The 142,641-nt window shown below is 34.9% G+C and overlaps 14 protein-coding genes and 1 long non-coding RNA gene across 19 annotated transcripts; 9 read left to right on the top strand and 6 right to left on the bottom strand.

Moving 5' to 3' along the window:
* The first annotated feature begins 3,838 nt into the window (after positions 1–3,838).
* Positions 3,839–5,171, top strand: LOC115965273 (dof zinc finger protein DOF5.4). The gene has a single exon (XM_031084444.1). It carries the CDS (start codon positions 4,127–4,129, stop codon positions 5,096–5,098), a length of 972 nt encoding a protein of 323 aa, XP_030940304.1. The 5' UTR covers positions 3,839–4,126; the 3' UTR covers positions 5,099–5,171.
* A 6,885-nt stretch (positions 5,172–12,056) lies between these two features.
* On the bottom strand, positions 12,057–17,216 carry LOC115963214. Its single transcript, XM_031082145.1, has 4 exons — positions 17,070–17,216; positions 14,200–14,963; positions 12,468–12,724; positions 12,057–12,368 (listed from the first exon to the last, which is right to left on the bottom strand). Exons 1-4 carry the CDS (start codon positions 17,137–17,139, stop codon positions 12,260–12,262), a joined length of 1,200 nt encoding a protein of 399 aa, XP_030938005.1. The 5' UTR covers positions 17,140–17,216; the 3' UTR covers positions 12,057–12,259.
* An 11,499-nt stretch (positions 17,217–28,715) lies between these two features.
* Positions 28,716–35,230, top strand: LOC115962505 (protein MICROTUBULE BINDING PROTEIN 2C). The gene is made up of 5 exons (XM_031081351.1): positions 28,716–29,141; positions 29,553–29,636; positions 31,358–31,714; positions 33,705–33,923; positions 34,677–35,230. Exons 1-5 carry the CDS (start codon positions 28,914–28,916, stop codon positions 34,842–34,844), a joined length of 1,056 nt encoding a protein of 351 aa, XP_030937211.1. The 5' UTR covers positions 28,716–28,913; the 3' UTR covers positions 34,845–35,230.
* Positions 35,231–38,306: 3,076 nt separating this feature from the next.
* LOC115962695 (protein BREAKING OF ASYMMETRY IN THE STOMATAL LINEAGE) lies at positions 38,307–40,702 on the bottom strand. 2 transcript variants are annotated; one of them, XM_031081580.1, is made up of 5 exons: positions 40,615–40,702; positions 40,014–40,369; positions 39,755–39,877; positions 39,417–39,577; positions 38,307–38,485 (listed from the first exon to the last, which is right to left on the bottom strand). In XM_031081580.1, the coding sequence occupies exons 1-5, from the start codon at positions 40,700–40,702 to the stop codon at positions 38,377–38,379; spliced, it is 837 nt and encodes a 278-aa protein (XP_030937440.1). In that variant the 3' UTR covers positions 38,307–38,376. The 2 variants fall into 2 exon arrangements, with proteins under 2 accessions (XP_030937440.1, XP_030937441.1); XM_031081581.1 differs by having other exon boundaries at positions 38,385–38,513.
* A 2,781-nt stretch (positions 40,703–43,483) lies between these two features.
* Positions 43,484–44,140, bottom strand: LOC115965442 (dirigent protein 22-like). The gene has a single exon (XM_031084668.1). The coding sequence runs from the start codon at positions 44,119–44,121 to the stop codon at positions 43,573–43,575; it is 549 nt and encodes a 182-aa protein (XP_030940528.1). The 5' UTR covers positions 44,122–44,140; the 3' UTR covers positions 43,484–43,572.
* Positions 44,141–47,177: 3,037 nt separating this feature from the next.
* Positions 47,178–47,860, bottom strand: LOC115965441 (dirigent protein 22-like). Its single transcript, XM_031084667.1, has one exon. The coding sequence runs from the start codon at positions 47,814–47,816 to the stop codon at positions 47,253–47,255; it is 564 nt and encodes a 187-aa protein (XP_030940527.1). The 5' UTR covers positions 47,817–47,860; the 3' UTR covers positions 47,178–47,252.
* An 11,564-nt stretch (positions 47,861–59,424) lies between these two features.
* Positions 59,425–73,632, top strand: LOC115963945 (uncharacterized ATP-dependent helicase YprA). Of its 4 annotated transcripts, none has more exons than XM_031083199.1 (27): positions 59,425–59,726; positions 60,077–60,868; positions 60,981–61,089; positions 61,203–61,291; positions 62,103–62,258; positions 62,809–62,880; positions 63,160–63,282; positions 63,372–63,521; positions 63,629–63,760; positions 63,860–63,939; positions 64,155–64,249; positions 64,354–64,421; positions 65,129–65,230; positions 65,320–65,393; positions 66,123–66,230; positions 66,406–66,481; positions 69,300–69,436; positions 69,534–69,693; positions 69,802–69,981; positions 70,141–70,257; positions 70,420–70,575; positions 71,722–71,889; positions 72,098–72,210; positions 72,418–72,541; positions 72,985–73,080; positions 73,163–73,225; positions 73,312–73,632. In XM_031083199.1, the coding sequence occupies exons 1-27, from the start codon at positions 59,559–59,561 to the stop codon at positions 73,390–73,392; spliced, it is 3,789 nt and encodes a 1,262-aa protein (XP_030939059.1). In that variant the 5' UTR covers positions 59,425–59,558; the 3' UTR covers positions 73,393–73,632. The 4 variants fall into 4 exon arrangements, with proteins under 4 accessions (XP_030939059.1, XP_030939057.1, XP_030939060.1 ...); XM_031083197.1 differs by having other exon boundaries at positions 61,203–61,300; XM_031083198.1 differs by having other exon boundaries at positions 59,426–59,726; positions 61,203–61,300; positions 62,812–62,880.
* A 4,563-nt stretch (positions 73,633–78,195) lies between these two features.
* Positions 78,196–81,873, top strand: LOC115964627 (isoaspartyl peptidase/L-asparaginase-like). The gene is made up of 4 exons (XM_031083897.1): positions 78,196–78,542; positions 79,624–79,857; positions 80,696–80,782; positions 81,124–81,873. Exons 1-4 carry the CDS (start codon positions 78,381–78,383, stop codon positions 81,604–81,606), a joined length of 966 nt encoding a protein of 321 aa, XP_030939757.1. The 5' UTR covers positions 78,196–78,380; the 3' UTR covers positions 81,607–81,873.
* Positions 81,874–86,910: 5,037 nt separating this feature from the next.
* Positions 86,911–88,051, top strand: LOC115963019. The gene is made up of 3 exons (XR_004085665.1): positions 86,911–87,004; positions 87,105–87,168; positions 87,597–88,051. It is a non-coding gene; the product is annotated as an uncharacterized LOC115963019 (long non-coding RNA).
* A 4,368-nt stretch (positions 88,052–92,419) lies between these two features.
* LOC115965890 lies at positions 92,420–93,808 on the bottom strand. Its single transcript, XM_031085183.1, has 4 exons — positions 93,502–93,808; positions 93,129–93,333; positions 92,837–93,012; positions 92,420–92,721 (listed from the first exon to the last, which is right to left on the bottom strand). The coding sequence occupies exons 1-4, from the start codon at positions 93,788–93,790 to the stop codon at positions 92,591–92,593; spliced, it is 801 nt and encodes a 266-aa protein (XP_030941043.1). The 5' UTR covers positions 93,791–93,808; the 3' UTR covers positions 92,420–92,590.
* Positions 93,809–93,846: 38 nt separating this feature from the next.
* Positions 93,847–95,280, bottom strand: LOC115964484. The gene has a single exon (XM_031083783.1). The coding sequence runs from the start codon at positions 95,278–95,280 to the stop codon at positions 93,847–93,849; it is 1,434 nt and encodes a 477-aa protein (XP_030939643.1).
* A 3,004-nt stretch (positions 95,281–98,284) lies between these two features.
* LOC115965773 (isoaspartyl peptidase/L-asparaginase-like) lies at positions 98,285–102,080 on the top strand. The gene is made up of 4 exons (XM_031085073.1): positions 98,285–98,623; positions 99,167–99,400; positions 100,871–100,957; positions 101,307–102,080. Exons 1-4 carry the CDS (start codon positions 98,462–98,464, stop codon positions 101,787–101,789), a joined length of 966 nt encoding a protein of 321 aa, XP_030940933.1. The 5' UTR covers positions 98,285–98,461; the 3' UTR covers positions 101,790–102,080.
* Positions 102,081–104,138: 2,058 nt separating this feature from the next.
* LOC115965735 (flavonol sulfotransferase-like) lies at positions 104,139–105,834 on the top strand. Its single transcript, XM_031085031.1, has one exon. The coding sequence runs from the start codon at positions 104,349–104,351 to the stop codon at positions 105,474–105,476; it is 1,128 nt and encodes a 375-aa protein (XP_030940891.1). The 5' UTR covers positions 104,139–104,348; the 3' UTR covers positions 105,477–105,834.
* A 15,432-nt stretch (positions 105,835–121,266) lies between these two features.
* Positions 121,267–122,628, top strand: LOC115965891 (flavonol sulfotransferase-like). Its single transcript, XM_031085184.1, has one exon. It carries the CDS (start codon positions 121,394–121,396, stop codon positions 122,411–122,413), a length of 1,020 nt encoding a protein of 339 aa, XP_030941044.1. The 5' UTR covers positions 121,267–121,393; the 3' UTR covers positions 122,414–122,628.
* Positions 122,629–133,423: 10,795 nt separating this feature from the next.
* Positions 133,424–134,116, top strand: LOC115964482 (cytosolic sulfotransferase 16-like). The gene has a single exon (XM_031083782.1). It carries the CDS (start codon positions 133,424–133,426, stop codon positions 134,114–134,116), a length of 693 nt encoding a protein of 230 aa, XP_030939642.1.
* The last annotated feature ends 8,525 nt before the right edge of the window (positions 134,117–142,641 follow it).

The following is a 142,641-nucleotide window of genomic DNA, read 5'->3' as shown; positions in this document are numbered from 1 at the left end:
TTAATTTAAGTATATATAATATATGTGTACATCTATAAAAAAATTTATTTATATAGACTTGGGATTAGATTGTTCAACTTTGTAAATAAGTTAATTAAAATATCAAATTATTATTTGTAATTTATTGATAATATAAATAGTCATTTTCTAGTAAAGATTATATATAGTTTTTAACAATATAAGGTTGGTGAATCTAATTTGTACGAGTTCATAAACTAATATTGATCTATCTAATTAACTCAAATAATACAACTTCAACTACAAGTTAGTTGTTAATTATTTGCATAAATTTGTGAACAAGTAAAAACTTTTAGCCATGATTAGTACTATTTATGGAAAAAAAAAAAAAAAAAAGAGTTAATCAAGAAACTCATGAACAAGTCGATCTTGTTCGATAGAACAATCTTAAACTTTTGATACCCAACTTAGCTCAACTCTTTTATAGCCTTAACTACAACCCTTGACTTCGTTTTTGGCTCAAATTTTTTTTCCCAGTACAAACATCTTCACTTGTTCCAAATTATTACAATTATATATGTTGTAGTAGTTAGACACGCTGGAATCAATGGCCTTGAGCCTAAAAACTGAACTAGACGTGGGGGTAGGAGAAAGAATATAAAGGTTGTAATAAGCTTCTTCTTTTTTTAAAAAAAAGGTTGGTAAGCTAGTTAGCCTAATATTCTAGTTCTACAATTATCAAGAAGTGTTGTAAGTTTATGTTTGGCTAAAATGCAAAATGCATCCTCTAAGTTTTTTAAGAACTCATTTCAGTCCCCTAACTTTGCTTTCGTTTATTTCAATCCTCTAAGTTTTATATTTATTCAATTAAGTCATTTCCATCAACTTTTGTTAAAAATTTTTGAAAAAAAAAATCTCAAAAATACTTTTCAATCATTAATTAAAATTTTTAATTTAAAAAATTTTAATATTGAAAAATTAACCATAACATATAACAAAATTTGATGGAAAAATTTTAATTGAACAAACTTGAAAATTAAAGGACCGAAATGAACAAAAACAAAGTTAATTGAATAAACTTGAAAATTAAAGAATCGAAATGAGCAAAAACAAAGTTAGAGGACCAAAATGAATTGTTGTAAAACATAGAGGTGGGTCTTGCATTTTAGCCTTTATGTTTTATATCATGCTTCATAATGAAGGTAGTTCACCAAAACTAAAACCCACCCCTCTGCGGAGTTGAGGAATTGCTAATACCATGAGATGGTGGATCATCATCATATATCCTGTGTAGCTCTTAACTAATAAGGTTCCCAAATGATTCGCAACTAAATTAGTTAAGGCAATTGTTTAATTGAATTTGCGACCACAATTGTATATATGTGGCCTCACTGTTGCCACATGGTCAGACAAAATGAGCGTTATTTTTTTTGCCAAAACATTGAAAGAACGTTACCTATATATAGTGAGTCACACCCCAGGGCATTAAAGTTTGATTGTGGACTAATCAATTGTATTTAGGATGAACCCAGCTTCGATTGTCCAAACTTTTTATTTCTAGATTGTCCCACAGCTAAATGCATTATGCATCCTTGCATTACTGTGATATAATAGGACTCAGAAAGAATGTGAGGCTTGGATTGGAGTCTGGAGGAGCAGTACCAAGTCATTGCCTTGTTGGCTTTGTACTAAACATGTCTGTTGGCATTTAATTTTCTTGCAGTAAATTTCTAGTTTGGTGCCTTTTTAGCATCTTCTTATATAAGTTATATTAAATAAAATCTATATCAAGTAACCTCAATCTTATGGTTTCTTTTTTAGCCTATTCTAAGGTTTTAAAATTGTTTGTTTAAAAAGTTTCCTTCTTCCAAAGTTATTATTACAATTAATTTATAAGTTAAAGCAAAATTGTATTGGAATTTTTGTTGCGAGGAAGTGACATTATCTAGTCTATTCTATTCTAGTCTTTTCCATACTTTGCTTTTCTTTTGATTTTCCTTCTTCAATCAAGCTTTGGAGTTCACACTCCATCAAACCATTTGTATTGAAATTGAGATACTGTTGCAAGTCCTTCCCTTCAAATCAAATATACTAGCATCCAAAAGAGGTTTACAGTAAATTCTATCAAAATTGTCGATTTGTGTCTCTATTAGAGATTTAGAATTATTTCAAAAATGTTAGCGATCAAGTAAATAGTTCAACGAATAAATGGATCTAATCGAATTGAAAAAAAATGAAAATATTTATACATGTTAAATCTTTCATCGCCGGTTAGTGAAAAATCGTTAAATATGAATATGTCATATACAACATGCATTTTGTCAAATGAAAATATAAGAATTGGTTCTTAAAAATAGAAGAAAAAGGAAAATCCAGCTTGGGCCCAAGATTGTCCCTAAACTCAACATGAAGCAATGAGCAGCCTAATGAAGAGAGAGAGAGAGTAAAATAAATAGTAGTATATGGGAATAGTGGTGGACGTACGCAGAACAGAAAGATTACAGTATCTGGTCAGATGCATGCATGGCATGTACGGTAAACAACCAAAACACCTCTTCAGACTAAAAACTTCCTAGTTTTATTATGTGTGTTTATCAAAACAAAAATCATGGTGACAACTCACGAATAATACTAAGCGACGTGGCGTTCAGTGGACCAGTTGTGACTGACACCAGGATAGCACAGAGCCCTTATTATTTAGTGTGGCCGACAAGGCGACAACCCCATTTTGTGGACTACATCTCCTCTCTACTCTCCTCCGTCCACGTGTCCACCACGGACGGCCAGATTTCGTTTTTCGGTCGTACATTCCTCCCCAGTCCAACCCCGTGCCTCGTCAACCCTTACTCCTTCTCTCTACAAACCCACCAAATTTCCCAAATCACACCTCCACTTACATTAACACTTATTTGTTTTTTTTTTTTTTTTAATAATACATGAGAAATCGGTATTTCAACCTTTTGGACAGAGTTGCTATTATTTCAGTTGCTGGTATTTTTCACTTCGCGTAGAATGAAACATTTCAAAGGATAAGGGTTAGCTTTAGCGCATTAGAGCTAACACGATATAAATTTGTGATAAAAATTGAATACATGTCGGTATCATATCTGTTTTAGTATATTATAGCGAACATGCGTCTCATTTTGAAAGCTCCATTAATTGATAATATAATGAATTGAATTTGGAACTTTAGATTCTCATCTAGTTCCAAACCAATGAATTCCTTAACTCCTACACTATTATGTTATTTTTATACAGTAAAAGTTTATAGATGCAACTTTTGTACTACAATTTTTTCCGTAAACTTGACACATGTGATTGTATTTGATAGAAATAAGTAACGAATTCATGTGAAAATAATGATCTGTCAATCACAATTAGTTACATATATTATTAAGTTGTGACAAAATTGATGACAAATAGTTTAGTCATAGAAGAATTGCTTTTACGCCAACACGGCAATTGGTCTAGTGCCAAGCTTTGGGTTAACAAGCCTTTAATCTTGGGTACAAGTTTCCCTAATTTCAAACTAACGAGCGCATTGAGTTTTTATCTCGTTGGCAAGTGATCTAGTGGTTAGGCCCTGGGTGAACGAGACATCAATTTTGGATTCGAGTTTCCTTGATATCCGCTAATGAACTCATTGGACCTATCACTCTCTGTATTGCCTTAAGCACACATACGATTGCCACCCCTCTTCTTGTTTTTATTTGTATTTACCCAAAAAAACAAAAAATTGACACACCTATATCAGTAGACCCAATTCAGTAATTTTGCAAAACAATATGGGCCATTGTCATTTTCTCGGTACTACACGGCTCTTTCAGTAATTTCAAAATATGAAAAAAAGAAGACGAACATATTAGAAGTAGAGTAGGAAAGATATGAAGGGATATTTGTCAGAGTGTTTAGAAACTCTCTCTGCCTAGGCCCCTCTCTCTCTCTCTCTCTCTCACACACTCTCACAACACTTCCCCACACTCATATAATGATATAACACTTGAGAGGACTTTCCCTGTCACGGTCAGCAAGTGGGAAAACATATTCCCGGAAAATCTCTCCAAATATTTAAACACAAGCTTTCTACTTCCCTATAACTCCTCCATAACTTGCAATTCCCACGCATATAGACCAAAAAAAAAGTTGAGATTCTTCGGTGAGAATTGAAATGCAAGACATCCAGGCGATCGGAGGTGGGCGATTATTCGGCGGAGGAGACCGGAGGGTTCGTCCAAATCACCACCACCAACACAACCACCATCACCACCACACCCAGACCCAGAACCACCAAGCACTCAAGTGCCCACGCTGCGACTCGCTCAACACCAAGTTCTGCTATTACAATAACTACAACCTGTCTCAGCCTCGCCACTTCTGCAAGAGCTGCCGCCGCTACTGGACCAAAGGCGGCGTCCTCCGCAACGTCCCCGTCGGCGGTGGCTGCCGCAAAGCCAAGCGGTCCAAACCCAAACCCAATTCATCTGATGCATCAACTCCTCAGACTCAGCGGCGAGAGCCCAAGTCCAACTCTCATTCCAGCAGCGAGAGCTCAAGCCTCACCGCCACGACAAACACCGCCACCGAAGCTGTCTCGGCTGTCACAGACCCTTCTCTAAACTCAGCTTCGAACCTGTTGAACGTCCAAGACTCGAAGCTCTTCGTTTCGAGTTCTAGCTATGAACAGGGTTTGCTGGAACAAGGCTCGGACTGTGGGATATTCTCGGAGATTGGAAGCTTCACGAGCCTTATTACAGCGCCGTCGAATGAAACATTAGCGTTTGGGTTCAATACTATGCCGGATATCACGACGACGCCGTTTAGGTTGAATCATCATCAGAGTCAGAGTGAAAATCAAGAGTGGCAGAATCATCATCATCAGCAGCAGCAGAAAGCGATGGGTTTGGTTGGCGATGAATTGAAGATGCAGGAGGAGATCACAGGTGGGCTGCTTGATCAGACGGTCCAGGTTGATTTGTCATCGTTACAGAACAGATCAAGTGGTGGAGGTTTTGGATCGTTGGATTGGCAAGCGAGTACTGGTGATCAAGTTTTGTTTGATCTTCCTAACACCGTTGATCAAGCATACTGGAGTCAGAGTCAGTGGACTGATCAGGACCACCCTACTCTCTATCTCCCGTAAATCTCTCTCTCTCAGTCTCACTTTTTAACCATTAAAATGAGAAAAAAAAAAAAAAAAAAAAACCAAAAAACTCTCAAACATATCAAACAAAATCAAAGAGGCAAACAAAAAAAAAAAAAAAGAGGAAAAGAATTTGAGAGAGTTATATGAAGTTTTTATGCATATGACTATTTTTCTATGTAAATTGTTCATATCTTTTTTTTTGGGTTTATTTTGATGATTTTGGAATATGTTTGGGTTTGATTAAGACGTGCATGTGGAAGTGGAACTAACTTTTGAGTTAGTTTGTTTTTTTCTTATTTCTAATTTTTATTTATTTTTGGGGGGTTTTTGTTTCCTAATGTATCTGAATTAAATTAATCAAATATATAGAGGAAATATATATAGTGTGTTTCATTTAAATTTTGTTTGATATGCTTAATTACTGTTTGTGTTTGTTTGCCAAACATCAGCTTATCTATTAATCTATTTAATTAGTGGCTTAAAACATGAGTCAAACACTGGCTTTGGAATGTGCCACGTCGTTATTAAATTGTTAATGTTTGTATAATTAAGGGATGGTGTTAACTTTGATACTCGGAAAGTGTACGGATATAGACAGAGAAAGAAAGAAAGAAAGAAAGAGAGGGAGAGTACGAAGAAGAAGAAGAAGAAGAAGAAGTCGGTTGGGTTGTGGGGAAAAGAGAAGGGGACCCACAATGTTAGTGACCAGTCCCCATGCGCGATTATGACTCCACGTGGCGATGGCGATGTTGATATGTGGGTTGAGGGGTGGTGGCATGGTTCTTAATGGGTGAGGGGGCCACGTGGGCTGACGTGATAGGGTGACAGCTTAGTGAGGTCGGTTTGTCGTGGCTCATAGACACAAACACAACACAACACAACACAACACGCACACACATACACATTATACTTAAACATGGACACATTTCACATTCACAATCACACACACTCGATGACAAATTAAGCTGCAATTGAGTGCTGAACAGGGTATAGATATTATTATACAATTTGTACATATTTGTACTGTGAAGTCTGATCGTGGGGGGATGATTCATGATGATGTGGAGCCCCTGATTATGGGTATTGGGACCCACGTTTGGTGTTGTTACTTGTGAGATACAGGTGTGTATGTGGACCCCCATTTGGGGCATGTGCAGCAAAAGTGGTCACCCCTTAAAATTTAAGATCCCCCCCTCTTTTTCTTGAGACCTTTGTCCAGCTCCAGCCGGAGTCTTTTAATTTTTGCAGAGTTCCCATAATAGAGTTTGCTGTGTGTGTGTAGTGTGTTCAGACTTTTATGCATGTTAATCGGTGCCCATATTCCTGTGCAATAATATGGGAAACTCGAAACTGTAATAAATGTGAAAGCTTGGACTTTTGGGGCACAAAAACACTCTCTATTCTTTGATACTGTGGGAAGGTAAGATGTCTTGTTCTTTTTTAGTCCACGGTGTGGTGACTGGTGAGGTGTGGTGCGGCAATTATGTCGGGCAGCAGTGTTTGAATTTTTTTGAACCCGTAGTTCGTCTAAGCCACACAAGTTGTGGCTTCAATTTGAAGCTTGGTATTACTTGCTACTGAAGTGAATGTGAAAGTCATTTCTTTTGGTACAAATATTTGTACATGGAAAATTGTTGTCGGTTGTTCACTAAAAGGAGATTTGATTCCCCAAAAAAAAAAAAAAAAAATCTGATGTGAATGTACAGCGTGTGACTACAGGACCCGTTTAAACAGTCACAGCACATGTGTGTTAGTTTTGCCTTAACGCAAGTGGGCCTTTCTGGATAAAGTTAAAAAAATTCATTATTATAACGGCAACGTTTATTATACACTTCATTTTTGCACGACTAAAGTAGGTGTAAGAGATATTTTCTTATTATAATTTCCGTAATGTTACGAACACACTCAAATTTACATTGTACTTATTTGTCAAAATCTTGATTTAATTTTATTTTTATTTTAAGTATATGGGATAAACCCACTAAAGAGTGTTGAAACCAATCAAAAGTTAACACACAAGTAAGGTGTAAATTTGGGTGTAAGAATGAGCATGTCTCAATTCTCTCAAATGAGTCAATGAACTTGAACTTATGACTTGTCTATCTCCACAAACTCGATCATGGCTCAGTGGCTAAGCTTGCACCGTTGAAGGATCGCTTGAATTAGGTTTTTAATTACCATACCTAGGGATTTAGCTTTTATTATAAAGGGCAAAAGAAGAGAAAGAAGAAGGGTTCAAGTGTTCAACCGTTCAAGTAAGCACGCACTGTTTTGTCATGCTAATTTCACGGAAAGCAACGGACCAAACTTCCTCCTCGTCCCAGGTGAAGCCAATCCATACTTCCTAGTCTGAATATATAGAATGTGCCTGAGCGAGACCCCACCGCACAGGCACAGCGCTGGAAAACAAAGGTAAGAGGAAAACCACACAGGAGTACCTAACAAGCTATGGTACCATTGATACGTAATGGTATGGTCCTATATATTCAGTTCATGAGTGCAGGCCTTGCCTTAAGATGGTAACATTTGTTCATTCCCATCGTTTATCTGATTAGTATCTGACCCCATTACCATGTGAAATTAGGCCCGTGACAACACAGCAATAACAATAACAATTTACTATTTAGGTTTTTTTTTTTTTCTTGACTTCTCCTGTTCAAAACTATCGTAATCAATGTAATGGTAAAGGATATAACTTTTTTTCTTCAGTTGTCATGTTTTGGTTTTTTGGCTAGGTGTCTAAAGTTTTTTTTAAGTAAATAGTAATACTTATTAGAACACTTTTGATATAATTCTTATTGTGCACTAATTATAATCTATCATTTTAACAATTGAAAATTTTTTTTGGTGAAATTCATTGTTTATACATATAGGAAAAAAAATTCCACAAAATCCGGAAAGAAAAATTAAAAAAAATTATAAATTAATTAAAACAATCACATGCAAATTGTTTTCTAACAATAAGGTTCTGTAAGCATATGCAGTGAACACAGTCACAATTTTGCCTAACCAAGGAAATCATCAAGAAGGCCTAGAAACACATCGAACTGAACTAAACCAAAATATAGGCTGTCAAAGCAAACGTAACCCTTTTTTTTTTTTTTTTAATTTTTTTGAATTTTTTTCCTCTCACGTTTCCATCCATTAATCTTTGCCCTTGGCTTCTTTAATAGTCTGTCAATGATCCATTCCAAGAGAAGTGCTTATAAATTTGAATGACTATTTCTCTTGCTATCATCAATATTTTAGCCCTATGTGGGTGTATTTATGTATGTATGTATTTATTTATATGTTTATAAACTGTAATTATATTTTATAAGCCCAGATATTTTTAGTTTAAATAATATTTTATAATTATTTTTTTACTGTATCAGTTGAAACACTCGAAAAATCTCTAGTGATATTTAATTTAGTATGTTTCAAAGAGTACTAATACTAGTTTAATGACTTTTATGGTACATGCCACTTGTACTAACATAATATTAACTACCTTATCATAATTGTTTGTTATTGGTTCAATGCTTATTTTCAATAATTAAATAATTGTTGAGGAGGAGTTTATCGAAAAGACCATGAGTCTACGAGTTTCTAATTAAGTTACCAAAAATATTATTCTAGATGGTGACTAATTAATTGTCTTATTACTTTTTTTCTATCAATCACAGTGTATTATATCAGAATTATGACAAAACTGCGACTCAAAACATTATGATCCAAGATTTTCTCCTTAACCTTTGGTCAGATATCTGACTGGTAGAGGGACCTAGTAGCCCCATGTTGTTGGGTGAATAGACCTTGGAGAAGGATTAATAAGAGAGTTATAGGTACTAGACCATGCGTGGTATGGCGGAGCAATATAGGAGCATTGATTGTGATTGACAATTGAGGAATGCCTTAAGAGAGTTGGGGCACATGGGTTTGGAATTGGAAATTTGGAAGTGGTCCTCTCCTAATATATAAGGATATGGCCTTTGGCAGTTGGCCCTTTAGTTTGTGGCAGTTATCTTGACGTGCCCTATTATCATTGCCAATTTAAGGGCTTCTTTGGATTTCAACTAAGCATTTGAAAATTCGGCTAAAGCCATTAAGAATGATGGTACAATAAAGATGACCACAAAGTCTCTGACCACAAAGTCTCTGACCACAATGATGATGGTATGGGAATGGGAATTGGAAGAGCTTTAGATATTTCTGGAGAAAACTGATCTAACTCCCCCAGTGCAATAAATTGCACCTTGTCTCGGCCATCAAGTATATTTTTCTACTACCATCACGCATCTTTGGTGTAATTGTTACTCTATAAATATAAATATTTGTGAAATGTGAGGGGTAGGAACCGGGGTTCAAGTTTCTAGGAGGAAATTTTACACACATATATACTTAGATTAGGTTAAAGTGAAATTTCTATCTTATATAAATAAATAAATTATCTTTTTCTAGTGAACTCAACTTACACAAATTTTTGTGACCAATAATAGACCTATATTCCAATCCTATCTACATTTAAAAATAAAAAATCCGATGTCTTAATTTGATTATAAAGAGTAATTATAATTGAGGTTAAAAATTTCAAATCCTCTTGTATTTAAATATGGATAAAACTGAGACATATTAAGTACAATACATTAGGTTTCTTAATTGAATTTGAAGATCTAGTTGCATTGCATTTAATTATCCTTAGAAATAGTAATAATAATATTGTGTTTTATTGGTTAATGTAACCAATATTTAAATTCAATTGAAAACCTAATCTATTATTTATACCTAATTTTATTTTTTAATTCTCAAAAAAAAAAAGTTTTATTCTTTAAATAATAATAATATTTCGGACCACACTAACAGGCACCACTCACAACTCACAAGCCCAGTTGGCCGGAACTGGTCCAATCTAGTACGTAAGGTAGTCCGATAGTGAGATTAGAAATTTGAGCATAGTACATTCACCAAGGGTGGTAGTGGGCCAATTGATGTTTGATTGGGTATCTGATGCAAAAAGATGTCAGGCTAGGCAGGCAATATGGATTACGACGCAAACATATGTTGAAGAAAAAGCCCAATTACTTTCACTCACGCTCTTCACTGCCTTACTTTTTGGGCTGTGATTATTTGATTGTTAGTGTTTTTAAAAAATAAGAAATGGGCATATTATATATATAAACATTATTCTTTATGCCTGGCAATTTCAGATCTTGCCACGTTTTTTTTTTTTTTTTTTTAAGAGTTTCAACTTATGACGTAACCAAAACATTAATTAGTTTTTGGTGTACGCAAAGTTTGAATTCAAAATTTCTTATTCAATCATCAGATAAGTTAATTGAAACTCATTACGTTATTTTATGATATATGTTGACTAGCATATACTATGATGATATAACAATGACCCAACTAGTAAGATTCATCAGGTGAGGAGAGAGTTTTGAGAACAAAAAAGAGAAAATTTAGGACTAGCGAGGAAAACTATCTCGCTACAAGTGGTGATCAACACTGACCGTTAAATTTTTTTGGTTAGTTTATTGAAACTCATACATGGGAATTTTTGTGGGGTTTTAGCTATATTTTATTATTTTTAACCTTAGATCAGTTTGTTGAGACTAATGTGAATACTCTAATAAGACAATGACCCAACTAGTAAGATTCTCATTAATAAGGGTCAGGGCACGTCTATTGATGGTTGAAAACTATTTCCAAAAGCTCTTCCTTGACCTTAACCAACCATCTTTATAAAATTGGGATAAAGATCCTCTCTAGCTATTTGTCTCAAAATGAAGATGGTCCATTTTCTTATTCAATTTTAGCTTTTAGGAATCAAAAAATGTGAAACTCTTTTTTTTTTTTTTTCAAGGATTTGTTTTTTATTCAGTACTTAAAATAATAGGAATGAGAGATTCCAATCTTGATCTTTTGATAAAGGGAAGCCAGACAGTATCACTAAATTACAATACTTTTTGTCTGTTAATATGAACTTGAAAATCAATGCAATTGCAATGCTATTCTGAGTATTCTCATTTAGGACGTAATTGTACTAGTGAAATCATAATTAGTGCCATGTATAAATGTCCCACTCTCATGTCTCACTAGGATTGTTGCAAACATCCTCCAAATCAAAACACATGTCTGTAATAAGTTTGCTTGGAGTATTCTAGGAACGAATTAAGACTGAGACTCCTAGGAACTGGTTGGGTATGTGACAATGTACTAACCTGCCTAGTATGAATCCCAAGCAACAATAGATAATAATAATAATAATAATAATAATAGTAATAGATAATTCTTGTATTTATTATTATTACTTTTTTTCCCCTTTTTGAGAATCCATCTTCAGATCTTCTTGTGTTAATATCATGAATAATCCTTAAAAAAAATACCATGAATAAAATTAGTAGGATTTACAAGGAAAAAAAAAACATTAATCTTAGAATACTAAATAATTATTCCTATATATTAGGCCTTGTTTGGGATTTATAATTGTCTCAAAGGGTCCATATACGTACCCTCTTGGACCTTTTAAAAAACGGTCAAACCGACTTTATGAAAATGAAACATTTTTTCCAAGTTCTCAAAGCTTTTATAACAAAGTTTTAGAATCTCCAACACATACATAAAAACTAAGTTGCCAGAATTTTTTCTTTGAGGGTGAGAGATAAGGGGATGGTGTGAGGATTTCTTCCTCATTCCATGGCCATTTGTCATTTGAAACCTATTGAAGGAAGTGTCTATAAGGTGTTTAAGGTTTCTTTCAACAAGTTGTTTGTGAAATTCTATTGTGGTGAATTTTGGTTTAGTAAAGCTTTTTGAGGTAATTTTGTTTTTCTCCAAGTTTGTTGTTGTGAGCTCAAATATGTGATAAAATTTGAGTAAAAGACCATTATAACCTGTTGATTATAGCAGATCATTTAGAGTTTAACCCATGAATGTAGGTTTATCGCCAATCCACGTATATCTTGTATGCATTGTGTATACCTAACTTAGCATTGCTATTTGTTGTGACTAACCTTTATTAACTCTAGCCAAGAAGTGGGTAAAATTTCCAACCACTAGTATGTTAAAATCACAAGGACATGCATAATCTGTAAGACACACTATGCACCAATGCCAGAGCAAAAGAACAAGAAAAGAAAGCATAACAAATTAAGAAAGCCACCAAGGAATATAGAATATTCAAAATTTAAAGCAGGGAAAAGATAGCCTCCAACGTCTTTGCTTTTGTGATTGCTTCCTGTCAGCTTTTACCATTCTTACTGGGCTGCCGGTCCACTCAGCAGGTAATCTGTCCATGTATATGTAAAACAGTGACCAGCCAAACTCAGCAACTGAAAGACAGAACAATATGTATGAAAAAAATGAAAACATAAAAGAAGGAATTTACATGGGAAATGCAAATGAATGAGAACTGGCATTGCTGCTAGTTGACCGATGAGATATTCTGCCAGATTGGGGAGGCTGTTGACAAGCTGCACATTGTTGGGATTCCTCTCTGGTGCTTGTTGTGGTGTTAGCCAAATCAAGGTTATTAGTGATATTTTCATCCTCCTCCTCACTTCTTGAATATGTCTTGCTTGGATCAATTGCTTCAGTTGTAGATGATACCATAGAGTTTGCCGAGCCTGCTTCCTTACTTGGAGCCTACAAGTTATCTTTTCTTTTTTTGAGAAAGAACTCCAAAAGATCTATCTACAATTTCTTCACATTCATAACATTAACATTCATGAAGGGGAAATGGCGCAGTGATTAAGGATTTTTTACACCATCCAACCTTGTTTGCATTTGATCTCTGGCTGGAAAGATAATGTAAATGTTATAACGATGCATGATCACAACCAGTTCATTGCAACTACCCCAATATGTACAAAATAGGCAAGAGCATGCGCTTTATTCCATTTCAGCAGGTCGTTTCGATCAGATGGTAAAGTGAGTGCTTGTTGGTCAAGAATTTAAAAATACCAACTGAGAAGTTAAAGTGAAGACAAAAAACAAACGAAAAACAACTAGAACAACACTGCATCAGCAGGTTATCTGAGCAACGCTATAATCAAATTAGGTAGCCTCAGCCAGTTGGCCAGTGTGTCCTACTCAACTAGTGAAGGATATCCTAAGCAAAATGAAACGTCTTTGCTATTTTATGAACTGGGTTGTAAACAGTTTTTCAGGGTGCCACTACAATGTTAATGTTGTTTTATTTTAAAGGCACATTGTAATAGCTCAATCTAACATAAATACTAACTGAAAATGTTCCTCTAGTAAGCAGTACATATCTAGTCATTAAATAATTCTTCGGTTATGTTACAGAGACAAACTCTTCCTAGAACCAAATATGGGATTCTGCCCTCTCTTTGGTAAAGCAAAGTTTCAAAGGTCGGAACCAGCTTATAACTCTATTGAGGCAGTTTCTGAGGAGGCATCACAGATCATGATTTGAGATAGTAGAACAGGAATTACAAGCCACATATGGAAGCTCTGATACTAAGGGTGAACAAATCAAAATTTGCAAATTATAAATATGAGCACTGATAACTAATTTTTTAACTAATAAAGGAGTTTGATAAAACGCTCTAAGAGCTTTTTTCTTTTTTAATTTTTAATTTTTATGAGTGAGCTTGAAATTATAAATCATGATAACGTTCATCAAAACATTGGTAGGATTTTTCACCTGATGTTGCTCTAAGTTATGCTCCATCATATGGGCAAATTCAGTGTAGATGTTAAAAGTAGAGGCCAATCATCCTCAGTGGCATGCTACCTAGTGCTCAATCTTCCCAACTTTTACAATTGCATATGGCAGGACAGAAATCTTTGATATGAATCCAGTAACTCGTTCTTTTCTGAGCATCCAAATAGCGGTTTCTACTAGTGTATAAAATTAAAATTCGAAAATTCTACATTCTGCAATCTTCTCTTCATGGGAATCACACAACCAAAAAACAAGATAGCCAAGATAACAATAGCTTAGGAAACTTGTGTCTTTTTAAGGAAGATAATTTATGCTACTCACAAATAGGTGAAACTGCTTTAGTAGGCAATAAATCTCAAAGACGATATAATCAAATTTCATATGATTGTGGGGATCAAATTAGTGAGAATGAGAGTAAGTGGTATTTTACCTCTCTAACAGGGAGCAGAATTCTAGGGATGATCTTCTTAGTGAAATTATCAGAAATATCTTGTCTCGCATCAAAATCTACTTCACCTTCCATAATTAAGTCCTCCGAACCACACTGCTTGATTGCGTCCTTATTGCAGTCTTTGTCAGTGCTACATCGTGACCCATTTGAAGCAGATGATGCTGTGTCCAGTGTTTCTTCTGTTAATTCACCATTGCTATCCACTTCAGAGTTAAGTATGCAAGAGATACTATTATGGTTCAACTCACAATTCTCAACCAAACACTTGCCCTGAGAAGACACTCCGCTGTCAATGCAAATGTCCTTAACAAACTGATAACTGCTCTCATGAAGGAAAACATCCAGCTCTGGCAATTCATACTCCATAATACTCTTTCCGGTGTAAAGGTTCTTTCCTTCCTCACTTCCTTTTGAGTCTCTAGGACAATCAGAATTGTGCGCTACATGGTTCCCTGTATTCCCTGAATCTTTCCAAGCCATAAAACTACTGACTTTTGGTGGGTTACTGACTACATCTTTGTTCTGACAATCATCTGGAAGTAAATCTGAATCCACCTCATAACATTCAGTTTTTAGGCCAGAGATGATTGAACTTTTAAGTTCTAAACTGGTCTTTTTGTTTGTCTTCAATCCTCTCATCTCCCCACTGTTGCTGTTGAATTTGAAGGACTTGAAATGAGACTTATAGGCAACAGTTGAAGAGGACATGGATTCATCATCTTCCAGGTGCATGTATTCCAATACTAAAAAGAAAAAAGTTAGAATAGTATTCTATATAATTGCAACCAGATTCTTTGTCACCTTGCAAGCAATGTAATTACAAAAGCATATGGACATAAAGAAAGAGAGTAGTGAAAAAGTGTTCTACAGGCTAAAAGGTTCATATAATAGAACATGGAATGCAGGAATCTAATGCAAATAACAGCTTGGTCCGTAACATAAAATCCCTAGAAAAACAGTAAAATGCCACATCAGTGGGTGCAGACAGAGTGACATAGTGAGAAGGGTTGGTACCCTTTGGCCTTGTGTATGAACTGAAGCCTATATGAAAGGCAATTGGATCATTGTTCTCGTGGTGCATGTAAAGCATATGTACCACTCAGTGTTAATAAGTGACACAAAAGTGATATGAGGAGTAAATAGCATTTCGCTGAAAGGCATGCAAAATGTTACTCGAAAAGGGTGCTTTGATACCATAGAAAACTCAGTCTACCATCATCAATTTTATATATGAGGTTCCATGTCATAGTTAGACTTCTTGCTCATAAATGCCAAGACTGTGAAAGCTTACTCAAATTTTCACATTTTATCCTTGTATGAACTTACAATTCAAGATAGAACTAAAGATTAGATATGCATCTACATAAATTGCAGGCAGCTGTGGAATGAATATCCCAAAATGAAATGTCAAGGCATGATATCATTTCAAATTTAATGGAAGATTAGATCAGACACGTTCTAGTCTCCATTTTCAATGTAAGCTGGAAATAAATCTCTAACTGTAACCAATGCTCGCAGTACTTTTTCAGGAAAAACACAGTTTTCTAGCAGATGTCTGTGGCTCGCTCAATGTAGGCATCAAAGCATATTCCCAATCTGGTCAAAAATCCAGCTCAAGATCACTTACAAGTTACAATACTCACTCTGATTCATCTAGTTACATCACAGTCTGCTGTGCCTTCATATAAATGGTCAGCTCCTTCAATAGAAAGGACAAAACATCTGCTATATTTAATCAAAATATAGAACTGCCCCTAATCAATATGATCATTCCCTACCATAGGCAACTAAACAATCCAAAGGTTTATGAATCAGAGGCACAAGAAATAAAGCCATTTTATTAAACTAAGCAATTATAGAGCCATTTTCTTAAACTCAGCACTTACATAACTTAAAATTTAACTAAGTACTGTTCACCTAATTGAAGGAACTGCATTATGGGATCTATAAAATAATCATCTTATTTGAAAACTTAACATGGTAAAATATTCTTAAGCTGTTATAAATCTTCCAGCTTTCAATGCTAATTGTTTGATTTATACTCGTCATTATCATTGTGGCAAGCCGCTTAGGTTCAACATGCAGAGTGTGAATTCTTCTACATTATGCAGAAAGAACGGACAATGTGAGCTAAAGGGGCTGATTGGCTGAACCCCTTGCTTCCACTTAATGGGCAATAGCAAAAATCATCATTAAACAATAAAATATTGCTTACAAACTGTCTACCACTAGAGTCAAAGAAAAAGCAAACCAATTAACAATGATTTGTCATCAAGAAAATAAAAGAAACAGCATATTAGGCATTTGGGTCACGAGGACTCCTTCAGCCCAAGCAAAAGGCAATCAGCTTGGACACCAATACATAACTCATCAAACATTCATGTGCCTTTCTTTATCTCCATTACTAAAATTTTCAAGATTATTAAACTAAGGATTTCATTCATTAATTTAATGGAAAGAGTTCACCAAAAAGGCTCCACTTTCCACAACAGTCTGTAAAGGACATCCTCCATTATTCCTCCTTGTAATTATGTTTATTCCTCCTCGTAATGTAAAACTCATCCTAGTGAACCACTGTTGTTATATTAGAGGAATAGGAAGAGTTTAGTAACGCTTTTCGTTTTCATGGATCTCCAAATTGACATATTCACTCTCTCTCTCTCTAATGGAGCAATCAAACAGAGCCTGGAGTTTCATAAATATACCAAGACAAGTGCAAAAAAGAAAAGAAAAGAAAAGCCCAATTTAAAGAATACATATATGAACAACATAAAGATTCTATATGAATAAAATAATGCATGAAAAGCTTTGGAATTGAATAACTAAAATAAATGACTGCACAAACTTACCTTTGAGGTTTTGACTTTGTTCAGAAACAACACAAACCTGCTGTCTGTGTGATACGCAATCCTTGCACATGCGTTAACCTGTTTAGTACATTCTCAAACTACATAGCCAAAGGAATTTAAGGAAATAACATTCAGTCATTCACACACATATAGAGAGAGATGCAAGTACAATGTAGAAGGTATTAAAAAGAAGTACTTTTCAATGCAACGAGGAACGGCCAACGCCAAAAGCGTGTAATAAAAAGACCGTTTAAAGCATTAAATGTCAGTCTGACGACAGAAAATGGTTTCCTATCTCTGTCATTTCTTTTCTTGTACTTCTTTCCAATTTTAATTTCTACTTTAATTTGCGTCTGTCACCTCAGATATGTTCTTCTGTGCCGACAAGTCTGAGAGACACTCCTCATGATTCTCACAACAATAAGTCTACACACACTACCAAAAAAAGACAATTGCGAATTTGCGAGTTGTCAAGTTGTTATTGTAAAATTTAGTGATAAACTTGGATAAGAATTTGTATGTATTGCTCTTCTCACAAGTGATGATATGGATGTTGTTACTGGTGTATAATATTTATAAAAAAAAATCGTGTGAGAGTAATATATGATGTTAGGAAAAAGAAAAAGTTGTGCCCTTGGCTCTACTTGCATACGAGTAGGAAAAATAATTCATACTTTAGGTACAACTCTATAGCATTGTACCTAAAATTTTTCTTCTTTTTTTTTTTTTTTTTTTTTTTTTTTTTTGATGGGGAAAATTCTTCAATTTAATCTAATGTGATTGCAACACAAAAAGTGTTATTCTTTCTCTTACAATATGTTTGGAAGTTACTTTGGAGGGAGGGAATAGTTCACCAAAAGAAAGAAAGAAAGAGAATGAGAGGAGGGAAATGTTTATTTCTTCACAAGTAGATGTTGTAAAAATTAAATGGGAGGCGAATATATATCACTTCCTTTTTTTTTGAAAGTTTTAAAAATTCAAATGTGAAATAGAGGAAATGATAAGTAATCATGTAAAATGAAAATTACATTTTTTTTTTTTTTGTTAATTTTAAATAAATAGATATAATGACATTATAAGGGCAAAGTTCACAATTTTTTAAAAAATTATATAAGTGGAACGTATCCCTCCAAATTCTCCCTATATAAGGAAATTAAAAGAAAAAGAAAAAGAAAAAAAAGTATCACTTTCTGTGCTTTCTACGGACATATCTAGGATTCGAAATCTCACCCCCAAGTATTAAACTATAAAAAAAAGAAAAAAGAAAAAAATGTTAATGTATATAGTGTTGTGGGCTTTAGGCCCAACTAGATTACTTGTATAGCACACATTCTTGTATTACACTCTTGCTTGTACTGCACATATATGCCTCCTATATAAAGACACTAATATATATTCTATTTTTGAGAAAAAAAATACTATTGCATTCAATATTTCTAACATGGTATCAGAGCCACTACTCTGACCTTTCCCTTAGCAGTCCTGTCTCTCTTGGTGTTACTCCACTCTTATCGCTTCTGCCGTCACAACAGCTGTTGCAGCCACTCACCGTTGAACCTCTAACGTCTTTTAGCCGTTGTTCTTTGGTTCCGGGCTTGTAGCCGCCATCGTTGAGTAGGGATGGCAATTTTTCCCCGCCCCGCTTAACCCGCCCCTCCTCACTTCGCCCCACCTGGGTTTTCCCCGCCCCGTAAAGGTAGTGGAGCGGGGATAGGACAAGATTTTAGCTCCGCACCACGGGGTGGGGTGAGGATGGGTTTAGGCTTTTTAGACCCACCCCTCCCCATCCCCACCCCGCCCCGCCCCGCATTACTAAAGGTTATAATTGTAAAATTTTCATACCTTAAAACCCTACTATTTAAACAAACATATTAATATTAACATATTTTATTCTACCCAATGTGATTCTCAGCTTTTATTTTGTTGTGTTATACTATGAGATTTTTATTTATTTTTTAATGATTGTCTTGATAAACAATTGGATATATTATTCAATTTTTTCTAAAAATTGATTTGATTTGATGGGATAAATTTAGTTGTAATTTCAAGTATATTTTTATTAATGAAATAGGTTTCATTAAAAATATTGTACTAGTTGTAGGGCAAATTAACAAAAAGTAGAGTTTTACGGGGTAGGGCGGGGCTTCGTGGAGTCCCAAAGGGCGGGGATGGGGTGAGAAAGTATTCTCCGCCATGCGGGGCAGGGCAAGGATGGGGCAAGATAAAACCATGCGGGGCGGGGACGAAGACCTCATCCTTCGGCCCCGCTCTATCCCATTGCCATCCTTATCGTTGAGAAGTCTTACACCACACAGACCATTGCATCACCGTCTTAGCCGTGCATCTTGCTCTGATAAGTGTTTTGCAGGTACCACAGTGATCAAGTTGCCTTGATCTACTCAACCGTGGAAGTCTCACACTCAACGGAGCCTACACGCACCATCATGCGTCGCCCAAAGAAGTAGCGCCTCAGTCACGCGCTGGCCTCTGTTCATACTGACGTCATTGCCGCCACATCATCTAGGGCTGATGTCATCATCCATCCTCTGCTGACGTCACCCGCCACATCAGCTGACGTCATCATTGACCAAACCGTGACTAGCGTTGACTTTAACCGTTGACTTTGACTGAAGGTTGACTTTGACCATTGACTTTTCTCCAGGGTTGACTTTTGCAGTCCAAGTGCTCCTTACCCAGTTTTTCGTGTAGATTTCATTTTTGCATATTTTGCTTCTAAATGAAGAATAAGGATAGGTCTTCTTGTTGTTGCAATAATCATCGCCAACAATCTATCAAACGTTTTTGTAATTTTTGCAAACGTTTTAGCCACAATATTGAGACTTGCTATCATCGAAACAAATCAGTTGTTTCAATTTTTGCTGCTACTGTTGCTAACATTGAGAGTGTCCAGGCAATGGCTCCCGTCTCTACACGGTCTAAATCTTCAGGACGCACTTTCACCATGTCCATAGATGACCTTAAAAACATCATCGCTAATGTCATTCGTATGGTTGATAATGCATCTTATTCCTCTTCTCTTAGTTTTATCTCGTATGTTTCCTTCCTCTTGGCTTATGGATTCTGCTTGTTGCAATCACATGACATCTCACTCATCCTTGTTTTCTGAACTTAAACCTGCATCACACCCTCTTAATATTCGCACAACAAATGGTTCCACAATGTCTGGTCGTAATATAGCTTCCGTTTCGACCTCCAACCTCTCGGTTCCTTGGGTCTTTAATGTTCCTGACCTTTCTTACAATTTATTTTCTGTGGGGCAATTAGCTGAGTTGGGTTATCGCATTATCTTTGATTATTCTAGGTGTATTGTGTAGGATCTAAGGACAGGACAAGAGCTTGGGACCGATCCCAGAGTTGAGCATATGTTTCCCGTGGACAACCTTCACCTTCCACTTGTTGCTCCTGTTTCTGTTGCTACAACTGCTATAGTTTCTTCAATTCCTTCCCTTGCACTTTGGCATACTCGACTTGGTCGCGCATCTTTCTCTCAGGTACAACAATTGGCTTCTAGAGGATTGTTAGGTTCAATGTTTACAAAAAATTTTGATTGTATTTCATGTCAGTTAGAAAAACAACCAGTTTTGCCTTTCAATATTAGTGAATCGATATCCATTGATATCTTTGACCTTATTCATTCTGATGTTTGAGGGCCTTCCTCTATTTCTTGTATTGGTGGGTCTCGATATTTTGTTGTCTTTGTTGACGATTACTCTCGCTATAGCTGGATTTTTAATATGAAACATCGTTCTGAATTATTACAAGTATATTCTAATTTTGCAAAAATGGTTGAAACTCAGTTTTCCAAACGCATCAAATTTTTTTGATCTAATAATGCTCTTGAATACACTCAATTTGCTTTCCAAGCTGTTTTGCATTCTTATGGCACTGTTCATCAATTAACTTGTCCAGGTACCTTTCAGCAAAATGGTAGAATCGAATGAAAATTTCTTCATATTCTTGACATTGTTCATGCTCTTCTTCTCTCTGCCAAAGTTCCTGCTCCTTTTTGGGGCGAAGCTACTCTTCATGCTATTCATGCTTTAATCGCATTCTAAGTCTTGTTATCCAAAATCAAACTCCCTATGAGCACCTTTTTGGGTCACCTCCAGACTATCACCACCTTCACTCCTTCGGTTCTGCTTATTTCGTTCTTCTTCAGCCACATGAGCATAACAAACTTAAGCCTCGGTCAAGGTTTTGTTGTTTTCTTGGTTATGACGAAACTCAAAAGGGGTATCGGTGTTATGATCCTATCTTTCATCGTCTTCGTATCTCCCGCAAAGTTGTCTTTTGGGAACATCGCTCATTTGTCGAGCTCTCTCACTTCCATGCTTCCCTATCTTCCTCATCTATCTTAGATCTTTTTCCATATGAGGCACATATTCCTTCTGTAGCTGCTTCTGATTCTCTTGTAGACTTCTCTATCCAACCACCAGATATCCTTAATCTCTTTCCTAGTTCACCCTTTAATGAACAGGTGGAAGATGAACAGGTCGAAGACGAGCTACCCAACCCTGAGCTGGGGTCCCCTACTCCTGCTCTGCCTGAAGATCTTGCACAAGACATTCCACCTCATCACTCAACTCGAGTAAGATCTATTTATGCACATTTACTTAACTATCATTGTTACACTGTCCTTACTACTCTGCACAAGCCTCACACCTATCGGGAGGTTTCCACTGACCCTTTATGACAGATCGCAATGAAAGAGAAACTTGATGCATTATCTAAAAATCATACTTGGGATTTGGTGACTCTTCCCCCGGGAAATCTGTGGTTGATTGTAAATGGATCTACAAGATTAAGACTCGCTCTAATGGGTCCATTGAGCGCTACAAAACTCGTCTTGTTGCAAAAGGTTTTACATAAGAGTATGAGATTGATTATGAAGAGACCTTTACTCCGATTGCTTGTATCTCATCTGTTCGTACCCTCTTAGCTGTTGCTGCTGCCAGTAAATGGGACATTTTTTAGATGAATGTCAAAAATACATTCCTTAATGGGGATTTAAGTGAAGAAGTTTATATGCAACCTCCTCCTGATCTCTCTGTTGAATCAAACAAGGTTTGTCACCTTCAACGTGCACTTTATGGCCTTAAACAAGCTCCATGAGCTTGGTTTGCCAAATTTAGTTCTACCATCTCTCGCTTGGGTTACATGGCCAGTCATTATGATTCTACCTTATTTCTTCGTCGCACTAACAAAGACACTATTTTACTTCTTCTATATGTGGATGATATGATCATAACTGGTGATGACCTTAGTGGCATTCAAGAACTCAATGATTTTCTTAGTTGGCAATTTGAGATGAAAGATCTTGGACATCTCAGCTACTTCTTGGGTCTTGAAATCACTCATTTTACAGATGAACTTGATATTACTCCAGCTAAGTATGCCTCTAAACTCTTGTCTTGAGCTGGACTTACTGATAGCAAGACTGTTGACACTTTAGTTGAACTTAACGCGCATCTAACTCCCTCAGGAGGGAACCATTATTTAATCCCTCTCTTTACAGACGCTTGGTTGGCAGCCTAGTTTATCTCACTGTCACTTGTCCAGACATTTCCTATGCTGTTGACCAAGTAAGCCAATATTTGTCTCAAGGAAGTCAATACCGTACCGGAGGCTATACCGGTTTGGCCAGCGATACGATATATTTCGGATATCGGTCAGTACCGGTATACCGTTTCGGGTTTACCGCTATTTTTTATATTTATAAAGAAATATATATATATATATGTATGTATGTGTGTGTGTGTATATATATATATATATATATTATAATAAATATAAAAGTTTACCATAAAATATTTCCTCAATTCAGAACTAATTATTCATGGTTTTAGACTTTAATATCAATTAAAAAGAAAAAAAACACAATATAAAAAATAGGAAGCTTAAAAGTTACTATTGCATACTAAGAAAACAAATAATACTAATAAGTTAATGCAAATAAGTTACCATTTTGCCTTAACAAAAATTCAAAAATTACAAAACTTTAAAAATAAATAAATAAATAAAACTTTTTTCTGTACTGGCCGATACGCTCGGTACCGGCCGGTATTGCTCGAAATTGGCCAGTATAGCCAGTATTTTTTCTTGTACGATCGGTATTTTTTCGGGTACGAAACAAGGGGGTTATATGTACCGGTTTGCTTGCCGGTACGGTATATACCAGCTGGTACGGTACGGAATCGACTCCCTTGATCTGTCTACTTCACGATCAACTCACTATATTGTTGTTCTGTGCATTTTTTTGATACCTAAATGGTACTCTCTTCCATGGTCTTTTTTTACTCTGCTCAATCTCCTATTGTTCTTCGTGCATTTTCTGATGCTGATTGGGCAAGAGATCCCACTAATCGCATGTTCACCACCGGTTATTACTTTATTTTTGGTTCTTCTCTAATTTCTTGGCGAAGCAAGAAACAAACTCATGTGGCCCACTTGAGTACTAAAGCATAATATCGTGCCCTTGCTGATACCACATCTGAGTTTCTTTAGTTACAATGGCTTCTCAAAGACTTAGGTGTGTTCACATCTTCTGCTACTCCTTTTTATTGTGACAACTAGAATGTCATTCATATTGCTCACAATGATGTCTTTCATGAACGGACTAAACATATCAAGATCGATTATCATTTTATCCATTATCATCTTGTCCATGGTGCTCTCAAGCTGATCTCAGTCTCCTCTAAAGATCAACTTGCAGATATCTTCACCAAGTCACATTCTAAGGGACGTCTTCATGATTTTATTGACAACCTCAAGTTGGTCTCACATCCACCTTGGGTTTGAAGGGGGCTGTTAACGTATATAGTGTTGTGGGCTTTAGGCCCAATTAGATTACTTATATAGTACACATTTTTGTGCTACACTCTTACTTGTACTTCACATATATATCTCCTATATAAAGGCACTCATGTATATTCTATTTTTGAGAAATACAATACTATCGCATTCAGTATTTCTAACAAAAAAAATGTACAACTCTAAACCCCTCAATCCCTTGCCCCCCTTCCTTAAAATGTAAAAATTTAAAAACTCAAACAGGATTAATGAAACACCCACATCCCTCATCTCCTCAACCTCCATTCAAACACATCATTAATAAGAATTAAATTCATCGTTGTAACCACATAGTTGAATTTAATTAGCAAATTTAAAGAACAATATCTAACTAATAGTACTTAAAAAATTGTTAAAACAAAACTAAAATTTTGGACAAAGATAAAACAATTCATGCACTTGAGGAATTTTGCTCCTAAATTATCAAATTACATGGTGATATGGTGCCAACTTGCCATGTAAAGGGAGGGAAAATGTTGTCGCGGATTTGCCTCATGGAATCCAAGTCATGATCATGAACCACCTAATTTGTTGGTGAAATTTGTGCCTTTTGGCACTTCTTGCAATGCAATTTGGTGTTTCAAGTACCAAATTTGGATTGTCACGCAATTTGGCACTTCAACCACCTAATTCGCTATTTGCAATGCTTTTTCCATTGAAATTTTTTTTGTTTGTACTATTCGGCTCACATTTCATGATACAGGGTATCATTGGAATCCAACTTTCCATTCGAGATATACGTATATTGATATATCATTGAATTCTTGATGCCCTCAAGATGCAAAGCCATTACCCATGGGAATGTTTTAGGTTCGTGGAAAAATAAAAAAATAAAAAGGACTTAGGGATACCCCTCATATATTTGGGCCAGGTAGATTGAACCATCTTATGACTGTTTGTTTGGTGTGTTATAGTTACTAAAAGTATAAATGGAACCCTTTTATCTCTATTCTTCCTGTTAGAATTATGTGCCCTCAAAAACAATACTGTGCATTTTTATTTGATGATAAAATTCTATTTTCACATTCATAATTTTTATAGGTATATTTCATTGTTTAAATGTGGCATGTGATGTCACCTCTGTAGGAAAAATCATGTTAATGGTTAAGGAACCAAAGACAGGGAGTAATGATTTTTTATATATTATTAAATTGTTCTAGACTGTGGATATTAATTGAATATTACCATTGAAGCCTACACTTGTTGTGCTGCTATATGATATGATGATTTACTCCATCATTGAAGTAGTGACTTTAAGCAAACAAGTGGGTGTAATGTAACAATTACATACACTGAATTGGATCCGATCAAGAACAACTTATGGAGTGATCATTGTTATTTAAAAGGTTGTTATATCGCAATTTTTCTATTGTCCTCAAACATGAGGGGTTTGTGTATATTTATTTATTATGCACATAACTTTGACAATGTCAACTAGTGATGCCAATTTTAAAGGCTATATACAAACACGTTGGGTTATGTATGTAATGAGTAAAATATATAAATGCTCAACAATGAATCCACCAGTCTCTAAAGAAGATAGTATATTCAGTTGATTTTCATATTGAAGTTGGACTCAAAACAAAACCGGCCGGTGACATTTTTCAAAAATGTTTTTTCATATATATATATATATATATATATTTAAAGAGTTTTTATAAATATTTTGGAGTCCAATAGAAATTATGAAATCAAGAAATTAAGGGTCACATAAGCTAGGGATATGACAATGATATTTATCCAGTCCTAGTGGCTTGTGGGAATATAGTATGGTGGAAGGACATAAATATAAAATTGTATGAAATGGGACCTCATTTGTAATTCTCTAATCTTCAGGGGTCAATTGCAATGTGTTGATGGACATTATTGCAATATGTAGAAGTTTAGATATTTTCTTGATATAATTGAGAAAATTAAGAAATAATTTTGGAAAGAGTTTCAAGATAAGTCAATAACGTTCAAAAAGTTATTGATAAAAAATCCTACGGCTGAAGATTAGGATCCCTGAGGATCCCACGTCCAATCTCTCTCTAGGGTTTTAGAAGTCTACTATAAAATAAGATTTTATAATATCATATTTAGTGGTTGGCCATCAGAACTACTGTATGATACTGCAGTCTTTTGAAAATTCAAAAGAAATAGAGAGAGAGACGTGAATACCTTGGGAGGCAACACGCTTGGGTTGCTAAGAGAGGTACACAATTTTGTTCTATTTAGATTCCATGGTTGTGTGGTACAACGATCTTTAAATGAAAATATGATTTTTGTTTTATATTGTTTCCGCAAAAGCTTTCACTTCCTTCCTCCAATTTGTGACAATTAGAAGTGAGGGGGGTTTTGCCAGTAATCTTATAGCTTAATTAGCACTATCTAGTGTTTCCAATGGAAATATTAATATTCAAATCCCCCACTCTCAAATATAGAATTATATGATTACTGCACACTTTTGGTGCGATGGTCATTCTACAAGTACAAAGTTCTTGTGAGGTGGGAGGCAAAAGTTGAGTTTCAAGTTTTCAGGAGAGAGTTTCACACACATATACACTTATATTATGTTAAAGTATAATTTTTATCTTGTATAAAAAAAAGATGTCAAAACTTAGGTACAATATTTAGGTGTTGTTCCTTAGGTTCTTTTTTTAAAATTCAGCTATATGGTTACTTAATTAAATATATATTTTCATCCCATGAGAAAAAAACCACGTGCCTGAATTTTAAGAGGGGAACCTAAGGTACTATACCTAAGTTCTGTAAAAAAAAAAAAGATAAAATTATATAAGATAAATTACAATTTTGGTCTCTAACATTTACATTGTATGCCAATTTGGTCCTTAACGTTTTAAATTTGTCAGTTTAGTCCATAACCTCTTGATATTATGTCAAAATAGTAGTGGATGGAAAATGAAAACGTGACTAATGGAGTTATTAAAATATTATATTTTTACAACTAAACTTCCATGTGTCCTTTATTTTTTTTTTTTTAAAAAAAAACACTCAGCCAACTAAATACAAGATGTATCACATGACATGAGATTGAGAGAAAGGATTAATTTGGGAACTGAATCCCTAGACATGACTAGAGAAGAGAACTAAGAGTTCGTTTGGTTGAAGGAGTGTAAAAGTGGGAGAATGGAAAATTAGTGGGAAGATAGAAAAGATTCGGTTTTCCCTAATGTGTGTTTGGTTGGAGGGCTGGAAAAGTGGGAGAGTGGAAAACTTTTTTGTTTGGTTGAATAGAAAAAGGGGAGGATAGTAAATGTAGTTTATATAAATTGACTATTATGTCCTTGTTATATAATAGTAGGAAAGTGAGAAGGGTAGGTGAGTTTAATAAAGTTGAGATATTTGTGTAAAATGCATTTTTCATCACTTTTTTCTCCTTATTTTCCCCCCAATTTGGGAGGATAAAAAAAGTTAGCTTGCCTTTTCCTTTTGTTTTACCATTCTGGGTTCGTACATTGAATTTGCATGTTATTTTAAGAAAAAAAATAATTTAAAATAAAATCATTAGCTATGTCATCATTTTTCATCTAGTACTTAATGGTAGAGACTTTTTTGACACGACTAAATTAACACATTTGAAATTTTAGAAACTAAATTAACTTAGAGTGCAAATGTTAAGAGCCAAACTCATTATATATTAAAAAAAAAAGCTTGGAAGGGTAAGAGCTATTTGTTACCATTGTTTAAACAACAGTTTTCAGTGTTTAAACAACATTACACATATTTTCATACATTTTTTCACCCACACGTGTTTTCAAAAAACACAAACAACGTTACTAGAAATCTCTTATTAAACGGACCCTAAGATGCTGTCCAAATTCCCTTAAACCCTTTCCCTTTTAGAAGAATTTGCAAATGAGATTCATTAAGTGTCCGTTTGGCAAAGATTATTTTTGCCAACTTATTTTTGCTACTATTTATAGGTCTCATTGCACTTTTTTGTATTATTCATAGATCACAATGTACTATTTCAACTAACTTTTACATTTATTTATAATACTTTTAGCAAAAAATTTTCAGTTTTAGCAAAATAAGCGAATCTCAAACAGAATCCTTCCCACCCGATTTTTTTTTCTTAAATAATACTTTAGTAATTATTGAAGTTTTTTTTTTAATATAAAAAGATAGTAAATAGTAACCCATGGATGATTATGTAATTAAAAAAAGAAGAAGCTAAAATGCAAAACCTACTTTTTAAGTTTCATTAGAATTCATTTCAATTATTTGACTTTGTTTTCACTCATTTTAGTCTTCGCAGTTTCAAGTTTATTCAATTAAGACATCTACGTCAATTAAGACATTTACATTAGTTTCTGTTAAATATTTTTTAAAAAAATATGAATTTTTATTTAATCATTAATTGAATTTTTTAATTTAAAATTAAAAAAAATTTGGATAATTAATTGCAATATTTAACAAAAGTTAATAAAGAAACCTCAATTGAATAAATTTAAAATATAAAAGATTGAAATGTACAAAAAGCAAAATTCAAAAGTCGATAGAGAGACCTTAATTAACTAAACTTGAAATTTAAGAAATTAAAAATGAACAAAAAGTAAAATTAAAGAACTAAAATTAATTATAATAAACATAAAAAAGTGAGTTTGGCATTAAACCTCCAAAAAAAAAAAAAAAAAAAAAAGAAAGAAAGAAAGAGAGAGACTCATTTTTTTAGCCTTTAAAAAAGCCTCATCTAGTGGTATTTTTGATTTTTTATAGAGGTTTATGGAAAATGGAAGTGGGGTATTTTCGTAAGCCCAACATTTCGTCCAATTAACGTTGAAGATCCATGTCCGGAAAAGCCACAAGATTTTCAAAAATCAAAAACCTCTTTTTCTCTCTCTCTCTCTCCGCTCTCACTCTTACTCAATACTTCTTACCCCACTTCAAAAAAAATATTCACATCTTCTTCTTCAAACTTCTATAAACAAAAACTGATCCACAAACAAAATCACAAAAGAAAACCAAAGAATGTTTGAGGCGCAGCGTTTGATGGATTTGCAAGACAATCCGAATTTCGGAGACCCAAAGTCATGGCTTTCAGGTGACAACGACAACAACAACATCAACATCAACTCGTCCCCGACTCACCTCCCCACAACTCACTCCTCACACGCTCCAACTCCAACTGGCAGCAATGTCGATCGCGTCCTCTTCAAAGACCTCGTCGAGATCGTCCCTCTCGTCCAGTCCCTCATTGTACTCTCTCTGATTCTCTTTACTCCTGTTTGTTTTCCGAGAATATTGGGATAGAAAGTCAACGGGACATTTTCATTCACTCATTTTTTACGGTTTCCTTAATTGGGTTTTGTAAAGTAGGGGTTTTCCTTTGATGGGTATTTGAAAGATGGAGAATTTGAACCCAAAAAAAATGGAAATACGTTCATTTTTTAAGCAAAGGTTAATTATTGGTGTGTGTGTGTGTGGGTGTGGATTATTTGTTTATTTTTGATTTCTGTATTAGTGGTATATATATGTTTTTTCTATTTTTAGTTTCATGGGTTTTAAAATATCGGGAGTTTCAAGAATTCAGAATTTGGAGTTTCTTTAACAATAACGTTGGAGCATTTGTTTGGGTTTTTGAATATTTGGAATAATGGGATTGTTTAGGATCGGAAAGCTAGCAGTTCGTTTACGCGGCGGGGTTCAATGATCTACACAAAGACACCTTCAAGAGAGTCTTTATCCAAGAAAGTAAGATTTTACACTCTTGCTCTTGATCTGTACATTTTTTTAAAGTAAATAATTAAATATACCTTGCTTGCCTTTTACTTTTGTATAGAATTATTTGAAATCCGGGTCTTTTATGTTTGAATTTAGTTTAGAAATGTGTTGGATTTAAGATAAGAATGAGTTGCAAGTATAGAATGTTATTATTATCATTATTGTGGAACAGTCAAGTGGAAATAATGCAGTAAGTTTAATGAGGTCAAAGTGTCTAGGAAATGCACATTTGGCCCCCCTTGGTATGGCAAAGGCAAGTTGTGCATAGCAGACATAAATATAGTTAATCAGTTTTTTTTTTTTTAATAATAATTATTATACCTTCACAAGTTTCTGTTGTTTTGCTGGAATGAGTAAGGGTCATGAAATAAATGAAGTGGAAGAGTTGATCTATATTAAAATTGTTCTATCCTTGAGATGCATTGTCATCTTTTGTGGTCATGCGTAGGATAGCATCAAGAACCTCATTTTACAAAGAGAAAAACAAAAAGAAATTGAAATATAAGGCTTACTTTATAAATATAGAGTATGATAAGAAATTCAAGTAAAATTGAGGAGAAATTAACTGAATGAAATAAAATACTAAATGGAATAATTCGATCACGTCGTTTTCTCAAAAATTTGATCATGAGATCTCAAAGAAGTCTGAGAAAAGCCATTTGCCCAATGTTTGGATGGAATGAGATAGTGGGAAAGGAGAGGAGAGGAAAGTAGAGAGGAAGATGGCCAGAGTGGAAATCTTCTTATAATCAAACAACCGGGATTGTCTTCTAGTCCATCCTTCCAATCCACTTCTTCCTCCAAGATAGACTACTTGTATGAAGTTAACTATCTTCCAGAAGATGGTAAATATCCCATTACTGAAGTCTACCTATCTTTTAACTCTATGCCGGTAAGAACCTTTATCATTGAAAACATCAATCACAAAGCTTATAGGTTCCTCACCTTCCAAGAGTATATTCAGGCCTCAAAGTTTGATATTCAATATCTGGCCACATCCTCCTCAGCTCTCCTCTCCTCTCCTCTCCCCGCATCTCCCTTCATTCCAAACATACCCTTAGTTTTTTATATGGTTGTATATTTGGATAATGATTATTGAAATTTGATTTTGATGAAAACGCTTTAAGAGCGGGAACTTTTAGCAGTGAGGAAATACAAACTCATCCATTAGTTTGTTGATATGGACTAGGAGTGGTTCCCTCCTACCCCAAAGTAAGACCTGGATTCAAGTAGGTCTGAGAGAATTATCTTTTAAATCTGATTGGGACCATTTGGTTGTTAGGTTTCAATACCAATATGTAGCCATGGTCTTTCCTGAGGGCTGGCATAATTATTAATAATTCTATACTTTGTGTTGCCTTAACAAATACTTTATCAGCGATATCTGTGTATGTATACGGTGTCTATCGTATATTCGTATTTATAATTGGAAGTTTTATCAAATTTAGTTATACCTTGAAGTTTATAGCTAATTGCAGATTACCAATTACAAACATAATTGCTAGTATTACGTAATCTTCTTATTGTTTCTATTTGTTTTGCAATTTTTCCTTGTATATTTGAATGGCTGATTATATGTTCGTAGTTTATATAGTTTGTTCTGTTGAGAAGTATCGCTTTTGCAGCAGCAAATGGATGCTGTGTTTTGATCATCAAATGGATGCTGATATTGCTCTTTTTATCTGTTGAAGATAACTGAACCAAAAGGGAGGAATGCAACTCAATCCATTCCCACAAAAAAGAGAAGGGATCCAGGAGACAAGGACCACAGTAAGAATGCTAGCAATAACTTTGATGCCGAAAGCTTTTCATCCTTTTCCTCAAGGGCATCGGCTGCAGAAAAGGACAGAGAAGAGTTGGTCATGTTAAAGGAACAAGTGGAGGATCTGCAAAAGAAAATATCAGAGAAAGACGAACTTCTGAAATCTGCGGAGATTTCAAAGAATCAGATGAATGCTGTCCAAGTAAAACTTGATGAACTGAAACATCAGGCTGAGGAAAAGGACTCTTTAATAAAGTCCACTCAGCGAAAACTATCTGATGCTAAGGTACCAAACTATTGCTTATGTTGTTTTACTAGCATATTGAATCTGTCAAGTGTTTACCGTTGTGGGTGCTGATTTATGTTTTATTATTTGACAACAGTGATGTATAAGAGAATATGCAGTTGTCTGACATGTTGTTGTTGCACTGAGATATACTTGATTAAGTTTTTCAATTGGGATCTTAGAAAATCTGACAGAAGCGTTAGGTTGAATATGAATTCAACACTTGAAGGTTTTTGTTAATCAAGGTTATAATATTAGTTTTGACATCAGTCTTGGTCTTAGTCCAATAGTTACATAATTTTACAAAGGATTGTAAGTATCAATAACATATTCATAAAATGAGTGTAGCTTAAATTACTTTTAAGATGGATGAGAGAAAATATAGGGAAAGATAGAATTCGAAACAAGGACATTCGCTTAAAGATAGGCATGGTCTTTGTTGATGAAAAGATGAGAGAGAATTGCTTGAGATAATTTGGTCATGTTCAGAGGAGAGAGGTTAATGCACCAGATAGAGAATGAGTTCATTCAATTTGAGGGTACTAAAAAAGGTAGAGGAGGACTAAAAATAACATTATAAAGGTAGTAAAAATAACATGTCAATTAAGGTAGTAACAAAGAGAACGATGTTGGGTAGACTAGAATGACAGAGAATAATTCATGTGCTCGACCTTGACTGTATTGAAGATTTTGTAGCCAACCCCAAAATTTGGGACTAAGGCTTTGTATTGCAAGTGTAAATAACAATTTTGAAATTTTGATCCTTTTAATAAATGCACTAAATGTTTTTGATGTTCTATGATATGATTCTTTTTAAAAAAAATAGAGCTTCCCTCCCCCACCCCCTTAAATAAACCAGGTTAAGAGCATTTACACCAGCTGGTGTATAATATAGAAAGTGCATAAATTTACACATTTTGACTGAAAAACTACCCACATCAAACAAGCTATAATTGTGTATATATGCAAAGTTGCTACAGTAACTGTATATTTACACGGTTACTGAGCTTTGTATATATATATATATATATATATTTTTTTTTTCTCTCGCTCTCTCAGATGGTTCCTACCCAAACCAGAAATTCTCTTTCTCTCGGTTGGTTCTCCCTCACCAATCCAGAAATTTTCTCTCTTTGATTTGTCCCTAAGCCCAGAAATTAATCTCTCTCTCTCACTCTAGGATCTGTTGTCAACCCAGAAGCAAATCCTAAGTAAATTTTCTCTTTTTGAGCTTGAATTGATGGGTTTTGATGGGTTTGAAGCTTGATTTGGGTTTTGAAATGGGTTCTGGGTTTTGGCTTTGGTTTGATTATGGGTTTCGGCTTCAGCTTCAGTTCGGGTATGATGGATTTGGTGTGAGATCTGATATGGGTTTTGCTTCAACATGGGTTGGATATGGTGTTGTATGTATTATGGTGGTTGTAGTGGCGGTGGTGGTAATGTTCAACCATCAACGATGGTGGTTCAATGATGGTGGTTCTTACTGTCATACAAGGCTTTGATCAAGAACTTGAACTTTCTGAGGCTTTAAGGGAATCCATGGATACTGGGTGAATACAAGCTCGGTTTGTGGAAGTAAATCATTGGTTGAGGCATTGGAGAAGGTTAAAGTTGAAGATTTGAAACACTATGCATTATATGTATGGAAGATAATTTGATGGCTACTTGTTTACCTTGCTCTCATGTCTTTGAATCTGAATTTTTTTTATTGAAGAGAAGAAAGAAAGTTGAACTGTAGGAGGAGTTAATAAAAAATAATGAAAAATGAATATTATATTGAAATAAATTTATAGAATAGATAGACTGATGTGGGTGTTTCGTAAAAGTAACTATGTAAAATAGAAAAAGTGAGTCCTTATGCTAAAATAGATAACAAATTTTACAAAGACTGATGCAATTGCTCTAACATCCTAACAAATCAGGTTGAAAACTAGCTGCATGTTTTTGTAAAGAAAAAAAAATTGAAAAATATCTCATTTCTTTTCCACAGATTAAGCTTGCAGACAAGCAAGCTGCACTTGAAAAGATACAGTGGGAAGCAATGACATCCAACAGAGAAGTGGAAAAGCTCCAGGAAGATCTTGACTCTGTACGAGGAGAAATTTCATCATTTATGCTGTTGTTTGAAAGCTTGACAAAGAATGATTCTGCTTCTCATACTGCTGATTATGACATAACACCAAATTATTTGGATTCTCTCTCTTATGTTGTAAGCCCATAGTCTCCTCCTCTTTTTCTTCCTTGAATATACTCTACTTTCCTTCTCTTTTTGGATGGTTATTGTTACAAATAATAAACTAATGAATAGCTCAAGGGATGGATAGCATAATCACCTGGGGAGTACACCTCATGAAGCAGAAGTCATTAGTTTGAATTTCCCCTTCCCCTTACCTTTGGGGCCAAAACATATTAAAAAGAAAAAAGCTATTAGCTCATGGGCATAAGCATAAATGCTTAGCCCATCAAGGGTGAATGCCCATGGGTTATCTAGCAATTGGCTATGGTGTGTGGGGTTAGTATCCAGTGGGTTTTATTGACCAGAGGTGAGGCCAAAGGGCTCTTCTTTAGGAAGGTTCCCTATGTTATCCAAAAAAAAAAAAAGGATTTTAGCTAAAAATTTACGAATCTTCTGGCATTTATATATCTGTACTGCTTCATTGTATCTTTTTAGCTGGCCTTGTGATTAATTCTCTAAATGATATATGGAGTATAGACAGAAAAATAATTAAAAAAAAAAAAAAAAAAAAAAAAAAAAAAAAAAAAAAAAAAGAGTTCTGAGGTCATGGAGAAAGAGATTAGAGGATGATACGCTGGGTAAATTTTAATTGAAACAATAAGTTTCAGGAGTAATGGCCTATATAAGTGGTTGAAAGGAATTGATTTGAGTCTGCAGAGACTTTTCTGTTGGGCTTGTTGGCTGTTGTATCTTATGCAATTCTGACATTTTTGTTTGCTTAAACAGGATAATCTGGATGAGATGGAGATTCAGAGAATGGAAGAAGCAAGACAAGCTTATATTGCTGCTGTTGCTGCTGCAAAAGAGAAGCAAGATGAAGAATCTATTACTGCTGCAGCCAATGCAAGGTTATTTCTTCAATCATTAGTAATTAGTTCTGAAAGAAAATGTTAAGCCAGGGATTTCTTGAGCTCTTTTGAAGTATTTTTACACTAGTTCTTTAGGTATTGATAGGCTTCTCGGTGTGAGTCATTGCTCTAATGCTCTCAGCAGAAAAGAAAAGAAAAGGAATCTTATTGATTTCTCTCCCCTCCCTTTGTTTTTCTCTACTTGTGTTGCTGGGCTGTTGATAATTATATATTGATGATGTAAGTATGAAACTTTTATTGTATTTTTTCAAATATCTTTTCTATTCTTAAGTGTTTATGTGAACTGATAGATGGAATATGTGCGTCTGAGGTCTAGATCATTTCTGTTATTTAGATTGTTTGAAGGAGAAAACAGCTTGACAGTTGTATTATGCGCTTTGACTTGGCCAGCATTTCTTCTTGTTTGAGTCATCAACTTCTTTGTACTTTTTATATTTTTGATGAATATTGTGGCTTTTCATAGCATTAGCACTGGATCAGTCATCCAGTTAGTTAAGCTAAAATTTTGGTGACAAACCCAGAAAAGTAAAACCAGTATTGAGCTAGCTTGTTGCCAACCAAACTAAATGTGAGCTACAATGCATAATCAAATCTGACTAGCATTGTAGATTTGCTCAGAATATATATATATATATATATTTCAACGTCTCTTAGTCTCTCCCTCATTAGTTTCTCACTCACATCATCATCGCTAACGGGTTGTGAGGGTCATAAGGTGTGGATGGTGGCACACTGCTGGAAGGTGTAGGGGGTGGCCGTTTTGCAGCAATGATCTTGACATTGTGGGTTGGGTTGGATTACGTGAGTTTAAAATTTTGCCAATTCGAACCCGACCCCACCTAACCCAAGCTTCATAAAAACTTTACAACCCAACCTAACCCATGAACTCATGAAAAAGAAACCCAAGGCATTGGGTTGAGTTGGATTGGATTTTTAGATAGATACGTGGGTTGCATGCACACACCCCTACTCAACTATATTTTTAAAAATTAGATTTTTTTTAAAGGAGAAGGGGGGGGGGGGGGGGGTGTGTGTGTGGGAGTGGGGGGTTGGTTAAGAGGGCTAATATATTAGACTAATCAAAAATAGAAAATAAATCTATTACAAATGTAGTTGTCTTATCAATGGCAAGCAAATTCTCCATCACATTTAGTGGCTAGTAAAAAAAAGCACAAAAATGGAGTCCATACTAGAGCCTAACTAAGCCAATGCATCAATACACTGGTTTGCTTCTCTTTAGATGTGGTCAATCTAAGTCAAAGGTATGGCCATTAGCAGGTTCTTGCAATTAGTAACTGTAAGTAATGGTTCCAAAAGATGATTAGAAGCAGAATTCTTCATAAGTTGGACAACAAACAGCATTAATTTCAATAATAAGATTCATAATTCCTAGATTTGAAGCAAGATTAAGCCCATCCCTCAAGGCCTAAAGCTCAGCTAAAAAACTATTTGTGCAACTCCTAGTGAAATTAGTTTTAACATATCTTTGCATCTAATAAGTTAATTTACTATCTTTTATATTTGAATACTAGAAGACATTTCTGTGGATGTTATATTTTTGTTGAGTTATGTTATTTTGAATTTGGGTTGAAGATTAGAAGTATATGTGTTACTTTTGAGATGTAAAGAACTTGTATGCATTACCTTTGGAATGCTAACATTTGATGAGTTATGTGGATGTTATATTTTTGTTGAATTATGTTATTTTGAATTTAGGTTGAAGTGTTTGCACTTCGTTCAGCGTGTAAAGAACTTATTTCTAGATAGATGTTATATTTTTGTTGAACTACGTTAATTTGAATGTGGGTTGAAGACTAGAAGTGTATGCGTTTCTTTTGGGAGGTAAAAAACTTGTTTCTATATAGATGTTATATTTAATATTAAGCAGGTTAAAATGGATTGTGTCACATTCGTGTCAACCTAACACGGCCCATTTATTAAGCATGTCAAGTGGGTTGAGTCGTGTCAACCCGCTTCATTAATAGGTCGGGTTAGGGTTGAAGAGCCATGATATGATAATTAAATGGGGTGGATTTCAGTTGAGGCATTTAGTCGAATACTCTTACCTCGACATGACACAATAACTCGAATTGACACCCCTAAACTATATATTGATCACATACACAATGCATCATATACTTGTGCATATGATCAATATAATATAAAATTGAAGTTGTTTGACTTTTAGTTGACTCTATAAAACTGTGCCACATCAGCTTTTGAGTCATAACAATTTTACATGTCATTAACTCATTATTCTCATATATATTATTTCAATTCCATTCCATAATTAAACCATCCATCAGAATCTTCAATCTCGATACATCATATTTTCTTTTAATGGTATAATATATAATTTCATATTTAAACATAATCACAATAAATGCCTAATGATATAATATTTAAATCCATATAAAACACAATCACAATAAATGCATATTAATAGTTACCTTAATTATCAAATTTCATTATTATGAAATTTCATAATTAGACAAAAATAATAATAATAAAAGAGGGGAAAAAAATTATATCTGTGTTAAAATTTCTAGTATATATAAAACCAAAATCATTTTACTTTTGATTGATTAAATAATATTATGTCATATAAGCTTTTAAGAATCTAAATTTCATTATGAATTTAGACTTTACATTAAAATATTGGTGAATTCCAGTTAGCTTAACTGGTAAAGTTTCTGATGATTGAATAACCAAACAAACTATAGATACCTTCAGCAATATTTTTTTCTGTCATACTCGAAGATTAGATAACTTTGTAGTTCATAACTTAGTTAAACATGCGAGACATGCTAGTGGTTTAACTGTATGGATGGAGGATGTTTATCCACACCTTCATCATGTATTTCTAGTAGATTATGGCTGAATTTATATTTAATGAAGTTCCTAGCTAGGTTTTCTTCTTTAAAAAATAAAAAGAAAAAAGAAGAACAAATGACTATTAATATATTCAAATTTAATATTTAAGCAAAAAATATAATCATAACATCTTTAACTTTGCACGGTTTACAGACTATTTGAATATAAATGCTATGCAAAATTGCAATCCGCTGCTAAGTAACTTAACTTCTTTGGAATGTCTAAAAAAATTTCAGTTGGACCAGTTGGCAAATTTATTCAGCTTAAATGGTGTGTGCCAACTTAATTAGGTTCATTACTTGGGGCCTAAAGGCATGGCTCTCGTCGGCAGCTTTGACTTCCCTCATTAATCATATCAAATACCATATTGTTTGGCATAAATTTTGGAACCACCTTCTTCTTTTTTCTGCTTTTGAAAAGCAATGTCTATGTGGCTTTTGGCTGTCAAACACAGGAAAAATACATCCAAAATTCCAATCGTACGAGTAGGTTCATGAACTAAGAGTTAAAACTTAAAAGTGGGATATTCACATATGGTTAAAAATCTTAAACATTAAAATCATTTCTATTTGTACGAATGAATGATAAGTACAAGTAGTTTCTTGATGTTCAATCCAATCCTACGTGAGACAAAATTGAGGGAGAGTGGAAGAGAACGGAGAAAGAGACAGAGACAGCAAAATTCAGAATTTACAACACTGAAAGCCCACAAAACGGGCCTTGTGCTTCCTTAACTGCAGGCCTTCTGATTTTGGCATCTGCACAGGACTACCCATCCATTCCCAACCCAACCTGCATGGTTTCACCAACTTCATGACAACTACAATAGCAACAATGTTAGGGGACAACTTTTTTTCACAACTTACTAATGCAACTGGCCGTAATTGAAACAACATTACTTTCACATAAACTTAACACTGACATCTAGAGACGAAGCCAGGTAGGGGCCCGACCCCCTATCCTTTAGAAAAAATAAAAAGTAGGTATATTCTCTACAACTTTATATTTGTCTCACTTCCTATAATTTTATACTGACTGTATTATAAGAACATTTTCATCCATTGTTACGAAATAGCGTAAGGCCCCAAATTTGGCCAATCAACCCAAAATACATCCACATCCGTTTATGTATTATTGTGCAAAAATACATTTGTGCAACTATAACGGTCTAAATTTACACAATTACTGTAGCTATGCAAATGAATTAGTAATTCTTTAGATTGACGGTAGTGGGTCTTGGTTGAGGAAGAGAGAGATATGATTTGAGATAATAAAAAATTGATGAGTAAATTTTTTTAATTAAATGTAGTGTAAAATAGATAATTTCTTTTGGAGTGTTTTGAAAGTGAGTATGTAAAATAAGAAAATTAGGTTCTTATGTGAAAATAGACAATAATTTTTGCAATAGCTTATACGATTGCTCTAATGTAGTAGGAAACAATGACATTTTGTGTCTTCGTCTTATGCCTTTGTTGAGAGTTGGTTAATACTAAATGATGCGTATTTGGAACTTAATTTAATTTAATTTTTTTTTTGCTTATAATCCAGCCCCCGTAACTCAAAATCCTAGCTTCGTCCCTACTGACATCTCTTGTATTATACACCAATTACAACATATCACATTAGCAGTTGTGAAAAATAGTCCCTAAACTTATTAATAACTATATATAACTTGGATTAACCACATGAAATTTAGAAACAACAACAAGAATTTTGAACTTACACAGGGAAGGCAAAAGAGCGTGAACTGCCATCTGATAGATTGGATTCACTTGATTCTACTGATACCAGGCCACGGTCTTCAACCTCCTCACTTTGATATCTCCTTCTGAATCCATGTGTAGGCGATTCTGTATCGAAGTATATGCAATCTTCTTCCTCATCCTACCAACAATAACAACAACAATAATAAAAACAACAAATTATATTTTCAAGTCACATTCTAACATGAAAATAATGATGGTGAAGGTAGGGAATCTATGTCAAACTCTTTGTTACAACCTTCATAAAAAGACACTTTTTGTCCAGTGGGAATTCAACAGAGAAAAGGCACTACCATACCTTTTGGTCAGAGATCCTAACACCTCCATCATTTGTAGGGAAAATATCATGTCCATCTCTCTTCAACTTTTCCTCATTGCTATACCTTTCTACAACTGTTTTGGCTTCGTCAACATAATTAAGCTGTTTGTCCAAAACCAAAGAAATAAACAAAGTCATCAATCACATCAATCAAAAGTATACATTTTTTTTTCCCTAACTTTTGTTTTCTGCTTTTCTTGTCTCAACTTTAGGACATAGACTCAGCACTGTTGCTAACCTTTCGGTTTACAGGTCTTGAATTTCTGGACGTGCAGTCAAAGGGTTTGGAAGTTTCTGGCTTTCCATCTTTGACTACATCAAATGCTCCATCCTCTCTAAAGCAGAATACTATGTATTCTTCATCTGAAAAATGTGGCCAACGTGCTTCATCAGCGCCATTTTCAACTGGAATGTTGTTGTTGGAGTCTTTAGGTTGTTGTGTGGAACTGAGTTTTGGTCGTTTCTCTTTGCTGCGTTTTTTGTGCCATGACATTTTTTTGTTATTCTGATTGACTTTACTATCACCCTTTTTGTCGAAAGACATATTTTTCACTGGTTGAGGTGATGAAGAACGATATGTATTTGGTTCATCATCTGTGAAAGAAATATATGACAATTCAATCAAATGAAGGGAAGGAATTGTAATTAGTTGCCAACATGGTCAAACATGTTATGAATGAAAGAATACTATAGCAAGCTTAAAAAAGAAAAAGCTAAAAATTAATAATTGTCTTCTATGGTTATAATGATTTTCACTTCTGACAGAGAAAAGATTATCACCCAGCAAGAAAGAAACTTCAAAAAAGAAAAGATATATAGAGGAAATTCTTATCGGTTACCTATAGGAAACCTGCAAGCCAAGAAACAAGAAGCCCAGTCCCTCACTCTCCATCTGACAAACCTTGGAATTGTCCATGGTGTGCACATTTTGTACCTTCTTTTATGTTATGGTTTAATTGTGGTCTTTCAAAAACAGTTTAATGATCAGAGAGAAAGAAATGAAGAGAGAAGGGAATTGGCCAATTGGGTTTATGGGAGAGGGAAATGACCATTTGAATTTGAAAAAGGGACTGCATGACCAAGGGAGTTACAGTGTTAAACCCATTATGAGTAATGAGTCAGTTATGTTCTCTATACATGGTAAAAAGGAGAGAAATTTGTGGAGTCCCAGTTGACAACTGTCCACAATTTTGTTCTTAATTGACGAAAACATAAATTTCAATTCTTATTCATTATTAATTTTAATGAATAGTCGGGAAATGAAAAACTCATAAATGATAACAAATAGTAAATATTTACTTCAAATGATAATTGATAAATAAATTAGGATAAGATTGCGTTTCACCTTAATGATGAGATTTTTGTTTTTTTCATTTTTATAGATACAACAATTAATACCGATGATGAATTAGTGACTAGTTGACTACATGGCTAAACCTGGAAATAAACTTCTCACATGAATGGTACTCCGGGAGTACTTTAGGACCCACCATTCATGTGAGAGGGGGACTATACATTTATGGTACTCCGAGAGTATCTAATAATTTTCCACTCGAAAGAAGTAATAAATCTCATATACAATGCATCGAAAAAAAAAAAAAAATCTCATATACAAAAAATTTTCCTAGCATTTTGCACCACTTCCAATATGGCATGTTGTGATTAATGTATACTAAAAGCGGGGTCAATGGTAAACTAATGTAAAATTGATACTCCAATCATAATTTATTACATTACCTTGTTATGAAAATGTTTATGGTTCTAATATTACTAGGATTGGACATCTGAAAAAGGAAAGATGATGGTTTGGTGGCATTAACCTAAGCACTCTATGCTTAGTGGAAAATTTTTAGGTATTCCTGGAACACGGAAAAATAGTGTTCTCTTTTCTCACATTCATGATGGATCCCACCATGAATTTAATTAGTGAACCTCACAACAAATTTAATAAGTGGACCCTAACATGAATGTGAGAGGAGGGAGTACAATTTCCTGTATTTTGGGAGTACATAAGAATTACTCTTAATTAGTAATCTCCAAGAAATATAGACAGTATCTATATCTATATGTCTATACTACTATTTAAAGGGTTTTCTTTAGGGGTGTGCAGCTGACCCGCCAAAACTGACCTAATCCAACCCAACCTGCTGGGTTGAGTTGGTTTTTAGGGCTTGGTGAGTTGGGTTGGGTTACAATTTTTTTTTTCATAACGAGTCGGGTTGGGTTCGGGTCATAAAATTCTAAACTCGCCAAACCCAACCCGACTCACCCATATATTTAATATATATTTAAAATATATTATATAATTAATAATTTTTTTTTAAATAACCAGTACTTCCTATCCTATATAATAGCCAATTAGTTCACACAAACCCTAGTAAATTACTATTGTTGTCTAGTAATTAGTGTTGTTTGCCTTTAAAGAGTTACATTGATACTAATCTTTGAGTTTTTTTAATATATTTATATTTATATTTTTTTCTTCTCAATTTAATAATAATAGTAATAAAAAAAATTGTCCAACCCATGGGTTCAACCCGACCTATGTGGGTTGGGTTGGGTTAGGTTGGACTTATATAATGGGTTGGGTTGGGTTAAATTTTTTTTAACCCACCATAGTAGGTTGGGTCAAAAAATCCCCTTAACCTGACCCAACATGACCTATCCACACCCCTAATTTTCCCTATTTGAGATTTTAATTTTTTTGGTTCAAAAATACCACTATGCCCCTATGTTTAAGTAGAGATAAAACTAAAGGACAATTTAATAAAAATACAACTTTAACTCCTACTAAAACATTGCCTAAAAAATAGGACCACTTTCTTATTGATTTTTAAATTGCTTTATCCATTTATAAATTAGATTCTCAAAATAAAAATTATATATATATAAAATAAAACACAATTTTTCTTTCTTTCTTTTTTTGCTACAAAATAAATGTGTAATATTTGTTTATTTTTTGAAACTAATCTCATGACACTCCTGATTGTATTAGTAGCTCTAAATGCATAATATTAATAAGAAAACATGTAAACCTCAAATTTGAATGAATGAAAAATTATGACACTATTAAAAAAAAAAAAAAAAAAAACCTCATCGCGCATGCGATGAGCGATGAGGCTAGTGTAATATAATAGTTGTCACATACTAAATTATGGTGGAAGTACTGGGAAATTTTAGGGTTGATTATGGCACAGGCTACTCCTTAATTTTAGCCATAACCATGTTTGTGGTCAAAAGGATGTTGATTTCACTATCATGGGCAAGATTGGGGGAAGATACCTTGATAATGGCAAGGGTTTCAGCCTCTAGTAATTAATTCCCGGCGGACATAGCTCGTGTAGCTAATGCCTCGCTTTCCTTTTGGGAAACGTACTCATCGCTCATTCGGTTATTGGATTATCCCTTCATTTCTCCTCAAGTTGAAAGTGTATCGAGGATAGAAGGGCAGAGCTCTCATACTTCGAATTGAGAAGATCTTTCATATAACTGGTTAATTGACCATACAATTAGATTTCTTATATATATATATATATTTTTTTTTTTTTTGACTATACGATTAGATGATCTTGTCCCATCAAATAATACAAATCTCTACACCATAATAAACATGTATAACTTTCAAAATTTGTTTAAATTCATGAAGTAATATGCAATTAATATTATTAAATATATAAACTTAATAATAATAAATCAATTTTCATGCAGAAAAACATTCCACTCATAATTTTTAGTATTATTTTCTCTATAGTATAAGAAACCCTTAACCCATGACTGGTCTAAATTGTTACAAATGGTCACACTGTCTCATTGTAATGCAGTATTGTCACATTGTACCCAATCACTGCATCCATTTGGTACATTGAATAAGTCCTAGCAAAGCAATACCCACGAGCAAGTCTGAAAATCCCTGTGCCTCCAACAATTGGCATTTCCCTCACTTCATTCATCACTGGATTCCTGCCCACCACGCTAAAAGAGCTGCCATTATATGGTCCACTGATGAACCCATATGTCAGTGTCATGAGAAGGCTGAACTCGTCGTGCTGTGAGGCCATGGCATAGATCCCTTGAGCTCGTCCAATCACTGTTGAATTTGGGTTGGGCGTGACTGTTAATGGGTTATCCATGACTGAAACAGACCCAAACATGGCTGCTATTGGGTCTGAACCAGTGTAGTTGGACAACCGGCGAGCAACTTGGACTGCAGTTGGTTTTGGGCCACCAACTATGTCATGCATGTAGAATTGGATATGGGTTTTTTTGTGTTTCAAGGCCTCTGTGTCTGTGGTGCATGAAGCAACAAGAACAGCAATGAGAAGCACAAGTTTGCTAGGTACAGCCATGGTTAATACACTCAAGAGAAAATTGTTTTAGATGTAAGTTTAGAGAAGAAAGGTATATTCATATATATAGTGGGGAACTTGGTTCCGGGTTGACCAGGATTTGCAATATTTTCCAAGTTGTGGAAACATATTTTCTATTTGGAATAATGCCAATGACTTTAGGCTCTATGCCTCCACGCATGTGGGAATGAAATTGGCCATTTGTCAAGTTTCCAGTGGTTGAGTGCCCATTTTGTTGAAGATTAAACTCAAATCAGGGGCAGGTGGATGTAGATGGCTGTATGTTTTTCCTAGTTTTCTAGTTTCTTCATTGGATTGAAGCTTCTCTCCTTCCTTTACTTCCTTATGATTCAAGCCCATGAAGCACGATAAAGAAGAGGAAGATTCCAAAGTCATACAACCCACCTAATCCGCTTGAAGTCTACGTAGATTAATTTGAATTAATGAGTGTATCATTTTTGGGACAATTCAAAGCCTGGAGTTGGAACTTGAAAGAGGGGGCAAACCCCCCACCATACAAAATGTTACAGAGAAAACTCAAAACTTTCAATTGTTCTTGATTGTTCTATTCTCTGTATTTTTTTATTATACAAAATTTAGAAGCTGCTAAAAAGCACTCTTGGTACATTATATTACAAACAATCCATATCCAATGAAATTTAGGTGCTTGAGAGTAATATAGGATTTTGTGTTGTACAAGAGCCTTTTAGCTCAGTTATATCGATTAGATAGGTTGGAGTTTATCTCATTCACTTATTATAACAATCGAATTATAATTTAAAAAGAAAAAAAAATTGTATTTTGTGTTTTGACAGATGTACTGATTCGCTTGTCCTTTCAACCTTGAGCAATAATTATGAACATATAAAAGTAACTAGTCTCTTAATGAGAAATTATAGACCATTCACATTTGGGCGGCCCAAAAGAGCTTCAATGGGATAAAAAGTCTTTTGAAAAATTTTCAACCCATTTGACAATTTTGTTAAAAGATAATATATTTTCATAAAATTGAAATATGAAAATAAGAGTTGGAATCTTTTATTTTAGGTCTAAAACAACGTCATTTTAGTATTTTATATATATATATATATATATATATATTTATATTTATATTTTAAGAAACAAAACAAAACTCGAAACAACATCATTTAGAGTATATAATTTTTACCTCTTTTTCTCTCTGCCACATGTTTGAATCTCTCTTATCTCAACCTCATAAATTTTTCACTAACACTAAATGCTCTTAGTTTCTCTCTCACGTCACTTTGACAAACCAACATAACAACATAGTCTCAGTTACTCTCTCTCTCTCTCTCTCTCTCTCTCTCTCTCTCTCTCTCTCTCTCTCTCTCTCTCCCCCTTTGCCTCCACTGCCCAAAGCCACTATTCTCCATTGCCACCATGTAGCCCTTTCCCCTCTTTGTTCTCTGTTGCTCAAAGCCACTAACCTACCAAATTGAATTGGTATGGTGCATCGCACCTTGTGTAGATCGATGCCCACCCTTCCATAAGTGAGGTTTTGTGGGTGGAAACAATGCTAATGTTGCAATTGTGGTGTCAAATTGTTTGGATTGGGTGGGGGGGGGGGGGGGGGGTTAGGTTAAGGCCTTCAATGGTTTTCTAGAGAAATACACAAATTATAGATGAAATTGTTAGGATTAATGCCCTTAAATCCTATTGTATGATGCTATGTATGACTTAGTGAATGTTTGGATCCCACGTCCAGCGTCCACGTTTTGTGTTTCTTCTTTTCTTTTTCTTTTCTTTTTTTTTTTCTTTTTTTTGACCAGCGCCTCATGAACAGTGCATTAAGGTAAATGAACAGTGTTTTGTGAGTATGAACAATAACTGGAAATTATTTTTTTATTGTTTTTAGTTTTCAGCAAAATAAGCGATATCCAAACACACCCTTAATGTTGTTTTTAATAAAGTTGTTTTATTATTATCTAAAATAATGGTAACATGAATATTTGGACATTATCATATAGTCCATGGGATGCATAGTATGTGATTTATGTGATTTAGTTACAGAAGATATAAATCACAAATTTTTTGTAAACTCAAAATTTTAGTTCGTAGTCAGTGATGAAATTGGGCATTTCATCTGCGAAGACTATAATATATCAACTAAGATGATTTGTCTTGATCATGGAAGTGGAGACTTCAAGTTGGTATATTAATATATTTTAAGAGTTAAGACATATTGAACTGGACTGCTATTAGATTTATTATTCTTCTAACGACTGTCAAATGAATAATAAATCTCACGACTTCTATTTACATGAACTCTTAATCCTGAGAGAATAATAAATCTAATTATGAAGTGTAGGTTGCTTTGATATATCAGGAGTGAGATCTCAAGTCACGATCAAAACTCAGTATGTTGGGCAACCACATTTAGTGTTGCTGGAACATATATTCTTAAGATGAAATTCATAATCTCTTAACGGAGATATAAACTATTCACTTGAAATAAGTTTAATAGTGTTAGGCCTAACCACTTTAGTAAGGAGTTACTAAAGTATATATAATTAATGGTAACTTTGGACTTATCAAGAATTGACAGAAAAACCCAAGGCCCATTGAAGGTAGTGTCTTATTTGTTTCCTTTTGGTCCCACTCCAAACCACATACTAAAACCCAATTAGTATAACCTAAAAGGATAGTCCAATTAAATAATCAATTATAAGGAGAGAAATATATAGAATTTGGTAAGAGAATGAAATGGTTTGTATGTGAGTGTTGAACACTCTCTTACTCTCCCTTGAACACATTCATATAAACTGATTGAGAGATCACACTTTTTGGGCACAAGTGGAATTGGAGTGAAAGTTAAAAGTGTTCCCAAGTACTTCTAATATTTGGTTTGAATTTTACTGCATCAAGGTACGCTCTCTTATTTTTATATTCTTAAATTTACATAGTATTGCGAATGAAGTAAACATGTATAACTTTCAAAATTTGTTTAAATTCATGAAGTAATATGCAATTAATATTATTAAATATATAAACTTAATAATAATAAATCAATTTTTCATGAAGAGAAACATTCCACTCATAATTTTTAGTATTATTTTCTCTATAGTATAAGAAACCCTTAACCCATGACTGGTCTAAATTCTTACAAATGGTCACACTGTCACATTGTAATGCAGTATTGTCGCATTGTACCCAATCACTGAATCCATTTGGTACATATCCATTTGGTACATTGAATAAGTCCTAGCAAAGCAATACCCACGAGCAAGTCTGAAAATCCCTGTGCCTCCAACAATTGGCATTTCCCTCACTTCATTCATCACTGGATTCCTGCCCACCACGCTAAAAGAGCTGCCATTATATGGTCCACTGATGAACCCAAATGTCAGTGTCATGAGAAGGCTTAACTCGTTGTGCTGTGAGGCCATGGCATAGATCCCTTGAGCTCGTCCAATCACCGTTGAATTTGGGTTGGGCGTGACTGTTAGCGGGTTGTCCATGACTGAAACAGACCCAAACATGGCTGCAATTGGGTCTGAACCAGTGTAGTTGGACAACCGGCGAGCAACTTGGACTGCAGTTGGTTTTGGGCCACCAACTATGTTTTCCATGTAGAATTGGATATGGGTTTTTTTGTGTTTCAAGGCCTCTGTGTCTGTGGTGCATGAAGCAACAAGAACAGCAATGAGAAGCACAAGTTTGCTAGGTACAGCCATGGTTAAAACACTCAAGAGAAAATTGTTTTAGATGTAAGTTTAGAGAAGAAAGGTATATTCATATATATGGTGGGGAACTTGGTTCCGGGTTGACCAGGATTTGCAACATTTTCCAAGTTGTGCAAACATCTTTTTCTATTTAGAATAATGCCAATGACTTTAGGCTCTATGCCTCCACGCATGTGGGAATGAAATTGGCCATTTGTCAAGTTTCCAGTGGTTGAGTGCCCATTTTGTTGAAGATTAAATCCAAATCAGGGGCAGGTGGATGTAGATGGCTGTATGTTTTTCCTATATGGGTTTTAATTTTAGCAATTTTGTTTTAGAAAATTACACTTTTGCTCCCTTAAAAATATCATTAATTCTTTTAAGAATATTGTTATAGTCACAAATTTTTCTATAACATTTTTACAAACAGTTAAAGTAGCAAATTTTTATTGGTTCACATTTGGGCTCACTACTTACATTATCAACAATTTATAAAAAAAGTTTATAGTTCAAACATTTTCCACATTTTAAAGACCATTAAAAAAATATTTATAAGTCTAAAATCTAAAAAAGAAATATGCAAGCCCAAAAGATTAGTACAACAACAAAAATTAGCTATAGTAAAACTAAAAAAAATTAAGCCTAGTCAACCAATTTTACTTAAAACAATCAATTTGACCCTTTAAAAAATTTTAAACAACTAGCAACTAAACAACTAAGTAGCAATAAAGTCGAAAATTAAAGTCATTGTACACAACTGACAATAAAACCGCCCCCCTTGATTCTAAATTTTGGCTCTATCCTGAAGAGGAAGATTTCAAAGTCATACAACCCACCTAATCCGCTTGAAGTCTACGTAGATTAATTTGAATTAATGAGTGTATCATTTTTGGGACAATTCAAAGCCTGGAGTTGGAACTTGAAAGAGGGGGCAAACCCCCCACCACACAAAAGTTACAGAGAAAACTCAAAACTTTCAATTGTTCTATTCTCTGTATTTTTTTATTATACAAAATTTAGAAGCTGCCAAAAAGCGCTCTTGTACATTAGATTACAAACAATCTGTATCCAATGAAATTTAGGTGCTTGAGAGTAATATAGGATTTTGTGTTGTACAAGAGCCTTTTAGCTCAGTTATATCTTTTTTTTCTTTTTTTTTGAGAAGTAGCTCAGTTATATCGATTAGATAGGTTGGAGTTTACCTCATTCACTTATTATAACAATCGAATTATAATTTTAAAAAAAAAAAAAAAATTTGTATTTTGTGTTTTGACGGATGTACTGATTCTCTTGTCCTTTCAACTTTAAGCAATAGTTATGAACATATGAAAGTGACTAGTCTCTTAATGAGAAATTATAGACCATTCACATTTGGGCTTCAATGGGATAAAAAATCTTTTGAAAACTTTTCAACCCATTTGACAATTTTGTTAAAAGATTATTTATTTTCATAAAATTGAAATACGAAAATAAGAGTTGGAATCATTCATGAAAATAAGAGTTGGAATCTTTTATTTTAGGTCTAAAACAACGTCATTTTAGTTATATATATATATATATATATATATATATGTTAAAGAAACAAAGCTAAACTTGAAACAACATTATTTAGATTATATACAACATTATTTAGATAATTTTTACCTCTTTTTCTCTCTGCTGCATGTTTGAATCTCTCTTATCTCAACCTCATAAATTTTTCACTAACACTAAATGCTCTTAGTTTCTCTCTCACATCACTTTGACAAACCAACATAGTCTCAGTTAGTCTCTCTCTCTCTCTCAAAGCCACTATTCTCCATTGCCACCATGTAGCCCTTTCCCCTCTTTGTTCTCTGTTGCTCAAAGCCACTAACCTACCAAATTGAACCAGTATGGTGCATCGCACCTTGTGTAGATCGATGCCCACCCTTCCATAAGTGAGGTTTTGTGGGTGGAAACAATGCTAATATTGCAGTCGAATTGTTTGGATTGGGGGGGGGGGGGGGGTTAGGTTAAGGCCTTCAATGGTTTTCTAGAGAAATACACAAATTATAGATGAAATTTTTAGGATTAGTGCCCTTAAATCCTATTGTATGATGCTATGTATGACTTAATGTTGTTATTAATAAAGTTGTTTTATTATTATCTAAAATAGTGGTAACATGAATATTTGGACATTATCATATAGTCCATGAGATGCATAGTATGTGATTTAGTCACAGAAGATATAAATCACAAGTTCTTTGTAAACTCATAATTTTAGTTCATAGTCGGTGATGAAATTAGACATTTCATCTGCGAAGACTATAACATTTCATCTGCGAAGACTATAATATATCAACTAAGATGATTTATTTTGATCATGGAAGTAGAGGCTTCTAGTTAGTATGTTGATATGTTTAAGAGTTAAGACATATTGAATTGGACCGCTGTGAGATTTATTATTCTCCTAACGACTGTCAAACGAATAATAAATCTCACGACTTCTATTTACATAAACTCTTAATCCTGAGAGAATAATGGATCTGATCATGAAGTGTAGGTTACTTTGATATATTAGGAGTGAGATATAAAGTTACGATCAAAACCTCAGTATGTTGGGTAGCCACATTTAGTGTTGATGGAACATATATTCTCAGGATGAAATTCATAATCTCTTAATGGAAATATAAAATATTTCCCTGATATAAGTTTAAAGGGTTCAATTATTCTGAGTGTTAGGCATAACCACTTTAGTAAGGAGTTACTAAAGTATATATTTATGAATAACTTAAAGGATTAAATCGGGTACTCAAGAATTAAGATGTAGTAATCTTCAAAGTGGCAGTCAACCTACATGACTTTGTATTACTACGAATATTTTATGAAGGAGTTGTATATATAATAAAGTCATGGGATATAATTTATTAATAAGGCCTAAAGTGCAATTATATTTATATACTGGTATTAAATATAATTAATAGTAACTTTTGACTTGTCAAGAGTTGACAGAAAAGCCCAAGGCCTATTGGAACTAGTGTCTTATTTGTTCCTTTTTGGTCATACTCCAAACCACATACTAAAACCCAATTGGTATGACCTAAAAGGGTAGTCCAATTAGATAATTAGTTATAAGGAGAGAAACATATAGAATTTGGTAAGAGAATGAAATGGTTTGTATGTGAGTGTTGGACACTCTCTTACTTTCCCTTGAACACATTCATATAAACTGATTGAGAGACCATACTTCTTAGGCACAAGTGGAATTGGAGTGAAAATTAAAAGTGTTCCCAAGTATTTCTAATCTTTGATTTTGAATTTCACTGCACCAAGGTACACTCTCTTATTTTTATATTATGAAATTTACATAGTACATGCTATTTATTGCAAATGAAGTAGATCCATTAATTTTCCGCTGCATATATTTTGTGTGTGATACAAACATGTGTTTTTCCAACAAAAATTATAGATGAAACGAGCTTAAAAGATGGTTCAATGTTGTCTATGTGGGGAGAAACTAAGATAGATGTGGGCACCAAGTGCCATATTGCAAAACAAGTATGAGTGTTTCTAGGGCTATTCACAATGTAAGTGGCTAGTTTTATTATTATTTTTGGGGGGGGGGGGGGGTTGCATCACACCGACAAGGGTGGTTTTCCCTCATGCCTAATTGCACCTCACTTATGGAAGGGTGGGCACCGATCTACACAAGGTGCAATGCACCATAACAATTCGATTTGGTAGGTTAATGGTGGAAAGCGACAATGGTGTCATTTTAATGGTTAGGAGCATTAGTGGGGGAGGAGAGATTTGGCTTAAGTGCTTTGTTGCGGCCACACTGCTACTCCTAACCATCAATGCACTTTAGTCGAATCTCTCCTCCCCCACTAATGCTCCCAACCATTAACATGACACCATTGTCACTCTCCACCATTGCTAGGACATCATCGTCATTCATCACCAATCACCATAGATGGACACAAGCTAAACCAAATAAGAGAGAGAGAGAGAGAGGATAAAGTTATTAGATAGTGGGGCAATATTGCTAATAATAAGACTATTGGCCTTTTATAGTTTAAGATTTTTTTTTTTTCTCTTAACATTTTAAAATTTTCATTTTGGCCATTCCGCTCATCTTGGTTAATAGTCTGATTGTGAATTGCTAGATTAATACTAAATAATTAAAACACGCCACCCATTCCATCATTTAAAAAAAAAAAAATGTCACCCATATAATATTAGGTGTTGCCGTAAGCCACATCACCCACATCCTTGGACAAAAAATCCCTAAGCACATAATGGCATAATTTAGGATTACTACATTTTCCAACCACAAAAATACCTAAGGTTGTGATGAAAAAAGTATTTCATCCAAAGCACATAAAACTCATCAAACCCCTATGTATTTTTGTGATCGAAAAAGTAATAATCCCAAATTATAATGGATGCAAATTATTAACCTTTACCAAAAGAATATATATATATATATATATATATATATATATATATATAAGAGCCCCTAAGTATGCATGTGAGAGTGTGCTCAGAGGCTATTATTTAAAAACAAAAAAACAAATGTGGAGGTTAGTATTTTGCATAGAGGAAAAGGAACCAAATTGAGGTTTTTTTTTTTTTTTTTGTATAGAGGAAATATATTCATTAAAAGGAAAAATACAAAATAGAGAATGAAAACCATAAACAGAGGCTCCAAATTTTTTTTTTTTTAAAGAACCAAAAAAACTATAGACAAAACCATAATACATGGATTAGAAAACGTGCATACCTTTTTGAAATATATACTCAAGTGTTACACAGGTTTTTAATTTCAAATTAGTTGACATCACCATCACCAACTCAGTTGTTCCAAAGTGATTGGGATAGAGCCAATCATGATTTGAATGGGGAGAAGCCTTAGGGCCATACCCATAGTATGAGGGTCATTCACATTTGAACCCTCAGTTTGGGATTTTTTAGCTTTAGCATTTTTCCTTGCCCTCCTCTTCCTTGAAGCCTTTTAAGTTGATGAAACTTGGATATTGGTCATGTGTTCATCATTTGGTACATCAAGTTTGACGAAAAGGCAGTCAAGGGTGAATGTCATGTGACAACCACTTGCTCCTCGTGCAATTGCAGTAAGTTCGTGAAAGTAAATAGTCACTTGTGGAATCATTGTAAAACCTATTTACAATACAAAAATTGATGTATAAGAAACATAGTTGGAGATGAAAAGAAGAATGGGTCCCACCGGGTGTGCCAAAAATTATGTTGAAGAAAATGGTTAAGGGTGAGTTTGGTTCAGCCTTTTGAAAAAGTGCATAATGAAAAAGTGGAGTTTTGTAAAAGTGCATAATGTAAAAAGTGGAGTTTTGTAAAAGTGCATAATGTAAAAAGTGGAGTTTCAAAAAACTGAGTGTTTGGTAAAAACTGTTAAAAAGTGCATAATGAAAAAGCTGAGTGTTTGGTAAAAGTTGATAAAAGTGGCTTTTTGAAGGGTAAATGACAAAAAAGGACAATGTATATATAAGGGAATTTATTTCAATTTTTTTTTTTTATGTGAGTTTGTTTCATACTTAAATCAATTACTTCATCATACTTAAATCAATTTTTCTCTTTCTAAAAAAATTATTTTTTTCTTACCAATATTAGCTAATAATAATCTACTATTTAAGATTTATTGTGAAAGTATTGTAAAAATATTGTGATAAAAATTGATAGTAATTTTAATTTTTTAACATATTATTAAAATTATTTTTTTCTCTTTCTAAAAAAATTATTTTTTTCTCACCAATATTAGCTAATAATGACCTACCTTAAAATTCATTGTAAAAATATTGTAAAAATATTATGATATAATTTCTTTTTTCTCCCTTTTTTTTCTCTCCACACACGTGGCTCTACTTTTTTTTTTTCTTTTTTTTTTTCTCCTCTTTTTATCTCATCCACCCACGTAACCAACCACACTCCTTTCTTTTTCTTTTTCCTTCTTTCCTCTACCATCTTCTCTTCAGTCCAGAACATTCCAGCTCTCTTTTTTTTTTTTTTTTTTGCCTCTTAGCACTTCAAACGGTCTCTCTAGATTGTCTCTCTCTCACGGTTGATACTTGATAGTGTAAAAATAATAATTTTGGTTTTGTTTAGCTGGAGAAGCAAAAGTGAAAATGGCGGACGAAGTGGCGCTAGACTTGGAGGAGCTCCGTCACCTCCAAAGCATTGCGAAGAGACCTCGCGTCCTCTCTCTCATCTCCTCCCAGATTGACAACCTCGACAAGGTTCTCTCCTTTTCTTTCTCTTTTTTTTTTTTTTTCTCTTCGCACTTCAAATCGGAACACATCGGAACCATCGTCACCAACGCCAGAACTCATCCTTTATTCTTTTTTTTTTCACACTCCAGAGAAGAAGATGATGATGATGATGATGATGATGATGAAGATGAAGATGAAGATGATTGAAGCTGAAGATAAGGATTTTGGGATTTTGGTTTTTTTTTTTTTTTTTTTTTTTTTTTTTTTTTATGGATTTTGGGTTGATTTTGAGTTGGGTTTGGGATGGGTTTTCCGGATTTGAGTTGATTTTAAGTTTGGTTTGGTTTGGTTTTGTTGACTCTATGTTCGGAATATCAAAGGGTGAAATGGGTTTTGTTGATTGTGGGGGTAGACCGGTGAAGAAGCAGAGGAAGACGAAGAGGAAGAAGACGAAGAAAAAAGACACAGATGAAAGATGAGGGCGTGAGAGACTGATGGGTATTTCGGTAATTTCGGATTTGCAACGGTAATATACAAAACGCGCTATGCGCGTTTTCATTTATGGACCCCTGAGGGTCCATAATCCTTCCGCGTTTGTTCTCCGTTTTTTCTCAATGCTCAAAACGCAACTTTTATAAAAAAAGTTGCGTTTTGAGTTTACCAAACGCAGAAATTGGTTGAGCGTTTTTCAAAACGCGCATTTTGGGCTCAAAAAGCCGAAACAAACGGGTACTAACTCATCTTTAACAAAAATTGTTAAATTATGTTTAACAAAAATCGTTAAATTATGTTTAACAAAACTCTCAAATTATGTTTAACAAAAATTGTTACATTATGTTTAACAAAGATTGTCAAATTATGTGTAACAAAAATTACGCATGTGCTCAGAGACTTTTCTATTTTTTTGTAAAAAGTTAATAATTTGCATCCACTATAATTTGGGATGCAAAGTACTAATTTTTATTAACCATAATAGAAGAGCCTCTAAGCATGTGTGTGAGTGCGTGCTCAAAGGCTAGTATTTATAAATTAAAAAAAAAAAAAAACAAAAAAATAAATGTGGAGGTTAGTATTTTACACAGAGGAAGAGGAACCAAATTGAGGTTAGTTAGTTAGTTAGTTATTTTTTTATTTTTATTTATTTATTATTATTTTTTTGTACAGAGAAAATATATTCATTAAAAGGAAAAATACCTCACAGAGAATGAAAACCATAAACAGAGGCTCCAAAAAAAAAAAAAAAAAAAAAAAAACCATAATACATAGATTAGAAAACGTACATACCTTTTTGGAAGAATATACTCAAGCGTTCCATAGCTTACTAACTTTATCTTTGTTGACGTCACCATCACTGACTTAGTTGTTCTCAAAGTGATTGGGATAGAGCCAATCATGATCTAAATGGGGAGAAGCCTTGGGGTCATACCCATGGTATTAGGGTCATTCACATTTGAACCCTCAGTTTGAGATTTTTTAGCTTTACCAATTTTCCTTGTCCTCCTCTTCCTTGAAGTCTTTGAAATTGACGAAACTTGGATGATGGTCATGTGTTCATCATTTGGTACCTCAAATTTGATGGAAGGGCAATCAATGGTGAATGTCATGCGACAACCAATTGCATCTTGTGTAGTAGCAGGAAGTTTGTGGAAGTAAACAATCACTTGTGGAGCCATTGGAAAACCTATTTACAACACAAAAATTGATGTATAAGAAACATAGTTGGAGATGAAAAGGAGAATGGGTTCCACCAGGCGTGCAAAAAATTATGTTGACAAAAATCTTTTAACTTATGTTTAACAAAAATCATTAAATTATGATTAACAAAAATCGTTAAATTATGTTTAATAAAAAATTATGTTTAATGAAAATTGTTACATTATGTTTATCAAAGATCGTCAAATTATGTGTAACGAAAATTGTTAAATAATATTTAACAAAAATTGTTATTTAATAAAGTTCATCAAACATAATTTCACCCATAGGCCTTGGCGTATAGGTTTTATTGATGTGAGTAATGTCCATTCAAGATAATGTATCTCTTAATTATAATTCTTTATTTTAAGAGAAGACCCTTTGATTCCAATCACGTTGACTTTCTGCATATATATATATATATATATATATTTTTTGTGTGTGTGTGTGTTTGAGGATATATGTGTTTTTATTTATTTGTGACTGCACCTAATAATTTATTTAGGTTGCCTACGTACCCTTGATGGGGATCAAGCCAATTTGTAGTTCTTAATTTGAGGTTTTAGATTTAAAATTCTCAAATATGGTTTTGTCAAATTTAATACTTGGTGTTTGATTAAGCATTGACTTAATTTTGTTTTTGGGCGAGATAATTGACTTTAATCTCAAGGGTAAGTCAAGAACCATGTTTTTATGGAAATTGAGCTAAGGATTCTCTTTTTAAGAAGTTGCATAAACAGAAAATGAGGCACATAATCTTATTTTGTAGGAAATGTTTTAGGATAGAATTAGAGATATATTTTTATAATGTTATCCTTAAATTTTGCCCCTACTTAAACGTAGGTTGTAGGTGTATTTTGGAACCCAAAAAATGTCCAATCCAAACCGGGGAAGTCCTTTAAATAATAATATAGATAATAATTATGTTAAAAGCAGTTTAAATTTTAATCAAATGTGTATATATCTATTTAGTTTTTTTTTTTTTTTTGGATAAACTTGAGGATGTTTTATTATTTTTTTTTTTATAGGAAGATAAATGTGAAGATGATTTAAAAAAAAAAAAAAAGCAACGTGGGGTTGTTTAATTTTTTTTTTTTTAAATTTGTTTTTCTATTATTTAAAAAAAAGAACAATAAACATATAATTGCTTTGAAGAAGTCGGTTAGTGGGAGAGTGATCCTATTTTGTAAGAAATGTTTTAAGTGAGAGTTAGAGATATCTTTTTACAATGTTATGTTCAAGTTTTGCATCTATTTAAACGTAGGCTGTAGGGGTATTTTGAAACAAAAAAAAAAAAAAAAAAAAAATCTAGTCTAAACAGGGGAAGCCCCCTTAAATAGCAGCATATATACTGCTATTTAAGGGGCATTCCTTGTTTGGACTAGACATGTTTTTGGTTTCAAACTACCCCCATATCCCTAAGTTTAAGTAGAGACAAAATTAAAGTACAACTAGGTAAAAATACATCTTTAACTCTCACTAAAACATTGCTTACAAAATAAGACCACTCTCTTGGTTAAATGTTTTCAATTTTTTTTTTTCATAGAATTTGCTTTCCTTATTCCATGATCTCACTGTTTGTTTGGTGTTTTTTTTTTTTTTTTTTTTTTTTTTTTTCTTATTTATTTTGAATTTAAAGGAAAAAAACACTCTGTGGGGCCCAACAATATTTGGGCCAGCTCCATTTATTCGTTGGGGCTCAAAGGCCCAAGCCGAGGAAGGTTATGGCCCAGGCACGGTAGTGCAAGTACAAAATAGCATTGGGATACAGCCGAGGATAATTCAGTCCTTGGCCAGTCCAAAGTCTCCTCGGAAGAAATGGCAAAAATGGTATAGAAACAACTTGGGAAAAAATCTAAAATATCTGTACCAATAGAAAAGGGTATGCTGGAAAGTGTAACGACCGGAGAAAGCTGCCCTTACTGCCATTCAATACTCTGCACCTGACAGAGCCATACTCTCCAGCTTTTTCAACCACCCCCAACCACTCCGGGTAGGGGCTGATGGGACAAGTATCAGTCTTGGAATGTCAATCCTACACGTGGACGAAGGATAAAAAAACACAGGCTAGTATAAAAGGAAAAGAAAGTAATTCATGCCAGGGGTTGGGAAAAATGGCCAAAAACCAGAGCCTCCCAGCCCGCCTCCAGGAGAAAGACTTCAGGGGCGAAGACGACTTAACCATGCATGGATATCACGAAAAACCCACCGCCTGGTGACCAAGGCCTAGCCTTTCAAACCCATGCTCTACAAATGATATTGTTTGGGTCTTTTTCCGTGCGAACCCAATACTGTTACGGTTCATTACGAAATCGTGTCCTTACACACTCATATTAGAAAAATATTACTATAATTTCCCATCCATATCCCCTAAATTTAATAAATTATTAACCAATACTTCTCCTTCTCTTTATCTTCGGTTACTTTATTTATTTATTTATTTTGAGGGAATTACGTATGGTTAGTTGGTTACTTTAAAGAAAAGAAGCAAAATCTCCTATCAAAATCAAGCATATTTTTTCATCAAAAAAAAAAAAAAAAAATCAAACATGTTTTTGTTTTTTTTAATCTCAAGCAAAAAGAATCAAATTTAAAAAACAAAGTGATAATTTCAAAATGAATAGTTTTTAACAGTTTCCTTCATGCATGCCTTTTACTAACTCATGTTCAAATAATTCACACAACCTTAACTCACAACATTCAAAAAGATTGAAAAAATCTTAACTCTTTTACAAAATATCCATTTGTAAAAAATTGACAGAGAAAAAAAAGGTAACAAAAGATCAGAAAATTCTACAAGGGATGCTCAAGATAGCATTCGCAAATCAGTTGAAGGCATGTTAATCTTCAGAACTCACAGTAAAAAGACAAAGAACAAAGGTTCTCTCTTTTTCTCACTTAAATTTTTTAGCTAACTAAACACAAACACAAACAAGTTAGTCTATGTCTTTATGATTATCTATACTACTATTTAAGAGTTTTCTCGATTTGGAATGGATTTCGGTAGTTCAAAAATACTCCTTCATCTTAAGTTTAAGCAAAGACAAAATTTGAAAATAACATTGCAAGAATATATCTCTAATTCTCACCTAAAACATTTCATGTTGCATTGAATTCTTGAATTTTTTTTTTTTTTTTTGGTCATTTGATAGTGCAAGTTAGCTAGGAGTGATGTAGATAATCTTGAGTATATTTTAGTAACCATTAAATTTGATATCAAAAGGCAAAACATTTAAGGTGGGTTTGTGGGAGATATGTAAGCACACTATAAGAAACTCACACATATTATAGGAGAGAGGTTTCATGAGAATCTCTTATAAGATAATTTTCCTCTTTTATCATATATCCATTACATATAAGCTTACAAAATTTATTAGTACAAAATAAACAAATAATTAACAAAACAATATAAAAGCCATTGAGCATAACAAGTTAATTGCAAATGTTATTTTTTTAGGTAAATGTTAATAATTTGCATTTAGTATAATTTAAGATTACTTCATTTTTTAATTACAAAAATATCTTTAGGTATAATGAGTGTTATTATGAAATAATTTTTTATCACGTTACTAAGTATTTATATAATTAAAAAAAATATAATAATCTCAAATTATAATTAAAACGGACGTAAATTATTAAAAGAAAAAAAAACGTGTGATCTAGAAAATGACAAAAATGAGAGGTGTTTACTGCAAAGGAGTGCACGTGACTGTGGCCTGTCGAATGAGAAACCAAACCAAATCCCCGCCAAACCTAGGAAATGTAAATTCTATAAATCTAAATACATTCGAAAGTAAAAGGCTATTTCTTCAATTCCAAATTCCAATGACACTTAAAACAGTGAGAAAACCCTGAAAATATGAAGGAGGCAGAGGGTAACAGAGAAATCCAAGTCCGTACAATAACCGGCGAATCAACCACCGTTTCGATTTCGAGTCATAGTACCATTGAAGACCTCAAGAAGCTCCTCCTCAACCAATCTTTCCTTCCTGCCTCTAACTCCCCCAATTTCCATCTTTTCTTCAAGGCAAGTCTCTCTCTCTCTCTCTTGTTATTTGTGTTCAAAGTTTCAACTTTTTTTTCCATTTCCACCATGATTCTTGGTTGCCCAGAAAACCCAATAAAGTAGAGACAGAAAATTTTAGTGTTTTTTGGTGTCTTATGTTTCACTCTGAGTTCAACCCCTTTTTTTTCGATAACCCATCAATCTACTATACCCTTTTATTGAACCAACTGATTTTACTCGTAACTTTTTGCTTTAAATTTAGTCACAGACACTATATGATGTGTGTGTGTGTGTGTGTGTGTGTTAGTTTTATATATATTGTTGTAATTGCAAATTCCTTATTATGGCATTGTATGTAATTCTTGTGCCAGGGTGTTAAATTGAGATTGCAGAGTTTGATAAGTACTCACTGCATTGAGCCTGGAGACTTTCTAGTACTTGTTCCGTTTACTAGGAAGGAACCAAGTCAGACCCGGAAATCCGAACAATCTAAAACTTCTTTGAACAATGGTCTTAATAATGACTCAATCTCGAAGTTTGCTGATTTGGCGTGGTCTGATATGATGCAAGATTTGTCATATTTACGTGAAACATCGAATGATGAAACTGCTACTAATGACAAGGTGGGCAGTTTTAGTCTTGGAGATAGGACAGAAACAATGGCAGCGAGTTTTAGTACTGGAGATAGGAAAGATACAATGGATGAAATTTCAAATTTTCGTTCTTTTGGGGAAAAACGCGGAAGGGATTTTGATTTTGATAAAGGGATAGGGCTCCCCTATGACTTAATATTGAGTTCGTTGCAGTTTTCTAGCGAGGATGTTCTTGATGAGCATAACTGTGATGTATTTGTTAAGGTTTTGGAGTCGGTGAATTGTTTATCGGACCCACGTTTTGGATTCTGCTTGTTGTCAAGAAAAGCAAAATTTTGGGCTGGTGACATGGGAGTGGGAGCTAACAATAGTAGTTCTTGCTTATGTCCTCCATGGTTGAAGATAATCATGAAGGCATTTGCTTTCTTGAACATTTTTTCTGCATTTCTTCATTTTCAGCAGAAGAGTATGACCACTGCTTATTTGGAAGAAGCACTAAATCAGCTAGCAAAATCTGGAATTAAACTTGGTATGAAGGACATAGAGCATCTTTCTGTTCTTAGTCCTAAGGTATTACATTGAATTTCTAGAAGGACTTAGAACCAGATGTCATTGAATTCCAAGATTATTTTATTTTTTATTTTTTAATTTTCTTGCTTTAAGCATGAATGTTGTTTTTCAGGGGGTGCGTTTTTCAGATAATGAGATGGAGAAATCAAGTTTTGGTGATACTCTTGTTATCATTAATTGTTCAACAGAAAGGAAAGATCAAGTTGATAATACTAAAACTGGTACTCTTGAAGATATACATTTTTGTTTCTTTCATTTGGAAGTTTATTATAAATTTATTGGCTTCAAAATGAATAATTTTTTTTTGCCTTGGCCTCAAATTTCTGTTCAATAGTTCGCAAACGGTTATATGTACCAAAGATTGTCAGTGCATTGAAGAAACGTGAAAGTTCTTTCAAAACTATCCTGTCAGAGGCTGTTCAGGTTTTAGTGGTATATTTTAACTTGTAACACTTCAGATATTTCATATGGTCACCCTTCCATTAACGTAGCAATCATGATTTGATGTGCATACATGAATTGGACTTCAACTATACAAATAGGCAGACATCCTGTGTAGATTTTTACTCATGTTTTCCAGGCTCCCACTTCTTTTTAATTGTCAACTTGTATGAATTTGATACAAATTTTGTCCCTATTTCCTGATTTCTTTGCTTTTTTGAATCTAACCTTTGTCTATTGTATTCTCAGTTTGATTTAGAGTCCTGTTTCTGACATGTTTTCTGATTGCATTCAATTGTCATTGATAAAGTCAGAGTGCAGTTTGTCGCATACTGATAATTAATCAGTAATATTTTTGATGGTGTTTTTGGCATGAGATCTTGTAGATGGTATATCATGGATTTGGACTGGAAGTCTGGAACAAAAGCATACACGTGTCATTTTCATTCTCATCCTATCTTCTGATTTTTTGGTATAGAAGTTCTTTTGGTTGTTCAGGGTTATGACACATAAACAAATCCATATCTTCAATGCATATTTAATATTCCCAAGTAGTTTCTTACGACCTAAACCTTAAATCTTTCTTCATGAATGAACGCGTCTATGAAAATATGTTCTATATGACAGTATAACCTTTTTGCCACTGTTTGTGCTTAGTAAATGGGTTACTCTTAACACTGCCACTAAGATTACGGTAGTCATTAGTAAAATACACTTATATGGTTAAGCAATTATTGTTGTGCTTCACGGCCACAACTTTGGCCTATTGAATAATCTGAGATTTTTTATGCAGTGTAAAAAGAAAACTGAGATGGCCGAGGCATTTTCCTTGGAGGACTTAATCTTATCCGTGAAGGACCGTAGTACTGCTGTGAGTGGAAATGAAGCAAAACGGGCAAAGAGAAGCGGGGCGGCTTCAAGTTCTGATTCAGACCATCTAAAATGTCGTGTAGGTCTTCATTTTGACACACACACACACACACACATATATATATATATATATATCATATATTTGTAGATATAATATACAATTACAGACCCCACAGGAAAGGATAAAGGACAGAGGAAAATAAATGGTGAAATTGATTCTATTTGATTGAGTTTTAACTTTAAAACTTGACCGGTTTTTTGTGCTGTGATACTTCATTGACTTGTGTTTATATTATTATGGAATGCTAGTGATCCAATATTTTTGTCTCAATCCATTTAAAATTGCTTTGTGATAATAACTGATTTATTTTTCAGTGTTATTGTGAGTAAATAGTTTTTTTCATAATGAGAAAAAAAGGGGGCTATAATTAGTACAGAAAGTTCTGTGGCTCCTCATACAATAAAATTGAGAATCAGTTCTAAGATTTTCTTTCAATTTAGAACTTTGTACTGCAATATTTGTATTTTGAAGTTATTTATCCCAAAAAAGAAAAAAAGCATTTTGAAGTTGAGGAATTAGTATGTTCAACTCAAGATATCTGCCCGATTGTAACAGCTTCTTTGCTCAGCAGGAAACAAGTTCATTGCTACCAGTGGAAATGGTTGAACATCTTAGGAAGGGAATTGGATCTACAGGACAGGTTTTATATATAATTATTTTATATTAATTATTTTGGGTTGGAGAGAAGAGTGTGTTAACATGGACTTCACCCAGGCTTCTCAGGGCCTGGCATCCTAACATGTAAACATTAAACACAGTTTTTTTAATAAATAATTTAAAATGTATAATTTATTATTTTTTCTTATTTTCATCTTTCAAAAATTTGTTTGTGAGGCAGGCTCTGTTCTGCAGGCATGTCTAACTCTTCTTAGTAGAAGGGCTCTGCATAGGGCTACACTAAAATCTTGTCTAAATGCAGATGGTGCATGTTGAAGATATTGGTGCCAGGAAAGCCACTTACATGGAAATCCCAAATCAACTCTCAGAAAACTTGAGATCTGCACTTAAATCTATGGGAATTGCTAAATTGTATAGTCACCAGGTACTGATGTTTCCTATACTTTGCTCCTTCTGATAGCAATATTTTCTTAATGTTTTTCCCTTTTTTTATTTTTATTTTTATATCCATAGGCAGAGTCTATACAAGCCTCCCTTGCTGGGAAGAATGTTGTTGTGGCAACAATGACATCCAGTGGGAAATCTCTTTGCTATAATCTGCCAGTTCTTGAAGTCTTGTCTCAGAATTTGTTATCATGTGCTCTGTATTTATTTCCAACAAAGGTTTGTTGCAACATGTAAATGTCTAACTTCTACATGCTTTGGAATAATTCATCATGGTTTTTGATATTTGGTAGTAATTATGTGATGAAAATATTTCATGTGTGCAGGCCTTAGCTCAAGATCAACTTAGAGCTTTGTTAGATATGACAAAAGGAATTGATGCTAGCTTAAATATTGGTATATATGATGGTGACACTTCTCAGAAGGAGAGGACATGGCTGCGTGATAATGCTAGACTGGTAATTTAGTAAGTTCTGGTTGGCTCATACAGGGCAGTTTTCTTTGGCTGGCTGGGACTCACCTAAATTTCTAGGACTCTTTTGTCTGCTTGCATGCAGTTGATCACAAATCCAGACATGTTACACATATCAATCTTGCCACACCATGAAAAATTTAGGCGGATTTTATCAAATCTTAGGTAATCTATGTGGGCTACAACCTCTCTTTCTATCACCAAGTGACTAATCTTTTATCTTCCTCCTTTTTAACCAATGTATTTATTTAAGATGTGTTAAGTGGTTATTTTGAGAATTTTGTGCATTTTGTTTTCATGTACTTCTTCCCTTTTTTATTCCCCCTGGTACGCACATTCTTTGTTATTGTGGAGATTCATTTTATATTCCTATTAATTAGGTTTGTGATCATTGATGAAGCCCATGCTTATAAGGGTGCATTTGGATGTCACACTGCTCTTATAATAAGGAGACTTCGTCGACTCTGTTCACATGGTAATTTTTTCAGTACGGTCTACAAATGTTTAAGAATGTCATTTGCATTTTAAAATTTTCTGTTGCTATGGAGATATCAGTCAGTGGTTTGCTTCCTTGTGCAGTATATGGAAGTGATCCTTCTTTTGTATTCTGTACTGCAACTTCTGCAAATCCGCTTGAGCATTGTATGGTAAAGATTTCTTGAATGTAAATGCGTACTTTGCATTTTTTTATGTTAGGAAAATTTAGATTTTCCTGGTGTTATTTATTTTCAAAAACTGCCATTATTTACCTTTTCTAGGTTTGTTTCCCCCACCTGCCCCCACAAGAATCTTAGACTGATAGGAATTATGTTAGTCACCACATCTGTAATATTTTCAGAAATATACACTTGCTTGGATTTTGTAGTGGCATGTCTTGCCCTAGATTTACAATTTATAAGTTGTAGACATGCACATATTAACCCAATTTTTATTGAGAGAAAGAACCAATGGCAAGGGGGGAGGGGTTGTTTCTTTGACTTGCTTAGTTGGCCTGAATACTGGATATGAACAGCTTATCAGCATTATGCACTTGTGCATAGCCAGCTAGCTTCTTGATGGATTTTTCTGTTTAGGTGTGCTTCACTTCAGTTGCTATACAAATTTTTTTGTTTGAGCTTTTCTTTCCTCAGCATATGTTGTGGACTTCTGGAGTCCCTAAAATGTTTCTCTTTGAAACTTTGGGAGATTGAAGTTTACCTATGTGAGGATGATATATTTCTGATATGAAAAGTGATGATTTAATTTATTTTTTTCTGAGTGTTGGGTTTCATAAATAATTTTTGGGTATTTTGAAAAATTATCTTGGACATAAAATGAAATTATGGATTTGACAAATGATTTTTTGATAATTCAGGAGCTTGCAAATCTACCAACCTTGGAGCTAATTCAGAGTGATGGAAGTCCCTCTGCTAGAAAGCTTTTCATCCTTTGGAATCCTGTTGTGTCCCCAAAAACTGTATGTGATTTGCTACAATACATGCTCTACTTAGAATAACTATGTAGTCAAGACATATCTATTTACTTTCTAGTGCTACTTAAGTACAGATTTTGAAGGAAACACAGAGTAGTATGGATACTAGTGGACCTACAAATGTAAATTCTAATCTCAGACATTCCAGGTAACAATCATCCAAAGGCATTTTGCTAGGTTTTCATTGCATAGCGTAGCATATGTGAAATTTTGCTTCTTATTCGTCTTTTTTTTTTAAATTATTATTTTTATTTCCCTTATCTGTTAGAGGCTTCTCTTTGAGCTATTTATGCTGCCTATGTTACTTGCTTATCATTAACATTGAGAACTTCACATCACAGAATCACATGCCTCATTTGAGAATATAAAAGCCAAAAATTTGAATCTTTTCCTTCTTTTTATGGACTAATGTTCTTCTTGAGGAGTCTTTTATTTTTATTTATTTTAATAAGTAATGTTCTTCATATGTACTGGTAAGAAAGACTGAGTTGAACCAAGTTGAGGGAACGAAAAAAGGTAGAGGGAAAAAAACATTAGTAGAAGTAGTAAAAAAATGATATCTTTATTAAGGAAGTAATAGAGTATGACTTTAGACAGAAAAGAATGGAGGAAAAGAATACATGTGGTTGCCTCTAACTAATTTGTTGAGGAAAACATATCCGATCCCAAAATTTTGGGACTAAGACTTTTTTGTTGTCGTTGTTGTAATGTTCTTCTTGAGGACTCTTCATAATTGTTTCTATCTTAATTAATACATTGTTAAAGCATTTTAGCCAAGGTTGCAAAATTTGTAAATACGGTACATTTATCTGTACCCTATAATGAACATTTGTGTGGAATCAATATTTCAGTGCCTAATGTTTATTTACTTTTGCAGTCCACTTTTTAACGTTTCGTGCCTCTTTGCGGAAATGGTTCAGCATGGACTTCGTTGCATTGCTTTTTGTAAATCGCGTAAACTTTGTGAAATTGTTCTAAGCTATACGTATGTCACATCATTATCATGTTTCAGTACATCAATGCTATGACATTATTTATGGCATTTTTGGGACATGTTTTCATTGTTTTGTCTGGTGTAGATTTTGAGATTAGAGTTTAATGTCTATTTAGTTTTTTTGGAGTAAGAAAATGATACTATTAAATTGATAAAATTGTGACAGGCGTGAGATTCTTCAGGATACAGGACCCCATTTGGTTGACTCCATATGCGTTTATCGTGCCGGCTACATTGCTGAGGTCAGTACTGTTCTTTGATGCTTTTTGTTATCTGAAATTGGCCCCTCTACATCATGGTACATAATTAAATTACTTTCATATAAGCTGAAATACAAGGAGAGATAGATATGAATTGAAGAAAGTCCATTAAATATACAGGTGTCTCCCATTGATGAAAAGATGAGGGAGAATTTCTTGAGATGGTTTGTTAATATCCAAGGTAGAGCAATAAATGCATCATTGAGGAATTTTGATTTGTTAATGTTGAGGGAATGAAAATAGATAGAGGAAGACTTAATATAACATTAGTAGAAGTAATTAAAAAAGACATGTTAATTAAGAAAGTGACAGAAAGTATGATTTTGGATAGCATAGAATGATAGAAAATAATACATGTGAATGATCTTGACTAATTTGTCAGGATCCATGGCCAACCCCATAGTTTTGAGACTAAGGTTTTGTTGTTTGTTGATGATGATTCTCAATGTGTAAGACAAGTCTTGGTATGGATAACAATTTTGATGCCCAAATTTCAAATGTAGCATAAAAGTGCGGGTTAGTAGAGTTTGGTAAGTCTTCACTTTTGCTTCTGGGGAGATACTTAATGGGCAATCTAGTGGAAATTTGAAGAACAAATTTAATCAAGTAAACTTGAAGATGTTGAATAAGTAGGATTTTGGAGATATAAGGGTACTAAATAGAATTTATTACTAGTTTTTATATTTATTAATTTAGTTATTTCTAATTTATATATTATAGTGATTGTTGATTTTAGTGTGTTATATTGTGTGTACTTATATGTAGTATGCCCACCCACCCACCCACACACCCACCCACACATATATATATATATAGAGAGAGAGAGAGAGAGAGAGAGAGAGAGAGAGAGAGAGAGAGATATCTTCCCCTCCTGCAATGAGGACATGCCTAAGGATGTAACTTTGGACAGGTTTGCTACTTTCTATGGAGGTGGCCATCACATGCATGCGTTAGAAATTTCTACGGAGTCAGGCATCATATGCATGAGTTAGAACTTTCTATGGTGACAGGAATCACATGCATGAGTTACAACTTAGAACGTAATAGCTAGAAAGTTGTAGGAGAATAAGTAAAATGTGTTGCCTAATCAAAGTAAGAGTCAAAACATCTCTCTAATCAAAATTATCATTTTTTTTAATAAGAAGTAGCTGAAACTGCTAGTTGATCTACAATAAAAACTTCTGCTTACCCCACCTGGTCAAGGATCGTCAGAAGTGTTTTTTATCGACAGAAAGCCAGCCTAGTATCCTACTCATGTCTATATATAAATGGTGAGAGTGAGCTTGGTTCTCTGGCGCCTGGATATCCTCCTTCCAGTTCTTTTGGTTGGGCCAAGCTAATGAGACCCTGGCTCAGCCCTTTTGATGTAGATGCATCTGAAACCTCATATGTACATGTGTGTGTGTGTGTTGTAAACTTCCTGCATGAAGTCAGATCCTGGTTTTGAACCATTCCACTAATTTTGAAATATGAACAAAACATGTAAGTTGGAGTTTATTGCTGAATTAAAATCCTTGGATGGGTCATTTCTAGCTTTGGTGGAGTGGGAGAAATTCTTTCCTTATGCAATACAACATCTACTTCCTCAGCCTGGATCTGATCATTTTCATGTTTTGTTGGATTGTGAGAATCTAAAGAAACGGAAGAGTCCTTTTCGGTTTGAAAATATGTGATTTAATGCTTTGTTGATATTGCTCAAAACTGGTGGAATAGTTATTCTTTTGAGGGGAAACCCAGTTTTTTATTTATTTATTTTTTAAGTAAAATTTTTTCCCTTATTATGGAGAAAACCAGTTTTAATCTAACCAAAAAAATTGAAGAGTTTGAAAGACAATCTCAAAATATGTAATAAAGAGTATTTGCCTATTTGGAGATGTTGGCGTGGAGAAACGGAGTGTGCTAGTTGGGGTTCAAGTGATCCACGGTAATGACATCCCTTGTGGTGCCATATGTTTGTGGTTTTGAACCCCACATCCCCCCTCCCCCACTATCTATCTATTCAAAAAAAAAAAAAAAAAAGGGAAAAAAAAAAAAAAAAAAAGAGAGGAAAAAGAGATTGCTGGTTGAAATACAAAAACATGATGTTAAAGAGAGGCTATTTGGTTTGTCACAAAAGAAAGAGGCTTCAAAGGAGGAGCTCAATTTAGAATAGAAAGGTTAGTAGTAAGTATCACATGTGCTGGACACAGAAGTTGAGCGCACTTTGGTTAAAGGAAGGGGACGATAACACTAGGTTCTTTCATTTTCTATTAACTCTGTCAAAGTAGATCCAATTTTTTTTGGTTATCTAGAGGTGGAAGAGAATTTATTTTCTGTGGAGAATGAGGTAAAAATGCGGTAGTTTGTTTCTGTGAAAATATTTACAAGAAAAATGAAGTTGGTGCCTTGTCTTTCTCTTTTATTCCTGATGAGATCTGTGAAAATAGTTACAAGAAAAATGAAGATTGGTGCCTTGTCTCTCTCTTTTATTCCTGATCAGAGGGAAGGATTTGAGAGACCATTAATGAGGAAGGAGGTGGGGAGTGCAATTAAGGTGGAAGGCTGTGATTCCACATTCTATAACAAATATTTTGGAATTTTTAGGTCATTTCTATTTTTAATTTATTATTATTATTTTTCTCTGTGGTTTTACCCTTGTATAAATCCTGTGTATAGGGATTGCGCCTTTTTTTTTTTTTTTTTTTCACTTTCTTAATGAAACCTATTATTACTTAAAAAAATTAACTTGCTGAGCATAGCATATTTGAATTTGATCAACATATGGTTTGTTGAGCTTGACATTGGCTAAGTGATGAAACAGGATAGGAGGAGAATAGAGAGAGATTTTTTTGATGGGAAGCTTTGTGGCGTTGCTGCAACGAATGCCCTTGAGTTGGGCATTGATGTTGGGCATATTGATGTGACTCTGCATTTAGGCTTTCCTGGTAGTATTGCTAGGTAGGATTCCAAGTTATCTTTGTTTCCAGTGATTTAACTATTTGCTTGAGTGGATTTGATCAGTGAAATTTCCCCCCTTTTATATGCATATCTTTAGCTTGTGGCAACAAGCTGGCAGGGCTGGGAGGAGAGAAAAACCATCTCTTGCTGTTTATGTTGCATTTGGAGGGCCTCTTGATCAATATTTTATGAATCAGCCTAAGAAACTCTTTGGGAGCCCAATTGAGTGCTGTCATATTGATTCTCAAAATCAGCAGGTTTAAAGTTTTCTGTCTTTATTATATTTTACTTATTTATCAATCCTTTGAGGTCTGACAAATTGGCAAAACTTAATCTTTTTTCTTTTGTTGCCTTATTCATTGAAGGTTCTTGAACAGCATCTGGTCTGCGCTGCTCATGAACACTCATTATGTTTGCTTTATGATGAGAAATATTTTGGCTCTGGTTTAAGCAGTGCCATAAATTCTCTGAAAACTACAGGATACTTGAGTTGTGATCAATCTTGTGATTCTTCTACTAAAATTTGGAACTATATTGGGCATGAGGTAAGATATCTGTAACATGGTTTATGTTTACTCTCTGTACCACTTTGTGAATAACTTGCATGATTACTCCATGAATATGCTTTTGTATCAGCAAATTCTATAGGAACCATAAGGGTTTAACTTTTCAAATTTATTATTTGCCATGCATGATGTTTGTAGAAATTTCCCTCACATTCAGTTAGTATCCGGGCAATAGAAAATGAGAGATACGAAGTAATAGACCAGCGTAGTGATGAACTCCTTGAAGAGATCGAGGAAAGCAAGGCTTTCTTTCAGGTTGGCGCTCCTTATTATAAATATATTAAGTGCTTTGCATGTTAATCTGACTTTTGTATTATAATTATCTCCAAATTAAATAAAAAATTTGATTTTTAAATGAAACTATTTTTCTTATTAGCGATGATTGCTCTATATTTTGTCATCTTTTATTTAATTCAGGTATATGAAGGTGCTGTTTATATGCGCCAAGGGAAGACCTATCTGGTTAAAAAATTAGATTTGTCAAGTAAAACTGCTCTGTGTGAAGAAGCTGATTTGAAGTATTACACAAGAACTAGAGATTACACAGATGTTCATGTCAGCGGTGGTAAAATTGTATGTCAGGCTCAACTGTTTGTATCTTGTTGAATTGAGTTCTCTGGAATACTGTAGATAGGATTCAGATGTGTTTGTGCTTCATTTATGTTGCTAATGTTGTAATGCTCTGAATGACAGAAATATATGTATATATATATATACTCTGAATGACAGAAATATATGTATATATATATATATATATATATATATATAATGGGGAAACTTGAGGCATATTAATTTTAAAAAGGCATTGATTCTCCAAAATAATAATAATAATAATAATAATAAGGCATCTGCCATAATTGATCTAACAAGATTGAGACTAATAGTGCCAAAGGTGAATGGCCCTAAGAAGTGTATCCTGCCTGAAGAGATAATAGAAGGTTTACCTGACGTCCCATTTTCATTAGATTAGATCCACTTCTGAGATTTTAAATTGAATCCACACTAGTCGTATTAACCACTTTCCCATGTAGGTCTAAGTGAGATGAAACTATGCTTCCTGAGCAATCTTTATTATGCAATTAGTTTGAATACCTAGAGAACAGCCAATATGTTAAGCATAACTCTCCTGGTTGGAGCAGCTTCTACTTGGAGTAAGATACTGAGGTCCAATCTCCATAAATGGTGTTCATTGGCATAGGCATGCAAGAAAAATGTAGGGATGCAAGAAATGAGTTGTGTCCAAATCTTTTTGTTGTGATCTTATTTTGCATAACTGTTGCAACCCTACCCTAGAGCACAGATATTTTGTAAACGTATTGGACATGGTAGTATGTCAGATAAATCTTGATTTGTGTTTCATATGCTGTATTCTAAAATAATGGTCGGTTATATTATTATGCCTAGGTCACAGCTTGATATGTATGACCAACACCTGTGTATTCTTGTCTTTATCCCTTTGTTTTGCCCATTAGTGGGGTTGGTGGAACAGAACAGAGATTGCATAGGGTTCTTGGATTACCTATTTTTTACAAGATATAGCCAAAGAGATTTAATTAGCAAAAAATGTGTATGTCCTGGTGTTTGTATTTATGAATGGTTACAAACTTCTTTATATTTGCATAGCATTTGCTAGTATTGCTCCCTCAATATTGTGTTTTCAAAATACTATAATGTTGGTATACTAAACACTCACAGCTGCATGTCATGCTGTTTTATTAGGCTTATCCAGTGAAGGTTGCCAAAATTCAACTTCCAAGAACAACTGCCAAAGCAAATACTTGCAAAGTAACAACTAATTGGTTTGGTTTCTATAGAATCTGGAGAGGAAGCAACCAAATCTTTGATACTATTGAACTTTCACTTCCTAGTTATTCATATAATTCGCAGGTGGGCTTCAATAAATATTGATATTGGATTATAAAAATGAAAAAAAGATCGATGTTAAATATGTACTAATGTGGCATCATTGTTGGGATCATGCAGCTATATAGACATAAATATGTACTTAGAACTTGGTATAAATATGTATATGTATGTATGTTTCTTTTTCTTCTGAACTCAGTATAAATATTATTTTGCCCCAACATCTAAACAGGCAGTTTGGATTCCAGTTCCACAATTAATAAAAGCTGCAGTCAACAAGCGAAACTTTGATTTTCGTGGAGGCCTGCATGCTGCTTCACATGCTCTTTTAAATGTTGTGCCTTTGTAAGTCTTGTATGTTCAAATTATTATTATTATTTTTAATTTTCCGTTGCAGTTGAAGTTAGTGTATCTTGTTGCATTCTTTGTAATTATGCTTATTAATTTGCCAAATGGCTGGAGCATTGATATTACGAATTCAAGCATGTTCTAATTTGTTGTCTCTGAGGCCACTGTATGCATCTGACTATATTATGATGCTTTGATGTGTAGACATATAATATGCAACACATCTGACTTGGCTCCAGAGTGTCCAAACCCTCATGATAGTCGATATTATCCAGAAAGAATTCTATTATACGATCAGCATCCAGGAGGGATTGGTGTATCAGTGCAGGTGAGTGACATGAAATTGGAAAATCCAATAATGAATTGTGACATTTTGCATTTATGCTAAAGGGATGCGAGGTTTGTTGAATAACTTATAACTAAGTAGGATGAGTATTCATTCCTTCCAAATTCTCTAACCTTTGATTGATATATGTTCCCTGATTTAAGGAAACTTTAATGTTAAATTGAAACTGGCTGATAGAACAGCTTTGGCATATAGGACCTTTGGATAAATCTCCATTACAATATGCTCAAGATATTAGTATATATTAAAATGTATACTGGTTAACTCCCTCCTCCCCTCTTTTGTCCCATTGCTGCAATGGTAATGGATGATCCTCTAATTTCTTTGGACAGAATGGACTGGTTGTTTCTTATTTTACTGTCTGCTAATTGCCAGCAAAAGACATGTTTTACTCATTGATATGAATACATTTGAACATGTAATAGGTTCAACCCCTTTTCACGGAGTTGTTAACTGCTGCTCTGGAACTTCTTACCTCTTGCTACTGCTTTGGAGATGCTGGTTGCCCTAATTGTGTCCAAGTCAGCCTTAAGTTCTTTTGTCTGTACTTTATCCCTCTTTCTCAACTTAAAATTTAACTTTTAAAGTTTTGGTATATTGCAGAGTTTTGCTTGTCACGAATACAATGAGGTTTTACACAAGGATGCAGCCATTATGATCATTAAGGTTTTGACTTGAATCTCATGGATCCAGATCTCTTCAGGCTAGTTATAATCATGTTGGGGCATTGATTGGATTTCTTGTGTTTTCAGGGCGTTCTAGATGCGGAGAAATTGTATTTTGGGGGATCTGCTGACTCTTCTAGAGTGGAGGACCATTGCCAAAATGTTTGACGCATGTATAGGAAACCAATTTAACTTCACCTTTTCTTTTCTGGGTAAAGCATTTAGACAAAAAGTGGTCAGTTTAATGAGCCATTCACCTTATCCGTGTCTCTATTGGTTTATGCTGATATTGATGTTATGATTATGATTTGTTAGGCTGCATCTGGTAAGTGCCTTTTGGCTTCCCTCCCCTTCTCTCACTTTTTCTATGTATTACCTTTTCAATAAGTGGAACACATTAACTATACATTCTGAGGGTTGGGCAAAAAAGGGTCGTTTCAATCTTGTTGTGGCAATCACTTGATCTTAAAACTAAAATCTTGTTGTGCCAATCTCTTATTCTTAAAACCAACCTTCTTTAGACCCAAGAGTCAAATTTGAAGGCATAATTTTTACTTTACTTCTCAAAAAAAATAAAAAAAAGAAATCGCCCAAACTGTAGGTAGCTAATATACAAAGTTAGATATTCGTAAAATCAAAGCCCACTTTTCCACAGATGGGCTGCCAAAGATTTTTACTTGTTCTTAATGGAGGAGTATATACCAAGATGGAAGCCTTCGTGCATCACACGCAACCAAAAAAAAAGAGGTTAAAAAAAAAGGGTCCGGTTAATGTATGCCCTTAAGATTTGGGACATATATTAACCATTTATTTTTGAAAAGTTTTTATGGAGAATTGAAAAAATTGTCAAAATAGATAATTACTTTTTTATTTTTTCTATAAAAAGTTTTCTAAAATGGTATACTAATGTATGTTCTAATGGCGTACGTTAGTAAAAAAAAAAAAAAAAAAAAAAAAAAAACTTGAAATAAGCTTGTAAGCATGAAATAAGCTTGGTGAATTTATTTTTTTGGGTAGGGTAATGATTATCGCACACTTTGTTATGTAAAGTAAAATTTTGTTTTCAAAACATGATTTCAAAGGAAGTGTAATAGTATATTTAATAATTTTTCCTTCGGGTTATTTGGTTCATGTACAAGGTTTTTATGTTATTTTATTTATTATTTGTTTTAAGGCTAATAAGTCAACAAAAACAAACTTGTTTTCTAGTTTAGACAATGAGACCGATTAATCTCTTTCTAGCTTGGTTTGAGTCATAGCAAAACTGGAAGAGAAATGTTATGTACACAACATTTTCACAATAAACATTTTCATTTGTAGGTTTAAATTAGAATTAATAACAACTTATTATCTATGATTTTTAAATTGTGAGTTGAAAATAATTGGAAATGTTATGTTGATTGAGTGTGCTAAAGGCAACCCTTAAAGGTTTTTTTTTTTTTGGTTTTTTTGGTTTTTTTTTGGTGAGAATCAAAGCAACCCTTTAAGGTTGAATTCACAGTATAGTTGAATTAGTTTGTTTAAGTAGTTGAGGCAATTTTAATAGAAGTCCAATTTTTGTTATTAATTTTTGCTACTTTTAGGCTTCTAGCTTCCCAATATAGAGAAATTCTGGTGTCATACCCAATTATACAACTTTGCCCACAACTCGCCCATGTGTCAAGTTGTGGTTGGTGGAGGGGTGTCCCCACATGGACCCACCAACACCCCTCCACCAACCACAACTCGACACATGGGCGAGTTGTGGGCAAAATTGTGTAATTGGGTGTGGCACCATAATTTTTCCCCAATATATGTAGGACCTGTTATATTCTCGCCTTCAAAAGATTGTCTTAACGTACTTCAATTGGAAAATGAATCAGTATCAACTTCCTCCATTCATGTACGATGGAGGTTGACCGATGTGAAGTGGAACTGACTGTGGTGAATGTTTTGTAACCAATGTGGCCAGTTAAAAAAAACATTCTTCTATAAAGAAAGAGCAATGCTAGCGTCACATAAAATGACAAAACTTGTGTCACAACTTGCTTACGTTTACGTGGCAAGTTGTGAGTGGTAGATGTGTGATGGTGGTCTATGTGGGGACACACTCTCAAAGATTATTTTGATTTACTTTTGTTTATCTCATAAAAACTAACGTTTTCAAAAAAGGTAAAACTTATTACATACTATTTTGCACACATCTATACACAGGTGCATTTTAAGTATATAATTGAAATCATGGGTTGAAGGCACAATTTTAAATTTGAAATTGTGTTGAAATTTGTCTTCAACACATGATTTCAGTTCAAACTTATCTGTGTGTGCAGATGTGTGCGCAAAATAATGTGCGTAATTAACACAGTCATTTTCAAATTACTAAAATTTTGGTATACTAAAGGGCTGCCAACATTCAACTTCCAAAAACAATCGCCAAAGCAAATATTTTCTATTTTGCACCAACTGGTGTGAGTGCTCTAAGTATGGTTCGGTTTTTATGGAATCTAGAAAGGAAGAAACCGAATCTTTGATACTTTTGAACTTTCACCTCCTAGTTATTCATAATTTCATATAGCATTCAGGTGGGCTTCAAATATTAAAGATTGATCTAGTTAAGGCTTTATGAATTTTAATTATTCCAATTTAGCATCATTGTTGAGATTGTGTAGCTATATATGCATAAATATGTACTTACATGTATGTATTTGTATGTATGTTTCTTTTTCTTCTAAACTCTGTATATTATTGTTTCGTCCTAATGCATAGACTAGCTAATAAGTTCAATAATAAAATGAAAGCCTTTGGTTTTTATTGACTTCTTTTAGGTTAGTCGGGAGATGAAAAAGTGGGAGAATAGAAAATAGGGAGGAGATGGAAATGTGAGGAGATAGAAGAGATTTTAGTTCTCTCCATGTGTTTGGTTTGAGGAGTGGAAAAGTGGAGAGATGGATTTTTTTTTTTTTTTTTTTTTTTTTTAGTTGAGTAGAAAAGTGAGAATGTGAGAGGATGAAAAATGTAGTTTACATTAATTTCCTATTATGCCCATTTTACATAAAGACAAAACTTAGGTACATTATCTTAAATGTTGTTTCTTAGGTTCCCTTTTTAAGATTCAGCTAAGTGACTATTTAACTAAAAAATACATACTCATCCCATGAGAAAAAAATCCACACGACATAATCTTAAAAGAGGAATCTAAGAAACAATACCTAAATACTGTACCTAAGTCTTGCTCTTTACATAATATATAAAAAATAATTTTTATACTCATTAAGTAATAAAAATATTACTTATAGTGTTGGTTTGGATAGCGTTTGTGTTTTCCCATGGCTAGCATTTGGCCTTTTTGTGTGGGTCCCATGCATTGTTCACGGGACCCACAAGTATTTATTTTAGCAAATTTTTCTTTAAGACTGAGTCTCACGGCACTATTCACACATTTGAAAATTATTTTACTATAGTGTTTTCAGTTTTCAACAAAAAGCGGTATCCAAACAGACCCATAATCCTTTTCCAAAAAAAATTACTTATAATCAATTAAAATGAATAAAATAATATTTTATAACAATTTACACATCATAAATATTATATTATATTACTTTTACCTGTTATTATATATTTTTTGTGGAATGTTGTGGAATTTTTTAAAAAAGGGGTAGAAATGTAAAAGTATGGGTTGAAGCAACATTCTATAAAAACAAAATCAACCCATTGCAAACATTTTGGTGGCCGGATTTAGGGAGAAACCACCTTGGCCCCACTAGTTTTTCCTCCTATAATCTTTCCAACCAAACACAAAAAAAAAAAAAAAAATCATCTTTTCTCTTCTTTTCTCTCCTCCTTTTCTAGACCCTAAAATCACCCCCAACCAAACAAAGCCTTAATATTGCCACATAAGCTTTTGAAAGTCTACATATTTATTACCATAGTTGTCGGTATCATATGATTCGTATTGTATCTTGTACAAAAAGTTTCATATTGTAATGACGTATCAGAAGTGCTCATAAATCGTATGATATAGTAGTGCGTATCTTATGAATCGTATCATATCATACGATACATAGACATATACTTTAAAATGAGTTTATTTTTTGGTCAAAATATGTGTTTTTATTTGAATCCAAAAAATTGTTAGACTTGATTTTAACATAAAATTATTAAGTTACTTAATTGAGCCTAATAAAATAACATGTCCACAAGTATTTTTTTTTTCTACAAAATTTGGGCTACACACTTGACACTTCACTTTCATATTTGCAAATTTTTTTCCATACTATGAATAAGGTATTAAATGACAATATAATTATTTTTTATTTTTTATTGTTATAAGTCTAAGAAGATAGAATGCCACGAAGAAATATGCAAAATAAAATATTAAAATAAAAGAATAAGAAGAAATAGTAAATGTTGATGATGAAGAAGAAAATTTCAATGAAGAAATAAATTTGCAAGATGGTAAACATGAGGATAACATTGACTTAGATGGATTTGATGAGACAAGATAATGAAAATAAATTATTATTTTGAGTCAATTTTCATGTATTAATGTATTATCACTTATAAGTTTAATAAATTTGAATGTGAATCTTATAAAAACATGTTAATTTGATTTATTTAGTTATCTTGTTAAATATTATTATGTGATGATTAAATTAGTTATTTGTTAATAGATTTTAAATTTATAATGAGTATGTCATATATATATAAATATTATTAAGTATTTATGTATTTTATAATACATGACACATACAATACATGATTAAAAAAAAAAAATCGGATTTACATTTTGATAATTATTGTTATATGTATTATTTTAAATTTTGTTTGCAGGGTTACAAATACAATTTAATAAAATGTCAATTCATTTGATTTGAAAGAGGAGGAAAATAAAAAAGTGCCAACCAAATATAAACCAGGAGCCTTGGTTAGGTACACATGAAGTCCTGTACCTATCAGATCAAAGTTGATGGAAAAAGTTGACAGCAACTATTCCATTACCACGACTCAATTCCTTAATCAATCACTTTTGAATTTACAACAATATCACATTCATATCCACTGTCCCCCACTCTCTCCTTTTATACATATATAGATACTTCCAAGTTCCAACACTAAATTCGCAAACCATTGATCAGCTCTCTGTTCTCAAAGGAGAAACTGCCTGAGAGAGAGTGGAAATGGGGTGGGCCATAGCTGTACAAGGCGGCGCTGGGGACATCCCTGTCACACTAGCCGCAGAGCGACGCGAGCCATGTGAAGCAGCGATGCGACACTGCCTAAAGATCGGCGTGGATGCTCTCAAAGCCCAAAAGTCTCCCCTCGACGTTGTCGAACTTGTGGTACGTAAACCAAATGTCTCTCTCTCTCTATATATATATTATTAATATTACCTTTCTTCATATAATTCTAATACATCGTTGTAAACTTGTACATGTGTTGTCTTGTTTTATCTACTTTTTTTTTTTTTTTTTAATATGTTGATTCATATGGTTCTGTTGTTGAGGAATTAATATTTAATATTTTGCGTAGTCTTATAGGTTTTGTTGGAAATTTAACTTATAGATGTTTGTTAGTCCTAATTGGCTAGCCACAAGTTATAAGATTTAATTTTATATTAGGCCTAATTAATTCCTAATGGTCCTTTATTATCATCTTTAAGAAATTGCTTCCAAAATGCTCAGTGGAGCATCAAATTCTCAGCACATTGAGGCTGCGAGACTAATTCTACTACAGGCTACAGCTTACAACAATGAGAATAATGAAACTGTTCTATGATCAGTTTTAGTATTAGATAATAGAAGAAAATGTGCAGCTTAGGTGGAGGGCGAAGAAGGCCCCCTTTCCGGGGGGTCCGAAACGTTGAAGCCAGAATCGCTAGTAATTGCCGGTCAGCCATATGGCTGTGAATTCGTTCCGGGCCTTGTACACATCGCTTGTTGGATCTTTGAATAGGAAAAAAAAAGTGAATCCGCAGGATCCCAAATGAATTGGCTTATTAGAAAAGAGCCTTGTTCTTTGGAAGATCTAACTCTTGTTTGGCACTGCATGATAGTAACCTTGTATATAAAAAGGAAAAAAAAAGGGTAAAGTAACGTTTTTGATTAACACTTTCATCTCACATTTAAAGCAAATAAGTTTAGCAGCAATTAAATTTAACCAATTGGTATTCGTTTGATATTAGCTTATTAGGTTTAAAGTATATTTGTACTTGAAAAAAGTGAGCTTTTAAAAAGCTGTTCATATGCAAAATAAGCTAAAAACTAAATGGAAAAACCTGTGACAAATGGACATGGTTGGAAGCAGTGAATCTCTGGCTAAATTATGGTCCTTGGTATTTTCTTTTTAGTTGAAGGATCTTAAACTTTGTTCTTGATTTAATTCACTTTCTGATGCTACCGTTGATGATTTTGCCATATACAGGTTCGTGAACTAGAGAACAATCCTCACTTTAATGCGGGTAGGGGATCTGTCTTAACTAGAGAAGGCACAGTTGAAATGGAAGCTTCTATTATGGATGGCAACACTAAAAGATGTGGAGCTGTTTCTGGGCTTACTACTGTAGTTAATCCCATATCGTTGGCACGACTTGTCATGGAGAAAACTCCTCATATATATCTTGCCTTTGATGGAGCAGAAAGATTTGCAAGGGAGCAAGTGAGTGAAAATCTTACTATGCACTTTTGCTAGCCTTGAGCTTATTTCTATTGAATGCTTAATTTTCTGTTTCCAATTGGAAGTCAAATCACATGATTTTTCTTTTTCAGATATATTTATGCCATCCATGTCACTTTTATGATTTTTATTATCCAGAAAATTAATAATTTTTTGATGGCAAAAGGATAGCACTTCCAAAAATTTAGAGTCTTCAGTTGTAATGTGGACAAGGTTTGCTGCCAAGAGTTCAGCATCTCTATTCTGTTCTTGGTCACATTATTAGAATTGCAACAATGATGTGATGTGGACGAGGTTTAATTGAGTCTCTTGTTTCCAGTCATTCTATTTCGTTGCTGTGCGGTCATTACAATGGACATCCTTCAATCTTTTCAAAACTTGAATTTAATGAATGTAAAAAAAAAAAAAAACTTGTGGTTTTTTTGTCTTGATTGGAACAGAGCAAGTGATATATAGGAATTATTTTTGGTTCATTGATGCTTTCACTATGCTCACTCTCTAGTTGTAATAATGATGATGATGATGATGATTAAGTGTTGTTGTTACTTATCCATACATACATGTATGTATTCTAGTTGTTATGATCACTATTATTTTAATTGAATTTACCTAGATGTGTGATTTATCTTCATCAAATTTTCTTGTGACTGTTAATTCTTAAATTGTCTGGAATATTGAAACTGTAGATTCAAGCCATTATAACTCCAGAAAGTATATTTTTGTTGTTGTTAGAATCATTATTATTTGAACTGCCTTTACCTATATGTGTGGGTTATTTTCATCAACTTTTCTCTTAACTTTGACTTATTAAATTGTCCAGGGTGTTGAAACTGTAGATTCAAGCCATTTTATAACTCAAGCAAACATTGAGAGGCTAAAGCAGGTACAAGAAGCCAATAGAGTTCAGGTATTTTCTTTTATCTCTCTTTTTTTGGGAAACTAGATGATACCAATGCTTAATTTGCTCTTTGAGTTGATCTTGGCTTGTGAAATTGTGTTTCCTCATTACTTACAAGGTGCATTTCACTACCATTTTGGTTTCCCAACTGCTAGCAATTCCTTTGTCTTGGCTACAACCTAAAGCTCTTTAGAAATTTTCAGTACATTGGGCAAGCTAACAAATTATTTGAAGTGAGGGATTGCTCAACTTTCTAATGTTTGCATGTGTAAAAACTGTTTTTTCAACCATCAGTGTGCTGTGAAAGTTTTATTGACTTTCAGCTGGTAACTTCTTCTGTAAATCTGCAGATTGATTATACAAAACCAATTCAAAAAGATGAGAAGAAAGAAACACCAACAGCTGATGGTGATAGCCAAATTGGGACAGTTGGATGTGTGGCTGTTGATAGTCATGGGAATTTAGCTTCTGCAACTTCTACTGGTGGATTTGTGAACAAGATGGTTGGTCGGATTGGGGACACGCCTATCATTGGGGCAGGGACATATGCCAACAATCTCTGTGCGGTTTCGGCTACAGGAAAAGGTGAAGCAGTAATGCGTGCCACTGTTGCAAGAGATGTGGCTGCTCTTATGGAATTCAAAGGTCTTTCTCTAAAGGAGGCTGCAGCTTATGTTATAGAGGAGTCTGTTCCAAGAGGCACTGCTGGCTTGGTAGCTGTCTCAGCCAAAGGAGAAGTTACAATGGCTTTGAATACAACAGGCATGTATCGAGCTTGTGCTACTGAAGATGGATATTCAGAGATTGGAATATGGCCTTCTGTGCAAAACTGAGTGCTTTTGGTGAGTTTCAGTTACTTGAGTCCGGCAGGAAATTGCTTCAGATGACTCACACTTAGTATTTGGCAAATGACTAGTATATCTTATTGTATTGTCCAAAATAAAAAGGATAATTATTGTTATGTGGTCGGACCAACAAGTAGGATGAACTTTTCTATAGAATTAACATCATCGAACCAAATTTACCAACTTTACTATGCTTGTACCACTAGTGTATATGTGGATCTCGAATTGAACAATCAAGATGTTCTCTTTGTCTGAGTAACTACTGTGAAGTAATCTAAGAAATTTTCTTCGTACTATTTGATCTTGAATTGCACAATTAAAAAATCGTTCATAGATGAACCCAAGGGGCTTTTTCAATCAAATAGTTAAAAAATATAAACCCTGGACATCAGTTTAAATTTAGCTTCTCTTTGACATTTAGCAGGTCTTAAGATCAATTTTTCCTACGGTGACAAATGCATAGTGAAGATATTATTTTTTGTACAAAGTTTGGATCCAAACTGGTTTGGAGCTATCTTTTCCAACCTATATTATATGATTATTTATAAGACTATTTATGTTGATTATTTAAATAAGTCACATGACTAATACTACAAATAGATGGTTTCTTCAATTGTCACATAGTAGATTGAAGAAAGACCTCCCAAGAAGTAATAGACGTAATTGGATAGTTGATCTCTACTAGTTTGAAGGTTTTTGGTTCCCTTTATGACTTTTGGAAGGACTCTTGTTAGCTCAAGACTATTTCAGGCCTCAGCCCAACGATGTGATTCTGAGTAGCTTCTAAAATCTGGCACAACTTGACTTAAGGCTTTGAGTTTTGCCATTTTGACAAGATCTTCTTTTGATGAGTCTACAAGCCCTTTACTCTCTACATTGTCACATGACTATGTACCCTTCTTGGAGTTGGAAATTTGGTCAAACCTTCTGTTAGGGTCATATTTTATATGTAATTGGTTAATTCTTTGTCAAAACGCACTTTACTTGTAAATTGGATAAATCTAAGTTGGGTTTGATTTACAACAAGTGGTTGTATTAAAGACATGAAGATTGATCCAAGAAACAAGTGAAAAAAAGTTGTTTTACTAATGACATAGGGTTTTGTAACCAAATACTTCCTGATCTTCATTGTTGATGAAGTGGAGAATTTTGCAACTAACAACATCATTCAAGTTACTGGAGTTAGTCACGTACTGAGATCCGTGCAAAAAGTTAGTCATAGAGTGGAGATTTGTGCATCAAGGGAAAGAATGCTACTACAAGATCAAGTCTAATTGGGTATGGGAGCAAGGGTTCAACTGTAGGTTGGTATTTCAGGATAGACTAGGGTAGTGATAAGATTTCTTATACTTGTAACCACTTAATTATTGATTAGTAGATTATTAAAAGTGGTGATCTTAAATTCACTTGGTGGAGATTTTTGCCTTGTGAGAGGTTTTTCCCATTTGTCAACAAATCACCATGTAAATTTAATTTCCGGTGCATTTAGTTTAATTGGTGATTTGTTGGTGTCTCCAAGATTTGCATGCAATTGAACCTAATTAATCAACTTGAGTAATTAAATTAATTAACTGGGGTTAAGCTATCTTAACCCAACACCCCCATATTAAATTTCAATCTAAATATTACACTTGTGGTTACACATATTTCTTACACTTCCTTACCCAAACCTATAATAAATTCTGGTTGTAAAATTATTTACTTATGTAGGGATCCAAAGGCTATGATGGTGTCTCTATGGCATTTTTCTCAAATCATGGAAGATCATGATTTGAAGGATGCATTTGAGTTGTTTTGCAAAGGAGTATCTATGGGTGGACCATATTGGAATCATGTATTAGGGTGCTGGAGAACAAGTTTAGAATCATCTAAAAGGATATTGTTTACAAAGTACAAAGATCTAAAGAAGGAGACTATATACTATGTAAAGAAAATGGCTGAGTTCATCGGTTACCCATTCCTCCTTAAAGGAAGAAGTTAATGGCGTGGTGCAAAATATTATAAACCTGTGTAGGTTTGAGAATTTGTCTAGTTTGGAATTAAGTTGGGGACTAGAAGGATTATCTTACACTTGAAATGGCAACACAACTCGATCAAATAACCAAACAAAAGCTAAATAGTTCTGGTTTGACTTGGCATGTCTCATCTATCGCATGAGGGGGGAATCAGCACTCTTTTCATACCTTGTATATTTCATTCTCAAAATTGTTGAGTATGGAAACTAAATAAAGTGTGGCATTAGCAGCAGTACAATCGTTTGAGAGTTACGGGGAATCTACACTTTTTTTTTTTCAATTGAAAAATGAGTTGTCCAAGCCTTTAAAATGGCACCTAAGTTAAAAAATAAAGATCAGAAATCTATTATCAATAAAATTTTACTCAATTAACTTTCTCTTGTCTGGTGGATTGCACCGTTTTTCATTATACATTCAAGGAAGCTGTGGGGGAGTTATGTAACCGACATCTTGACATGCATGGGCCGTGGACCATAGGCCCACGGAGGAAATGGCGAATAGGGAAAGAGCGGGTTTGGCCCAAAATGTATGAAAAGGAGGTTGAACCTGTACATGTGACAGGGCCATCACAAGAAGCCCCTTTCTCGTAGCCCAACGCTTGACAGACAAAATCATCAACCTCGGTGCTCATTAACCAAAAAAATTGCCGAGGCGCCGTTGAGGAACACTTGCAAGAATCACTACCAAGGAACCATAGGATAGGAGGTAGGCCTAAATTTAACAACATTCACTTCAGCATTAATTAGATGTTCCCATCTAATAGAAGATGCATTTATTACTAAATGATCATCTTGAATAGTGTCTTACCCTTAATAACCCTTCAACCATCGTATATCCTTGATGCAATGGTCATTTCACAAGTATATATGCTTGTAAAGTGTGAGGGGTAAAAATCGGGGTTCAAGTCTCCAAGAGGGAGTTTCACACACACATATATACTTAGATTAGGTTAAAGTAGAATTTTTACCTTGTATAAAAAAAAATAACCTCTCAATCTTCCCAATAGGAGAGAAAAAAGGACTGATGAGACAAGTATCTTTTGACCTTGTCACCATCCACTACTGAAGGAGGGAGAAACTAGCATAAATAGAACCCTTTGGGGTTTAGAAAATTAGGAGAGAAAGTATTGTGGGAATTGTAAGATAGATTCTTGTATTTGTCCGTGGTAATACTTATCCTTGGAGGCATAACATTTATATCAGTCTTAATCCAACTCTTTGTATTTATCAATCCTTAGTGTCTTTTTTTCCTTATATAACTCTCCCATTGTAAACTGTTCAACTGTATTTATTAAATTAATTGTGATGACCGAGGATTCGCGAGTTTACACACCACAGAATATTTGACCCACACAAAAGCCTTTGTGGATTTATGGGTTTTTATCTAGCTAGAACAATATGTAGCTTACAATTCCATCCTACATCAATTAATATTAGAGCCTTTTATTTTTCTCTTCTAATTGCTAACAAACAGGACTCTAGCATTTTGGTGACTAAGATTATGAAGAATTGAGTTCCTTAAAAGAAACTAATTACTTCAATCCTAATTTCGTTCTTTGATGGAATAATGTGCAAGTGAGATTTTACTACTTGGATTCTTGATTTGGAAGAGATTATTTTGAATATTGGAAGATGAATGTGTAAGAAATCTAGAATAGCGATAGAAAATAATATAACCCAGGGGGTTGGCCGAGTTGGTTGGGCTCTCGATCTCAAGGTGCTTGTACTGGGCTCGACTGGGTGTGCTCCCCAGTTCGAGTCCTGCTACTTGCACTTTGAAAAAAATTTCTTGGACCAGCGCTTTACCCCTTCATGGGTCCACCCGGTGTGAACAGTGATTAGTCTCTGGTTGAAAGCCTTGAGGAAACACTGTGCAAGAGCAAAAAAAAAAAAAAAAAAAAAATCATAGCTCCAACCATTGTTGTTCAACTGATGTTTAAAGAAAAGCCCAATGCAAAGTAATTAATTTATGGGAACTGCTTTTAGCTACATCGATATCTAGCATATTAAGTATTCAATTTTGTGCCAATGCAAGTGTGATTATCAGATTATGTAGGAAGAGTTAGTACATAATTAGACCCTGCCCCCTGGAACAACTTGAATCCATAAAGTTGAGATACTGACAAAATGTGGGAGGTTTCTTATTAGGCCGAAAGCACCTTTGTTAATTTTACTAACAAAATTTGAAACCTTTTCATTAGATTGTTATGACTTGTAAATTTTGGGATTTAAATTGTTAGGTTCATATATAGTATATAGATTAGCAAACAATATATGAATAACAAGTTAATTTTTGTGTGGTTTTAGAGTGAATTTCAAGTTTAAGACTAGTGTCCTAAATATCTCAAGAATAAAAAAGCTACTATAATCTTAACACATAGTTTGACACTTTTCGTTCGATCAAGACAATTTTGACATCAATCGAGAATTCTAGATCTTGATTCTCAATCAGGCTCAATAACTCGTCCAGAGTCTATAATCAATTACCTCCAATATTCATGAAAGATGGAGGCTGACTGATGTGAAATGGAACTGACCTTGGTGGAGGCACAAATAATCAAAGATTATTTTATTGCAGACTTACTTTTGTTTATATCTTACCTTCTAGAAGGATTTTTCTATGTATTTTATTTTTCGTTTACTGGTATGGTGGTGGGGGATGTGGAATATTGTGGGAATCTCACAACATGTGAAACCATGAGAGGTATCTTTGGTTCGGATTCACATCCAGTGCAATAGCTAGGGTATTGCACGGGGTGCAATAGCTAGGGTATTGCACGGGGTGCAATACCTCAATTCTCAGCCATAGATTTAATCTAATGGCTTAAGCCTTTGACACCTCACCAATCCATGCTGGCAATCCGTGTGCTCACTTTTCTTTTCATTAGCTTCCCAAATTTCAATTTCAGTAAAACACGCTCTCCTCTCTCTCTCTCCCACTTCAACCGGTGTCTCTCTTGCCTCCACCACTCTCTCAACACCTCCACGCTTCCCTCAACCTCATCGTCACCGCTGCCAGCATACTCAACTCAGACCCATCAGCAAAATCGAAAAATGAACTCACCATTTGAAGTCAAACCCCCACGCCTCGTAGAGCGCTTTTTAGACCCAGATCAGAGAGCAAGGTTGGGGTTTGGAGAGAATCGGGTGTAGAGAAGTTGATGAAGCTCTCTCTTCACGGCACAGCCACTAGTCCGGATCTCCGGTTCAGACGATACTAGCCTCTTTCTCATCGGAAATCCCTCAAATCACCGCTTCCTACATCGGAAATCCCTAAGCTTCTCTCTCTCCTCATCATCTCTCTTCTCTCTTGTTCCTTTGTACTAGCTCCTCACCTCTTCTTCAACTCTGTTTCCACTTTCTCTCTACTCTGTAAGCTTTTCTCTCTCATGGGTTCCCTTATTTTCCTTTGGTTTGTTCTTGTTTTTCTCTGTTTTATTTGAGTCTTGACGTGTATTTGTGGCTTTTGTAGATTCATTTGGAGACCCCTTTGCTGATATGGGTGCAAATACTCCCGTGTTCTTCAGTCTCTAATGGTTAGTACTACTATCATTTTTTTTTTTTTTTTAATTTCCCAATCTGGAATTAAGTTTATCAAACAGTATTGATGTACTGGAAAGGAGTTGACCATGTGATTATAAAACCCTCATAATATCTCCTTTTGGTAGGTGAGAACAATTAATTTTAATCTTAAATGGCTGTATGTTGGCTGTGTGTTTAACTGTTTAAGGTTTGGTGAATTTAATTTGGGATTTGGGACCCCCCCCCCCGGCATACCCCACCTCTTTAGCCCTCTGCAACAGAGCAGGGGCTGATTTTTTTCTTTTGGATTGAGTTTGATCCAACAATATAATCATGGACTGTTATTAAAGTTTAGAAAGATACTAATTTTGTTGTTACTGTTCTGTAATACATGTATGGGTTTTAATTAGTGAATTTTCTTTTTGTTATTATGTATATGCAGGAACAATATGCTGTGATAGGAGCAATATTCGTTCTGATATTTGTGTTATGAAAGGGGATGTTAGAACACACTCTGCTTCCTCTTCAATCTTCCTTTACACCTCAAGAGACAAAAATGATTTCGTTAATTATGGTGATGAAAAGGGAGATGAGGTAATCCAGCATGAAAAGATCAGACCATATACACGAAAATGGGAAAAGGGTACTATGGACACCATTGATGAATTAGACCTTATTGCAAAGAAAGAGCATTCTGTTGTAAATCATCGTTGTGATGTCCGGCATGATGTTCTGGCTGTATTCCTATGCATGTGATGTGTGGCTTAGTTATAAACTTATAATTATATTTGTAATGTACAGTCAAGAAGCAAGAGGCACACCAAGTAGAACTTAATGAGTAGGTCATGCTATCTAAGGTTGTCGAAGAATTTGATCTTGAAGCATACAATTTGTGGGAATTATGATGATGGGAAGAGTTGTTTCTTGTTAACAAAGTGTATATTTCAACAAAACTATTGTCATATGGCCTTGTGGTCAAAGTGTACATTCTAATAAAACTTTGTTCATTTTTAGATCAAATTCGTTTCTTGTCTACTCTCTTGAATTAAATGTTGATTGTAAAATAGGCCAAGCATCCTTTGAAGACTCTTGATATGAATTTCTTGTTTTCAAAAGAATGAGTCGTGTAAACCTTTTAAAAAAAAAGAATAAAAGTCATGTAAACACTTTGATATAATTTGTGTTTTTGAGTCATCGTCAATACAAGTACTTGCTTCAAGCAAATTCATACATAAAAAACAATTCCATTTAGTCTAGATAAAAATTCAAAATGCATTAAGAAAGCTTATAACAGAAACAAAATTGTATACATTACATATATTCGTCAACACAAAATCAGCTACAACTTGAATGCAACAACTTGCTCAGCTATTCAATTTCGTAGCAACAACAGAAGTCTAAAACACAACACCATGTAGTTTGTTTCCATGGAACAAGTCCATTTCATACTTTTTTTTCCCCCTCTACACAAGATTTATGGCGATAAATACAAGATGTCCTCATTATTGTTGACAAAGCCGTCAGTTGATTCTTGGATTCCCCATAGCCAAAATTGGAAATGGAATTGGCCAATTGAAATTGATAGTCTTCTTGGTGCAGGAAGTGAAAAGAATCAACCTTTTAACTCTGTTCTTCACCTTAGCTAGAGCCTAGATCCTTCTCTTGTCAGCAGGAAGTGAAAAGAATCAACCTATTAGGGGAGCATCCCGGTGCATTTCACAATCTGATGACCTCCCTCAAGACTGCACAACATGCATATAAAATAGCTTAGCTTAACCTCAAAGTTTCAAATAGATTTTTTGACAAACATTTTCCATGCATTTCCAAATCAACTTTAAAATAAAATAAACACAATAGTAACAAAACTAAGACAATGACAAAATGAAAGAAAATCATATTCAAAGTCCAAATTTAAATATAGCATTCTGTCAGACCATTATTCAGCTAAGAAAATCGTATGCAACAACTGTATTAACTGTATTGGTTTTAGTTGGTCCAACACCAGCCCCTGCATGAGTATTTTTTGAACTCTATTGAGATGACAAATTTTGGCTCACTTACTGGACAGGGGAAACACAACAAATTTATATAGGCAGACCATTTTAATGAAGTGGCAGCATACGTATTATGTACATGACATATATATAGGCAGCCTTGGCCTTAAAAAATGAGAATATAGCACAAAGGGACACCTATTTAATAAATATATATATATATATATAAAATACATTCCTGGAACTCTAAACAAGTTCCAAAACTCAAAAGGTCAGGCTTATTGGTCACTCATATAGAGCTACTGGCAGACCAGTGTAACCAAATGCTCATACAGCAGAAATATCAAAAGTTCCATTGCTACTAAATCATGTATAGCACTTTGAATAAAATGAGTACATATCTCTCTTGCTTTGTCTATATTCCTCTTGGATGTTTACTTCTAACCGTGGAGTGTTTATTTTCATATATATATAAAAGAGAAACGAAAATAAAGCCTTTCACCTAGGAGAAAGTATATCTATATAAACAAGGTTCATTTGAAACTGTCCCCATATTTGCTTCTTCAGTTTGAAACAATGGAGATCCTCTGGTCCTGAAGCATATTCAAGTTTGGAGCCAACAACCAGGTGGACCGGTCCAAATATAGAAGCTGCTTCATGAGAAGTGCAAATTCACGAGGAAGTCTCAATCCATAAGATTTACTAACACAAACCAGTGGAGCAGTAGAAAACATTTGAAACAGTAATAAATGAGAATATCAGTAGTTGTGCATCTCTGCATCATGTTCTGGTTCTGTCCTAGACTATAGAGTTGTAGATTAAAATTCAACTTTGAATACGATTTGCTTGGACTTCTAGTATCAATGTGAAATTGGAATTTCCAAACTTACACATGGGAATTTCAATAATAATTCAAAGTCTCAGTCATAGATAAAAAATAAAAATAAAAAGCATACATACAGCAACAAATATATTTCTCAATAGTAACAAATTCCAATTTCAGAAATTATTATTAAGCTAAGAAGCATAGTAATGTTTCAATGAAAGAAACTAAGAAAGTCATAATCTTTAGTTCCTATAAATGAAAGAAAATGATGATCTTTGGTAAAAAAAAAAATCACGGGAAGAAAAATAAAATTCATAAATCTAATATCAAAATGTTTAAATGGCAAAGCCAAGAGACCCATACATACAGCAACCTACAAGCATGTCACTTTTCAGGTAATCGCAGTACATTCTGCCATACCCAAAAAAACCCAACCCAAGCAAAATCACCAGAATTTACACGCATCAAGAAAACCCAATATCAAACTAATCAAAACTAAAACAAAATGGTAACCATGGGTTTCGATCATCGAAGCAACAGTGATGGAAAAGAGAGAGGCTTGGCCTTGTGTGGACTGGTATCGGGCTGCTGTGACAATGGATGGAAGGAGAGGCAGAGAATGGGCTGAAGGAGACGCAGCTGCGCAGGGGAGAGAGAGAAAAATTTGAGTTTGTGAAAAGTTAGGGCTGAAACTGAAACAGTGGGCGGGTGAAATTTTTTAAGGGCAAAATAGTTTTTTTGTTATTGGGTGAGGTGTCAAAGGCTTAAGCCATTAGATTAAATCTATGGCTGAGAATTGAGGTATTGCACCCCGTGCAATACCCTAGCTATTGCACTGGATGTGAATCCCTTTGGTTCTTTGCAACCACCATTCTTCATCAGAGAAACTTGGGAATGCTATCATATATGTATGGCATACGAAACAGGGTTGGAGTGGTGTCTATGTATTGTCATGCGAGAACTTGCATAGCTGATTTCGCATGTGTTAAGGAAGGTAAAAAATATTTATTCTATCGCTAAAAATTTTATAATATTAATTTAATAACAAATTATTAAATAATGTAACTTCGGTTAAAAGTACACTACCTATAACACACACATACCGGCCACCACGAAAACACACGTGTTCTGCATTTATTGTGGTGTCTGTGTCTCATTTGCTGCATATATGTTAAGAATGGTCGGTTGATATATATATATATATAAAAGCTCCTGTGTATTCTTGTCCTTATCTCTTTGTTTTTTTCCATTAGTAGGGTTGGTGGAGCAGAAGAGAGATTGCATAGGATTCTTTGGTTACCTTTTATTTATTTATTTATTATTTTTTTAATAAGAATCATATAACCAAAAAGATTCAATAAGCAAAACATGAGAGAAAATGGGCAAATGCCCTTTTCTCTCAAACTAAGCAATGTTTTGTCTTTTTTTTTTTTTTTTTTTTTTTTTTTTTTTTTTTTTTTCAAATTAATTAGAGAAATATATATCTTTTGTAACTCGATTTGAGATAAATTGAGTTTAAAAAAAAAAAAATTTGAAGCCCTATAGACCTATAGTGACGTTTTAAGGTCTTATAGTGGCGTTTTGTAACTCGACCTTCATGAAATTAAGTTATAGGCATTTTTTTTTACCTATAACTCGATGTTGAGTTACAAAACGCCACTATAGGTCCTTAAAAATGTCGCTATAGAGCTTAACTCGATTTATCATAAATCGAGTTTCAAAAGAGAGACATTTTCCTAATTAGTTTGAGAAAGGGGGTAAAAAGCTACTATTTTTTCCCAAAAAGCATGGTTTTCAGACCCGGACCATTCATTGAACCGTAAAAGGGAGAGGTTCAAGGGTTTCAAGGTCGAATCGAGGTCAGACCGGAGTCGAACCGTGATGACGTCATAATTAATTTAATAATTATTTTAAATATATATAAAAACATTAAATTAATAAAAAAAAATTAACTAAATTAGTCTAATTTACTTTCAAGACAACCAACAGACATACACAAATGCAGTCACGCTGAGAAAAAGGCAAAACTTTGTAAATTATTAGTTTGAAGTATCTATATATAATATATTCACCTGCATAGCCCTAGCTAGATCTCAAGAGAGTGGACTTGCAATAAAATCTTCATCTAACTATCTAAGTACTTTCATGCACATGCATTACAGGTATATCCAAATTCCAGCTCAGACATGCACAAGCTACAAAGTACTATTCCTGCTTCTATTACAAAAGCACAAAAAGACATTACTCTTACTAATTAACTATACTAACACAAAGGTAAAACATATATAACTAATAATTAAGCAACCAACCATAGATAGAGTACTGCCGTACTGGTACTAGTACTGCTTCTATTACCAAAATTCACACCCCAATGTAGTCCAAACTAGCCAATGTAGTCCATAAAACTTAAAAGTACAAAGTAAAAATACATAAACACGCCTCCAAGTTATAGTACATAACTACACATTGTTTCTTACAAAAATACATAAAACTTAGTTCTAAAAAACAATAAACTAACTTCAAACTCCAAGTCACACACTGTGTCTTACAAAAAGACATAGAAATTATCTCTAAAATACAAAATAGAACTTTAACGTTGAAACAGAATTATTATGATCATAAATCATCAATGTCATGAAAGTTATCATGCTCGTCATCATTCCCTGGAAATCCAGGAGGAGGGCCAATAGGTTGTCCAAATGTTCCCAAATCAATTCCTTCAACCTCACTGCTATCATCTATAGATTCTACACACAAGTTTGAACAAAATAAAAAGAAAAATTATTATAATGTTTATGTAAGTTTGAAAAAAATAAAAGAAAAATTACTATAGGTTATCAAATTGTTTACATATAAACTAACCTTCAATATTAGAAGAAGCCTCTACATTTGCTGGATATGCACCCTCTTCATAAATTGCATTCTCCAACTCTTCATAATTAAGATACGGGTCTTCCTCTTCCACAAATACCCAAAAATCAGTTTTGTCGATACTTGCATAATCAATGGGATCAAAATTAAGCTTTTTGTTGTAAAGCCTGCATAAAATGTCATGCTCATCATTGGAATTTGAACATAATTAATAACTAACAATTACATTATATAAATGACTTCTTAAAAATTAATATAATGACAAAATATAGCATTTAATTACCTATGTCTCAATCGCAAGTTATGATTAACAAATACAAGATCATTGAGCCTTTGATGCTCCAACCTATTCCTCCTCTTTGAATGTATTTGATCAAATAAACTCCAACAACGCTCACATCCAGAAGAGGCGGAAGTTTGGCTAAGGATTCTAATTGCCAATTTTTGCAAGTTTGGAGCATCAGCACCCCACAACTTCCACCATTCATCTGATTTTCATAACACAACATAATCTAATATTAATCAACATAAACAAACAAACTTTCAATTAAATAATCACTTTAGTTATTCTAATTATAGTGACAAAACTAACTTTTAACGTGAACAAAGAAACTAAGATTTGTTTATAGTACTAAAGTAAACTAATTACTTCTCACCTGGATGAGTGGTCTTGCTTGTTGACAATGCAAGATCTCTATCAAAGCTCCCAATACGGTCCCGAAAATATTGGGTTTCCCTAATTACCTTTTCTTGATCACCATCATATTTTGTCCCAATGTAGTCCAAAATAGCCATATTTACTGCTGGTTTCCGACAAAAATTCTCCTCATCATATTGAAAAGCGGGATTTAACCAATATGCAGCAGCATGAAGATCTTTACGCAAATGCTTGTCCCAACGGTTTTTTATAATTGAGGTGTATGGCTTGTACAAGTGCTTCTTCATTCGGAAGATCTTCTTGATTCCCAACCATGCTCTATGCATGCCCTCATACACATATCCTATTGCAGGCCTTTGATCAGAATCAACAATCCGTAACAAACGAATGAGTGGTGATGAAATCTTGACAAGAACATTAATATCATCCCAAAAAGAATTATCCAATATGTAGAAACTACTTCTTTTGTCTTTGACTCTCTTGCCAATCTATTGTCCACAAAGAACTTGCTAGTCACTAAGGCTTGCAAGTCATGCTTATGCACATGAAGGCTTCCAAATGAAAGGAAGGTAGTAGCAAATCTTGTTGCTCCTGCACGTACAATATCTGTCCAACCAGGTCTCTTCCTCAACCAAGCAATCAAAGCTACATGATTATAAACAAAAACTGTAACTTTGGTTGCACGATTTTTTAGTCTCTCCACATGAGACATCTCCCCCATATCCTGCAACACAAGATTCAGACAATGTGCTGCACAAGGAGACCAACTAATAGTTTTATACTTTTCACACAACAATTTACCAGCAGATACATAGTTGGAAGCATTATCAGTAACCAAGTGAACTATGTTTTTTGGACCAACCCATGTAACTACTTCATCAAACAATTTAAACAAGTTTCTGGTATTCTTCACAATATCTGAGGCATCAACTGATTTTACAAATACCATTCCCCTAGGACAATAAACAAGGAAATTAATCAATGACCTATGTCTAGTATCTGTCCAACCATCAGCCATAAGTGTACATCCAACTTCTGCCCAATGCCTACGTTGTGACTCAACCAACAACTGAACTTCTTTCTTATTATCCCTCAACAAAGGGACCCGTACAGCATGATAAGATGGACCTTTGTAACCAGGACCAGCAGCAGCTATGGCATCAATCATCATTTGGTAATACACTGAATTCACTACATTAAAGGGAATGCAATTGTCATACATAAACCTTGCAATAGCCATATCAGCTTGCCTCACCCTTTCTTTGCTTTGGAATACACTTTTAAGACCAGGCTGAGCTCCTGGAGCAGTTCTTGGAGCAAAGTAATTATCCACTAACTTTGTACCCTTTCTTTTACCTAAAACAGGTTTTTTAGGCAACCCACTACTAAATACTTCTTGAACATCATCATCTTCTTGCAAATCACTATTTGTAGAAGGCACACTAAACATTTCTTCTTGACGTTGTTTCTCAGCTTTTTTCTTCAACTCAAACTCCTTCACATATTCCAACATTTGGTATCTCACATCATGAGAAACCTTTTTACACGATCCAATATCACCTTTTATCCCCGCAAGGTGTTTTTTCATCCTATTAATACCCCCACCTTTATATGTTTGCCTACAATACACACATGTAAAAGTATTCCGTCCTTTCTCATCCGACCCAAGGCTAAAATGTTCCCAAGCCGGATCAACCTTTTCCCTTACTCTAGAGCAAGATTCCACTACATTGGAATCAACTTCATGTGATGGAGTAGACCCGGTCTCTGTTTCCATTTTAATCTAAAAGACTAAACAACAGTCAAACACGCATAGACCCATCAATTTTTGAAATATAGACATTCAAAGAACCACAACTTCATACACATTAAAACACTACCAACCGTAAAAAAGAGTAAAGACACTACAAATTAAAACATAACAACAGACTCTATCCACATAAATACACCAACTATATTCAGAAAGTTCCCATAATGCTGTCAAAGTTTCCACAGATAAATCTCAGTAAGCTTAAATAAAATAAATCAGCGGTATGTTACATAGACAACAAAGCTACGACTCCCAAACTGAAAACAACTCACAGTAGGATACATGACAGAAAATAAAATTTTATTGTAATTATTGATTGCTCTAAAATTAATAAATTCCCATTTTCAACAATGTCCCATTTTATTGTTAAGAAGCATATTTGGTCTTTGCCCAAGCTTGCAGGCAAAGTCCCAAGACTTCTGACTTTTTTTTTTTTTTTTTTGGGTGAGGGTAAGCCCCATGTAACCACAAAGGAATTCACATCAGCAATCACATACATAAAATAAATAATTGTAAACTGATTTAATGTAATGAAAAGTAAAATTGTAATTCACATCAGCAATCACATAAATAATGAGAAGTAAAATTGTAAACTGATATAATATCAGATCCTGCTTTTCTGAAAATAAATTAAAATATAAGAAGTTCAGAGAGACTCAATGGAAACTGATATAATATCATAGGCAGCAGATCCACGCTGAAAAAACTAAAACAGTTCTAAAGAAACAATAAATACGCAATTCAAATGACCGCAGGTGTTTCATATGATTCAGCCTATTTTCACAATAATAACATATGGAAATCCCCATCATGCATGAAACCACAAAAAAGAAAAAAAGAAAAAAGACCAATGTTAAGAATTTATAAGACTTACAGTTACAGAGAAAGAAAAGAGAGCAACTCTTTGAGAGTGGCAGAGACGAGAGAGCGATTGAGAGAGTGGGCTGGGCTGATCTGAGCGCGACGGCGACGTCAACGACGGAGAGAGGCAGAGACGAGAGAGTGATTGAGAGTGGGCTGAGCTGAGCGGATGGCGATGTCGACGACGGAGAGAGGCAGAGACGAGAGAGCGATTGAGAGTGGGCTGGCTCAGGCGCGACGGTGATGTCGACGATCGAGGGAGGCAGAGACGAGAGAGTGATGGAGAGAGTGAGGAAGAGGCAGAAGCGAAATAGCGAATGAGAAAAGGGAATGAGGGTTTTCAATCAGGATTGAGAAAGCCCAAAACGACGCCGTATTAAGGAAAAAAAAAAAAAAAAAAAAGAAGGGACGAAACGGCGCCGTTTTGAGACAAAACAAGGCAGCCCGTTTGAACCGTCCGAACCGTTCACGGTTCACAGAACCGGACGGTCGGACCGCGGTCCGTACGGTTCCATGCTTTTTTCGCATGGAACGGTTCTTCACCTTAAATGGACCGTAGATGTGAACGGTTCGAGGGTTTTACGGTCCAACCGTACGGTCCGGTCCGGGTCTAAGTTCCATGCCAAAAAGGGCCAAAACATGCATATGTATATGTCCTTGTGTCTATATTTATAAATAGATTACATACTTCTTTGGATTTGCATAGCATTTGCCAGTAATTCTCCCTCAATATTGAGTTTTCAAAATACTTGGTATACAAGGGTTGCCAACATTCAACTTCCAAAAGCAAATATTTGCAGCGTAACATCTAATTGATTTGGTTTCTATAGAATCTGGAGAGGAAGAAACTCAATCTTTGTTACTGTTGAACTTTCACTTCCTAGTTCCTAGTTATTCATAATTTCATATAGCTCCCTGGTGGGCTTCAAATATTAAAGATTGACTCATAAAAAAAAAGATTGATATTGTTAAGGGCTCTATAAATTTGTCAGAAAAAGTAAAAAAAATATGAAAATTGTACCTACAAAACTAAAAAAGTGACCTAAATTAAAAATAAAACTAAAAAAGTGACCTAAATTGAAAACAAAGACAAAAATTGTCTCAGAAAAAAGTGTGTTTTACGGGCACCGTACGGTGCCCATTAACACAAACCAAAAACAAAATATGTAAGATTTTAATGGGTAAAGACTCTAGAGAGAGAAAGAGCTGTGGAATGCAGTGGAAAAAGAGAGAAAAATAAGAAAGAAGATATGTGGCCAGGGGAGCGTAGTTGCTGTTTCAAAGAGGGGGTAAAAACGTAAATGTACCGGCTGAAGCAGCATTCCACAAAATCAATCAAGTATTTTTTTTCCCAAATTGGGGAGAAGACCTTTTGGCTCGCTGAGAGAAAATATCTGCTCCCACCAACTTTTCACCTACAAATCTACAATCATTCTAACCAAATACTCAAAAAAATTCATTTTCTCTTTCTTTCAAATCACCCCGTCTTAATACTGCAACATAAGCTTTTGAAAGTCAACATATTCATCACAATCACTGCTCTAATGAAAGAAGTGCTACATGTAAAGCATTTGAAAAGTTCATATTTTTATCAAATTATTATTCTAATGTCAAAGTGCTATGTTTACAATATTTTTTATAACAAATTAATTGTGGTAAATAGTTATTATTATTAATTTAAATTTATTATTAAAATTATATTTTTATTTACCAATAATAGTTAGTAACAACCTACTATTTAAAATTTATTGTGAAAAACGTAGCATTTATCTATTCTAATAAGTATTATTAATTTTGTTTGTACTTTGTAGAGAGAGTTACAAGTAGGATTTAAGTAAATGTTGTTCATTTGAGAGGGTGGAGGAGGAACCTTTTCTGTTTTTTTTTTTTACAAGATATAAATTCTACTCTAACCTAATCTAATTATATATGTGTGTGAAACTTCTTCTTGAAAACTTGAATCGGTCCTTGTTCTCCATACTTTACAAGTACTTATATTTGTGAAGTGACCGTTGCATCAAGGGTGTGAGGTGGTTTATGTTTGTTGAAACATCTCTCGACTAGATACACCTGAATCCGAAGACAACAAAACAAGTTCCTGGAACCAGGTACATTGACAGCTACCATGAAGCGTTTTCTTAATCACCTTTGGAATTTACAACAATACCCCTTGTCCCCCCACTCTCTCCTTCTCTCTATATGTACATACTTCCAACACTGGCTTAGCAATCCAGTTCCACTCACTTCTCTCTGATTCTCTCTCCGTTTTTCAAAAAGAGAGAGAATAATGGGGTGGGCCATAGCTCTACACGGCGGCGCCGGGGATATCCCACTTTCACTAGCGGCAGAGCGACGCCAGCCACGTGAAGCAGCGTTGCGCCACTGCCTAAAGGTCGGTGTGAATGCTCTCAAAGCCCAAAAGTCTCCCCTCGACGTTGTCGAACTTGTGGTACGTAAACCACTGACCCAACCCAACATGCCCAAATGTCTCTAGTCCTCGGTATATTATCAAATATCATATAATTATAATATATATGATGATATTTTGTACGTAGAGAAATTGTCGAACCAAGTAATTTTTTTGTGTCGTGTGATTGCCTTTTATGTGTGTGTTATTTTCTCTACGTGAATTCGTGTATATTCTTAACAGCTCTTAGTGAAAGTGTTGTTCAATAAAAAAAAATTGAACTAATATTTAATTAATGTTATGCATATTCTTATTCCTTTTGTTGGAAATTGACTCATAGATGTTTCTTGGTCCTAATTGGCTAGCCACAAAGGTAAAAAAATTTATTTTACATTAGTCCTAACTCCTAATGGTTCAAAATAAGCAAGTTCTCAGCACATTACTTTTAGTATTAGATACAGTTAAAATAGTAAATCTCTGGCTAAATATGGTCCTTGGTATTATGTTTCTCATTGAAGGATTTTAAACTTTGTTCCTGATTTAATTCACATTCTGATGCTACCATTGATGATTTGCCATGTATAGGTTCGTGAACTAGAAAACAATCCACATTATAATGCGGGTAGGGGATCTGTCTTAACTAGAGAAGGCACAATTGAAATGGAAGCTTCTATTATGGATGGCAACACTAAAAGATGTGGAGCAGTTTCTGGGCTTACTACCGTAGTTAATCCCATATCCTTGGCACGACTTGTCATGGAGAAAACTCCTCATATATATCTTGCTTTTGATGGAGCAGAAAGATTTGCAAGGGAACAAGTGAGTGAAAATCTTACTGTGTACTTTTGCTAGTCTTGAACTTATTTCTGTTGCATCCTTAATTTTCTGTTTCCAATTGAAGTCAATCACATGATTTTCTTTATTCAGAAAAAAGTAATAATTTTTTGATGGCAAAAGGATAGCAGTTTCAAAAATTTAGAATCTTCTGTTGTAATGATGACAAGGTTTGCTGCCTAGAGGTCAGCATCTCTATTCTGTTCTTGGTCACAATATTAGAATTGCTACACTAGCATGCTACTGAATCAATACTTAATTTTAATGTTCCCTTTTCGGTTTCTCCTTTTTCTTTGTCAGAACAATTGGGTGAGATAGGCATTAAACTGAGTCTCTTGTTTCCCGTCATTCTGAAAACCCAATTTTGTAGCTGTGCAGTCATTATATTGGACATCCATCAATCTTTTCAGAACTTGAATTTAAGGAATGGGTAAAAAAAAGGTTAACAGAATCCAACTTTTTTGTGAACTCAACAGATAGGTTCAATTTAGTTTGTCACTTCACAAATTTAATGGGTGCTTAAGTAAGATGAGTAATTTTGAATTTTGGCTAACTCTGATATTAAATTGAACTATTTTTGGAAAAAACCCTCTGTTGCATTCCCTACCCCTTGTCTCTTGTGCTACTGTCTGTGTTAGTCATTTTTAGGCTTGAGATGTATCCCAAATGATTTATTGAGCTGTTTGGAAAATTCTTTGGATCTTTTGTGATATTTGTTTATAGTGGTCATGTCCTAAACTATTGTGGGCGCAATATTTTCCTCAAATTGAGAAGTTGTAATCAACTGCAGACTTTTAAAAATCTATGCCTCTTATGTCATGTGACTACTATTTAAGCATGTTGAGCTGAGGAAAAAGAAATCAACATTGAGATTAGTGTCTAGCACATATTTTCAGCAACCATGTTGATGCCTCAGAACATGGTTAATTAATTATTTCCTGAATGTAGCCTTATATATCTCATTAAGTTCATTCTGTGAAATAATTGCTACCAAAGGCCAACCTTCAAAACATGGTTATATAGATAACACATTTCGAATTTAAGTAAAATAAACCTGGTATTGCTTTTGATTTTTTGTCTAGATTGGAACAGAGCAAGTGATATATAGGAATTATGTTTGGTTCATTGATGCTTTCACTTTGATCACCCCCTAGTTGTAATAATAATGATGATGATGAAGTGTTGTTGTTACTTATCCATGCATACATGTATGTATTCTAGTTATAATCATTATTATTTTAATTGCATTTACCTAGATGTGTGATTTGTCTTCATCAAATTTCTTGTGACTGTTCTTAAATTGTCCAGGATATTGAAACTGTAGGTTCAAGCCATTATAACTGCAGAAACTGTATTGTTGTTGTTATAATCATTGTTATTTGAATTGCGTTTACCTATATGTGTAGGTTATCTTCATCAAATTTTCTTTTAACTGTGACTTCTTAAATTGTCCAGGGTATTGAAACTGTAGATTCAAGCCATTTTATAACTCAAGAAAATATTGAGAGGCTAAAGCAGGCAAAGGAAGCGAATAGAGTTCAGGTACTTTCTTCTCTCTCTTTTTTTTGGGAGAGTAGATAACTATGCTGAATTTGCTCTTTGAGTTGATATTGGCTTGTGAAATTGTGTTTCCTCTTTTACTTGCATGGTGCATATCTCTACCATTTTGGTTTCCCAACTGCTAGCAATTTCTTTCTCTTGGCTACAACCTAAAGCTCTTTAGAAATTTTCAGTACATTGAGCAAGCTAACAAATCATTTGACATGAGTCATTGCTCAAGTTTCTAATGTCTGCGTGTCTAAAACCTGTTTTCCAACCATTAGTGTGCTGTGATAGTTTTTTTTTTTTTTTTTGGAACTTTAAGCTGGTAACTTCTTCTGTAAATCGGCAGATTGATTATACACAACCGATTCAAAAAGATGAGAAGAAAGAGACACCAACAGCTAATGGTGATAGCCAAATTGGGACGGTTGGATGTGTGGCTGTTGATAGTCATGGGAATCTAGCTTCTGCAACTTCTACTGGTGGATTAGTGAACAAGATGGTTGGTCGGATTGGGGACACGCCCATCATAGGGGCAGGGACATATGCCAACAATCTCTGTGCAGTTTCAGCTACAGGAAAAGGTGAAGCAATAATGCGGGGCACTGTTGCAAGAGATGTGGCTGCTCTTATGGAATTCAAAGGTCTTTCTCTCAAGGAGGCTGCAGCTTATGTTGTAGAGGAGTGTGTTCCAAGAGGCAATGTTGGCTTGGTTGCTGTCTCAGCCAAAGGAGAAGTCACGATGGCTTATAATACAACAGGCATGTTTCGAGCTTGTGCTACTGAAGATGGGTATTCAGAGATTGCAATATGGCCTTCTGTGCAAAACTGAGTGCTTTAGGTGAGTTTCAGTTACTTGAGTCCAGCAAGTTGCTTCAGATGACTCACTGTGAGTCACTCACTCTTAGTATTTGGCAAATGACTAGTATTTATATCTTGCTGTATTATCCAAAATAAAGGCAAATGATTGTTATTATGTGGTCGGACCAACAAGTAGGATTAACTTTTCAATAAATTAACATCACTGCACCACATTTACCACTTTACAATGCTTGTACCACTAGTGTATGTATGGATCTCGAATCGAACAATCAAGATTTTCTGTCTGAGTAACTATTTTCTAGAACACTCTCTCACTCTCACAATATCACTTTCAATTTTGAAATTTATTTCTCTTTCTCTACCCGTCATTTTTTCTTCTTCCTCCTCTTCTTTCACCGAAAAACTCCATAAACAGACCTCCAAACTTCACTTCGACGCAAACCCATATCAATCCGAGTCCATTTTCAACATCTGTAGACAAATCTGAGGCAAACCCAACCCTTGAACCAACTATCACAGACCTGATTAGGGTCCTTTACGTTAAGGTCCGAATTTTCACTTTCTTTCTCAAAGGCAATAGCGAGTACTCCACCCGAGCCTCCATAGCAGTGGTGACAATAGCGTCAGCTTGAGTTTTGGGTTGATTGGGATTTTTTTGAATAGGTTTTTTGTTAGGTTGATTTTGAGTTGGATTTGTGATGAATTTTCAGATTTGTTTGAGTTGGTTTGATTTGGGTTGATTTCTTCTTCTTCCTCCTACTTATTTTTGTGGATTGAATGGAGAGAGAGAGAGAGAGAGAGAGAGAGAGAGAGAGAGAGATTGACGAGAGTGAGAGAGGAGAGAAAAAAATAAATAAAAAATAAAGCTACAGTAACCGTGTAAATATACATTGTTATTGTAGCAATTTTTGTATTTATGCAATGTTATAGACCCGCTAATGCGGGTAGTTTTTGAGCAAAAATGTGTAAAATTGACAATTTTTTCTATATTACAATGACTGAGGTGAGTGCTCTAAGTATGTTAGTGAAATTTTTTTCAATCTCTAAGTCAAATCTTGCCTTTGGCATTGCTCTTATAAATGTCCATATCTTGGATAATTACTGTCATTAGACTTTCTACCCCTAGTTTCACCATCAAATTATATTGAGAATACCTTGTATATAGAATACATCTTCTTGGCCTATCATTTCCTTGTGTAATCATTTGTCTCCTTTGATGTGCAAGCCTTGGCATTTACTTTTTTTTTTTTTTTTTTGACAAAGGATAGGTTTTATACGTGCAAACACACACACACACACACACACACACACACATTTCCTGATAAGTGGTTTCGATATATTTTTTTTAAGTTTTTTGTTTTTTTTGTTTTTTTAATTTTTTTAATTTTATTTATTTATTTTTTTAAGTTTAAATTTTAAGGAAATAAAATTACATATTTTTTAGGGAAAATTATTTATTGTATAATACAATAAATAATAAAATTAAATAAATCATTAACAAATACTTTCTCGTAACATGGTGGTCAATAGAAGGTCTGTGGAATGATGGAAATGGAAATAGAAATGTCTAGCACATTATCAGCAACCATATTGATACCTTGGAAAATGGTAAAGTTATATTTGGAAAATTCATAGTTTGCATTATACTTGCAATGTAAATTTTACTTTGTTGTACAACTACAATGTAAAATTTATATTGCTAGTACAAATATAAAATTTACCCTTAATATTTCCCAAATGTAAATATTTATTTATTTATTTTGTTATTTTTTAATAGAAGAAAGAGATAAAAGTGAGAGTGAATTTTTTTAATAAAGAAGAGGGAGACAATAGAATGAAATAAAGTTTCTTAAGTATCACTTGTAGCTACAGTAAATTGCTAGAGATAACAATTTCCTGTAGCTAGTTGATAAAAAATTATAGATTTAGCATTTGGGATGTACTATGGATTTTGGTTGTTTGAGAACTAAAATAGCTTTTTTGCAAAAATAAAGTCTCCAATGTGAATACTCTTATATGTGTAACTCATAAATCAGTATTTTGGTCTGGTTATGAGATTCCATCGGCGAAATAAATGCTCACAAAGGACAAGCTTCAAAACATAACATGATATATATGAATTAATCATGTGTGGTTCATTGATGGATTTACCTCAATAAAATAAATGGTCATGCTAATGAGTGCTCATAGGATACTGGTTAACAATTTATTTTAAGAAATTTTGACACTTATGTTATGAGAAATAGGAAAAGCTGCTAAAATGTTAATTACTTTTTTTTTTTTCATTTTTTCATGAAAATTTTCTTTAAATAAATTGTTAATCATTACTCTAAGAGTATTCGTTAGCATTTTCCTAAAAACAAATACTTTCTCGTGGCACAGTGGGCAATGGAAGTTTCGTGGAATAATGGAATGATAAATATGCAAATGCGTAACGCATTATTAGCAAGTGGTTGGTGTAGCAACTAGCAACATTATTAAAATGAAAGCCTCTTGAAAACGTGGGGACAAGGCTTCATTATAGAAAAAAAATGTAGACAGACATCGCGGGCCATGCTTGTATATATTAATGGCATCAAGTTTTGCACAATGGTTGAACTCAATACATTCCCATTTTCCCAATTTATTTGAAGCTGGTTTCGCTCTGTCAATGGAATCCTATCCTTCCAAAATGAACCATGGTACAGAAAGTAATGAGAAAAGAGACGATGGGGCTGATCCAGAAACCCATAACAAATACAAAGAGATCATTGCAACCCTCCCAAGAAGTAATATACGTCATTGGAAAGTTGATCTCTACCAGTATGAAGGTTTTTGGTTCCCTTTACAACCTTTGGAAGGACTCTTGTTAGCCCAAGACTATTTCAAGCCTCAGCCCAACGATGTGATTCTGAGTAGCCTTCCAAAATCTGGCACAACTTGGCTTAAGGCTCTGACTTTTGCCATTTTGACACGATCCTCTTTTGGTGAGTCTACAAACCCTTTACTCTCTAGATCGCCACATGACTGCGTACCATTTTTAGAGCTGGAAATTGGGTCAAACCCCCAAAATTTCAATTCAAATGTTTCACTTGTGGCTACACACATTCCTTACACTTCCTTACCAAAATCTATTATAAGTTCTGGCTGTAAAATTATTTACATATTTAGGGATCCAAAGGATGTGATTGTGTCTTTATGGCATTTTTCTCAAAAATTGAGTCCTGAAGGTGTGCAAACCTCCACCACGGAAGATCTTGATTTGAAAGAGGCATTTGAGTTGTTTTGTGAAGGAGTATCTATTGCTGGATCATATTGGAATCATGTATTAGGGTACTGGAGGGCAAGTTTAGAATCACCTGAAAGGATATTGTTTATAAAGTATGAAAATCTAAAGAATGAGACCATATACTATGTAAAGAAAATGGCTGAGTTCATGGGTTACCCTTTCTCTTTAGAGGAAGAAGTTAATGGTGTGGTGCAAAATATTATAAACTTATGTAGTTTTGAGAATTTGTCTAGTTTGGAGGTCAATCAAAGTGGACCTAGGCAGTTTTTATCGGGCATGGTGGGTGAAAATAATGCTTTTTTTAGGAAAGGTAGAGTTGGAGACTGGAAGAATCATCTTACACCTGAAATGGCGACACGACTTTATCAAATAACTGAGCAAAAGCTAAGTAGTTCAGGCTTGACTTTGCATATCTCAGCTAATGCATGAGGGGGGACTCTATACTCTTTTCATGCCTGGCATATTTCAGTCTCAAAATTGTTGAGTATGGAAACTAAATAAAGTGCGACATTAGCCCAAGGTGGTACAATCGTTTGCGAGTTACGGAGGTCATTGGTTTGAATCTACCAGTGCTTGTTTCAGGATTTCAAACATCATGACTAATGGTTTTCAGTGCAAGAACCACCAGTAAGTTACTTGATAAGGTTTGGTTGCTCCCTGTTTTTTCGATGAATTGGCTGATTCCTGTTAGTTTGTTATGTGAAGTGTCCATGTATTTTCTAGTGTATCGTTGAAATTGTAAGCTTGTACATAAAGTGGAATCGCAGTCCTACTTTTCTCTCTCTTTCTTTTCCCGAGGTGTTTGCAACCCTACCTTTCCTTTTCACTTGCCATTTCAAAAGACCACGACCGCAGGATATAGTCAATAAAAAATACATTGCAAACTTGGGATCTTTTTGTGCCAATTTCAGCTAGCGACCCATGAAAAAACACATTTGGTTGTTTATAATTAAGCTAAAGTATTAAAGGGAAGCACGAAGTCGTTATTTCTCCAATTCCCTTTTATATTTTTACAGTATTTTTCTCAATTCTTTCCAATTAGACGTAGATATGTTAATAAGGTTATTGATGAAGAGTTTGAGAAATTGATTATACAAATGGGCGTGCGCATGTGCTACTTAAAAACTTAATGTCAGACTGTGACACTCACTCATAATAACACTCCTGTGACTTAAACTTATAACTTTGGCTTTGATATCATTTGTTAGACCTTGAGCTGTATCATTACACCTCAAAACCAATTGGTAATGAGGAAGACACACTCAAATCTTTTATAACATTTGATATTATGTCTGGGGACCCGTTGTTAGAGCATTTGTAGGGAGTCAAATTTTGGTCCACACATTAATTTTGTGTGTGTGTGTGTGTGTGTGTGTGTCTGTTTGTTTTTAACATGCATATCAAATTCTACTTACTATTTCATTTAGAGACCTATCTTTTATGCACAATTTTAAATACAAAAAAACTTGAAATTTAACATTTGATAGATGACATAGATAATGATCTTAGATCATCTTAAAATGTTGCATCCATGTAGAGTATAAGAAGAAGATCCAATCTAACACTGATTTTTTTTTTTAAAAAAAAATTGCATCTAATAAAAATATATTAAGTAGTGTAACATAACTTAGAATTATACTAATTATAACTTGAACCCAATATTACACTAAAAATTATAGGGTTTAACTTGGACTACCCTTAAATTATAGGGTTTAAAATGACAATATTCCTAATCCTTAATTTCATGCAGCTAGCGAGGTCTTGTTCTGTGCTGGAAGGAACAAAAAGCTAGTTTGGTTATTAATGCTAGATGGATTAAGCCTGGTGGCAGGTGGTTCAAACTCAATTTGGATAGCCTATCACTGGGTAATCCTGGAAGAACTAGCGCAAGGGGCCTAATTCGTGATTCGAATGAACTTTGGGTTAAAGGCTTCACCCGTAATATTGGGATATCTTCTAGTGTGGATATGAAATTATGGGCTTTAAGGGATGGGCTACCCTCGTGCATTTCTCTTAAATTTTGGTTGTGGAGATTGAAATTGATGCTAAAATTGTGCTTGATTGGGTTTCTAGTGAGTACAATTGTAATTTACATAATTCATTTTTTAGTATGGACTATAGGATTCTCATTAGTCAAATTTCTCAAATAAAGATGAATTACTACTACCATGAAACTAACAAGTACACGGATGCCTTAGCTAGGAAATAATTGACACTTGTCAAAAACTTATTATTTTTTGGAAAAATTTGGCTTTTGCCCCTTTCAAAAAAATAATCCAGCATTTTGTCATCTTTCCCAAATTAATTAGGGAAATGTCCCTCTTTTGAAACTCGATTTTCTGAAAATCGAATTAAGCCCTATATTGACATTTTTAAGGAGCTTATAGTGACGTTTTAAGGATTTATAGTGACGTTTTGTAATCCGATTTCCATGAAGTCGAGTTATAGGTAAAAAAAAGAAAAAAAAATTGCATGTAATTCGACTTCATGGAAATTGGGTTACAAAACGTCACTATAGGTCCTTAAAACGTCACTATAGGCTCTTTAAAACACCACTATAAGGCTCCAGAATTTTTTTTTATAACCCGATTTTGAGAAAATTGAGTTTCAAAAGAGGGACATTTCCTTAATTAGTTTGGAAAAAATGGCAAAATGCTAGATTTTTTTTTGAAAATGGCATTTGTCCATTTTCTCCTTATTTTTTTTTTATAGTTCTTATGGACCATGCATTTATTTTATGAAAATATGGGCTTGTACCATGAGAGGTTGAGAAAAACCTCTATTTTCTCTAGGTTGTTTAATGAAAGTCGAATTTATTTTCACCAAAAAGAAAAAGAAAAAAGAAAGTCGAATTTCTACCCAAAAATAAAAATAAAAATTCTATGACTTGTAATTTGTAAATGTGTCTCACGATTCGTGGTTTTATTTCTGAAATGACTTAAAGCTGTTTTACTGACAATGACTAGTGCTCTCTCTCTCTCTCTCTCTCTCTCTGTTTTCTTTTTGCCTTTTCCTTTGGTGATCCGTAGTAGTTGTTCTTCATGCCGGTAGCTGAACATGTGCGTATTTATGACAGCTAAATTCCCAAGTATGAGAGGTCTCCACTCTTGAGTCCACTTGTCTACTGTCTAGTGAAGTGATTAGTGAGGCCTTAAATGCGCCATATGATGATCTCAACCAGCCATCCAAAAACCCATCCAACTCCAGACATACCATCTCCAATATCTTTCAAGCTAGTTTTGCTTTTTACAGTACTTCTACCAATGGAATCCTGTCCTTCCAAAATAAACTTTGGTCCAAAAAGTAATCAGAAAGAAGACTATAGGTTTGATATAAGAACCCACTTACTTGGTTTAAGGCCCTATGTTTTACTATTATGGCACGATCCCGTTTTGGTGCGTCTTCAAACTCCTTAAAGACCTTGGGAAGCAGTAGAAAGATAATGGCTACTATATATATATATCCCATGCATATCTATATGCTCCTTGCTGTTAAGTATTAATGCACGCTTTTTATCGATGGTACATCAACGCTCTGTTTGTTACCAACATTTTAAGCCTAAACCCAACAACATCATTTTATCCTGTTTTTTACCATCGTAACATGATCCAGTTTTGATGATTCTACAAATTCTTTACGCAGAACAAGGCCACCTGATTGCGTACTCTCCTTGGAGAGTAATCTAGTCCATAACTACTCATTACACCGGAATCTAGATACCGCACTTGTAGATGCGTATGTTCCCTCTATAATAGATTCTAGGTGTAAAATTATTTATATATGTAGAGATCTTAATGATGAATTTGTATATTTATGGCACTTTCTTCACTAGGGAAGATTACCAATAATTTGGCACAACATGGCTTAAGGATTATGACGAGATCTTGAAAGTAGAAATTCTCTCACTCAGCCTTCCAAATTTGAATCTAGACAATCCACTTTGTGGCTACAAATATTCCCTCTTTACCAAAATCCAGTATAAAGTATTTGTTTCTCTATAGCTTTATTCTCGCAAGGTCAGCCACAAATACACAGAACCTTCAATCATGGAAGATCTTGATTTGGAATAGGGGTTTGAGTTCTTTTGTGAAGGAGTATGTCTATTAGAGTTAAAAACTCCACCACACTTAATGCAGAGACCAAAGATTCGTGAGTGAGAGAGAAGGCAAGCTAAATGGCGAAAAGGGGTAAAAGAAAATGGCTGGGATTTGATTAGTTTGTAAGGAATTAGTAGTGGCCCTAGGAATTTTGTTTAGAACGATCACTAAGAAATTTAAATTATACAAAATTTAATAAAGTGATAACTTAAATATTTATTACAATTGTGAGTTAAGTTACTAAGGAGAGTAAAATTGTTGCAACTTAAAAGCCAAAAAGAATATAATTGCCATTACCATCAAGGAAAACTGATAACCACAATATTTTTCTTGTTACCATTTTTTAGGGAAAAATGAAATTAAAGATTATTATTATTATATAGGTTAAACGAACTACAAATTTGAATGTTTAACGATTTTTATCTTTTTGTTTTATAGTAGGCTTTTGGTTGAATAATTAGATCACTTGTTGTTCTTGGGTCTTATTTTGTTTTTGTTTGGTTTATGTTTGTTGTTATTTGGGCTAATATTTATTGTTGTTATTTAATTTTTTTTTAATTTAATAAAAGAGATTAAGGATTATGTTTGGAGGGTAGAATTAATTTTGGAGTAATACTACGTCCACAATATTTTTATAATAAGGGTTTGTTTGGAAACAACTTATTTAGTTGAAACTGAAAACTTTTTGCTGAAAGTATTGTAGATAAAATTAAAAGCTGGCTGAAATAGTACAATGAGACACATGAATAGTACCAAAGAATGCAATGAGATCCATGAATAGTAGCAAAAATAAGCTAAATAGTAAAATAAACTGTCTTTATAATCTGATCCCAAATGCAACCTAAATTTTATGCAAAAAGCTGTTATTGGTGGATAAAAAAATAATATTAGTATTGAGCCCAAATTAGAATCAGTAACAGCTTACCACATAGGATTTGTTGTAAAATTATTGTGAAAATGTTGTGAATATAGTATTATTCTTATTTTTATTGAACCTAACTTTTTGTAATTCTCAAGTCAGGGTGTTCAACATTTTTATTAGGGTGGTCACAATAGGTTAGTTTAACATATAATTTTTTTTTGGCAATTGTATATATGCTTTTTTTTGCAAGTTAGGGTGAGTTTGGTTCAGCTTTTTAAAAAAGTGCATAATGAAAAAGTGGAGTTTTCAAAAAGTGCATAATGAAAAAGTGGAGTTTCAAAAAGCTGTTAAAAAGTGCTTTTTGAAAAAGCTGAGTGTTTGGCTAACACTTATAAAAGTGGCAGTTTGAAAGATAAATTACCAAAAAGGACAATGTATATAAGAGAGTTTATTTCATACTTAAATCAATATTGTGAAATTATTTTTTTCTCACCAATATTAGCTAATAATAACCTACCACTTAAGATTTATTGTAAAAGTATTGTGATAATTTATACTGATTTTAATTTGAACGTGCTATTATAATTATTTTTTTTCAATTTCTAAACAAATTATTTTTTTCTCACCAATATTAACTAATAATAACATACCACTTAAAATTTATTGTGAAAATATTGTGAAAATATTGTAATAGTATTTCTCAATTTTAATTTCTTATTCTTTATTTTATGTTTCCTTTATTTTATTTTATTTTTTTATCCATATTTCTTTCTCTTTTTTTTCCCTCTTTTTTTCTCCACCACACACGTACCCTCCAATTTTTTTTCTTTATTTCCTTATTTCCTCTCTTTCCCTGCCACTTCCTCCACACACGTGCCCCTACTTTTTTTTTCTTTATTTCCTTATTTCTCCCTTCCACTTCACACTCCACTCCACTCCAGAATCTTCCACAAACTTCAAACCCCTCTCATCCCTCAAGCCGTCTCAAGGTCTGCATCTCTTTTTTTTTCTTTTTTTTTTGACACTTCAAAAGCTAATGATGATGATGAAGAAGATGAAGATGATGATGATGATGATGATGAAGTCTCTGCATCTCTTTTTTCGTCCTTTTTCTTTATTTCCTTATTTTGTCTTTCCTTCTTTATTCTTTTTTTTTTCACACTCCAGAGAAGAAGATGATGATGATGATGATGATGATGAAGATGATTGAAACATAAGGATTTTGGGATTTTGGGTTTTTTTTTTTCTATGGATTTTGGGTTGATTTTGAGTTGGGTTTGGGATGGGTTTTCCGGATTTGAGTGGGTTTTGTGTTTGTTGATTCTGTGTTCGGAGTTTGGGTTTGTTGATTCTGTGTTCGGGTTTGTTAATTCTGTGTTGGGATTTTGGGTTTGTTGATTCTGTGTTCGGAATAATCAAAGGTTGAAATGGGTTTTGTTGATTGTGGGGGTAGACCGGTGAAGAAGCAGAGGAAGACGAAGAGGAAGAAGAAAAGGAAGACGAAGAAAAAAGAGACAGATGAGAGATGAGGGGCGTGAGAGAAATAGCTGGGTATTTCGGTCTTTTTGATTATTACAACGGTAATATTGTAAACGCGCATAGCGCGTTTTGATTTATGGACCCCTGAGGGTCCATAAATCTTCCGCGTTTTGCCTTCAGTTTTTATAAAAGTTCAAAACGCAACTTTTATAAAAAAGCTGCGTTTTGAGCTTTACCAAACGCGCAAGTTGGTGTGGCTTTTTTGAAAACGCCCTTTTTGGGCTCAAAAAGTGGAACCAAACGGGCTCTTAGGGTGGTCTTGTGACCACCTTGGCTTGCATGTAGAGTTGCCAGTGTAAGGAACCAGAGTCAGTAGACATGCCAAAGTATACTGAGTGATGAAATGAGATCTGGATTCAATTTTAATGGGGTAGTCTCTTTACTCTTGTAGGCCCTCCATTCCAAATTTAGTAATTTTTACATTGGGTTGCTTTCCAAATGGCTAAACCCACCACATTGAGAATTATTAGGTTCACCAGGAGGATTGTTGAAATGGTTTTTCCAATTGTTCTAACCAATAAAATGTTGCCATTTATGCAAATGTGATATTATCTATAAGAGATTCTAGTTATAAAATTATTTATATATGTAGAGATCCAAAGGATGCATTTGTATCTTTGTGGCACTATTTGCAAGATGAGTCCTAAGGTCGTGGTTTCTTGTTGCAAGGAACAATGTGGCGAAGAATAGTTTTATGCATTTGAGTTGTTTTGTGAAGGAGTCTCTCCTTTTGGACCATATTGGGATCATTTATTAGGGTATTGGAAAGCAAGTATGAATTCTCTTGAAAAAGTACTATTTTTGAAATATGAAGAATTGAAGATTAACACCCTATTTTACGTAAAGAAAATGGCTGAATTAATGGGTTACTCTTTCTCCTTAGATGAAGAAGTTAAGAGCATGGTCCAAAAGATTGTAGACCTAGCTAGTTTGAGAGTTTGAGCAATTTGGAGGTGAATAAAAATGGAAGGCTTTGTCTTCCTCCTGTTGTAATTCAAAATAATTCTTTTTTCCAGGAAAGGTGAGGTCAGAGATTGGAAGAATTATCTTACACTTATAATGGCATCATGTCTTGACCAAATAACGAAGCAAAAATTAAGAGGTTCTAGTTTGAATGAGTGTATATGAGTTTACACTCGTTTCATGGCCTATGTGCACAAAGCGTTTTACTATTCATATTGTAATTTTAGACAAGAAAACAAATATTAGGTATTTTTTCCCTCATAAGAACATTCTATTTTCTAGTAAATAAGGTGTGGCTGCTACACACCACATGAGTGCTCCCTCCTCATGTGTTTTTTTTGAGTTCCCCCTCACCTATAATGTCCAATAATAATGATATGATAAAGCACCATGTACCTTCAATTATCATTATCTAATGTCAATGTTGTTTTTTGTCCCCCTCCTTTTTGTTTAGTGAAATATGAGCGATAATGCATCTGATAACTTAAAAAAAAAAAAAAAATTGATAAAAAAGTTATTAGGTGGTGTAACACTAGCTCTAGGCAAAGTTACACCATCTAATAACTTTTTTATCAAATTAATTTAAAAAAAATTCCACTTTTGGATTACACATTCTCTATATTCTTAATATGTGTTCCAATTTACATGTTAATCGGATGTTATTTATGATTCAAACCTTAAACTTATCTTTTATGCATTATTTTAAACTACGAAAACTTGAATTTAAACAAGGCGTAAATGCACTTTTAGTCCTTATATTTTGAATTTTTTCCATTTTAGTCCCTACATTTTATTTTTTCCACTTTTAGTCCCTAAAACCAATTTACGCTTTCCGTTTTAGTCCTTGAAGCACTATTCCGTCACCAAACTAACGGGGAAACTGGACGTGGCTGACGTGAGTATTAAAATATTATTAAAAAAATTATTTGGCATTTTTTAAATGCCAAAATTTTAAAAAAAATTAATTACTCAATTTTCTTTTCTTTATTTGTGTTCTTCCCGTTCTTCCCTATAATCAATCTCCAGCAAAAAACAAACCCTAAACCCAGATCCTAACCAAACCCCAAACCCATATCCCAGTAAAGCAAACCTTAGCCTTCAAACCCATAAATTTTCTTGGCAAACAAACACAAAAAAAAACCCATTGGAAAAAAAAAAAAAACCCCAAATCACCACCATCAAATCAAAGAACATGAAGATCAAACCCAAACAAAAGAATAGAAACCCAGCAACCAAATGGCAAAAAATAATAATAAGTTTGGTGGACGACATTTTTACACCATCCAAGATATTTTTTTATCGATCTGAAAATTTCAAATTTTTTAAAAATATCTCAAACGCACAGAGAGAGACTGAGAAACTTTGTGAGCGAGTGTGAGTGAGAGATGGAGAGACACACCAGTTAGATATTGCTATTTTATTTTGTGGAGAGTGTGAGACCACGTATTAGTCAAGCTCCTCTATAGTCTGTACTAACTTGTTTGAACAAATTATAAATTATTGCTACTCCACAAGTGTTTCATTTCTCTGTACCAGTTTCATCAACAAAACAGAACAAGAAAAAGAAGATAATTGATGGCTCTGATACATGACACAAAGACAATCAATGGATCACGATGAGGCTCACAAAAAAAAAAAAAAAAAAAAAAACCCAAACCCAGATTTTGCTCACTGCCTTCTCAACCGTCAAGCGCACTCAGAACTTCACCGCCAAAGCTGCCGCTCAGCGCCTCGCTCAGGTCATGGCCTCTCCACTTCCCATTTTCGGCGCTCACTCTCACCAGGTACCAACCGATCACAGCATCTCTCTAACCCAGATTAAGCCGATCTCAGCCTCTTTCTATCTCAAACCCATCGCACCCGATCTCAGCCTCTTTGATTATGGTTTGGTTTGGGAGTGGATGAGTTGGGTGCTTTGCTGGGTTTCTATTCTTTGGATGGTTTGGTTTGGGAGTGGTTTTGTTGATGTGGTAGTGGATGATTTGATTCGGTGGTGGTGCTTTGCTGGTTGCTGGGTTTCTATTCTTTTGCTTGGGTATGATCTTCATGTTCTTTGATTCGGTGGTGGTGATTTGGGGTTTTTTTTTGTGTTTGTTTGCCAAGAAAATTTATGGGTTTGAAGGCTAAGGTTTGCTTTACTGGGATATGGGTTTGGGGTTTGGTTGGGATCTGGGTTTAGGGTTTGTATTTTGCTGGAGATTGATTATAGGGAAGAACACGGGAAGAACACAAATAATGAAAAAAAAATTGAGTAATTAATTTTTTTTTTTTTAAATTTTGGCATTTAAAAAATGTCAAATAATTTTTTTAATAATATTTTAATACTCACGTCAGCCACGTCCAGTTTCTCCGTTAGTTTGGTGATGGAATAGTGCTTCAAGGACTAAAAAGGAAAGCGTAAATTGGTTTTAGGGATTAAAAGTGGAAAAAATAAAAATGTAGGGACTAAAATGGAAAAACGTCAAAATATAGGGACTAAAAGTGCATTTACGCCTTTAAACAATTGATTGATGACATGTCTATTAATTTTTGACCACCTTAAATTTTTTTCAAGCACAAATAATATAATCTAATAATAAATTTGTTAAAATTTACATTCAATTAAAAAATATTGAACTGGTATAACATTGCTTTATAGGTATATTGAATCGGTCTAGCCCACAATTCATTTCACCAGAATCAAAACACCCTACTTATAGTTACACCGTACACATGTTCCCTACCCTTCCTTGCCAAAATCTATAATAGATTCTAGGTGCAAAATAATTTATATATGTAGAGCTCCTAAGGATACGTTTGTATCTCTATGGCACTTTCTTAGTAATGCAAGTTTTAAGGGTATGGATTCCTCAACCAGCGACGATACTGACTTTGAGAAGGCATTTGAGTTCTTTTGTAATGGAGTGTCTTATTAGGGACTGTTAGGTTCATATTTTTATGTAATTAACATATCCTATGACAAAACGCAATTTACTTATATTTGGATAAATCTATGTAGGTTTTAGATGATCATTACAAGTGGTTACATTAAAGACATGGAGATTACTCAAGAACTGTTCAAGAAAAGCTGAAAATGCAAGTCCTGTTACCTCCTCGATGTTTGTTGATCAATCGAGATTTATTAAAGCTCAATACCTATCTTGATACCTCTCAATCTATCGAGCTTACGGGATTTCTGATATAGCCTGCAATATTTTGATTCCTAAAAACTATTTGTTTATGGGTTTGCATAATTCTTATAGGACTAGGAAAGTCAAGGTTTGTGTAAATCTAATTGGAATAGGAGAGCCTATTTAAAAGGTCCGTTAAGCTTCTATTTAAATAAGGAGGTGGAGAAAGAAAACCCAAACCCTAGAAAGCTTCATAAGATTTTCCTTTTGAAACCCTAGCCTCCTCCAATAAAAGAAAGAGATATTGTTGCATTTCTTGTATGCCTTTGGATTCTATAATCAAACAAAGTCTTTAGCACCAAGATTGAAGAACTTATTGGTGTTTCTTTGTGAAACTGTTGCAAATCAACTACAACAATCAAAGGGTTGCTATGAAGTTAATTACGTACTGGGATCCGTGCAAAAGAGTTAGTCACAAATTGGAGATTTGTCCAACAAAGGAAATAAGGCTACTTCAATTAGGTATTGAAGTGAAGGTTTAACTGTAGGTTGATATATTGGGATAGGCTAGGGTAGTGATAAGATTCCTTATACTTGTAATCGCTTGATCATTGATTAATAGATTATTAGGAGCGGTAACCTTAAATTCACCTGGTGGAGTTTTTGCCTTGCGAGAGGTTTTCCCCATTTGTTAACAAATCACTGTGTCAATTTATTTTCTGTTGCATTTTAGTTATTTGGTGATTTGTTGGTGTCTTCACGATTTGTATGTAATTTGACCTAATTAATTAATATGGATAATTGAATTAATTAACTGAGGCCAATCTATCTTAACCCAATAGGGACCGTTTTGGAATTATGTATTAGGGTATTGGAAAGCAAGCTTAGAATCTCCTGAGAGGGTATTATTTTTAAAATATGAAGATTAAAAAAAAAAAAAAACCTTTTTGTTTATGTAAAGAAAATGGTTGAATTTATGGAAAATGGCTGAATTTATGGATTACCCTTTCTCTTTTGAGGATGAAGACAAAGGAATGGTCCAAAGTTCGTAGAACTGTGCAGTTTTCAGAATTTGTATGATTTGCAGGTGAATAAAAGTGGACATCTTCATGGACACGCTTGATTGAAAAAAAAATGCATTTTTCTGAGAAGGTGAGACCGGAGATTGGAAGAGAGTTGAATTGATGAATGTGAACAAAGCTTGTTCACGATTCCTCTAATAGATAAATTTTGGATTAGCTTTAGTGGTGTAATTTTCTGAACTATGTTTCAGGAAATTAGGATTTGGAGCTCCAGTGGTATCTCTAATGAAGTTGATCATAGAATAGACTTCCAAGATAACTTCGATCTGGTGCCTCTAAAATAAGTAATTGTTGTAATCCAATTTCAGTTTCATCATGTTCGTCATGTTAGAAAAGAGAAAGAGTGAAGGATTAACTCCATGGCTAGTAGCATTGGTGCTTGTGTTAGAGATTGTAGTAGAAGAAGTTGAATTTTGCAGAGGAAGCCACTGAAGAAGACCTTGGTACCATGAAAGGAAAAGCAATTCTAGAGAGAAAAGTAAGAGATTCCAATATAATAATGGGAAATGTATTAAAACTATAATAAGATTACAAAGAGACTTTAGGCTATATATTTATACAACCAAAATAAGCTAACAAACTCTAGCAAAAACCGGTTGGTGTCTTGATCTGATGATAAAAAGCTATTATAGGGAGTGGATGTCATTGATTGAAACTTTTTATGTGGGTTCTAATTAGCTCAACTGGTAAAATCTCTGATGTTTGAATAAGAGATCTGAATTCAATCCCTACCTATATTTAAAATCAATTAATGTTTTGGTCTGATAATAAAGACTTATCATCGAAAACGGATGTCATAGGTTGAAACTCTCTCATAAAAAAAAAAAAAAAACTCCGGCAAACTTTAGCGCCATTTACTCAGCTCTAACAGACATTTTGATGAATCAATACATACAATACACGTGGCTTTCCACTAACAAAATTTGTCACTGACTTATTTCTCTTAAACTAAACACAGCTTTGGGTTTTACTTAAAGGCTACATGTCGTACTGGTCACAGCTGCATTAGCTTGAGATGCATCAGTATTAGTTAGCTTTACACCAGTTGCCTAAAGCATTTTTTATTTTAATTTCCTTTATTGCATCCTAGTTGGCAAAGTTGGTATTTGAGTGTCTATAAAGCTGGTATTTAAGTGAATTTTAGTAATGGTAGGAGACAATTTGTCTATTTCAAATTTGTTTATTTTAGTTTAGGGACATTGCTTAGTTTTATAGTTTAATGAGGAAATGAACTTGACCCAATGGTTTAGACGGACAAAGTACAATTAACCGAAATTTCTAACTCACCACTGCCAGTCTGCTCTACAGACATTATAATTTATAATATCATAGCATTATATATAAAGTTATGAACAGCTATCCTCCACCAAAACTTAATAATTTCGCATCACATTGCAAGCTTTTGTCAGTTTAATACTGGACTTTAATTTATTCTTTCTAGAGTATTGCAAAGTTGATTGATCTTAAAGATTTGATCGCACCCAACTAAGCATCTCCGTAGTAGAATTATTAAAGTTATAGAACTCCACTAGATGCAATATTGAAATGTAAGTGTTAGGGACGTATTTATGTAATTAGCTAATTCTTTGACAAAATGCACTTTACGTATAATTGGGTAGATTTAGAATGAGTTTAGTACTTTAAGAAACAAGTGTTCAAGTTAAGTATTAAAACCATGCAAGTCTGACCAAGAAACAAGTGAATGAAGTGTTGTTCATTAAAACTCAACAGAAGTCTCGACAGAATCCTTTCTATCAAGATTTAATGTTGAAACTTGACAGAAGCTCGACACAAGTTGTATCTGTCGAGAATTACGAAATCAGACTTTTCAGATCCGATTACACGCATATTCCTATGTATTTGTGTAGGGTTTCTTTTCTTACAACCCCAGATATATATAAGGATTATTTTAAAGGCTGTCACAAGAGATTGGGTGACCGAATGCAAAAAGTGGCCTAGTTCATTATTCTCTTTGTAGAAGCTACTATGTCTTTACGCCAAGGATTTTGTGACCAAGAAGCTTCTTGATCTTCATTATTAATGAACTGAAGAACTTTGCAACCAATAATCTTCTTCAAGTTGGTGGAGTTAGTCACGTATTGTGATCCGTGCATCATTGGTTAGTCACATACTGGGATTCGTGCATTGAACGGAGAGATTACCACTACAATACAAGTCTAATTGGGTATTGGGGTAAGGGTTTAATTGTAGGTTGGTATTTCGGGATAGGCCAAAGGGTTTGGTAAGATTCCTTATACTTGTAATCGCTTGTGATTGATAATAGTGTGGATTCACGGGAGTGGTGACCTTAAATTCACCCGGTGGGGTTTTGCTTCGGAGGTTTTTCCCATTCGTAAACAAATCACCGTGTTAAATTTATTTTTCGTTGAATTTAGTATAATTAGTAATTTGTTTGTGCTACCACGCTATTGCATGTAATTTGACTAATAAATTAACTTGGGTAATTAATTAATTTGCTAGGGGTCAATTCATTTTAACCCAATAGAAAGATTCTCAAGTAAGAGGCAAGCTAAAACCTAGGAAAGAAACAACATAAAATGGTTGTCATTTGATTATTTGGTCCCAATAATTTGTCGCAGTTGGACTGGATGCACAAAACTCTTACCGTTAGGTTTTAAAGATTTAAGATTAAATGTTTAGAGTCCTAATTTGTATATGTTGGCAAACCAGAAACAAAAACATGTTGCAGGAGAAAGAATTAATTTTTAGTGAAGCTCGATTGATTGAAGGTTAGGCTTGACCAATTGAAAATCACAGAAAAATAATTTCGGTAGATTTTAAATCAGGCCCAAGCTCACGAAGATGTTTAGAGTTTCAATCTAACATTCCTAAGTATAAAAGAAAAATCCTAACTACGTTTTAAAGACTCTTGGAAGACTTGTGAGTTATTCCTGTGAGATTTGAGAGGTTTTATGCCCTCTAACTCTACAAGTGTCTACTGGAATAAGATCTATAATCAAGTGTTGGTGGAATCTAGTTGCTGCAAGATCAACAAGTGGTGATCTGAAACCTTTGAGTAAGATCTCAAAGTCATAAGCGTGGGAGCTTGTGTGCTGCAAATCTAAGAGAGAAGAGTTTGTGAATTCGGAGCTTGTATATGGTCGTGTCAATAAGTAAGTACTGAAGGTAGTAATAGATTTAGGGTTAAATCTTTTGTAAAAACTTCAGTTCTCTGTTAGTATATTTGTTTACCTTAAGGATAGCTATGTCAAATCCTCCCTAGATTTTTACCTTGAAACAGTTCGTTTCATTGGTTTACTTGGGTGATCATATTTGTGTGTTATTTATTTTTTCGCTGTTTTTATGATATAGTTTTTCACTATTTAACCTAGATATCATAATTAGCTTAAGTAACTACTTGGCTAATTCATTAGGTTAAACTAATTTGTTTTAAGGGGTCTAAACAAACAAACACTTACTTTTGTGGGAATGAAGAGACGTCATAATAGACAATCTTACTCCTAATAATATGAGGATTGATTATGTCGTTGGGGTGGCACCGATGGAGGGAACTGGAAAAAAAAAATACTGAAACTTCGGGTTAAATTATACTGACGCCAAGTTGGGAGAGCAAGTAAAGAATTTGCCAAACCAACAAAGAGCATGTTCTAGCAAAATGTTAGGATTATTCTACAAATTTTGGAGAAAAGAGGTCCATGCCTCTGGAATGAAGATGCACTCACAACCTGGCTGGATTTGTTAGATAAGTGGACTAACCTTTGATTAATATCGTCACTGTTCTTGGGATATTGCTTATTTGGGATCTCAATCCAATTTGCATTCGTTATTTTTGAGAAGATAGGCAATTGAATTTTTTCACGTAGTGCCATGCTATTTCATCCAAATTAACAGCCTAAATGACGGTGAGATGCAGAGTATCAATAGTAAAATTTTGGATGGTAAAATATAATTTTTCCAATTTCACTCCATATTTCATACTTATACATTTTATGGTAGATTCATCACCATTAAATGCTCACAACATAATCCCCCAAATTCAGTAGCTTCATTAGCCTCATCATATTTTATCTAATGAAGACTGTGTTTGTTCGTTAGGTCATCACAGCACCAAATTGAAATAGACCGTGTTTGTTACTACTTTGTTTCCCTCAATAAAAAAGAACCTCACCGAACCCAAATGGTTTCTTCAGTCACTCTGACTAATTAGTCTAATTCAAAAGGACACTTGCAAGCAAACCAAGCAATATATATATATATATATATATATATATATATACACACACATATACATATATTATAGGCTGAGAATCGATTATCTAAATTTTTCGCACTCCTTACAAAAGCGTCTCTTCTAAAATAATCAGATTATGAAAAAGTTTACAGAAACAAATTGTGCCACAACTAGTGATGGTCCCCATGTAATGATGTAATTAGAATAATGCTAAATTTGAGACGAGATCTAAATTTGATTGCAGTGGGGTAGCCTTGTTGGTCCCCGTGTACCATGCTATGCATGAACTCAACTTGCTCTATATAATATTTGTAATAGTTATCTCTTTGGTGTAGCATTCAATGATGCAAAGAGCTACTTGCCTAACATTTTCCTTGTGATTGTCGCCTCCCTTCAGCCTTCTGGTACTAGATATACGTACATTCTCAAAATATTTCGAGCAAGTTGTGCTTTCTGTCCGTGGATTACTCTTCTTCCAAAATGAATCGTAGTCCCAAAAGTAATGAAAAAGAAGAATATAGTTCTGATCCAAAAGCTTTTGAGGAATACAAACCGTTAATCTCGTCCCTCCCTAGAAGAAAAGGATGGGTTTTAAATCAATTCTACCATTACCAAGGTTTTTGGCACAATCTCTTCTACTTAGAAGGACTCTTGTCAGCTCAAGAACATTTCAAGCCTCAACCCAACGACATCTTTTTGAGTAGCGTTCCAAAATCCGGCACAACATGGCTTAAGGCCCTATCTTTTGCCATCATGACTCGTTCCAGTTTTGATGCTTCTACAAACCCTTTGCTCACAACGACGCCACACGAGTGTGTACACTCCCTAGAGGGTGATCTAGCCCATAACTTGTTTCATCGGAATCTAGACAATCCACTTATAGGTACGCATGTTCCCTACACTTCCTTACCAAAACCTGTTATAGATTATGGGTGTAAAATTATTTATATATGTAGAGAACCCAAGGATGCTTTTGTATCTTTATGGCACTTTTGTTGTAAGGCAAGTCCTAAGGGTGTGGAACTCTCGGCCAGAGAAAATCTTGACTTTGAGGAGGCATTTAAGTTGTTTTGTGAAGGAATTTCTGTTTTTGGACCATATTGGGATCATGTATTAGGGTATTGGAGAGCAAGCTTAGAATTTCCTGAAAGGATACTATTTTTGAAATATGAAAATTTAAAGAATGAGCCTGTGTTTTATGTAAAAAAAATGGCCAAATTTATGGGTTATCCATTCTCTTTAGAGGAAGAAACTAAAGGAATGATTGAAAATATTGTTGATCTATGTAGCTTTGAAAATTTGTCCAAATTGGAGGTCAATAGAAGTGGGTGGCTCCATGGTCGACCTTACTTGGTAGAAAAAAATGCATTTTTTAGGAAAGGTGAGATTGGAGATTGGAAAAATTATCTTAAACCTGTGATGGTTGCACGTCTTGACGAGATAACTGAACACAAGTTTAGAAGTTCTGGCTTGACATTTAATGTCTCATCTGATGCATGAATTGTTACGAGAAATTTCGATTAATCCCGATCTTGTCGTGGCAAATTGGAACCAATTGTGTTTTAGTACGCATAGAGTTTTATTGAACTAAGAACTACTGTTACATACTAGTAGATGGTTGTAACTTGTAAGTGTGGGTACTACACACTCGTGCGTGCTTCCTGTTATTTTTTTAATTTTTTTAATTCCCTGTCCGAAATATGATGTACTGCCCACTATTGATCGAAATTGTATCTTTATTTGAACCTCAATGTTGTTACTTGTTTTTCCTTTTTTGTTTATTGAAAATACATGACATTAATGCATGTAATTGACTAATTTCGCCTTCATTTTTCAAATAAAAGAAATATCTAATGGATATATGGTGGCAATTCCAATTGTAAAAGGAATTGATAAATCGAAAGCACAATACTACTAGCAAAACATATGCATAAATACATTACACAAATCCTCTATACTATATTTTGTGTTCCACAGATTGTGGGATGACATCTGTTTAATTTTTTTATTTTCATTATAAACTTCAATTATTTTAAAAAGAAGGTAAAAATAACACACAATAAGTTATAAGTAGTGAAAGATAAATGAAATACAAAATGTAATATAAAGGATTTGTATTCCATCATGCGAGCTGGGCCAAAATATAAGCTAACATGGGGAAAAATGGCCCATTAGCATTAATTTTTGAAATATTTAGCAACAGAGCACTGTTTCGAAAATAATTGGGGATCTACCACTTTTTGTGGTACTCGAGCTTGGTGAGCTCGAGTACCCCATTTTTCTGTTCCAGCGTGGCACCAGACGTTGGCATCTGAATTTAAAGTCTCTCTTCACCCTCACCCTTACCAGAACACAGTCTCACTCTTACTCTCACTCTCACTTACACCTAAACGTTCAAACCCCAAACGTTCAAACCCTCACACGCTCACACCATCGGCGGCAGAAATTAAAAACGTCGTTGTGATCGCTTTCACGTATTGAAGATGGCCGGGGGAGTGGAATCGTGGTCTCTGTCGCCGTCGCGCCTGAGGGAATAGGAGAAGGGAAAGTGGTGGTTGTTGGAGGAGCGATGGTAATGGCCTTTCTGTTGGATGACAGTGGTGCGACATCGTCTTCGTCCTCATCTTCTTCTTCGCCCTCTCTTCTCCTTGTCTCCGACCAATTAGGGTTTTCAATTTCATGGTACTCGAGCTCACCAAGCTTGAGTACCCAAAAAAGTGGTACATTGCTATATTGTTCGGAAACAGTGTTTTTGGGCAAATTATTTCCAAAATTGATGGTAATGGGCCATTTTTGCCAGCTAACATGCATATCAATTTCCTGGGCCTCTACGTTAATTTACATAACCCCTCAGAAGAATGTGAAGAAGCCTGCTGTTTGTGGTTAGGAAAAGGAGATCTAGTTTATATTTCTCCTCACCGTTTATATACACACTAAAGACAGTTCTAGTGTAAGCCACCTTGCAACAACCAAGGAAGGTCAATCTCTCTACTTTTACTGGATTGGACATTAAACATATTGTCCTGTTTGAGTTCTTCACTTCTTTGGCAATATTGAAATTCGTACATTTATAAACAAGTTACTCTAAGAACGGTACATTGTATAAAATTCTCTTTAGATAGCTAGTCCAAATTTAACAATTGCGCTTCTGTCTACGGATTGCTTTCTAGAAATAACAAGTTATATAGTTGCCAATATCTGCTTTCTAAAAATAAAATTATATAGTTGTGCCATGTTTACTTTCTAGAAACAAAATAGTGACTGAAAGAAACTGATTTAGAACCAACTTTTATGGCTTAGTCAATTTTAAGCTATTTAGAGACATTATCCCTAATAGTTCAAGTTTGTTTGTTTGTTATTTTTTTTATTTTTATTTTTTTTTTTGTGGAGAAGGTAATGGTTCAAGTTATTATTAACCAGTTGACATAAGCATGGATAGATAAACATAAAAACAATCCAAATCACAAATCAAAACAAGTTCTCACAAGAATACTGAAGTGTTTACGGAGAGAAAAACTCGAGAAGTGGGCAGAAAAAAACTCTCCAAATCCTCTAGCGCCAAATTATCCACTAATCAAGAATAGTTGTGGTACATATCACTTACAATACCCTTTAAGCTAAGGAATGACTATGTACTCGAGCCTCCAGCTCCTTCTAACAATCAATTCCGCAAATCCTTTCTTCTTGATAGTCTTTGGATCCACAATCGAGCCTCCAATTGCAATGACCAAGTCTCATTGGCAATTATGGATTATTGCTCCAATGATTCTCCAACACCAATCAACAACAAGAACTTTGAGTATTTAAATGTGTGTGATGGTATGAATCTCCTCTCATAGAATTTAGTAATTTGAGAGGGAGAACTTAGAGAGATGGAATGGATTTTTGCACCAGGGTTTTAGGACTTTCTCTAGCTTTTTAATATGGGGAATAGGCTAGAAAATTCATGAAAAATGGTGCTTATAAATAGAAGTTGAGGTTTAGTATTGAAGATAAGTTCGTAATTGAATTGCCAAGGTTTGCGCATTTTCACTTGAAAGTGGGGCAAAATTGTTTCCTCAACTATTTTTGTGAATCTTCCTGATACTTCACCTGACTCTCCAAGTTTGCTCTTGCAAATTCCTTTAGATTGCAATTCCAACTTTCAACTTCAACTGATTACAAAATTATACTCACAACATTACATTAATTACATTGTAAAATTGAAATTCAAAATTACATCCAAACTTGCCATGGAATTGGCTAAAAACCTAAATGTCCTAACAATCTCCTCCTTTAAACGAAAGAACTAAATTGAATAAAGCTACAAGTTAGAAGACTGAAATTGTACAAAATTGAAGTTACAAGATTAAGTTGAATTTGAATTATGTTAGAGAGTGTAATTTGTAATTTAGCTATTATTTTATGAATATATATTTTTCTCTATATGTAAATGTGTACTTGTATGTATTTTAAATTTCTCTACATTTATATATCAATGTTATAATTCTTGTTAGAACATGTGTTTCACATGTTAGGAATATATGTCACTATTTTATGTAATTGGCTAATCCTTTGACAAAACACACTTTACTTGTAATTGGGTAGATCTAGGATGTGTTTAATGCTTCAAGAAACAAGGTTTCAAGTTCAAGTGTTAAAGCCATGCAAGTCTGTTCAAGAATCAAGTGTGAAAAGTGTTGTTCATTAAAGCTCGATAGTTAGCATTTATCAAGACTTAGAGTTGTCTGAATCCTGTGGCTCGACAGCAGCTCAACAGATAGGGTATTTGTCGAGGTTTATGAAACTCAGATTTTCGAGTATGTTTTTCATCCAATCCGTGATTATATGTTTGGGCTTTCTTTTCTCATAACTCTAAACATATATAAGGATTATTTTAAGGGCTGTAGAAGGTTATGCACAGTTGCACAAGAGCACAATTGCACAAGTGTGAAGAAGAGTGTAACTGGAAACCTAATTTGCCCTAGCTCTTCATTCTTTTCAAGAAGCTGCTGTGTTTTGTACACCGTAGGGTTTTGTGACCAAGCAACTTCATGATCTTCATCGAGTGATGAATAGAAAAACTTTGCAGCCAACAACCTTCTCTAGTTGGTGATTGAATTCTCGTACTGGGATTCGCGCAATTGGTTAGTCACATACTGGGAGTCGTGCATTGAAAGGAGAGATTGTCATTACAGAACAAGTCTAATTGGGTATTGGGGTAAAGGTTCAACTGTAGGTTGGTATAAGGTACTAAGATTCCTTTACTTGTAACTGCTTGTTGTGATAATAGTGAATTCTCGGGAGTGGTGACCTTAAAATCACCTGGTGGGATTTTTGTCGTGTAGGTTTTCCCCATTCATAAACAAATCACTGTGTCAATTTAATTTCTGCTACATACTTAGTTTAATTAGTGATTTGTTTGCTACCATGTACATTGCATGTTAATTTGATTAATTAATAAACTTGGCTAATTAATCAATTAATTTATCACAAGGGGTCAATACATTTTTGGCCTATCAAGTGGTATCAGAGTAGGCATACTCTGATTAGGGTTAATCTTTGTTGTGTGATCCATTGACCCCTGTTTGCCATGGATAGAAGACAGTCTCTCATTATACCTCTTTTATTTGATGGCACTAACTATGCATACTAGAAAGTATGCATGAGAGTTTTCTTGCAGTCTTTAGATAAGAAAGTTTGGCAACCTGTTGAGATAGACAGGACCAAGCCGAAGGAAGTGTCAGCCGTTTGGGATGATGCTAAGATCAAGGCAGCAAAATTCAATAGCAAGGCATTGAATGCCTTATTTAGTGCGGTCACAAATGAGGAATTCAAGAAGATATCCTCCACTGAGACTGCAAAGGAAGCATGGACCATTCTCCAGACAACCTATAAGGGAACAAAGGCTATCATGGACTCGAAGCTTCAAAGGCTCACTACTAGCTTCGAAGAGATTAAGATGGAGGAGGATGAATCGTTTAATGAGTTCTATGCCAAGCTTAAGGACATAGCGAACTTAGTTTTAAATCTTGGGGAAACCATTCTTGAACCCAAGATTGTGAGAAAGGTGCTTAGGTCTCTACCCGAGAGATTCCATGCCAAGATCAGCGCCATTGAGGAATCAAAGGACATCGACAAAATTCCTTTGACTGAGCTAGTTGGAAATTTGCAGAATTATGAGTTGGGTTTGACAAGGATTGGGAAATCGAGCAAGAGCAAGAGCATGACATTGAAGGCCAAAAGCAGTGATACTGATGATGAAGTTTCTAAGATGAAGTCCTACATCACTAGGCAATTCAAAAAGTTTATGAAGAATGCCAATACAAAGGGCTTCGATAAGGAAAGTAGACAACCGAGCTCTTAGTCTAAGAGCCAAGACAAAGGGAAGAAGGATGCTAAGGATGGTGGTCAGTACACTATTCCCCCAGGACCAAAGTGCTTTGGGTGTCAAGGTTTCGGTCACTTGAAACAAGAGTGCCCCACATATCTCAAGACAATTGGGAAGAGCAAGGCACTTGCTGTTACATTGAGCAACATCGAGCCTAAGGACAATTTCGACAATGAGGATGACGGAATCTTGAATGCCTTCACTGCCATTGTAAATCCTACTAAGGGGATTGTTGAAGATGTGGATGAGGAAGAAGAATTGGTGGAGTCTAAGTTTGAGAAGATGGATGAACAAGATGACATCCACATAGCTTATGGAAAGTTATACAAGGTCTCAGAAAAGCATGAAAAGATGTATAGGTTGGCCACCAAGAAGCTTAGTGATGTGGAGCTTGAGTGAGAAGAAATCTCTACAAAGTTTGATGAAGCAAATCAGACTATTGGAGCACTGAGGTTTAAGAGTAACTTCTTGGCTGAGATGACCAAGAAGCTTAAGGCAGAATTGTTCCAAGTTAGAGCTCAGTTGGAAAGAACTTCAAGCACTAAGCTCAATGAGATGCTCAGTCTTGAGAAATCTGCTTTCGATTGACTTGTCTAGGGTATGATTTCTCTTCCCCTAATATTGCTTCTACTAGTACTATTGTTTTTGTTCCTCCTGCTAATAATGTTGAAACTAAGAATAATGATGTTAAAAATGTATTAACTAGTAAGAACATAGACAAGGGAAAATCTATCTTAGGAGCACCCCCTAAACTTGATAAGAAAGAGATTAGAAACCCTTGGGCTAAGAAGGCTAACTCTCAAAAGTCAAAGTAGAAAAAGCAGCATTTTTGTCATCACTGTGGAGCAGCTGGACATACTCGACCTAATTGCTATAAGTGGTTAGCCACTCAAAAGAGTAATAGCATGACCACGTAGGGAGATCATAATCAACTTCCATCCTCTTTTGCTCCTCTTGGAGATCTTCTCAAAGCCCTCATATTCTTTTTGAATTTGAATGGTTTTAACTTTTCCACTTCACCTTCGAATCAAGGGTTTGCTAAACAGAAAGGTTCTTCTAAGGCGTGGAAGGAAATGGGCTCCAAGTGATTCTGTCATTTTATTTTTCTCTCTCCCGTTCTTGTTTTTTCCGTTTTGCATTACTTATGTGTTTTGCTTTATTATTTTGAGTCAGTCTAGTTTTATGCATTGCTTTGTCTAATTTGTTTTTGTTTGTTTTTCTTTTCAGTTTTGGTTTATTTTGTTTTTCATATGAAAATAAAAAAAAATTTTGAAAAATTGAAAAATATAAAAACAGCGTGTATATGTGTACATTGGTACTTGTGTACCTTGGATGGCCATTGAAACAAAGTTTTCTAAACTTTGTATCTTTTGTAGCTTAGATGAGCATCTCTATGCACAACTAAACAAATGAGATTTGTGGCTCATGTTTGTGATGAGTAATATTAAGTGATCTCTTGTACTTAACATTCATATCACTCTTTTTGACGGGAATGAGTAGAAAATCCTAAGAGAAAGGCATAAATAACCATCTTACCACTGCTGCCCGCCAATCATGAAATGACATTTGTATGCTTTGGCATAGCAAAAGTGGAATGTCAAAATGCTTAACATAATTAGGTATTTCTTTTCTCTTTCTTATATGCCCATGCATGATTTGCTTAAAAAGAAAAAGAAAAGCAAAAAGATCAAAATGCTTTATATATGATTGCAAGCGTGTATTCTAGGAGACATGGGAGTTATAGGATGTACCTCGAAGGTGATAGTCCCCATCAAACAGTTATGATTCTGTGTGAGTTAAAGTGATTTTCTCGTATCTCAAATCATCATAACATGTAGACACTTATGTAATCTTGTGATGTTTTTCACACACTACACGCAATATTCTTTGCTACTTTTGATACATGTGCAGGTACAATGTTATTTGGCCATCACAAGGTTTACATTTGTTAATATATGCTTACTAAATTGTCTTAACTTATTTTTGAAAAATAAAATTGGTTAGACGTGTTTAGTGTGTGTGTGTGTGTGTGTTTTGAGATCTATGTGCTTAACATTTTTATTGTTGAGAGATGATTTTGAGAGTTCAAAATGTTGTTTTGGATCCATGGTTGAGTTGCATGTTCAATTTCATTCATGTTTGTGTTTTTCTCTCCTTTGAAAAACTGTTTTTAAGCAATCTTGACAACTCCTCGACACCTCTCGACACCTATCTTATCTATCGAGCTCTTCTGTTGCTTTTTATTGCAATCTCAACACCTCTCAATAGTTAGGTTGATCGATCGAGAAACTATATGTCCCCTCGATAGCTCCTCAACAGATCCTCGATCCATCGAGCTTTGTTTTTGCCTTGGACACCTGCTCGATAGATGCATTTGTTGACCCTATTAGATCTCAACGCCTCTCGACACCTCTTGATTTGTCGAGAATTAGTGAGGTTCTATAAATAGGGTCAGTGCGATTTAGCTCTCATTTCGCTTGATCTCTCTAGACTTCTCACCTCCCAAAACCTCTCTCTTTCACTCCCAACCTTTTTCTCAAGGATTTTTCGGCCTTAATCAAGTTTTCTTCACTTGGTAAGTGTCCAAATCCTTCTTTTTCATGCATTTTCATATCTTTTGACCTAAAAATTGGGGTTTTTGGAAAATGTTTGGGATTTTTCAAAAATTGATGAGGTTTTTGCAAACTTTTTGGGATGGGTTTTAAAGATTTGATCTTAAAAACTTCATGCATTGCATCTCATTTGCATTACAACTATATTTTCATGCATTTAGATGTGTGTTATATATGTGCAACTGATTGTGTGCTGGTAGGATTGGATTGGACTGAGCCCATGATTCAATTTTCTTTGCATGTCACATGTTCATGCATTCCCATGCATACGTACTTTCTATTCAATTTTTTTTTTGAATATATTTTGCTGCTTGGGACTTTTCTGATTGTTTCTTTCTCCCTCTCTCTCTCTTCTGTTTGCATTAGTTTGCTTCTATGGCACCCAAATGCAAATCTACTCCATCTCGAAACCCTCTTCATTCCGGGGCATCCATTTCTTCGATCCTACACCTTTTTTTTTCTGGTTCTGTGATGAGAAGGCCAAATCAGACTTCTTAGAGAACTTTTCCTGACGAAACATTCATTTTGAACGCCAAGTCATCTTGTCAAACTTCTCTGACATTGACCTTCCCACTGTCATCCACAGTAAGGAATGGGAGTCATTGTGTGACGTCCTAGTCACTTGTCCATCCGTGCTGATCCAGGAGTTTTACTCCAACATGCATGAATTTGATTTTTCAATACCTCTTTTTATTACTCGCGTTCGAGGTACGCGTATTGTTGTCACACCGGATATTGTATCCAATGTGCTCCGTGTCGCTAGGGTAGAGCATCCTGACTACCCTGGTTGTGATCATCTTAAGACTGTGTTTAAAGACGAGCTTATTTTTTCTTTTTGTGAGCGCCCTTCTGATTGGGGTGAGCATTAGTTCACCTACTGTTCAGGTTTTGCTAAAGGTCCTCAGTTTCTGAACATGGTCATGACTTTTGTTCTTCATCCCTTATCTCATTATAACTTTCTTACAGAGTCCCGTGCTTGGTTTTTGCTTTCACTTTTAGAGCATCTTAGTATAGATTTTACCTGTCATTTCATTCTTTCTATCATAGATGTGTATAAGGATTCGGTGACCCGTGATAAGCTCATCTTTGCTATCACACGGATTTTACGCCATTTTTCTGTTCCTTTTCCCGTGTCCGACCACTTCTCTGTTATGGGTGCTATAGATGCCGCTATCGTTAAACGGAGCGAGGCACAATTTTGGTAAAAGCGGTTTGGGTCAACAGCTCCTCCCACTCTTTCAGCTCCATCCACATTCGCTCCCTTTTCTTCTACAAGCGGTGTGACTCTTGAGGACATCATAGCATAGCTTCAGTGCATGGATGCTCACCTCGACACTCTCAGTGATGAGTTGTGTTAGGTGAACACTTGTGTTGGTTGTATTGCACGACGCTAGGTGGTTTGGGTGGCTTTGTTCCTTCTCCTCCACCTACTCTAGAGGCTTCTAAGGATGAGGATGATGACGATGATGCTATTGCTTCTGATGATGAGGATGATGGAGATGCTAGCTCTTCCAGTGTTGACAAGATGTCTACTTGATACTTTTACCCCTTGTCACCCGTGACAGAAAGGGGGAGTAGTTTTGGGGTTATTAGAGTAGTTATAGTTAGGGGGAGAGTTAGTATAGGAGATTTTTGTTAGGGCAAGTGTTGATATTGAGGGATGCAGTGAGGATTTTATGTATCTTTTTCTGTTCTCTCCTTTTTAGATACATATATCTCTTGTACATGGATTTTGTGACCATTTTAACATACATTGTACTTATATTCTTTATATATTGATGTATGTTTTTCACCTACCCTTACATGTGTTGTTTTTTTTTCTCTCTTTATGCACATGCTTCTTTTAACTTGTATGCAATTTATTATTTCTGTTTCATACTAAGATGCCTTAATGAGTTTTGTTTAAAGTATTTCAGAAATACAGGTTGTCAAAGTCTACTTACCATAAACTCTCTTATTGCAAAGTTTTTCAAGAGTTTGTGTTAGGATAGATTTTATTGTATTCAATAAGTGAGTATGAGTTGAGTGATTTATGACTTCTCTCATATGTCCATTTGTTGGTTGTGGTTTTGTCACGGATTGCCAAAGGGGGAGATTGTTAGGACATATGTGTTTCAAATGTTAGAAACATATGTCACTATTTTATGTAATTGGCTAATCCTTTGACAAAACGCACTTTACTTGTAATTGGGTAGATCTAGGATGTGCTTAATATTTTAAGAAACAAGATTTCAAGTTCAAGTGTTAAAGCCATGGAAGTCAATCTAAGAATCAAGTGTGAAAAGTGCTATTCATTAAAGCTCGATAGCTAGCATCTATCGAGACTTAGAGCTGTCTGAATCCCATGGCTCGACAGCAGCTCGATAGATAGGGTATCTGTTGAGGTTTATGAAACTCAGATTTTTGAGTCTGTTTTTCATCTAATCTGTGATTATATGTTTGGACTTTCTTTTCTCACAACCCTAAACATATATAAGGATTATTTTAAGGGCTGTAAAAGGTTACGCACAGTTGCACAAGAGCACAATTGCACAAGTGTGAAGAAGAGTGTAATCGGAAACCTAGTTTGCCTTAGTTCGCCCTAGTTCTTCATTCTCTTTAAGAAGCTGCTGTGTTTTGTACATCGTAGGGTTTTGTGACCAAGCAACTTCATGATTTTCATAGAGTGATGAATAGAAGAACTTTGCAGCCAACAACCTTCTTTAGTTGGTGATTGAAGTCGCGTACTAGGATCCGCGCAATTGGTTAGTCACGTACTGGGAGCAGTGCATTGAAAGGAGAGATTGTCATTACAGAACAAGTCCAATTGGGTATTGGGGTAAGGGTTCAGCTGTAGGTTGGTATAAGGTATTGAAATTCCTTTACTTGTAACCGCTTATTGTGATAATAGTGAATTCTCGGGAGTGGTGACCTTAAAATCACCCGATAGGATTTTTGCTGTGTAGGTTTTCCCCATTTGTAAACAAATCATCGTGTCAATTTAATTTTCGCTGCATACTTAGTTTAATTGGTGATTTGTTTATGCTACCACGTACATTTCATGTTAATTTGATTAATTAATAAACTTTGCTAATTAATTAATTAATTTATCATAAGGGGTCCATACATTTTTGGCCTATCAATTCTGATGGCCGAAACCAAATTTTATAGTTTCGCTCTAGCTAGCTTAGTATGAATGCAAGGTACCACCGTATTCCATAGTGAATATGAATGGACAACACCAAAGTGCAATTATTTTTTGACAGGAGGTACTTGATGAGTAAATATTTCTGAAATGAATGACTGTTTCTATTTGAATTTGATTCATATATTGTACCATTCTTTTAAAATAATTTACTGCACCAATTCACCCGAAAAAGATGGTCCGTGACAAGCTAGTTTTGGAATTTAGCTCTCTGGAATTATTGCACCAAATAGTGCTCTCTGGAATTCAGGTCCATAGTCTTCAAAAGCGTAATGAACTGAACTGTGTGCCATCCAAAAAACCCATCTAGTATACGTTTCAAGCTAGTTTTGCTTTCTACTAATATGGAATCCTCTCTCTTGAAAATGAATCATTGCCCAAAAAGTAACGAGGAAGAAGACTATAAGTCTGATCCAAAATCCCTCACATACAAGGAAATCATTTCAACCCTCCCAAGAAGAAAGGGTTATAATTGGGTAGCTTATTTGTACCAGTACAAAGGTTTTTGGTATGGTCCATACCACTTAGATGGAATCTTGTCAACTCAAGACCATTTCAAGTCTCAGCCGAATGAAGTGATCATTAGTAGTGTTCCCAAATCTGGCACAACTTGGCTTAAGTCCCTAAATTTTGCCATTATGACACGATCCTGTTACAATGAGTCTACCAGTCCTTTACTCACCCAGCAGTCACATGATCTGTTACCCTTCTTTGAGCTTGAAATTCTCTCAAACCCTCCAAATTTTAATGTAGACATACCACTTGTGGCTACACATATTCCCTACACTTCTTTACCAAAATCCATTATGAATTCTAGTTGCAAAATTGTTTACATATGCAGGGATCCAAAGGATGTATTTGATTCTCTATGGCACTATTCTTGCAAGGTCAGTCACAAGGATGCAGAACCTTCTATCATGGAAGATCTTGATTTGGGGAAGGGGTTTGAGTTCCTTTGTGAAGGAGAATCTGTTTGTGGACCATATTGGGATCATGTATTAGGATATTGGAGAGCAAATCTAGAATCACCTAAGTGAATATTGTTTTTAAAGCATGAAGACTTGAAAAAAGATATCCAATATTACGTAAAGAAAATGGCTGCATTCATGGGTTGTCCTTTCTCCTCAGAGGAAGAAGATAAAGGAATGGTACAAAATATCATTAATATGTGTGTTTTGAAATTTCGAGCAATTTGGATGTGAATAAAAGTGGAATTAAGCCGAAGGGACCTTTCATGATTCAAAAGAATGCTTATTTTAGGAAAGGTATAGTTGGAGATTGGAAGAATCATCTTATACTAGAAATGGAAATGAGGCTCAATGATATCATGGGGCAAAAGTTAAGTGGTTCTGGCTTAACATGAAACACCTCTTCTAATGCATGAATGGTAGTCAATGCTCATTTCAGGGCATATTTCCATCAAAATAGTTTTAGTGTGGCAACAAAATACAATGTAGGAAATGCTTGTTTTAGTTTGTCATTCTTAAGTTACTTATTTAGTGTGGCTGCACCAACTTACTGTGTTATGTATTAATGTATTTTCTGTTGATTTTTAACTGTTGAACTTCATGTGGAATGATTCTTGTAGGGGCTTGGGCGTGGGTGACCAAGAACGTTCCATATGGCCAAGGCTGAACACTGTGGGGATAGGATCAGCTCATTGAAAAATGGGCAAGAGTCTAAGGATTAGCGTTCAGGGGGAACCATATTGTGTTCGGGCTAGGTTGGGCCCAATACTAACTAATAAACTAGAGGGAAGCTTGTGAGGGGATGGTTAGATTAAGGTTCGTAACCGAACACTATCAATGCCTTTGGGAAATTCTCTACTAAACACTATTTGGTGTCTGGAACAAGTTCCAAGAGAATCCTCAGAAGGTGTGATGATTCCTTGGGATTTTGGTGGAAGTGGAAATGCATGTGAAGTGGGAAAATGGTAATGATGATTACCCCACTAAAGAGAGACTATAAAAGGAATGAGAAGGCAAACAAGAGGGTGGTGCAAAAATATAGGGAAACACAAGGAAAAAAGGGTAGAAAGAAGTAAAGGGGAAAATACAATCGAAGGGGAAGAGAGTGTAAGAGAGGAAATAGGGAGAAGGATATAGCTTGGACCATCCAAGCGAAGCTTAGAGCTCTACTTGTAGGATTGCAAGAAAGCCCGCAAATAAATAAATTGGGGCCCAAATACTTCGTGTACTATTATAGCTTAAAGAGGTTTAGAGACCATAATTGGCACTGTCTGTGGGGATCTTACTCATCTTGAGCATTTGAGCTAGCTTGATACTGTCCAATTATGGAGGGCCCACATGTTGGAGAGGGTTCTGTTGGAGGAAATCATTCAAGGGCTTCCTCAAGATGTCATAGGAGGTTGGAAAGGGAGTGTAGAAAGGAACAGCAGCACATGCAAGACGGGCACGAGACTAGGGTAGACTCTGACGAGGGATCTTCATAGGAGGAACGAATTGTGTCTTATATCCCCAGGCAGTCTCATCGCGGCAATTGGTTATGAGAGTTGGAGAATTTACAGAAGCAAGTTAATGACCTGGAGGTTGAGCTGAGGGGCTGACATCGTAGAAGAGATCGGGAGGATTCCTTTAACGACCCCCACTACATTGCTGGAGAATCATTTCGAGGTAACAGTTCACGACAGTCGAGAGACTGATCTTATGAAACCATGGGACATCATCGCGAATCTCCCCATCATGAAAGGTACGGGTACCATAATGTCGCTACGGATGCCATGAGCCGGGTGCTGAGGAGAGCTACCCATTCACCATTTTTCGACGAGATTGAGCATATGGAAATGCTGAGATGATTCATCTAACCACCGTTCACCATTTATGATGGAAAAATTGATCCGGTGGAGCATGTAAGTCACTATATTCAAATGATATCACTTTATTATCATAATGATGGTTTGATGTGTAAGGTGTTCCCGTCCAGTCTTGGGCCGACAGCTATGAGGTTGTTTAACGTTTTAAGGAAAGGGTCTATCCGAAATTTCAGGGAGTTGATGCAAGCGTTCGGGGCCCGATTTATAACGTGCAGTAAAGTTCCTTAGTCGATAAATGCTTTGTTATCCATGAGGATGAGAAGTGGGGAAACCTTTCAATCTTATACGAACAGGTATTGGGAGCTATACAATGAGATAGGAAGGGGAAATGAATGTGTAGTGGCCAACACCTTCCAACTGGTTCTCCTTAAGGAGTTAGAGTTGAGAGATTCTTTGATCATGCGGCCTCTTGAGAGCATGCATCAGCTTATGAGAAAGATTGAGGAGTATAAGAGATTAGAGGACGACTGATTACAGGGCAAAGGTAAAGCCTCGACTTCTTTGCAATATCATAAAGAGTATCGTCTCGAGAAGTTTCATCAAAGAGCTAGGAGAGAGCTAAGGGCCCCCGGGGCGGGCTCAGCATAGCGTACCGACGAAGTCAATGTGACATTCAAGGAGCCTGTTTATAAGATCTTTGAGCACATTAAGAATGAGCCTTATTTCTGGCGATTGGGAAAGATGGGTGGGGACTCGGCGAGAAGGAATTAGAGCATATATTGTACTTATCATAGAGAAAAAGGTCATACCACCAAGCAGTGTCGTGTGTTTAAGGATCATTTGGAGCAGCTAGTAAAAGCAGGGCATCTCAAGGAGTTTTTGGTCGGCGAAGAAGGAGCAAGTGTAGGCCAGGAATCGGGAAATTGTTGTGACCGTGCCCTTCCCCCTCCCTTGGGAGTTATTGAGGTTATTCATGCAACCTCTTGGGGAGTAAGTTTGAAGAGTTGGAGGGGTATATTGAGTGTAGTGACTCTGACTGAAGCAAATGTTATAGATCGACTTGAGAAGAGGCCTATTAGGATTTCAGTCCCAATCACTTTTAGTGAAGCAGATTTGGAAGGAACATCCCAACCACATTCTTTGGTAGTGACTTCTCGGATTGGCGGATTCCTAGTAAAGAGGGTCATGGTAGATCAAGGGAGTGGAGCTAAGATCATATACCCTGATCTCTATAAGGGGATGGGGCTAAAGCCTGAGGATTTAAGTAGATATGACACCCCGCTTGTAGGGTTTGATGGGAGAATCGTGACTCTTGAAGGGCAGATAAAGCTCTTGGTGGTGACCGAAGGAAAAGAAGTGGAAGTAAATTTTATTCTAGTAAACATGTTCTCACCATACACAGCGATTTTAAGGCGTCCTTGGATCCATGCCATGGGGGCAGTACCATTAACACTACATCAGAAGATCAAATTCCCTATAGAAGATGGGGTTGCGATAGTTCGGGTTGATTAACAAGTAGCAAGGCAGTGCTTTGTGGCAGCAATAAACCATAAGATTAAGTAGAAGGACCAAGTTGATCAAGAGCAGTTATAGCAATTACCGATAACCGAGTGTCTGACAGGGGTAGACAGTGCAGAAGAGTTGGTCCAAGTACGAATTATGTCATATTCTGACAGGTTTTCCGAATAGGAAAGAACATGTCAATAGAAAACTAAGTGGAAATTTTGTTATCGTTGGTGCAAAATTTGGACATGTTCGCATGTAATTCGTACGAAGTGCTCGGGGTTGACCCGGCTTTTATCATGCACAAGTTAAATGTAGACCCTTTGCTCCCACCAAAGAAGCTAAGATCGAGGAGGTCTATGAAACCTCATGTGGAGGTAGTGAAGAAGGAAGTGGAGAAGCTAAAGCAATCGGGGGCCATTAAGGAAGTGTTTTTTCTCGAATGGTTAGCTAATACGGTGGTGCTGAAAAAGAAGAACGGTAAGTGGAGAGTTTACGTTGACTTTATCAACCTAAATTGTTGTGTGGGTTCTTTTTTTTGGAAAGTACCCAAGTCCATTGATTACAAGGGATATTGGGCCTCCAAAGATGGATGGTTGGACTGGGTTCGGTTCTTCGCAGCCTATTGGGGTCGTTATATGAATCGGCTTGTGCGAGAGTCACATAAAGCTCCTCACGATTCCTCCTAAGCAATAAAATACCATTATAAGTGTTTTAGTGTCATAAAATGACCCTTTACTCTTACGAAATAAGTAAAATAAGTATTCATAATATTCACAATGAGAGTGAGATTGAAATAGAGTGTTTAAGGCTTATCTTTTATTGTGTGAACATTTAAAAGAGTTCCTTCACTTGGTACCCTAAGCATGATGTCATGGCTCCCAAGGGGTACTATGTCTGTGATCCATGGAACCTAGAACCTTTGGTTCCTTGAACTGAAGGATCTTTGTCCATGCTTATTATGCAATGAAGTTTTGTCCTTTCCCTTTACCCTTATAGGTCCTGCATAAGTACACACTATACAATACACATATCTTCAAATAATTGTTAGTTTCTTAAATTAGGATATACATTTTAATACATATACATATATGTAAATGAATTTCATGAGAATGAGTCAGCCGCGAGGATCCTAGCCCTAATTCTCACAGACTTAGTGCTTTTGCATGACTGGTGGGATTTAGAACTCAAGTCCAAGTAGTTTTGCTTGGGCATTGCCTTCCAAGATAGTTAGGTGAGAAGGATTTTGTGAGAGAGAGTGATATCTGATGTGTGCATATTTTGGCATATGTTTCTTTGGAGGCTAAGTGATATTTTGTATAGTCTCAAAGATATGGGACGGACTCTCTCTCTTGTTTTGTCCCTTTTTTCTTTCCCTTCCTTTGCTGGGCTCTTAAAGCTCTAAGAATATATCTTTTGTACCTTTGAACTCTCCCTCTTTTCCTCCCTCTGAATCCCATTTCTTCCCCCCCCCCCCCTTTTCTACTATGCCTTAGTGTTCCTTTTATAGTGGACATGGTTTGGTACCCCGGGCGAGGACGCCTTTAGCTTGCTGGGTAAAACCGTGTCCTCTGGAACCTGAAAAAATGCATTAGGCAGAGGTTTAGCTTAATTAGGAAATTATAACTCAAAAGGGGCATTTGACTGTAGCTATAAATGAAAGATTCTGTCTTGGAAATTCAAAGGAGTGGGTGGGCTGCTCAATGTACTAGATGATAGTTTTAGTTGAAAATGACAATTGAGAGGAAATTGTGGAGAGGTGTCATGCACATGGGGGAATTGAGTTTTCCATTGGTTCATTCATTTCAAGCAAATATGAACCAAGGGAAACCTTCGAGATCCTCATTTTATCAGAAATCACTCCCTACTGACCAAACCATTTCTCCCTTGCTATTCACTTGGGATCCCACGGGCTTGGACTATGGGTTACAAAGATAATACCTGGTTTTGCTAGATTTTTAATGGCTTTTTTGCTGGAAATCTAAACACACACCTTGGCTTTCCCATATGTCAGCCAAGGTCCTCTTCTCAAGACTTTGAAAGGACACATCAAAGTCCTAGGGCCATTGATGTTTATCTTGCTGCATATCCTTTAGCCTGACTGAGATCCTTGCTACATGTTCTTTGGCCTTACCAAGTCTAGGTCCTTTTTTTTTTTTAAATTTTATTTTTTTATATAATTATTATTTGTTTCTTTTTCCTTCTTTTTGGGACTCTGAGCCTTCATGGTCCTTCTTAACTTCATGAATTGGGCCTTCTTTTGTTAAGGCCCATGGCCTTTCCTTACAACTGTGCATGTCTAAAGGACCCATTCCTAGTATCGAAGATAGATAAATTGGTGGATGCTACAATTGGACACTAGAGAGTGTGCTTTTTGGATGCCTTTCAAGGTTATCATTACGCCCGAGAGAAATTACCATTACATAGTGATGCCTTTTGGGCTAAAGAATGCGGAGGCTACGTATCAGCGGATGGCTACCCGCATGTTCAAGGATTTGATTGGGAAAACAGTGGAGGTTTACATTGATGACATGGTGGTGAAGACTAAGAAGAGTGGAGGGCATGCACGTGACTTGATTGAGGTATTTGATATATTGAGGCAACATAAGTTCCACCTTAATGCAGAAAAATGTGCCTTTGGAGTGGGATCAGGCTAGTTCTTGGGTTATATGATAACCAGACGAGGTATAGAGGTGAACCCTAACCAGATTACAGCTATTTAACAGTTGCGCCTGCCCAACAATCCTAAAGAAGTGCAAAGACTTACTGCGATGATTGCGGCCTTGAATAGGTTCATATCAAGATTGGCAGATAGATGTGAACCATTCTATCAGTTGTTGAAGAAGTGGAAGAGTTTTCAATGGACGGAGGAATGTGATATGGTATTTAAAGACTTAATGTCTTACCTAGCTAGCCCATCCATTTTATCCTGACTTGAGCTCGAAGAGGATTTATACATGTATTTGGCAGTGTCCGACCATGCCGTTAGCTCAGTGCTGATTAGGCAATAGGAGGGGATCCAGAGACTAATATATTACCTTAGCAAAACGTTAATGGATGTAGAGACTTGGTATTTTCCACTGGAGAAAATGGCACTAGCATTGGTGCATGCTACGAGGAAACTATTGCATTATTTCCAAGGTCATACGATATGGGTATTGACTGAGTACCCCTTGCAATCACTTTTGAGGAGGTCAGATTTGACTAGGAGGATAGCAAAATAGGGGACAAGATTGGGAACGTTTAACATATGGTACAAGCCGAGAAATTCTATCAAGGGCCAGGTGTTGGCAGACTTCGTGGTTGAATTTACTCCTTCTCCAAAGGGCTTCTGTTGGAATATGTCAAGTCATGGTTAAACGGTGGTGAGTGTATGTGGATGGTGCATCTAACGTAAGGGAGTCGAGGGTCAGGATTGTAATGGTGTCTCCCGAGGGTTTGAGATTGGAAAAGTCACTCAGATTGGGCTTTCGTGCTTTGAATAATGAAGCCAAATATGAAGCCCTCATTGCTGGACTATGGGCAGTACAAAAGCTCGGTGGTGAAAAGGTGGAAGTGTTCTTAGATTCAAGATTAGTAGTGAGTCAGATAGATGGGAACTTTGATGTAAGGGACTACCACATGTCACAATATTTAAAGTTGTATGGGTCTTTACGGGCGAACTTCCAAAAAGTTAGTGCAGTCATAGTGTCGAGAAGTCAGAATAGTCATGTAGATTCCTTAGCCACATTAGCTTTGTCATCGGGTGATTGCATTCCCCGAATGATTTTTGTGAAGCTATTGGAGCAACCAAGCATTGAGCAACAGACGGTGGTGGCGGTTGCGTTGGTAGAGGAACTAAGTTGGTTGGATCGTTATGTTGTGTTTTTATCTGATGGGTCTTTGTCGATAGATGGGAAGAAGGCAGACAAGGTGCGAAGAACGTTGGCACATTTTTGGTTACCCAAGGATAAAAAGTTGTATTGGTGTTTGTTTGGAGGTCCATACTTATTGTATCTTCACCCAAGCAAGACCGTCGAGCTACTGGCCGAGCTTCACGAAGGGATATGTGAGGGCACTTGGGGGGAAGATCATTGGCCCACCAAGCTATGTCTCAAGGATTATGGTGGCCAAATATGCAACGAGAAGTAGCTGACCATGTAAAAAAAATGTGATCAGTGCCAAAGACACGCTTCTATCCTGCACTAACCTAGGGGAAATCTGAACCCAATTATTAGTCCATGGCCCTTTGCCCAATAGAGGCTAGATATAATTGGACCATTCCCTTATGCGCTAGGGAATAGGAGATATGTAGTGGTAGCAACAGACTATTTCACCAAATGGGTGGAAGCTGAGGCCTTGGAAAATATTAAGGACATGGACGTGAAGAAATTTGTATGGAAAAACATCATTACGAGATTTGGGGTTCCCTGGGTACTGATATCTGATAATGGGCTTTAGTTTGATAGTAAGACTTTCCGAGAGTATTGTGGTAGTCTCAGGATAACCAATAGGTACTCATCACCTACATATCCTTAAAGCAACATGCAAGCAGAGGCAACGAACAAGACAATTGTTAATGGCTTGAAGAAGAGATTGGAATGGGTGAAAGGAAATTGGGTCGAAGAGCTACCAAACATCTTGTGGGCCTATTGAACAACTCCTAGAAGATCAACGAGTGAAACCCCCTTCTCCATAACGTATGGTACAGAGGCAGTCATACCAATAGAGGTCAGCTTGTCAAGCATAAGGGTGGTTGATTTTACATGAAGCAATAATGACGAGCGTATGATAGGGAATTTAGATGCCTTGGAAGAAAGGTGAGAAATGGTATTTGTTTGACTTGCAAACTATCAGCAAAAGTTGGCTTTAGGATATAACAGGAAGGTGAGGCCTTGGGGATTCATGGCAGGAGACCTCATTTTGCGGAAAGCTGTTGGAAGTATGAAAGAACAGAATGTAGGTAAGTTGGCTCCGAACTGGGAAGGACCCTACCGAGTAACAGCAACAGCTGGAGCAGGAGCTTATTACTTGGAAGACATGGAAGAAAGACCTTTACCCTGACCATGGAATGTTTGTAATTTAAAAAAGTACTACCTATGAGTGTAATGCAAAGTTTGGGATGTATGTCTGAGGTTGTGGATAAATTTGAACAGTGAAACTAGAAGGAATTTAGTTATTTTGTGTTGTGTTAATTACAAGAAAAAAGAAAAACATATATATATATATATATATCTAAAAAAATATTTCCAAGGACAGAAACCTGGTTTCGGCCTAGCCTTAGTCACCTACCAGGTGGAAACCTTA

This window comes from Quercus lobata, chromosome 10, assembly GCF_001633185.2.
Source record: "Quercus lobata isolate SW786 chromosome 10, ValleyOak3.0 Primary Assembly, whole genome shotgun sequence".
Taxonomy (NCBI): Eukaryota; Viridiplantae; Streptophyta; class Magnoliopsida; order Fagales; family Fagaceae; genus Quercus; species Quercus lobata.
The sequence above is the reverse complement of the archived record's forward strand: the minus strand, read 5'-3'. Positions and strand labels throughout refer to the sequence as shown.

What these genes read in the sequence shown, in the direction of transcription:
- LOC115965735 (XM_031085031.1), top strand. Translation starts at nt 104,349, where the DNA reads ATGGCATCAAGTTTTGCACAATGGTTGAACTCAATACATTCCCATTTT.
- LOC115963214 (XM_031082145.1), bottom strand. Translation starts at nt 17,139, where the DNA reads ATGTGCAAGGATTGCGTATCACACAGACAGCAGGTTTGTGTTGTTTCT. An exon ending in ACAAAGTCAAAACCTCAAAG is followed by an intron (nt 14,964 to 17,069) that starts GTAAGTTTGTGC and finishes TTTTCTTTTTAG; the next exon opens with TATTGGAATACATGCACCTG. An exon ending in CATTCATTTGCATTTCCCAT is followed by an intron (nt 12,369 to 12,467) that starts GTAAATTCCTTC and finishes ATACATGGACAG; the next exon opens with ATTACCTGCTGAGTGGACCG.
- LOC115965441 (XM_031084667.1), bottom strand. Translation starts at nt 47,816, where the DNA reads ATGGCTGTACCTAGCAAACTTGTGCTTCTCATTGCTGTTCTTGTTGCT.
- LOC115962695 (XM_031081580.1), bottom strand. Translation starts at nt 40,702, where the DNA reads ATGTGCACACCATGGACAATTCCAAGGTTTGTCAGATGGAGAGTGAGG. An exon ending in GGCTTGCAGGTTTCCTATAG is followed by an intron (nt 40,370 to 40,614) that starts GTAACCGATAAG and finishes TTTCTTTCACAG; the next exon opens with ATGATGAACCAAATACATAT. An exon ending in TTAGGATCTCTGACCAAAAG is followed by an intron (nt 39,578 to 39,754) that starts GTATGGTAGTGC and finishes TATTGTTGGTAG; the next exon opens with GATGAGGAAGAAGATTGCAT.
- LOC115965891 (XM_031085184.1), top strand. Translation starts at nt 121,394, where the DNA reads ATGAATCGTAGTCCCAAAAGTAATGAAAAAGAAGAATATAGTTCTGAT.
- LOC115965442 (XM_031084668.1), bottom strand. Translation starts at nt 44,121, where the DNA reads ATGGCTGTACCTAGCAAACTTGTGCTTCTCATTGCTGTTCTTGTTGCT.
- LOC115964627 (XM_031083897.1), top strand. Translation starts at nt 78,381, where the DNA reads ATGGGGTGGGCCATAGCTGTACAAGGCGGCGCTGGGGACATCCCTGTC. An exon ending in TCGACGTTGTCGAACTTGTG is followed by an intron (nt 78,543 to 79,623) that starts GTACGTAAACCA and finishes TGCCATATACAG; the next exon opens with GTTCGTGAACTAGAGAACAA. An exon ending in AAAGATTTGCAAGGGAGCAA is followed by an intron (nt 79,858 to 80,695) that starts GTGAGTGAAAAT and finishes TAAATTGTCCAG; the next exon opens with GGTGTTGAAACTGTAGATTC.
- LOC115965273 (XM_031084444.1), top strand. Translation starts at nt 4,127, where the DNA reads ATGCAAGACATCCAGGCGATCGGAGGTGGGCGATTATTCGGCGGAGGA.
- LOC115962505 (XM_031081351.1), top strand. Translation starts at nt 28,914, where the DNA reads ATGTTTGAGGCGCAGCGTTTGATGGATTTGCAAGACAATCCGAATTTC. An exon ending in CTCTCGTCCAGTCCCTCATT is followed by an intron (nt 29,142 to 29,552) that starts GTACTCTCTCTG and finishes GGGATTGTTTAG; the next exon opens with GATCGGAAAGCTAGCAGTTC. An exon ending in TGGATTCTCTCTCTTATGTT is followed by an intron (nt 33,924 to 34,676) that starts GTAAGCCCATAG and finishes TTGCTTAAACAG; the next exon opens with GATAATCTGGATGAGATGGA.
- LOC115963945 (XM_031083197.1), top strand. Translation starts at nt 59,559, where the DNA reads ATGAAGGAGGCAGAGGGTAACAGAGAAATCCAAGTCCGTACAATAACC. An exon ending in ATTTCCATCTTTTCTTCAAG is followed by an intron (nt 59,727 to 60,076) that starts GCAAGTCTCTCT and finishes TTCTTGTGCCAG; the next exon opens with GGTGTTAAATTGAGATTGCA. An exon ending in GTTATTCATATAATTCGCAG is followed by an intron (nt 71,890 to 72,097) that starts GTGGGCTTCAAT and finishes ACATCTAAACAG; the next exon opens with GCAGTTTGGATTCCAGTTCC.
- LOC115965890 (XM_031085183.1), bottom strand. Translation starts at nt 93,790, where the DNA reads ATGAAGAAGCACTTGTACAAGCCATACACCTCAATTATAAAAAACCGT. An exon ending in AACTTGCGATTGAGACATAG is followed by an intron (nt 93,013 to 93,128) that starts GTAATTAAATGC and finishes CATTTTATGCAG; the next exon opens with GCTTTACAACAAAAAGCTTA. An exon ending in GGCTTCTTCTAATATTGAAG is followed by an intron (nt 92,722 to 92,836) that starts GTTAGTTTATAT and finishes ACTTGTGTGTAG; the next exon opens with AATCTATAGATGATAGCAGT.
- LOC115965773 (XM_031085073.1), top strand. Translation starts at nt 98,462, where the DNA reads ATGGGGTGGGCCATAGCTCTACACGGCGGCGCCGGGGATATCCCACTT. An exon ending in TCGACGTTGTCGAACTTGTG is followed by an intron (nt 98,624 to 99,166) that starts GTACGTAAACCA and finishes TGCCATGTATAG; the next exon opens with GTTCGTGAACTAGAAAACAA. An exon ending in AGGAAGCGAATAGAGTTCAG is followed by an intron (nt 100,958 to 101,306) that starts GTACTTTCTTCT and finishes GTAAATCGGCAG; the next exon opens with ATTGATTATACACAACCGAT.
- LOC115964482 (XM_031083782.1), top strand. Translation starts at nt 133,424, where the DNA reads ATGGAATCCTCTCTCTTGAAAATGAATCATTGCCCAAAAAGTAACGAG.
- LOC115964484 (XM_031083783.1), bottom strand. Translation starts at nt 95,280, where the DNA reads ATGGAAACAGAGACCGGGTCTACTCCATCACATGAAGTTGATTCCAAT.